Consider the following 143483-nt stretch of genomic DNA (forward strand, 5'->3'; position numbering starts at 1 on the left):
AGAAATCTCACATGAAACAGAAGAAGTTATATCTGTCTTTTAACATAGGATTTGAGGGGACTGACTATCCATCTGCCACCTAGTGGCCACTCTGATAGACACATTATGCCAATGAGTCTACCTTTCGTTGCTTTTCTATTCTTCCTGCCCCAGTCTTCTAGGAAAACTCTAGACCTTCAGAGAAGACTCTTGTTCTTCCTTGAAAAGCTGATAAATTCATATGAGGAGGGTGCATTGTGTTTGAGGGAGATCTGTAAGTGTTGAGGCTTTGTATTAGTTATATTTTCCTTGTTTCTTTGACAAAAGCAACTTATGGAGCTGAAGAGATGGCTCAATGGTTAAGAGCACTGACTGCTCTTCCAAAGTTCCTGAGTTCAATTCCCAGCAACACATGGTGGCTCACAACCATCTGAAATGGGATTCTATACCCTCTTCTGGTGTGTCTGAAGACAGCATATAGTGTGCTTACATAAAACAAACAAATACATCTTTTTTTAAAAAAAAAAAAAAAGAATACTATGTGTTTAAAAAAAAAATAAAGCAACTTACACAGAAATGGGTTTATTCTGGCTCACAGTTTCCATGGGAAAGCCATGGCAGCAGGAGTATTGGGCAGCTGGTCACATGACTTCTGCACTCAGGAAGTGGTGGAGGGGGGGGAAGAGTGCTGGTCCTCCACTCTTTTCTACTTCAGCCCAGGACTCCAGTCCAGGGAATGTGCAACCTACACTCAATGTGAGTCTTTCTTCCTCAGTTCAGCCTTTTTGAAGACATGTCTATAGACATGTTCGGAGGTGTGTCACCTAGGTAATTCTAAATCCTGACAGGCTGACCATTAAGATTAACCATCCCAGGCTCTGAGGCCTGTGTCTGTGTTGGTGATTTCCCTCTCTCTTATCCTCTGGAGTTTATTAAAGGAGTTTACAGTTGTTTGACCAAGGGTGGCCCCAATAGACTTGTATTTGAATGTTTGTACGGCTGTTGGAGGGGTTATGGCCTTGTCAGAGAAAGTATGCCACTGGCAGTGTGCTTTGGGGACTCAAATGCCCAAGTCAAACCCAGTGGCTCTCCCTTCCTGCTGAAATCAAGAGCAGAACACTGGTGAAGATGTAATTGAACAAGTGAGGCATGTCGTGTTCCGGGCTCAGCAAGCAGCAGAACTTGGCAGCTTTGGCCATGTTGCTCTGGCTTTAGAGTTAGGGAGAGAAGAAAGAGGTTATGGAGTCTCTCCTTTTATGACTAGGAAAGTTGCTGAGGTCAGGTGCATGACAGGTTTGTCCTTGCATGGATGTGCAGACAAGCTGTTGCATGATGCTGTGACAGTGAAGCATGACTTGCCTCGGATATCCCAAGATGTCGGAGATATGAGAACCATGAAATGCTTGCCCAGGATAGCCCAGAACAGGAAGTAGAATCATCCCAAGAGATAGAAGTGTGTTACAGTCACCAAAGCTAAAATGGATTAGAGAGATCTGAAGATCACTTTGATATCAGACACAGAGGTGCACTATTTGGAGTTTGTCCAGCTGGTTTTCCATCTTGCACTGACCATATTTCCTCATTATGCTCTCTTTATTTTGGAATGGTGATGCATGTGCCATTGTATGTTGGGAGTAATCTCCTTTTTTATTTTTATTTTAAGGATATAGTTAGGATAATGTCATGAATCTGAGAAGAGACATTGGACTTTGAACTTTTAACCAAATTGAGAATTACAAACTAATGGGGACTTTTGAAGTTGAACTAAATGTGTTTTTGCATTATGATATGATTATAAGCCTAAGGGGATTGGGGAGTGGAATGTAGTAGTTTGAATAAAAATGGCCCCCACAGACTCTTATTTGAATGCTTATAAAGTGGCCTTGTAGGAAGAACTATGTCATTGAGGGTGGGCTTTTGGGGTTTTAAATGCCCAAGCCAGACCCTCTCTCTCTCTCTCTCTCTCTCTCTCTCTCTCTCTCTCTCTCTCTCTCTCTCTCTCTCTCTCTCCCCTCCCTCTCTCTCTCTCTCTCTCTCTCTCTCTCTCTCTCTCTCTCTCTCTGCTACCTACTGAGCCAGCTTTTAGCTTTTACATTTTATTTGTTTATTTTGTACGTGTGCCTTGGCAGAGTACAACTTGCAGGAGAATTCTTTCTTACCACCATGCAGGTCCTATAGGTTAGGCTTATCTTGCTTGGTACCAAATGCCTTTCTTCACCACAGAGCTGAAATGGTGTTTCGATGACTCTCTCTCTCAGTGCCTCAATAGAACCCAAGCTCCCTTCCTTTAGCTCCTCAGTCTTTGTGGCCCCATTCGTATCTCCCATTTATAAGCTCTTCCCATCCACTGTCCCTCAGCTAGAAATGCTTCCCCAACTTTGTATACCCCTCATTAACCCTCAGGTCTGTTTTGAAAATTTACGTTTATCTAGTGTATTGACTTGTTGGTGCTTATGCTACAGTAAAAGTGTGCATGTGTAGGTCAGGGGACAAGCAGCATGCTTCTCTTCATTTACTGTGTGTGTCCTGGAGCAGGAACTTGGGCTGTCAGGTTTAGTGAAAAGAACTTTACCTCATGAGCCATCTCCCTAGCCTAAGTTTTCAGGTCTTAGACATTAGAGAAACTTCACTGAGTACCACTTAAAACCATTTCTCATTCTCTTTTTCCTCCCACCTTCCAACATACCACAGTGGCTTTTATTTTGACATGTCGCTGAGCCATTTTCCACAAGGTTATTTGCCAAGTGATCACTTTACATACAGCTCTGTGCTGCTCTTTTTCATATCCAGTGTCCACCCAGGGGAAGGTCTGGGTGCTTATGACATGTGAGGGGATAATTCTGTACTAGGTTATTTAATGGTAATTTTTATTACACTATATTGCCCTTTTATTGATTTTGTATATGTGTGAACCATGTTCTATGTTGAGCAAGATTGGTCATTGGTCAAGAACTTCATTGGTCAAGTTGTAAGAATCAGTTCTCTTCTGCCACATGAGCCTGGGGATTGAGATCGTGTCTTAAAGTTTGGCAGGAAGAAGGCTAGAGTTAGTCTGAGTTCCACTGCTGTGAATAGACACCATGACCACAGCAACTCTTAACTGTGGGTGGCTTACAGTTTCAGATGTTCAGTCCATTACCATCATGCTGGGAAGTGGGCAGACATGGTGGCAAGCTGCAGGAGCTAATAGTTCTATATTTTGACCAGAAAGCAGCAGTGAATACTACACTGGGTGGAGCTTGAGCATAAGAGACCTCAAAAGCCGCCCTCCATAATGATACTCTTCTTCCAACAAGGCCATGCCTACTCCAACAAGGCCACACCTCCCAACTGTGCCATTCCATATGGTCCACGCATTTAAACACATAAATCTACAGACACCAAATCTATTCAAACCACCACAGCAAGTGCCTTTGTCCACTGAGTAGTCTTGGCTGGCCCTTATGCTATGATAATGACACTTTGCAATGTCCTGACTTCAGTGCTAATGACAAACCCTAAAGTCCACTCATGGGACTGGTCCTTGGATGGACTTTCTCAGTTCTTCTCAGTTCTCTTCCAACCATTGTTCAGTTAAAGACCCAAGCTGAAGGAGCCATGGCTGCCGGAAGAGTTCCTGTGTTTAGTTGTACACATGTGCACAGTGTGGAAATGTGCATATAGAAATGTAGGTTTCTAATACTTAGTCCAGGCCTGTAAATTTTCATTTCCGCTCACAATTCTTTTCTGTTTAAAGACTGTCTTATGTCCTAATGATAAGATCAGAAGTTAGAGACCTATAGCAGCTGTTGTGAAAGGTAGCCAATGTAAAGTTAATGTTCTTATCATCTAGAACCTGTAGGTTGGAATGTCAGCCTGTCTTCTTTAAAAAAGTAGGTAAAAGTTCATTTACAAGCTGTGACGGTGGCTTAGTTACCAAAATGCTTGACACACAAGGATGAGGACCAGAGTTCAGTCTTTGGTGGGTGCACTGTCTTGTATTCATAATCCTGGTGCTCAGGACGTGGAGACAGGTGGGTCACTGGGGGGGCCTTTGGGCAACAATTAGAAATCTATCCTCATATATAACACTGAAGATGTTCCTTAACCCTTCTGCCATGTAAATGACAATGAAAAGACACCATCTGTGAGAAAAAATACTGACTCTGCCTTGTCTTGGTCTCAGACTTCTCATTTTCCAGAATTTCCTGCAGTCAACTTTTAAATATCCTGTGTGTGTATGTGTGTGTGTGTGTGTGTGTGTGTGTGTGTGTGTGTGTGTGTGTGTGTGCGCACGCGCGCGCGCACATGCATTTATACCTTCATGTGGGTGTCTGTAGGGACGAGAAAATGGTATCAGATTCTCTTCAGCTGGAGTTATAGGTGGTGGGAGCTATCCGACATGGGTGCTCAGACCCTAACTCAGACACTTTTAAAGCTTTCTTGACCATTGAGCCATTTCTCCAATCCCTACCAATGGACTTTTGTGGTTTATAAACCACCTCTGGCATTTTGTTATAACATCACCAAATGATAAGTCACTGAGCATCCTGGTTAGTTTTTAACTGTCAACCTAATACACCTACAGTCATCTACAAAGAGGGAATCTCAATTGAAGAGTTACCTCAATCACATCGGCCTGTGTGCATGTCTCTGGGTCACTGCCTGGTTTGTTAGTTGAGGCAAGAGGCACTAGCCTACTGTGGGTAGTACCATCCCTAGGCAGGTTGTCCTGATCTATGTAAGAGAGCTCAAGCATGAGCCTATGAATGGGACAGAGAGCAAGGCAACATGAAGCATTCTTCTACAGATCCTGCCTCTAGTTTCCTGCTTGAGTTCTTGCTCTAACTTTCCTCATCAATGGACTGTATGCCAAAGTTCTTTCCTCCTCTAAGTTGTTTCATTCAGAGTTTTAACACAGTAACTTAGACTCCGGCGAAAATTCCAAATGCCCCATAAGTGCTGGCAAAGTCATGGTAGCCACTGAAGGGATACTTGGTGTCTTAGGGTGTAGAGCTGTGAACAGACACCATGACCAAGGCAACTCTTATAAGGACAACATTTAACTGGGGCTAACTTACAGGTTCAGAGGTTCAGTCCATTATCATCAAGGTAGGAACATGGCAGCATCCAGGCAGATGTGGGGCTGGAGAAGCTGAGAGTTCTATCTCTCGTTTTGAAGGCAGCTAGGACAAGGATCTTCGAGCCCATGCCCACAGTGACACACTTCCTCCACCAAGGCCATACCTCCTAATAGTGCCACTCCCTGGGCCAAGCATGTGCAAACCAGCACACGTGGTGAGCAGACAGTTCACCTTCCTGAGCTGTTCAGACAATTCAGCGACTGGTGACGACTACTAGGACCTGCACTGGCTCAGCAGTGTTAAACGGTGATCCTTCCATACAGGAAGGATCCTTCACTTTGACTTTCTAAAATGATTCCGAAATCTCCTTCTCTGTTTTGTGACACTTTCCTTGAAGAATACTCTATTCAGGCGTCATGCTTCTGTTTCTATTCAATTTTTCTTCCTACCAGATTGTCTTCTAAATGTTTCAATTTTTTCTTCTTCTTGGACAGGAAGACATCATTAATATTGATATAGCTCCGATCTCAACTCCTAAGTACACATTTTCACCTACCACAATATGCTCCACCAGTGAGAAGACTGTGCTTAACCAGTTCTTTATTAGAGGAGTTTACATGAATTCTGTTGTTTTATTTTTCCTTAGTGCAACATGCTTATGTGCAGAAGTCGTAAAAATGCAACCGGGACTCAGGAGAAGTTTCTGCTAGTGAAGCACCTGCTGAGTAAGCACACAATGGCCCGAGTCCACATCACTATAACCCCAAATATCTGGGTGCAGGGGTATAAGACCAACCCAAAGCTGTGGGAGCAAATACAAGTGGATCCCTGCAGCTCACTGGGTTGCCAATTTAATGAGCTTCACATTCAGGAAGGAACCCTTTCCCCAAAGCAAAAGTAAAACAGAGAGCAACCAAGAAAGACAGTTTGCATTGACCTGTTCTGGCTCCACATATGTGCATAAACCCACATAAATGCTGATATGTAACACACACACACACACACACACACACACACACATACACTAAACGTATCATACCCAAGGATATGCTTGCAGTTCTTGCATATGTATTTGACAAACTGCTGTTGAAACCCTACCCGAAGGTCTCAGACTTCAGAGCCCCATTCTCCAGGCCCCAACACTGCAGATCACCTCACTTTGGAGCTATATCAATGTTCAGGCCCTGCAGCTGAAGCCCTTGCTGGACAGCTTGTTCCTAGAAACAAACCAGGAATGAGCTCTGAGAGGGGGTTTGCAGGGAGCAGGGAACGCTACGCGGTACACCTCAAGTGCCCCTTCTCAGATGCCTTCTCTGGGCCTTCATTATGACCGCTTCTTGGGCTTTACATCCCCATGAAATAGCACGAGAGAGCCGTATCTTGGCTTCTTCCTGATTCTGTCCTTAAAGTGTTTCCCAACCCATTACAGAAGGTTTTCTTCCCTTAATAGCATTTATTTCTACCAGACATTATCTTATTAATTTACATGCCTAATTTCCCTCAGTAATTATCTTGCCTAGTTTGTTGGCTGTAACAACTCCAGCACCAAGAACAACTTCTGGCATACATTCTTGTCAAATTCGCCATTCCCTGGAATCACCTGCGAAGAGTTAAAAGTCCATTTGCAGACTGGGAGGTAACTCGCAGTTGGCAAAGAGCTTACTTGCTGCACAAGCACGAGGACCCAGTTCAATCCCCATCACCCACATAAAAAGTACATTTATTGGCATGCATTTACAATACCAGCTGTTGGGGGCTGGAGACAGATGTGGATCCCTGGGGTTCACTGATCAGCCAAGCCTAGCCTAAGCCCATTCCAGGTCTTGAGAGACCCTGTGTTGAGAATCAAGGGGTTGGCTCCTGAGGAGTAAGATCTGAGGTTGACTCCTGGCCTTCATACATACTTAAACATTTATGCATACATGTGCACCTACGTACACGTGTACCTTCACATACACTTGTACCTGCCCTTGCACAAACCTACACGTACGTGTGAGCATGCGCAAACACACACACACACACACACACACACACACACACACACACATGTATACACACCACCATAGGAGGTGCTGATAAACTGTTAAGTATTATTTTCTTCAGGAGATGAAGAATGTTGAAGTGTTTTCATTAGGAGACAGGGAACACAGCACACATTCCCCAACATGTTTATTCACTGCTGTGAAGTTGGATCCTTGTAAAATCATTTTAATGAAGCTAATAGAGTATGGTTGTGAAAATTATTAGAATTTGTTAATGAAACGATTCTTTGTTTAGAGAATTGCTAGAGGGACTCATCAATGTGTGCGGGGGAGGGGCAGGGGGGTATATTTTATCTTCAGTCCAGAGGACATAGGGTTTAAACCAGAGGTACTCAACCTGTGCATCATAACCCCTTGGGGGTTGCATATTAAGTATCCTGAATATCAGTTATTTATATTATGATTCATAACAATAGAAGAATTAGTTATGAAGTAACATAAAAACTTTATGGTTGGGTCACCACAGTACGAGGAACTGTATTAAAGAGCTCCTGCATTAGGAAGGTTGAGAACCCCTGGTTTAAATCATCTTATCATACTCAGTCGTGTCTCTGCCTTTTCACTGTAGAAATGTCCCGTGCTGCCAGCCTTAATAGCACAGGACTCTAACTCCAACTACTCGGGAGTCTGGTGCAGGAGAATTGCAAGTTCAGGGCCAACTTGAGTTACAGAGTGAGTTCAACACTATCCTGGGAAAGTTAGTGAGGTCCTATCTCAAAATAAAAAGTGAAAAGAAGGCTGAGAGATAGTTCAATGGGGAGCGCTTGCCTAGCTTGCGTAATGCTCTACAGTCAATCCCTAATAGAAAAGACAAGCAAATCATGTAAATATAGAATGCGATGTTGCACAAAGAGTAAAAGCTTTACCACCTGAGAACAGCATACAGTTACGAACTTTCGGGAAGGAGAGATAGTGACAGCTCAATGGATAAAGTGCTTGCCTGGCAAGCATGAGAACTGAGTTTGATCCCCAGAACCCAAGTTTAGAAGAAGAGGTGGAGGGAGAGGAGGAGGCCTGGAGAGATGGCTTAGTGCTTAAGAGGACTTGCAGTTCTTCTATATGACTTATTCTGTTTCCAGAACCCATGTTAGGAGACTCATAATGGTTTGGAACTCCTGGCCTTCACGTACAACCATACACATGGCACACACACACACACACACACACACACACACAGAGAGAGAGAGAGAGAGAGAGCTCCAGTTTTCTGTGAGAAACATCATAACCAAAATCAACTTTGTGAGGAAGGGGTTTATTTTATCTTACAGCTTAAAGTCTATTGTGAAGAAAAGTCAGGGCAGGAACTCGAGGCAGAAAACACTGTACATGGAGAGTCAAGTAATGAAGTTAGTTACTCCTCTTTATCTAAACCATCGGAAAGGGTGTCTAGAAAGATGGCTCCCGGTAGTCAGCAGTGCACAAACTGTAACTCTAGTTCCAAAGGTTTTGATGCCTTCTTCTGGACTCCAAGGACGAATACGCTCATGCACTCAAACCCACACAGAGATACATAGCACACACTATTTTTTATCTAAAACATTGTGAAGGTGTTTACAACACTATGTCATCAACCTCCTGCATCCTGTTCTTGAAGCCTCTGACACGGGCTACCTCACAACCATGTTCCCCTGTCCTGAAGCCGCAGTCCATATCTGACCCCACATGGTTACAATTCTCAATATATACCAAGTCAGTGAAGAACAGTTTGGGGAGTTATAAAAATAAGAGCTTTCGAGAGTTATGAATGGGTCCTTTAGAAATGAATCTTACTGTGTAAGAACAAGACCTCTAACCCAAGGGAGGTCACCTTCAGCACCGTTCATTGCATATTCAGATTTCTCCTGCTATCTGGGGACTCAAGAAGCTTCCAGTTGTTTTGGGTTCACCTTGCCCTGGAGCTCACTGCTGAGCCCAGACTGGTTGGTTAGAAAGCCCTGGGGGGTCTACCTGTCTCTGTCCCCTGTAATCCCTCCAGCAAGGGACAAGCACACGAGCGAGCATCTCTCCTGTAATTTTCCACTGGGTTCCAAGGATCAGCCCCAGATCTTCATGTTTGCAAAACAATCACTTTGTAGTCTTGGTTCTGTCTTTAGTCAGGGGGGGGGGGGGCATGAGGTTCTTAACGCTCTTTCTACCATGTGTGTGCTCTGCCTCCAGAGGTACAAACATTTCCTTTGTATCAGCTTTTAACACTTCAGGAATAGGAGCTGTATCAGTCCCTAGAGTAACAGAACTTACAGAATTAATCTCTGTGTTCAATGCAGTCACTGGATTTACTGGAATGACTTACAGGCTGCAGTCCAGCTAACCCAGAAGTTGCTCAGTTCCACAAGGCTGGATGTCGGCTGACCTTTAGTATATGCTGTTGTCCCAGAGAAGGCTCTGATGCCAGTGAAGGAAAGACTGTTAGCACGGTGACAAGACAAGCGAGCAAAGAGCAAACCTTCCTTCTTCTGTGTCTATATAGACTTCCAGCAGAAGGTGTGGCCCACACTAAAAGCACGTTTTCCTGCCCCAGAATCCAGGTCAAAGACTGAGTCTTCCTGCCTTGAAGGTCTGAACTAGAAGTGGATTCACCTACTTCAAACCAAGCAGAAGATCTCTCAAAGGTGTGCTCACCATTTCTGGATTGCTGTACATCCCATTCTGTTGTGGGTTGAACAAGAATGGCCCCATAATTAATTTGTTTGGATACTTGACCATAGAGAGTGGCACTATTAGGAGGTGTGGCCGTAGGTGTGGCCTTGTTGGTGGAGGCGGACTTTGAGGTCGCCTATGGTCAGGCTACACCCAGTGTGGCACTTAGTTTCCTGCAGCCTACAAATCAAGATGGAGAACTCCTGGTTCCTCTGGGACCAAGCCCGCCTGCATGCCTCTATGCTTCCTGCCATGATGATAGTGGACCGAACCTCTGAAACCGTAAGCCAGCCTCCAAGTAAATGCTGTTCTTTATAAGAGTTGCTGTGTCTGTGGTGTCTCTTCACAGCAATGAAACAAACTAAAACACAGAGGTCAAGTTGATAACCAAGTATAGATATCTTGGGAGCAGGAGAGAGCGTGGTAGCTAAGAGCTCTTCCTGCTCTTGCAGAGACGCAGCTCTGACTCCCAAGTAGCCATGGGGTCATAATTATCTGTATAATTATCGGGTTCCAGTGGCTCTCATACCCTCGAACTTCTGCGAGCAGAGGCATGCACACGGGGCGCAGGCATATATACACATAAAACAAAATAAATGAATCTAAAGCAACAGTGGAAGTTACCAGCGATATAAAGAGGAAGAAGGGAAGCAAACACTGGCCTCTGTTGCTTAAAAGATGAAAATAAGCTGGTAAGCCGTTCTGGAGCAAGCGCTGGGCTGGCAGGGAAAAGACAATCCTTTGTATAGCTGCCATCCTCTGGGACAGACACGGGGCTCATTACTTAAGTGGTACACAGTTAATACCACGTGATCACACCACTCTGAGTTCTGCAAAGTCTCCCAGGAAGATGTAGAGCGTCAGGACAAGATGGGGTGGGAATTATTTTCTCGAACAAAAATTTCTTGGAACTAAGACATAGAGACTAGGAGGAAACAGATGTAATACACTCTTTGGGGTCTCTGTCCCCAGGTTTATATACTGATAGCCGGCAGAAGAGTGTGTTAAACATGGCTGGAACTGGGCCTTAGTTGCACGCAACGTACACGAGTGGGTACTGACGCAGGAGCTGGGAGCTTCCCAAACCAGGCTTGGAGAAAACCAAAACCCACAGCATCTGATACCCAGGGAAAGGAACGGAGGGCAGCTGGAATATGGGAAATCCTCATGACACAGGGAGATGGCTTTTAAGAAGCTCCTCGAAAGCCAAGAAACTAGAAAGTGAGTCTTGAGAGGGGAAACAAAAGGTTTTGAGGAAGAGAAATAGGGATGCTTAGAGAACACTAGTGATATAACAGTTGGAGGGAGAAATACTAGAAGCAGACAGAAATAAGAAGGAAAGGACTTGGCAAGGAAATGGTAGGGAAAAGAAGGTGGGGGTTCGAGTAAAAGTAGGCATGTATGAGAATGTCATAAGGAAACTTATGCTACGTTGTAAACGGGGTAGAAAAGGAACTTGTCATGGTGGCATATGCCTATAATCTTAGTTCATGGGGTGGGGAAGCAGGAAGATCAGAAGTACAAAGTCATCCTTAACTATATAGTAAGTGGTAAGCCAGGCTGGCTAAGACACTGTCTCAAGAAAAAGAAAGAAGGAACGAGGAAATATCTTAAGAAATAAAACTTAGAAAAGAAAAAGGAGAGAAAAAAGAAAAATTAGGAGAAAAAAAGAAAAAGAGAAACATTTTAAAAAGAAAAAGTAGCTTAGGAGGAAACCTCTGTTCAGTACCGCCCCTAAGGGGAGGAGGATCCGCTACTCAGGATCCAGCCCCGCCCAGCAGCTCTGGCTGCCCTTGCGCAGGCGCAGTAGTGGCTCACTTCAGCCCTAGTGCGCATGCTCCGCGGGGCCACGGTTCTCCGACCGGCTGTGGTAGTGTCAGCTCCCGAGAAGGAAGTTTCCGCTTTGCACCCCACCCGGATCTCAGTTCGGGTGTAGAGCCGGCTCCCTCCGGCTCCACATCAGCGCATCCGGATCATGGGGTTACCCAAGGGGCCGGAGGGCCAGGGGCTCCCGGAGGTGAGGACCTCTGTCCCTGACACCCTGGGGTTGCTAGGGAGAGAGGGCCGAGCCCGGGGCGGCGGGCAGGGACCAGCCTAGGGTGGCGGGGACAGTCGGCGGTTGCTCAGGTGTGTCTGCCCAAAGGTGGGTCCTAGGTACCCTGGAGGGGCAGCTGACTGGTCCCGCGGCGTGCCAGGGTGCATCGTATTGCTGGGTGCAAACTTAAGGGTTCCTGGGTCCTCTTGGGGACAGAGGGAACATCCAGATCCCTGCCCAGATGCAGCCTCACACATCACGAGGTCCTCGGGAATTCCTCTCTCGGGCTGTCTGGAGGCCCTTCACGTTGCGAGACTGGCTCCCCCTGGCCAAGGCTGCTGCGCTCAGGAGTCTCAGCAGTCACGAGACAAGCGGTGGGACTGTCCCGGCTCCCGGTGTGCAGAGGGCGGTGACCTTGGGACGCACACCTTCTGCTGGGTCTAGGTTGCCAGCCTCTCATTCCCTTCCCTTTTGTCAGAAAGGAACACCACCTCCCCTGCTTGTAGACTCCTTCCCCCCCCCCTCCCTCGGGCTGGGGAGGATGAAGGAAGTTTGGGAGCTCTGTGCACATCGGGGTGATGACAGAGTTGAGGACACCCTCTCCTGTGGTGACCTGTGCTGGGACAGGAACATCACTGCTTGTTCTAAGGAGGGAAGACCTTTCCAGGAATGGTTTAGTCAAGTTCTCAGCCAGTACTCATTGGATCCTGCAACAGGACTTCCACGTTGGTTGGGAAGAAAAGCGCAGCCACCCTCCCTCTAACGGCGGCCCACCATTAGAGCTTGGATATGGGGATTCCCAGTTCTCCTGGTTGCTTTACTCAAAGCTCTGAGCTCAATGAAGAGTCCCAGTTTCCAGAGAGAATTGGGGAACCGTTCCACAGCACCTGGATCCCTTTCTAAGGTGGGAGACAGGCTTTGGCAGAAGTGTTATTTCTCTGACACTGCCTAGTGCCCATTCATTTTCAGCTGCCACGATCTTGCTTCTCTGTGCCCCTCACAAACCCTTCTGTTACGTCTTCATCCTGCTCATTACTGAGTCACCGAGTTCAGTACTCAGGTGACAATAGAGCAGAGGAAGGGCTGATGTGGCCCTGCATTAAACTTATTTCATGGGGTCTGGGCTGTAATAGTTCAGGTTTCCGTTGCCACATAAAAATCTCTGTCTCCCTCCCCCAGCTTCTCTCTCTCTCTCTCTCTCTCTCTCTCTCTCTCTCTCTCTCTGTGTGTGTGTGTGTGTGTGTGTGTGTGTGAGTGTGAAGATGTGTGTGTGTGAAGATGTGTGAAGGTCAGAATAGAGCCTCCCATGTCACCATCCTCACTGACAACCCCCTTTGAGACAGGCACTCATTGGCCTGGCACTTCCCAAATAGGCTAGGTTGGTTGGCCAGTGGGTCCCAGGGATCTTTCTGTCCCTGGAATTACAAGAGCACAGCAGCATGTCTGGCATGTTTATGTGGGCTCTGGAGATTGACCTCAGATCCTCATGTAGGTGAAGCAGGTGCCTGGCTATTGTTGCAGCCTGCAGGCTTTTCTTGGTTGTCTGCTTTGGAGTCCTGTCCAGTTCTGCCCTGAGTCCTTCAAACTGTGAAAGTTTTTCTAAAAGCAATAGACACGCCCCTTTCATGAGTGTGCTTGACTCCTCATAGACTGCCAGGGGGCTGCGTCTGGTCTGTTCTTTTCTAGGTTGGTCTACATAATGAGTTCCAGACCAGCCGGGGGTAGGGGAATGGGGGTTGGGGATGGGCATACATAGTGAGACCCCGTCTCATAAAAGAAAAGGCAAAGCAAGGACTGTATTGTATAGTGTGCACATGGATACAAAGTTAGTAAAAGGTATAAAGGCTAAAAACTAACACAGGTGTAAAATTTTGAAAAGATCCAAATAACGAGGGTTTGGGAAAAGTGCTTGCATAGGTGCTGGAACTCGGGGCTCTGTCCCCAGCACAGTGAACAGTGGGGGAGGGGTGGGTACCTGTATCAGCACTGGAGAGGCAAGAGAATCAGAAATGCAAGGTTGTAGTCCACATACAGCAATGGAGGCCAAGTCTGGGCACTCGAGACCCTGTCTTAAAAGACAAAACAAAATTAGTATCACCTGGCTCTCACTGACACGGTTACCTCATTCAGATTTTAAACCCCTGTGTGTGCGTGAAAAAAATCCTTCGGGCTTCTGTGAACTACAATGCAGGACAGTTGGGAGTTTATCTGGCCTTGTTTAAGAGCTCACGACGATCCGTCTTCATCAGTGTTCTGGTTATGGATTTATTTACCTTTACTTACATATATGTCCGCATGTGCGAATGCATCTGGGTACCTGTGAAGACCAGGCAAGCTTGTCAGATACCGAGGGATGAGTTAAGGTGGTGGTGCGCTGCCTGGTATGGGCTTGGGGAACTGAACCTAGGTCCTCTAGAAGAACAGTATGTTCCCTTAACCACCGGACTGTCTCTCTGGCCTCCAGTGTTCTGGGTTTCATAACTGGATGTATTAACTGGGTTTCATAACTGGGACACTGTCTTTCTGGGATATATTGTCCTCTTCTTGGTAGTTTCTTTATGACACAAGATGGCTGAATACTTGAAGGAGTCCTATTTTATTTACCTGTATTTGTGTTTTATGGTTTCCGCATATCAGCATGTTGCCCCTTTCCATTCCGTGTAAGCATGTTAATGTGTTAAGTGAATTTGGAATCAAACATCCCCATTCAGTGTCATGCCAAAAACTTATTTTATTGGTTCTATACATTCTGGAGTGATAGGCAGCCTGTGGAAGTGCTGTATACAGTGAGTTGAGGTGGGACACTGTCTTTCTGGGATATATTGTCCTCTTCTTGGTAGTTTCTTTATGACACAAGATGGCTGAATACTTGAAGGAGTCCTATTTTATTTACCTGTGTTTGTGTGTTTGCATGTGTGGTGTCTATACATGTCTTTGCACGTGTGTATGGGTGTTCACATGCATGTGAGTACACGTGGAGGCCTGAGGTTGACATCTGATATCTTCCTCAGTCGGTCTCTACCTTACCCATTGAGGCAAGGCCTTTTAATTGAACCCCGAGTTTACTAGTTGGTCTTGTCTAGCTATGAATGGCTATTCTGCTGGATTTACAGGTGGGCCACCATGTCTGCCCAGTATTTATGTGGGTTCTGGGGAGTTTGAACTCTGGTCCTCATGTTAACATGGTCATCAGACTCTTGAAGATGCAGCCACGGCACGGGAGGGCTATGTTTTCTTCCTGCTCAGTCGAGATGGCCTTTACCAGTTATCCTTCTGCTCTAGGTGGAAACGAGAGAGGATGAAGAGCAGAGTGTCAAACTGACTGAAATCCTGGAGCTCTTGGTCGCAGCTGGCTACTTCAGAGCAAGAATTAAAGGCTTGTCTCCTTTCGACAAGGTAAGAGAAGCCTTGCCAGCCACTAGGCCATGTCTCTGAAGAACTGCGTGGTTAACCATGGGAGCGGTTGTGTTCGTACTTCCTATGATTCCATTCCTCCCAATCCAGATTCCTCAGGGATGTACTCGGATATCCTGCTCAAAGAGAAATAGAAGTCAGCAGATGCAGTCAGATTCCTTTACTGTGCACAATACTTTAGGGAAGGTAAACAAGCAAAAGAGTATTTTTTCAGACTGGGGAGACTCCTCAGTCCGTCTGGAAAGTGCTTGCTGGGAAAGCACACTGCTGAGGTCCAGGACAGTGAGCTCCTTCTCAACGAGGTGGATGTATGGATGGCTCCTGAGGAATGACACCCAGTGCGGACCTGCGGCCTCTACATGACTGCATGTGTGTGTGTGGACACATAGCACACATGAACATGCACACGTATGCACACATAGACAAGAAATTGTTTCTCTTTTAAGGAACATACACTGTGGGTAGGAGTTTTAAAGTGTGTAGAAATAATCTTCTGAATGCTTAGAAACAATGGCAGATATCCTGTGTCTTTTTAACTCTTGTTTTAAAGATTTATTTTATGTTTAATTACGTGCACGTGTGTGCTGGTATGTTCAGATGGGCCTTGGATCTCCTGGAGCTGCAGTTAGATGGGAGCCGGGTTCAAGTTCTCCACAGGAGCACCATGCACTTGTAACCACTGAGCCATCTCTCCAGCCCAGGGGTGGCATCTTCTAATGTAGCAGAGCTGTGAAGAGTCACCGTGCGCAGGACCTAGTATGAGGTCTTGAGGGCATAGAGATAAACCATAGCCCTCAAAGAGCTCTAGAGAAGAGTGATGAGCCCACTCACAGGCAGGGCCTAAATTATGTGGTACCCTGTAGGCAGTGCTTCTCAGGCATCTGGGACCAATGGTAAGGTGGGCCGGGACAGCTTTGAAACTAGTGCTGCAGGCTCCTCCTCCTCATGTCCAGACCTCCTCCGTTGAACTGCTTAGGTGGCTCTGGGCTAGCGACATGGAAATCTGTATTTTCTTGTCCATCTAGGTTGTTAAGTAAGCACCAGAAAAATGTCAGCCTTGCTGCCCACATGGCTGGTTGGTAAAAGACGTGATCTCTCTCCATCTGGCATGTGTCAGGAACTAGGTTAAGAAATTGCTCAGCTGGGGCTGGAGAGATGGCTCTCTTCCAGAGGCCCTGACTTCAGTCCCCAGCAACCACATGGTGGCTCACAACTATCTGTAACGGGATCTGATGCCCTCTTCTGGCACGTTGGTATACCTGGGGATAGAACACTCATATGTATTAGATAAATCTTAAAAAAGAAAAAAAAAAGAGTCTCTCCGCTGATGACTCAGTGGGGTTGTGCAAGCGTGAAAATCCGAGTGTAATCTTCATATAAAAACCAGGGGTAATCCCAGCACTGCGGAGATGGAGGGTCCCTGGGGCTCCCTAGTCATGGTGTGCTCCAGGGTCAGCGAGAGACCTCCCTCCAAAACCGAGGCATAGACTACAGGTGAACGTGTGCACACACACCCAGGAACACACGTGCATATACACCTTGTGGAGTCTGTACAAAGTGCTCAGGGCTGGAGTTTCTGTCCTGCTCCCTCCGTGAGGAGCTCGTGAGAAACAGCATTCTCCTTTCTTACAGGTAGTGGGAGGAATGACGTGGTGCGTCACCACTTGCAGCTTTGATGTGGATGTGGATTTGCTGTTTCAGGAAAACTCTACAATTGGTCAGAAAATGTAAGTTCCTGGGGCTTGTCATGGACGAATCTAATGAAGGGGAGGGGAGCTTCCTGGCGGAGATGGTGCTTATGTGCTTCTGTACACATGCCTTTCTAATTCCCATGCTACAAAGCTGTATTTAATGGTGTGTGTGTGTACACGTGTACATGTGTGCGTGCACATGCGTATGTGTGTCTGTGTAGGCCAGGGGATGACCTTAGCTCTTGTTCCTCAAGCACTTTTTTGTAAGACGTTTCTCACTGGCCTGGAACTTCCCAAATAGGCTAGGTTGACAGGACTGACTTCACTTCTCCAGAGCTAGGGTTACAGTGGTGCAGCTCCGTGCCTGACTCCCACTACCCTTCCCTTAACGTGGAGTATGGTGTGTGTGTGTGTGTGTGTGTCTGTGAGTGTGTGTGTCTGAGTGTGTGTGTGTGTCTATGAGTGTGTGTGTCTATGAGTGTGTGTGTGTGTGTGTGTCTATGAGTGTGTGTGTCTATGAGTGTGTGTTTGTGTCTATGAGTGTGTGTGTCTATGAGTGTGTGTGTGTGTCTATGAGTGTGTGTGTGTCTATGAGTGTGAGTGTGTGTGTCTATGAGTGTGTGTGTCTATGAGTGTGTGTGTCTATGAGTGTGTGTGTCTATGAGTGTGTGTGTGTGTTGTGTGTGTGTGTCTATGAATGTGTGTGTGTCTATGAGTGTGTGTGGTGTATGTGTGTGTCTATGAATGTGTGTGTGTCTATGAGTATGTGTGTATTTATGAGTGTGTGTGTGTGTATGAGTGTGTGTGGTGTATGTGTCTCTGTGTGTGTGTGTCTGTGAATGTGTGTGTGTGTGGTGTGTGTCTATGAATGTGTGTGTGTGTCTGTGAATGTGTGTGTGTGGTGTGTGTGTGTTTGTGTGTGTGTATGTTAGGATTACAGCTCAGGTCCTTGGGCTTCAAGACATTCTCTTTACTCGCTGACCCATGTCCCCGGCCCAAGCTTCTGTCTTTTAACCCGTTATCACCGTGCAGCCTCTTCTGATTTCTATTTAGAGTAGACTTTTTAATGTCTCTATTTGGTTTTTTACCCCAGCTACCAGCCTACCATTGCTTTCAAAATGGTAAGGGCATAATATTTATGATAACAGTTAAGTAAATGCTTAAATGTATAATTATTTTTATAATAATTGCTAAATAAGGGATAAAATCAGAAATAAAAGGAAATATAATCTTCTTGACCTAATGATACTTAAATAAAATGGTGTGTGTATTTGTGTGTGTCTGTGAGTGTATGTGTGGTGTGTGTGTCTATGAGTGTGTGTGTGTGTATGAGTGTGTGTGTATTTGTGTGTGTGTCTATGATGAGTGTGTGTGTGGTGTGTGTGTATGATTGTGTGTGTATTTGTGTGTGTCTATGAGTGTGTGTATGTGTGTGTGTGTCTGAGTGTGTGTGTGTGTGTCTATGAGTGTGTGTGTCTATGAGTGTGTGTGTCTATGAGTGTGTGTGTCTATGAGTGTGTGTGTGTGTGTGTGTCTATGAGTGTGTGTATGTGTGTGTGTCTATGAGTGTGTGTATGTGTGTGTGTGTCTATGAGTGTGTGAGAGTGTGTGAATCAGAAGATAACTTGAGGGAGTCGATTTCTCCCTTCATCATTTAGGTCCCAGGGACTGAGCTCAGGTTGTGAGGCCTGGCGGCAAGCTTCATAATCCCCTGAGCCATCTTGCCAGCATAAATTTTAAGGGAGAAAATGGAAAGTATCAGGTGAAAAGAGTCTTTATTAATCCTTTCAATAAATATTTATCAGGTTTGTGTTACTTCCGCGGCTCAGACATTATTCGGGTGCTTTGAAAACTTTAGGAGAAGTGCCCTGCCTTCATAAAGCTCACAGTCAGCATGGCACTGACGCAGTCATCACGTAGAATGTGGAGCTGAGTGGTTGTGAATGCACAGGGCTCCGGCAGAGGATCGGAGTTCAGTCCTCGGCGGCTCACAGCCGTCTGTGTTATTTTCCTATAGCTGTGATGAAACGCCATGGCCGAAAGCAGCTCGGGGAGGAAAGGGCTCCTGTTAGTTACGTCTCTACATCCCAGTCCATCGCAGAAGGAAGTCGGGGCAAGGACCTGGAGGCAGGAACTAGAGGGGCAGTGCTTGCTGCCCTGCTCTCCAGAGCTCGCTCAGACTGCTTTCACATACAGCCCAGAACCAGCCCTGGGAAAGCGCCATCCACAGTGGGCTTTCCCCTCATCCACACGTAATTGGGGAAACGGACCACAGGCTTTCCCAGAGGTTACTCTAGTGACGGTGTTTTCTCAATCGATGTTCCCTCTTCCCACCCAGACGACTATAGCTTGGGTCCGGTTGACGTAGATCTAGTCAGCACGGCCTGTAACTCCAGCCCCAGGGGATCCAATGCCCTTTCGTGGCCACACATCCCCATAGATTAAAAATTAAAAAATGAATCTTGAAGGAGTAAGACATATAGGGACACTGCATAAGCACTGGGAACAATTACAGCTGGGCAGAGAATGGGGGGGACACTGAGAGACATGCACAGTTTACTGAGAAGATTCAGGGGTCCTGTGGGACTAAGGCTTGAGGGCAGAGGGTTGCGGGCAAAAGGAACCTTTTCCCAGCACTGTGAGTGTGTTATATCATTTGTCCTGCCTTTGAAGGCCTGAGATAAGGATTCTCCTCCTCCTTTTTTTCACTATGCATGCGTGTGTGCATGTGTGCCATAGCTTGCATGTGGAGTTGGACACATGTAAAAGTTGCTCCTCTCCTTCCGTGTGGGTCCCGGAGATTGAGCTCAGGTGGTTTGCCCGCCATTGCCTTCACCGTGGGAGCCATCTTGCTGTCCCGCCTGTTGCTCATTGTGTTTTAGGTCGATCTGACCAAAGAGCTGGTGACTTGCCAGAAATCCCAGAGGTGGTAGGGATGGGATTTAGATGAGGGAGAGATCAACCATCATGGAGGAGGAATAGTGCATCTAACACAAAACTTTAAAAGAGTCAGCTGGATGTAATTGTGCACACCTGTAATCTAAGCATTCAGGAAGCTGAAGCAGGAGGATTATAGTTTAGAGGCTATGCTTGGCTGTATAACAAGGTCCTGTCTAAATATATATATATATATATCCTTAAAGTGGCAGATTTGTAATCTGTAACAACAGTGGTTATACTAAAATCTCAAGCTGGGAAGTTTGCCTGGAGATTACACGTGTCCCTTCTATATTTGCTTTTGTCGTGTTGCTGTGGCAGACACCATGATCCAAAGCCGCTTAGGGGAGAAAAGAGTTTATTTGGCTTGCAGGGCCCAGCCTGTCTTTGAAGAAGTTAGGGCAGCAACTCGAGGATGAACGGGAGCCGGATCCATGGCAGAAGCCTGTTCACTCACTGTTACATTCACACTTAGCTAACTCTCCCATACACCCCAGGGTGAGCAGCGTTGATGGTGGTACCCACCACAGTCTCCCAACCACACACCCAAGCCTCCTCAGCAACTGACAAGACAGTGTCCCAACCACACACCCAAGCCTCCTCAGCAACTGACAAGACAGTGTCCCAACCACACACACAAGCCGGCCTGATCTGGGCAGTCCCTCAGCTGAAGCTTCCCTCTCAAATGACTCCAGACTGTTAGGTTGACAAAGCTTTTGCAGAAGGTCAGACTTTTCAGAAAAAGTTCTCCGGACTTTTGAGGAAGTCTGAGTTCCTGAGCAGAGCAGGGGTGGCTGGGGACTGTCTCTCAGAAGTCTTCCCGCCTTCTCTCCCCTGCCCCCCCTGCTCTGCTTCCTTCCCTATTGCTCCTGCCATCAGGGTTAGTGCTGGCAGCCTCTCTGCTTGTTGCCGGGACTGCCTGGACTTGGCTTTGCTTTCTGGGAGGCAGTTTTAAGAGGCTCATAAACCCCAAAATGACTTGCTATATCCTCCCCTCCAGGCGTTTATGAATTGCCTGATTAAGCTGGCTGTGAGGAGTAGCCAGTGAGAACCTTCTGGAAAGGCAAGAAAGTTGTCTTGTGTATTGTTGAGGTCTCAACCACTGGTTTTTAAGCTCACAAATGGTACTGTTGCAAGCTCTAGCTCTGTGGCCCACTAGAGGGAACACTCTTCCTGTTGAAGTCGATGGCATTAAAGAACAGTGTGGCAGTGTGCTGGTCATAGAGATGCACTGAGCCCAGGCCTAGAGTTTGTTTCCATTGGATTAGCATGGATTCTGGGTGGATGATACCCAGCACCACGTGATCATGGCGTTATGGCACACACCTATAATACCAGTCAGAACCAGGGTGAAGGCAGGATGATTTTCCTTGTCTACAAGGCAAGCTTGAAGCCAGCCTGGGCTGCATGAGACCTTGCCTTAAAAACAAAACAAACACAAAAACAAAAGAGGAAAGAAATGGGCGTAATACCCGATGAGAAGAATCCTTTTGTGACCTTCCATTCACGCAGCTGAACTGTGATTCTCATGTTGGTCACTGTCACCGTGACCAGGCCGGGGCGTCTCCAGAGTGCTGCCTAGACGTTAGAGATGTCTTTAGAGCCGCTCAGTGTGTCCTGACTCTGCTTGCTGTTTTCTCCTGGACAGAGCTCTATCGGAAAAGATTGTCTCGGTCCTCCCACGGATGAAGTGTCCCCACCAGCTGGAGCCCCACCAGATCCAGGGCATGGATTTTATCCACATATTCCCGGTCGTGCAGGTGAGGGCTTCTGCGTGGATTCCTGCCTGGACCAGCCTGGACCCCGGGTCTAGTGTGGGATGTCTTGTGAGCACGGCTGATACGGAGTCTTGCCGTCATTCTCAAAAGGGGCTGTGCGTTTCACTTTGGCCTTGCTGTGATCTTTGATGCTCCCATCAATGGCTTTTGTTTCCCCTTTTCATGTGTGCGTTGCTGTGTGCGTTGTATGTGTTGTCAGTGCACATGTGTTCGCAGCAGGTACATGAGTGTGGAGGTGCACATGTGGGGGCAGACAAGTGTGTGTGCGTGTCTGTGCTGTGTACCATGTTATATTTATGAAGACAACCTATTATGGGCAACTGCTTCCTAATCATGTCTTTCACTTGTGCTGGCTGCCCTCTAAACAGAATTTAGTACCTGAGATGATTCTGTAAAGCTTCTATGAAACCCTAAATTTGATTCCCAGAACCCATATAAAGAAGAAAAAGAGAAGTAGCTCCACAGAGTTTTTTTCCGACCTCCGCATGCAAACCATGACTCACAATTAATTAATAAAAATAAACTATAGTTTTCCTGTTTCTACCCTGTGGAGTGCCCTGCTGTGGGTCACATAACTAGGTGCCTAGGCAGCTGGACCTGCTATGCACTTGGTAAACCAGCACTGTCCCCATATTGCTTTGAGGATGTAGGCGTTCTGAGTAGGAACTGTCAGCTCCAACAAATGGTTCTTTCTTCTGATGGGCTCATGAATAACAGAAAGACTGAAGAACAGGCTCAGTGCAGGCATGCATTATCCATAGTGTATAAGTGTGTGTGTGTGTGTGTGTGTGTGTGTGTGTGTGTACACGAGCGCACATTTGTGTTTGTATGATGTACATATTTGTGTTTTTGCATGTGTTATGTGACAAAACTTTTTCTCAGAAGTTGTAACACATACGCCTGCTCACCTAAGATAGGGAGCCCACAACAGACCAAAGTACACATATCCCTGAAGTCCAGCCTGTTGAACCAATGGGTTTTATTAGAGTTCCCTACAGGAGTTCGTTTGGGTGAGGGCTCACTTACAGGAGCAGCTGGGAATCTGGAGCACGCTGGCAGCTCAACAGGTTGGAGGGTGTCCTTTTCAGCTCTAAACCTTTTCTGGGCAGCTTCCCTGGTTCCTGCTTCTTCTAGGCTGCTGGTCTGGTCTCTCTTTGTTTGTCTGAGAATCTTCTTCTCAGGTTGGCTTCCTTCTATCTAAGGGGGATTCTCAGCTTTTATTGCTTACTCTACCAGGGGGTTTAGTGAATCTGGTCAATTTCAGGGACTTCCTGATGTTATTTTGATATTGTTTAAGTTCCTGTTTAAAAAGCGTCCCTGTTTTGGTCCTGGAGGAAGAAGCTACACAACAGCATGTGCATCTTAAGTGCATGAATTTTTTAATTGGGAACTAGGAAGAGTAAAGCTAAGTGCTTCCAAATACCAGCCTCATGGGACTGGGAACCTTAATAAAAACCCCGTGTGTGCGATCACCTGATGTGGAAACCTCCCAGTTGTAACTCCCATTTTTATCTTGTAGCTACAGGCCATTGAGTAGAGTAATGTAGTGTCTGGTAAGGCCCTATAAAGATTCTACCTTAACTGTCGCAGGGATTCCAAGAATATCCTATTCAGTGATCCCAGTGACTTGGGCTCTGTACTGGAACTTCTTCCACCTGAGGAATTTTTTCATCTAGCAGAAGAGGGGTTGTACCAAGTGCTCTTTGTGGTATTCTCTTCCTCTCTCTCTTCTTGCAACAAACAAACCAGAAAACAAAACAAACAAACCATTGGCATTAAGACTAGCCACCAAAGCTGGACAGACTGTGGTGATGCCGTTAATCCCAGCACTCGGGAGGCAGAGGCGGGCAGATCGCGCCGCGAGCTCTCGTCACTCATCATCGCTGGTTCACTAAGAGCGCTAGTGTTGTGAGTCGCTCTGCTCCTGTTGTATGTGGTTCTTCGCTGTCTACACTCTCTGGGAACTGGGGCTAAAGATGGCTCAGTTCTCAAGAGCATTCACTGTTCTTCCGTAGGACCAGAGTTCAGTTTCCAACTCCCACATCAGACAGTCCACAGGTATGGGTAAATCCAGTTCCAGGGGATCTAGTGGCCTCTGCTGACTTCTGCAGGCTCATTCACTTACGTGCACACCTTCCCCATGCACCCATACACATATAAGCATAATAAATACAGTAAATCTTTAAAGACAAAAGCATATTGAGGGGCTGGAGAAGTGTCTCAGCGGTTGAGCACTGGCTGCTCTTCCAGAGGATTCCAGCTTCAATTCCCAGCTCCTGCATGACAGCCAGCAGCCACCAGGAGCTCTAGAGGCAGGGGAGTCTGACTTCCCTAGGCAATGTGTGCTTGCAGGCAAAATACCCATACTCAAAATATACAAATAAATAAACTGAGGGATGGGTAGAGGGGGAGAGAGGATGTCAGGGAACTGAGAGCTGGTGATGTAGTCTGGTTAGGAGAATTCTTATTTAGCATGGAGCGAGCCCTGAGTTTCATCTCTAGCAAGGCATAAACTAAGGATGGATGCACGCCTGTCATCCCAGGACTTGGGAGTCATCCTCAACTCCATACTGAATTTGAGGTCAGCCTGGGCTACATGAGGCTGTGTACACCTCACCAACACAAAAAGAATGCCAAGGAACTTCCTCCTCTCTCGACAGAGAGACCAGCCTGTAGCTTTCACATGCTGCACAGTTACTTACGGCTACACACGAGGTCACTGGGTCTTGTCATCTCGGATGCTCAGCTGGCTGCTCTTGTCATGGAGCAGCGGGTGCTCGTGAACTCACAGGCTGCACGGTTTCACTGCAGTAGGAGTCCAGTCCTGCCTGCTCACGCCCTCCTTTCTCCCGCAGTGGCTGGTGAAACGAGCTATAGAAACAAAGGAGGAGATGGGCGACTACATCCGCTCCTACTCCATATCCCAGTTCCAGAAGACCTACAGCCTCCCGGAGGTCAGTGCTCTGCTGTCTTCCTTCTGCCCTGGTGTACTTATGGTCTTTTGTTTTCGGATGTATTTGGATTGTGTGTGCTTGTGTGTTTACATGGGGGTAAGTGCCTAAGGAGGCCAAAGATGTCAGGCTCCCTGGAGCTAGGGTGGGAGGTGGCGGGCCGTCTGACATGCACTCGAGGAACCAAACGTTGTTCTCTGCAAGGGCAGTAAGAGCTCAGCCGCTGAGCCATCGCTCCGGCTCTCTGAAGTTTGCTCCCAGTCTTTTATTTCATCCATGTCTGCCCACCCTGGGCAGTCTCTAACGCCTTTCCTTTCCACACCCATGCCCTCCTTCTGAACTGTGTGTTTTCTGACTGCTTCCCTCAGTGCCACGTGCTGGACCCACAGTTGATACAGGGAGCTCCAGTGCAGAACCATGTCTTATGTTCACAGCCCTCCCTCCCCCTCCAGCTCGCAGTCCCCTCTGGGATGTCCCCTGAGTCACGCAGCAGTTGGCATACATGTCCCACATCCCATTAAAGGGTGTGCACGCAACAAGCACTGTGCACGCAACAAGCACACATTCTCAGTACTTTGGCTGTCATATTCTTGGAATGAACCACTGCCCACTCCAGAAGCATCATTCTGGCAAAGCTAGTGTGCACCCTTCCTTTCTGTTCTCTGGTGGTGTAAGTATATACCAGGAGTGCCCTGGGTACAGCGAGCATAGGCCCTCCTGTACCCCACCCTCCCCTTGGCACCTCTGAGCAGCCTCGTGGTTCATTAGAACTGCCTTTTAGATGGCTATTGAGGATAAATCTCCAGTTATATGAAATTGCAAATGCTTCTGTGTATTATATACACAGTCAGGTGTGTGTGTGTGTGTGTGTGTGTATGTCACATGTTGATATCAGGTACTTCCCCCAGTTATTTTCCATGTTTAGTTCTTCTTTTTTTCTTTACACTCTTGTTTTTTGAGGTAAGACTCCCTCTGAACCTAGAGCTCATAGGTTCCTCTAGACTGACCGGTCCTCCTGTGTCTACCTTCCAAACACTGGGATTCCAAGTGTATGCTGTCTCGCCTGGCTTTTATACATGGGTTCTGGGGTGCACCCAATTCAGGTCTTTATGCTGGTAGGAGAACTACTTTACCCATTGAGTCGTGTCCTCGGCCCATGATTCCATTTTTGTTAAAAAAAAAAAAAAAATAAAAAAAAAAAATAAAACAAAACAAAACACTTCCTAGGAGAGACTGCCCGTGCAGCACATCTCCTGTGGGCACGGTTAACAGTAACTGTGACATGTAAGAACACCAAGCACTCAGATGCTAGCACATCCCTGCCTTCCATCTTCATCCTGAGGTGCTCCTCCTGTAAGCAGTGGTGCTCTTTTGTGTAGGCATTGGTGCTCCTGTTTTGCAGATGGCAGAGCTGAGGCTTAGAGTTGAGGTTACCGTTAGTGCTTTTGAGGACTGGACATGAGGGTGTTTGTCTCAGTCACTCCATGGCCTTGCTTTTTCTTACTGACCGTAAGGTCCTATCAGCATTGTTTGCAGAGGTCCTAGCTTTTTTTCCACAGGAGATTTCACAAGGAAATTGAAAGCTGGGGAGATGGCTCAGTTGGTAAGCACCTGCCATTCAAGCAAGGTGTGATTCCCAAGTAGACATTTCAAACGCTAGGCTGTAATACCAGCTCTGGGGAGGGAGAGCTAGGCGGACTCCTCGGGTTCCCAGGCTAGGCAGCTTCAGCAGGGGAGAGACTGTCTCCAGCTGACAGCACCTGAGAAAGCACAACCCTAGTTGTCTTCTCGCCCCCACATACATGCACACACATATGGACCTGCACACACACGAACATGCACATACCTATTGACACATCTTTTAAAATCTCATTTGGACTTCTTTACACACAGCAGTGAGGAGCAACTGTTCAAGAAGGGAGATCTGTATGTGTGCCTGAGTTTTGTGCTCAGTGGAATTGGTTGAGTTCCTGTGTTCTGTCTTGCAGGATGATGACTTCATAAAGAGAAAAGACAAGGCCATCAAGACCGTTGTTGAGCTCTCGGTAAGTCCTTGGCCCTGTGCCTCTGCCCTGCACTACCGCATAGCCTTCAAACATCCTCTATAGAAGTAACACGTCCCCCAGAAGCTGACAGCCAAGAGTGTATGCTAGCATCCCTGTAGGACACTGGTGCCCGCTGCTGTGCCCCAAGTCCTTAATTGCAGGTTTTAAGGGAGAAAAATCCGAATGCAAAGCGCCACCCCCTTCTTACACCCATGGCGGCGGTAAGGGGCAGCCTCAGAGAATGAAGAACCAAATGGTGAAGGCAACTCACTGCCCCGCCCCCACCCATGATGGCTCTGGAAAACAGAGTAGCTTTGAGCTTATGCAGGAAGGCCACCGTACGTGGTGCATTCTGGTCACTGGAGTCAGTACACATGAGCTATTTCCCTAGTGGGGGCGGGGAGCTTCGTTAAGATGCTTCCGGCCAGAGCCAAGAGACTGCAGCTGCCGCCCTTGGGCTGAAGAGAATAAAGCCTCTATGCCTGATGCACAATCTCTGACTTCTAGAAGCAGCGTATGGCGCGCTGTGCATCTTGTTTCTGACTCCATTGTGTCATAGCTCATCTACCATTCTACTCAGTCTCAAGGGCAAGGACTCAGCCATAGACAGATGAGAGAGGACAGGCCGGTGGCTAAGCCTCACCTTTCACCTTGTTTAAGATGACATACTTGGAATTTTTTTGGCTGTGTACGGCTGGACTGACGGTTTTCTGATGATCCTCCTGTCTGCACCAGCCGGCTTTCTATAGCAGCTCTCAGATTAAAGATGCTCAAATTACACATCTGTTTTTTTAATATGGCTTCCAGGGGTGTGAATTGGGGTCCTTATGCTTCCGTGCAGGTGCCTTTATCCACAGAGCCCTTACCGCAGCTGAGCTACTTTGGTGTTTAAATTAGCGCTTGTTGGATAACAAGTCACCCAGTTTAAATCCCAACGGTGCAGTTAATGCACATGCCGGGGCTGCCATAAGATTAGAAGTTCAGTTTGCCTGGCTCATCCAACTGTGTGAGCTGGCTCAGGAATCTCTTCACAGCAGTAATTCTGGACATGAATCTGTGCTGTCCCACCGTGATGACACTAAAAAGAGCAGGTCACTTGATGGTAGCAGACATGAGGAACTCAAGTGCAACAGCCTGGGCCCCTCCCCCTCCCCTTTGTGTGTCAGCTCCATTCCGCCTTGAAGTGGCAAGGGAGAGAAAAACCTTTAGAGTTGTATTTTTGAGGCAAAGTTTTACCTTGAGCACCTTGAAATTGTGATAGTCCTCCTGCCTCAACCTCCCAAGTGCCAGGATTACAGGCATGCACCACCATACCCAGTTTAGCTACACAGTTTGGTACAGACTCATGGGGCCTGGAGGTGGCACCTGTGCTGGATCCGTAAGAGGAAGATAGTGTCCGAGGGACAGCGCTGCTCATGGGAAAGACAGACAGGGGACAAGGTTGGGGCTGTGTCTGGAGAAACATACACAAATGAATGCTATCTGTCATCTCAGTGTCTCTGTGACTTAGAATCCAGGGGCTTTGCTTGGTTTATTAATGTGAAATATTGGAAAGGAAGGAAAGTGGTTGTAAGTTACAGTGGTCTGCTTTGGGGGTGGGGTGTGGCACTTGGTGTAAGCACCCGTGGAGCCCTGGTGGGTGGAAAGCAGGTCTAATTATAGTTCCTAGACTGAAGAAGGTTTGTTAAAGATGCTGCAATGGTCGGCTTTGATTGTCAATCTGACACAATCTAGAAATCACCTAGGAAGACAGTCTCAACGAGGGATTGTCTAGAGCAGGTTGGCCTGTAGGGAATTGTCTTATTTATTAATTGGTAGGGAAGACCCAGCCCACTGTGGGCAGCAGCACTGTTCTCTAGAAGGGTCTCCGACTGTAAGAGTGGAGAAAATGAATTGAGTACAAGCAAGCGAGGTGTGCCACTCATTTCCCTCCGCTCGGACAGCAGAGGTGACGTGGTCCCCGTCTCAGATCTGCTGTGACTTTCCTGTGTGGTGGACCGTAATCCAGAACAATGAGCTAAATGATCCCTTCCTTCCCTAAGTGCCTTTTGTCAGTGTTAATCACAGCGACAGAAAGGGAACTACAGCTGTGCTAGGCCGTGAGAATGGGCCACTTACGGTCAGTGGGGGCAGCCTCCGCTTGAGCAGGGTGCGGTGCGGCCCGCTGGAGCCTTCGAGCGCGGAGCACCAGATGGAGTTCAATGAAGAAGTCGTTCCTGGCAATTGTGAGGGCAGCCGTCAGAGGTTTGACACCACAGGGGTAGGTTGCGTTCTCCCTGCCCTACCATTTCAGATGTGGGCTCAGAGGAATCACTATGACAGGCGAAAGCAATTGTAACGGTGCTTCGAGGAAAGCGGCTATCAGACACACAGGGGTTCTCTGTGTTGGGGTCGCCTTAACTTTTTAATGCCATTCATGTGTCCTTTATCACCTGTCAAGGTGAAGTGTTAGAACCCCCAAGGGGAACTGATGAGAACGAGGGAGAGCGTATTTGGAGTCCCCGTTCTCATGTCATTCTGTTGCTGTCACTCCGTGCTTTGTTAGCTATGGGCAGATTGTTTGAACCCAGGACCAGTGAGATGGCTCTGTGGATCAGGACGCTTTCTAAGCTAATAACCTGAATTTGATTCTCATCCCCCAAACCCACGTGATAGAAGGAGAAAACTGACCTCTGCGTGTGCACCGTGGCATACGTGTGTGCCCTCCCCCAGACACACGTAGGAGAAATAGTGTGATAAAGATCTAAGCTCTGCAGGTCTTATCTTTAAGCAGAAACAAGGATGAGAGGCAGTACGTGGGAGTAGCCAGTGCCGGCCTGGCATGTGTCATAGCAAGACTTTGTGGCTGGGAGGTGACTCCATGGGGAAAGGGCTAGCCACATAAGCTTGAGGGCCTGAGTTTGGGCCCTGGAACCCACATGAGCTTGCGATCTCGTTGCCGGGAAACGGCACAAGAGGATCCCTGGAGGATGCTGGCAGCTAGACTAGCCACATCTGTGAAGTTGGGGAAAAGTGAGAGACCCTCTCCTAAAACCTCCCACAAGTAGTCCTCTGACCTTCACACCAAGGCTGTAGCATGTGGCTATATGTGGGTGTATGCAGGCACATGCACACATCCTAAATAAGCAAACAAATAAATAAAACATGATTTTTTTAAAAAGGTAGAAATCAACAGAGGACAACACCTACAGCTGACCCCCCCAACTCCATGTACCATGTGCACCCCCAAACTATAGTGTGTGCAAAAAGAAAATATAAGTTTACTCTGCATAGTGAATGTCTGAAGTATTTAAGTTTTGATTTCTTTATTGTGTGTGTGCACATGTGCACGTGAGTACACATGCCAGAGTATACTCCTGCTGCCATGTGGGTCTCAGGGATTAAGCCCAGTCCTGAGGCCCAGCAGTAAGCAGTCTTTCCCACTGAGCCATGTGGCTGGCCCCGTGTACGTAGCCATGTGTCCAACATAGTATTGTTTGTACCACACTCGAAATTAACACAGTCATGTTGACAATGAGTGAGACATTGGGCATATACCATCATATCTGTTAGTTCGAGGCTGTTCTAAGGGAGCTGCCCATCGCAGAAGGCGGGCTGCAGAGATGGGGTGAGATGCTTGCTGCTCTGAAGAGTTTCAGCAGGCGCTCTGTGCAGCTGGCTGGAAGCAGCTGGTCCTCATTGCTACAGATGCACCAGGAGGCATGTGAGAGGTCAGCTGGAAAGGTGGCCCATGGGTGCTGGAGTGACATGCAAGTACAAAAGCCAAGCCATCAGAGCCTAGTGCTGCTGTGGACTGATGCTGTCCTAATCCCAAAGCAGGCTAAGGCTAGCCTAGCACTATGTCCTAGGATCTTGGACAAATTATTTATTTAGCTGGGGGAGGAGAACTGTTTTGTCTTTTACTGGAACAGGTCTCATGTACCCCCAAATACCTTTGACACTGGGGATGCAGGATAACACTGAACCTCTAATCCTCTTCCTGTACCTCAGGAGAGCTCAGTAACAGGCATATCCCACCACACGCTGTTGATACTGAGGATGGAAGCCAGGATCTCATTAATGCTAGGCCAGCACTCCATCAGCTGAGCCGCATTTCCAGCCCCTGCTGCTTTACCATTACATTGACAGTAATAGTGCGTCCCCTGACCCTGCCCCTCCCCCTACCCCTGACCCTGCCCCTGCCTGGGTGGTTTCAGAGTGCCAAGATAAGATGCATATGCAGGTACATACTTAAAGTGTGCACAAGCCAGCCTGCCACTGCTGTGCAGAGTGAGCACTCCCCTTGGCTCTGCCTTTCCTCATGCTATTGTTTTGAAGTCTTTTCTTGGAAGAATCCAATTTCCTGTCTTGAGTCACTGGCTCTTTGAATGGTAACTGAGGAGAATAGCAGTTAAGCGCAATTATGCAGCGTTATTAAATGGGAGAGTTTGGTGGGAATTAAACTACACGCAGGCCCGGGTTCAGGGGCTCATTCTCCTTTTCACTTCTGTTTAAGTCTGGCTTGTGTTATTTATAGTTGCTGTTTGTACAGACGGTGGGAGTGGCCTGGAGCCATCTGGGGTAGGGATGTATGAGAGCAGCCGCCAAGCGTCGTGCCAGGGATTTTCTGCAAACATGAGATGGCTTAGTGGGAAAGGGGGCTTGCTGTCAAACCTGAGAGGACGGACTCCCACAAGTTGACCTCTGACCTCTCTGTGCACAAGGGTGGTCACACATACAGTAAACACATTTTTTTAAAAACTGAGATTATGTGCGTGTCACAGGTACGCAAAACTTTTCATAAAGAAAAGTAAACTGGGGCTCAGAAAGTTAGGATTACCTCCAGGAAAAGATCCTAACTGGAATGAAGTGCTTCTGTTTGAAGGGGCTGCCAGTGTCCCCCGATGCACATACGCCATCTTAGGAGCCAGGAAGGGCATTTATTGGGGTTGAAATGACAAGTCAGGCCATGAGAAGGTGGACATTAGCAACTATTGAACACATACTTCATGCCACATATTCTGATCAGGATAGATACATCACATGTTCACATATGTACATATGTATGCACTGTGATGGTTTGTGTATGCTCAGCCCAGGGAGTAGCACTATTAGAAGGTGTGGCCTTGTGGAAGTAGGTGTGTCACTGTGGGTGTGGACTTTAAGACCCTCATCCCAGTCTGGAAGTATTCTGCTAGCAGCTTTCAGATGAAGATGTAGAACTCTCAGCTCCTCCTGCACGATGCCTGCCTGGACACTGTCATGTTCCCATCATAACGACACCGTACTGTAAGCCAGCCTCAATTTCATGTTGTCCTTATGAGAGTTGACTTGGTCATGGTGTCTGTTCACAGCAGTAAAACCCTAAGACATGTATATTCAACCAGAATGTGTGCCATATAAAATAGATCTATATTTACTATATATACCGTATGTTGATAACATACAGTTGCCAGGCATGTTGCTGTAGTCTTACCTGCTCTGCAGGCTAAAGCAAGAGAATCTCTTTATGAAGAGAATGAAACAAAGAGTTCATTCAAGGCTAGATTAGATAATAAAGCAAGATGCTGTCTTAAAAGAGGGGGAACAAACTCTAATAATTTTTAAAGTCAGCAAAAAGTATAAAGCACTTTGGTTTTCATAAGTTTTTTGATAGTGAAGCTTAGGAACACATTTCTGTTACTGCAACAAAATCCAACAGCAAAAAGCAATTTAGACAAGAAAGGGTTTATTTTGGTTTACAGTTCCACAAGAATAGAGTCCATCGTGGTGGGGAAGACCTGGCAGCCAGGAAGCAGAGAGAACAGGAAGTGGGTGGCAGGCGCAAAGCTAAGTCACATACTCTTTCCATCAAGGTTGGGCCTCCTGAAGGTTCTCCAAACAGCAGCACAGCTGGGACCACGTCTGTGCAGATAGTTTACATTCAAACTACAACATCCGCCTATGAGAGAACTGTGGCCTCCTTCACTGCAGAGACCTAGGACGATTGGTTACCACATGTGTCTGATAGTGAGCTGGTTTGTGGCTCCGGGATGTGGGAAGGTCAGCTGCATAATAGCTGCTCACTTAACAGAATGTGTTCCATTCAGAACACCAGAGAAGACACAGACCTTACTTTATTCTAAAGCCAGACAGTGTCTAAAGAGACCTGCTCTTCTGAAATCACCTAGGAATTGGGTGTGACGCTAATAAAAACAAAAGGGATTGCATAAGGACCCTAACAGGCTGGTGCTGGAATGAGAATAGGCAGGGATTCGGGTAGAACAAAGCTGGGGTGGGAAGCATGACCATAGAGAAGCACTGAGAGGCTGAGAGGCGGTCACTGCAGCCCTGTGCAAGTGGCTTGTAGTCAGGACCCCAGACGCCCAGTGGGTAGGACTCGAATGCTTTGTTTTCCATTTGCAAAAATATGCCTTCCTACCTTTCACACCAAAGATACTTTTATGGCCAAACATAAACTCTAATGTAAAAATATATACTCACTATAATAGCATAATAAGGTGTTTGGTTCTGTGTCTGCTTATTTTTATTGTTCCTTGCTTAACTGCGCTACATGTGGTAGTTTGCTTTGTGTTGTTACAATAAAACACCCTATGAAAAAGGTGAGAGAGTGTGTATTGAGGTTGTAGTTCCAGGTTGATCACTATAGGGAGGTCAATACAGGAACTCAAAACAACTAGTCACAGCCTCAGTTGGAGCAGAAAGAATGAACATATGTGTAGGGGTGTGTGTGTGTGTGTGTGTGTGTGTGTTTGTGGTGTGTGTGTATATGTGTGTATAATATGTGTATATATGGAATATATATATGAAGAGTATATGTATATATATATGGAATATATATATATATATATATATATATATATATATATATATATATATATATATGGAACACACACACACATTCCTCATGGTTGTGGCCACACGTTGAACTCATCCAGACAGTTCTTTGTTGAGAATCTCTACCCAGATGATCCTAGGTTGTGTCACACCAACAATGACAGTATAACAGAAGGAATTAGAGGAGCATATTGTTAAAGTGGCCTTAGCCGTGGCCCTCAGAACCATGTACAAAGCTGGATGCAGCAGCACATCCATCAGTAATCCCAACACTCTAGAGCTGAAGGCAGGATCAGAAGTTCAAGACCATCTTCAGCTGTGGAAGGAAGGAGGGAGGGAAAGAACGGAAAGAAAAACAGAAGCAAACAGGCCAGACCTGTCAATGAGCCTCTGCCCTGGCCACGGCCCTTTCCTTTCCATGGTACGTGAAGCTGTGTCTTCATCTCCGGGCAGGTGGTAGAGGCAGCTCCGTCATGGCCTCTCTCCCGAGTTTTCCTAAACCTTGGGCTCTAGTTTCCCGTCTGTTATGCTGACAATACAAATGGGGGCAGTAAAGGGTTAATTGGCTTGAACTTCAGACTACAGTCTGTTGCTGTGAGACACTTAGGGCTGGATCTGAAGGCACTTCACAGTAAGAGCAGAGACAGTGAGTGTGCACAGTAAGAGCAGAGAGAGTGAGTGTGCACAGTAAGAGCAGAGAGTGAGTGTGCACACAGTAAGAGCAGAGAGAGTGAGTGTGCACACAGTAAGAGCAGAGAGAGTGAGTGTGCACAGTAAGAGCAGAGAGAGTGAGTGTGCACAGTAAGAGCAGAGAGAGTGAGTGTGCACAGTAAGAAGAGAGAGTGAGTGTGCACAGTAAGAACAGAGAGTGAGTGTGCATACAGTAAGGGCAGAGAGAGTGAGTGTGCACAGTAAGCAGAGAGAGTGAGTGTGCACAGTGAGAGCAGAGAGAGTGAGTGTGCACAGTAAGCAGAGAGAGTGAGTGTGCACAGTAAGAGCAGAGAGAGTGAGTGTGCACAGTAAGAGCAGAGAGTGAGTGTGCACACAGTAAGAGGTGAGAGAGTGAGTGTGCACAGTAAGAGCAGAGAGAGTGAGTGTGCACAGTAAGAGCAGAGAGTGAGTGTGCACAGTAAGAGCAGAGAGTGAGTGTGCACAGTAAGAGCAGAGAGAGTGAGTGTGCACAGTAAGAGCAGAGAGTGAGTGTGCACACAGGATATTCAGTAGTGCACAACTGGCTTTCTCCTGTCTCTCAGTCCAGGCCCCTCCAGGGGAATGGGGCCACTCACTCTGGGCTCAGTCTCCTCACTTCGATTAAGGCAATCAGAACAGTCAATCTCCCACAGACATGTTCACAGGCCAGCCTGATCTGGACTCTTCCCAGTGATCCTAGCTTGCTTACGTTGGAAATTGGAATTATCACACCTAGACTCTGTTCTGTAGCCTGTGAGCTAACTGGGTGAGTGTCCTCATCCTGTAGTAAAGGTCTGCTCCCCTGGAATGGCTAGAGGTACCCAGCCACAGTGCAGAGGAGCCTCTCCTGTTCCACACCTTGCCTTTCTCGTCCCTTCAGGATGCTTACAAGCCCCGTCGAAAGTACAGGCGGCAACAGGGAGCAGAGGAGCTGCTGGACGAGGAGTCCCGAGTCCACTCCACACTTTTGGAATATGGCAGGTAGGGAGTGGGTGCTGGTTTGCACCCATTTTATGACACCATTTCACAGAAAAGCTGGGGAAAGCTTGCCTTGCAGCACGAAGGACTGAGTCCAGTTCTCAGCACCACATCCAGATGTCCAGAGTGGAGGTATACACTTGCTATCTTGGTAAAGAGGTGGAGACAGGGAGATAGATCCTGGGGCTCCTGGGCCAGACGGCCTAAACTAAGCCCATTGGGTAAGATCCAAGCCATTGGGAGACCCTGCCTTGAAAACCAAGGTGGACCCCGTCCTGGGGAAGAAGGTTGTTTTCTGGCTTCTACTTCCCAGTATACATACAAAAAAGAATATAGACAGAGATAGGTATATTTAGTTATAGATAAACTTATAGAATATATCTATATCTAGATAAAGTCTTTTTGGGCTTTCATATCAGCTTACTAGCCCTCTCCCATCCTCCGGGATACTTTTCCTTTCTTAATAAGCTGTTTCTATTCCTAAAAGAAAGACGAAAAGAAAGGAAAGACCAAAAGGAAGGAAGGAATGGAAGGAAAGGAAAGAAGCAAGCAAGCCAACAACCAGTTTTTTGTTAATTAAAGTTGGGCAGCTGCTGGAGTGGGGAGGTACCCTGTTAGTCTGAGACTGGATGGCAGAGGCAGAGGTCGATCTCAGTGAGTTTGAGGCCAACTCTAGGCTAGCCAAGGCTACATAGTGGGACCCTGTATCAAAAGAGAGAGAGAGAGAGAGAGAGAGAGAGAGAGAGAGAGAGAGAGAGAGAGAGAGAGAGAGGAAAGAAGGCAAGCTAGCTCCTGCCTGACTGCGCCCACAGTTTGCAGCTATGACTTCCGGGTTGCATCTCTGCCCACCTTTGTAGCTCTCTGGAAATGGGTGTGTCTGTGCGTGGACTCTGACCTACTTGGGAAGTTTGCAGAGACCAGGGCTCCAGTGGATTCTTTGGCCCTATTTTTAAGCAGATAGTTCACAGAGCACGAGAGCTGTCTCACTGTGCCCGGCAGTAATCCTTCAAGGCAGAGGTTGCTCTGACTAGAAAAATGAAAGCCAGAATAGGAAGCCTTAGTACTTCTTAAAAGTCCTTGTCCTGGACAGTTTTGCTTTGTAGCCTCACTTCTTTAAGAACATGCAAGGACAGGCTTCCCTTGGTCAACCCTGGATATTAACCTTGCCCATGTCCTGCCTTGTCTACCCAGGGTGACCGATCTCGTGATGTGAGTATGTGCCTTGTGCTTCCTGCGTGTGTGGGGATAGTGGTCCGACCCTTGTGTGGCTGACACTAATTCTCACTAGCATTCCCCTGCGTGTCTCATGGTGCCCTCCTCTGGGAAACAGTGGTAAACGAGCAAATTAGCCTTAGCTATTCTAGCTTTTCAAAGAAAGACCGGACTTATTAGTTGTGGGGGGGGGGGAGAATGAGGGGGCAGGGGGAGAAATGAAGGCTATGTGCACAAGCCGTGGGCTGCTTGTGTAGAAGTCAGACAACTGACAGGGGTCAGTTCTCTCCCTCTATGTGGGCTGTAGGGATCGAACTCAGGCCTTTGAGTTTACATGGCAAGCATCCTTACCCACAGAGCCACCTCACTTGCCTCTTGTGGTGTGGTGTTGTTTGGCTTTGTTTATTTGCTTGTTTTAAGGTGACTCTCTGAGGTTGTCTCTTTCCCACAAATTAAACTCGTGTGTTTCGAAAAGCCACTGAGTTGGTTCTGGTCTTATATGTGATGGCCCTTCTCCCAGCTCATCTGCTGCTGAGAGTTGAATACGTTTTTCCAATCCAAAGGCCATCCATGCCAGGGGCATTATTTTGAGAGGGGACAGGGACTGTACAAAACTAAAGTGCATAGATAGCCCCTTGTTAGAAATTGTTAACGAAGGCCCCCGGGAGGCGGCTCATTTGGTACAAGTGCTTGGTTTACCATCATGAGGACTGAAACTCAGTCCTCAGAACCCACTATACAAAGCTGCCTGTGGTTGACATTCGCTTTAACTCCAGGGCTAGAAAGGCAAAGGCAGAAACATTCCTGGAGCTCACTGCAGCCAGCCTAGTCTAACAGGTAAACTCCGGGCCAATCCAAGTGCCTGTCTTAAAAATGAGGTGGACACACACTCACACACTCACACACTCACAGGCACTCACAAATGAGAAAGGATTGTGATGAAAGCAGAGAGGCAGATGAAGGCAGAGCTGGCCAGACTGTAAGGCTCGTGGTGGACAGTAGGTGGAGCCAGAGCGGCTCCTGTGAGAGGCCTTGGAGGAGGGGTGCTGCTCAGGAACCAGAGAGCGCCACACATTGATCCCGTGGGCAGGGCATGTCCTGAGCAAGGCAGAGCAAAACCTTAGTCTGTTTTTTTCTTAAATGCTTGCATGCAACTTCGTTCCAAACTAACATCTTCAAGGATGGCCGTTCACATTTATATCTTTTGTTTCGGGTTGAATCTGTGTGTGTGTGTGTGTGTGTTATTGTATTTGCTTTAGAAAAAAAGCAGTTTTTGTTTTAAGCCAGAACATAAACTAACTAAAGCTGAAATGCTTTTAAATTAAAGCTCTCTTTAAATTTAAGCTCTCATAAAATGGTACACATGACTGGCATTATGTTTGGGTTATGTGTGAAAATAAAATATGGGTGTGACTTGAGGTCATTAAAGCAATATTAAAGTCTGCATTGGCCTTAAAGACATTGTCTGTTTGCACAGATGTTTTTAAGGTTTTTAGCTTGCAGTGTGGTTTTGATTTTTAGCTTGCAGTGTGGTTCTGAGATGCAGTTCCGATCCAAAGAGTAACAAGTACCCTTAAAGGATACTCCGTACTGTCTTAGCATTCCCATATGTAGCATCTGAACTGCAGATACTGTGACTGGCTAAATTCAGGATCTGATAAATTGTTTCTGGAGAAAGCACATGGAATATTTTCTCTAAGCTCTGAATAGCCTAGATCCTTTTCATATTCTATGAAAAGCCTAAATGCTGGGGCTTGGGGATGGCCAACATGGTAAAGTGCTTGCCACAAAGCCTGAGGGTCTGAGCTCCATCCCCAGCACGGTGTAAAAGCCAGTTGTAAGGCTGAGCACCTGGGACCCCAGTGCTGGGAGGCAGAAACAGGGGTCCCTGGGGCTTGCTGGCCAGCCAGGCTAGCTGAACTGCTGAGAGATATTGACTCAGAACAATTTGGTGACTGAGAGAGACATTCAATGTTTGCCAGCCTCTACACTCATGCACACACGTGTACACACACACACACACACACACACACACACACACACAATCCAATAAAAATGCACTTTTTGGAATTTATTGAGATTTTTGAATAGTAATTAAATTCTTTCTCGTGGCTTACAGGAGATACGGATTTAGTCGCCAGAGCAAAACAGAGAAGGTAAGACATACCTAGACCTGGAGGTGGCAGCGGCACAGGTGTAGGCAGGGTAACAGGTGCTGCTGATCAGGCACCAGGCCCTGGGCAAACAGCAGCCCTAGGAATATACCAGCCACCTTTGTCCCCTGCTTGTTCGTCTTGGTATTTCTAGCCTGTCACCTCTGCAGGCCAGGACCAGAAGCATCCCAGAGCTACAGGATGCTTGAAGTCCAGCTGATGTGGTGCTGTGTCAGACTGACTTCACCAACCCTGACTGGCCTGCCTCAGAGGGAGCCCCTAGATTATCTCTTTGGTTGGGCCCCAGATATGTTTCTTCCACAGCCTACCTCTCTGTAAGCCTGTCCTATTTCTGCTGAGTCTCCAACGCTGGTGCCCAGCTGTTTGCTCATCTCCTCTTCTAGGCTGAGGACAAGAAAACAGCGCTTGCTGCAGGGCTGTCAGCTGCAGAGAAGACGGATGCTCACGAGGAAGATGAGCTTCAAGCAGCAGAAGAGGTGTGTGGCATATGGTGGCCGTTGGAGGTTCCAGTTTGGGTCATTGGAGGGAAGCATTAGCTCCCACCCACAGCTCTCAAGCTGCCTACCTTCCACTCACAGTTCCTTTGTTTGAAGTGTTATGAGGTTCACCATTGACCCTCATTAAACAGCAGCTCTGAGGTTTCACTGCGGAGACCCAGGAGGCACTTGCTTCAGTCTCACGTGATTGGTCAGAACCACTCTCTCATCTCTGTTCTCTTTCAGCAGCGTATTCAGTCACTGATGACCAAGATGACCGCCATGGCAAACGAGGAGGTGAGGGCAAGTAGGGAAGGGGTTGTGGAGTGGAGATGCAGAGATAGAGACTTGGCCACACCCCAATCTGTTCTAGGGGCCCGAGGCAGGGGAGCACCATCTTCAGAGCCCTCTGTCTTCAGCAGGAAGCTTTTTACAATGCCTAGCTCTGCCACCGGCCTTCTAAGAGGGAGCCTGTTGGGGCACTGTGTTCAGGCAGGGGTAACATACTGGCCTCTATGGAAGAGCCAGGGTCAGTCCTGCTTCTCTGAAATGGGAACCCCTGTCTTCTCCTGAAACCAGCTGTCAAGGAGATGAAATCCTAAATTGCAGGGAGCCCTCTCACAGGTCAAGGCCTGCCCAGAATTAACTATGTCCTAGGGCAGGATCTCTTCTTTCAAGATCAGGAAATACCTGTGGGGAAAAAAAAGAGATAGATTAGGGCTTGTGGTTCCTTTGTATTTGTCATCTGTGAGCCTCAGGCCCCCAAACATCTGGATGTAGGGGTGGAGACAAAGGAATCCTAGGGGTACCTGCGCCTGAAGGAAAGCCTGTGGAGGTAACCAGTGCCTGAGAAGTCAGCAGGGCCAGAGGGGAAGCTAGGATAGCTACTAAATGACTTGAGATAGAGCATGGTTCCAGAGTACCCAGGGGCCAAGGAAGCTAAAGCAGCCAGCTGAGATACTCAGCAGATAGTAGTGGGGGGCGGCTCTGAAGCCAGAGGTCAAAACCAGGTGACTTTCCTGGGGCAGTACTGTGTACCTCGCATTTAGACTCACTTCTGTGATGGGCACGTGACCCTGAGAACATACCTCATGTGATTGCAGAGCCGTCTCACCGCAAGCTCCGTCGGCCAGATCGTGGGTCTCTGCTCTGCGGAGATCAAGCAGATTGTGTCTGAGTACGCAGGGAAGGTAAGTTACTGCCTGCCAGCGGCTGGGCCTCAGGTCACACCCACCGCTTTACCCTCCGCTTCCCAGCCCCTTCCCCTCTAATCATGGAGTCTAGTTGGAATTCATCAGCCACATTTGTCATCTACACTTGCCTAATTCATGAGCTAAATTCATTTGGTTCCTAGGTGCCCATTTTCTTTCTATAAATATTAAGGGGAAAATCTGTCTTGAAATAGTGATCACATCTAATATATAACCACCAGAAGTCCAGGCGGCCATCTTTCCTGCACTGTCAGGCTGCTTGTAACTCCGGCTTGGTATGGCAAGAGGGTTGCTTTGCCATTTAGGAGATAAGCTCCCTAACTCACTCAGCCAAGCCCACGACATATGTTTTTGCGGGACATTTTATTATTAAAAAGTGTGTAGGATGAACAAAGCCTCAGCTGTATTTCAGTATTGCCCACCCCCATCCTAAGTAGAGGCCAGGGGACCTTGAATATTTCAGAGATGTAGTGATAGCCATTTTTTAATACCTTTAATTTTTTATTTACTACTGAGATATTGGGGGGCCAGATTATCACAGCGTACAGGTCAAGGCCAGAATAGAGGGAATAGATTTTCTCTTTCTATCTTTATGTGAGCTTCAGGGTTGAACTCAGGTCAGCCTCCAGAGCAATCACCTTTCCCCCCTGAGCCAACTGGCCAGCCCAATAATGAGTCATTGTGCCCATAACTGAGTCTAGTGTGGCTGCGTGTTGGCCAGGGTGAGAGATGATTTACGAGGCTCTCTTGGTTTTTCCATTTCCTGCTACTGTGATAAAATGCCCGGCAAAAGCCACTTCTGGGGAAAGGGCTTCTTTGGCTCACAGTTCTGGGTTACAGTCCATCATTGCTGGGAGGTGGAGCCAGGAGGAATGTGGAGCAGCTGGTCCCAACCAGAGAGAGCAGAGAGCAGTCAGTTACCGTGAGCATGCTAGTGTTTGGCTCCTTCCCCTGTTCCTTGCCTAGCCCATGAAATGTTGCCTCAGCACTTTCCCTACTCTGCACAGCCACAAAACTCCCTCACAGTCGCGCCCACAGGCTAGCCTAATCTAGACAGGTCCTCACTGAGCCTCACCTCCAGGGTGAGTCTAGATTGTGTCTATTTGTGATTAGAGCTGACATCAGAAGGGTCTGCTTGCTCATCCCTCCTTCCTCGGCTGTTCTGAGTCTTCTGAGTCGCTCTGCACTTAGGGCTCTGATAGTGATTGTGGAGACGGTGCACTTGGGGAGTTGCTCTCCCCTAGGGCTGGGAGTGAGATCTCCAAGGCATGAGAGCAGGACAGTGAATAGACAGAATGTCCACGGTGGGTCCCTTGTTTCCCTTCATCCAAGTGTATGCTTCTGTACATGGGTTTCTGTTTCCAGCTCTCATGGACTCCAAAAGGTCTTGTCCTTCCATGTGTCATCAGAGATCGAACCAGGGGAGATTCTGCCCACTGTAAATATACAGTAAACTCAGAAGGTCGCAATTCATAATTGTGAGAGGGGAATGAAAATCCCTGCCCAGAAATGCCCTGGTCTCCTGTCAGTCATTCTGAGTAGCAAGGCTATGAGTCTGTCAGGGTCCTAGACTGCCTATAATGAGCTTTAGTCAGCGCTCTTCAACAGGAAGGAGAACTAGATGTGTTCAGTCTGCGTGTGTAAAAGCCTATTTGTGTCTGTGTGTATATATGTTTATTTATGTGTGTGCATGTGTCTGTCTCTGTGTATATGTGTGCATGTGTGTCTGCATGTATGTGTTGTGTATGTATGTGCATGTGTGTGTCTACAAGTATGCATGCCTGTTTGTTATCGTGGAGGCCAAAGGTTGAAAATGACTTGTAGGACTTGGTCCTCTCCTCCTGCCCCGTGGATCCCAGGAATTGAGCTTGGTTGTCAAGCTTGGCTCAGGCATCTTTACCTCCTGAGCCAGTTCGCTGGCCCTCAAGTTGTTCTCTTATTGTAATGAATACTTTGCCTAGATTTCTTTGATTCTACTGTGTGGGTCTGTCCTGGCTTTTTCATCTGTACCCACTTACCCCACTACTGTTGTCAAACAGCATCTTTGTTTCACTGTGACACTTAACTCTGCTTTTATGTTTTCTAACAAATGGACCTTTGTTTCCTTTTCCTTCTGTTTGCTTCGGGTTCCATCAGGAAACCTTGCTGTTGCCCTGTTCGCTTCTCACTGTCTTGTTGCTTCCAGCCAAAGACCGGTTGTGTTCACCTAGGACCCCACTTGTGGGTTGAATTGGTTTTATTGCTGCAGGTGATGAGGAAGGTCACACCTCTGTGGAGTTGCACAGTGGCTACTAAAGAGGGTGTTGAAAGGTTTAGCCCTGTGTTGGATGCTTGCTACAAGGAGGGGCCTGTGATCTTGACTCTCAACACGGGCTCGCACGCTTCTTTGTCTTCTTGTCTCCTCAGCATGGGTTGGCTTGGAACTGGGCTCTGGTATCCTCTGAGATAGGCATTGCTGTTACCAGTTTTATCAGGAGTAGCACCACTGTCGTCAGAGATGAAGACAGTGTTCCAGGGAGTCCCCATTAGTGCCATTTAAGAAAAGCCCAAGCTGGGCTGTGACCTGTATGCGTTTTTCTTTAGCAAGGAGAAAGGACCAAACCACTTTTGCAGGGTAAAATGCAAAAACAGATTTTTGCAAACAAGGAATAAATTGAATAGCTTGTGTGGAGCAAGTTCTTGAAAGGCTGGCTTAAGGATCTGAAAGTGAGATTATAAGAAAGTAAATGTCAGACTCAGCTTTCGGTTGTAAGGTTCACAGGTTCTTCTGACATCGTGATGTGATAAGGAACCCATGTGTTTCAAAGCCACCGTGAGATAGCTAACTCAGTTTGCTATGCTTCCTGTAGGCCGCAGATTGGGGGTGGGAGTGGAAAAGCATTTATGGTTGTAATCCATGAGTATCCAGAGGCTCTGGGCTCAGTAGCCCCATCTCCCCGTTCCTACCCGACATTATCAGAATGTTCTAGAAGGCCTCGTCCAGACTTTTACTTTACTGTTGATGTCTAACTTCCCCCAGTATTTCAGTCTGCTTTAACAGGGAGAAACCTCTTACTGTGATTTGCAGAGAACATAACAGCTTAAGTATCCAAAACTACTCTGACTCCACTAATCCCAGAGGCCTCTTGAGAAGCAGCCAGGCCAGGGCATGTGCAGGAAGAACAGGAAGGGACCGTTCTCTTGCTGCTGCTAAGTCACCACCTGCCATTTTGACACCTTGGTGCTTAGCCAAGTAAGTCAGCCTTAGCTGACATCGCCAGGGGAGGGCCTGACGGGTTTTCTAGAGGATTCTGCAGGTCTGAAGGTATAGGTGATCTGTCTTCTGGAAACAGAATCTGCATGCTTACTCTTGTAGGTATCTGTGTACTCTTTTTATGTGTGTTGTACATATGTGTGCACAGTGCACATGTGGAAGTCCAGTGGCAGCAGTCAGTCTTCACCTTCTATGTTGTTTGAAGTAAGTCTCTCTTGTTCTGTGCTGAGTTCTACAGGCTTGGTGGCTCATTCACTTCCAGAATGTTCTTCTATTTCCAGATGGAGGAATGTAGAGTCATCTCCCCAGCCCGGCATTTATCAATTCTAAAAGATTATTTCATTATTTCTCTGTTTTACACTTTTATTTACTTGTGTGTATGGGAGCAAGGAGAGTGCACGCCATGGCCTATTTGTGAAGGTCAGAGACGACTTTCTAGACTTGGTTCCTCCCACTCTGTGGGTCCTAGAGTTGAATTCATGTGGGGGGGGGGGTGCCTGTACTCAATGAGCATCTCGCTGACGCAAGATAATTTGATTCTTCTACGCTGTCTTCTTGAGTCAGACCTTTTCTCCCCCCCATCATCTGCCCTTGCCTGTTGCTCTCAAAATGGACCACATTCTATTGTTTACTTGGGCAACTCACTGACTAAATACTACAGTGGTTGGTGCTGGGAAAATAAGTATCTAATGTTATACACATTTGCAGATGAAGAATGTGTAGGTTATGGAGGCTCAGTTGTTTCTGCATTCCTGTGCAGCTCTAGTGCATTCCTGGTTCAAATGCAGGAGCACCTGCCTCTACAGCCTGTCGGTTTAACCCAGCTGGGGAGGGGGTGAGGAAGGGGGAAAAGAAAATGTGTGTGCCATTGTAGTTCTCCACCTGAGTCTGCAACGGCCATGTGCTTCCTCAGGCATGCTCACCTCCACCAGCTGCCTTGGCACTATATTGGAAAGGATGAGTGTGCTAGATATGGACCACAGAAGTAAGGGAACCTGGTATAACCTGGGGCTTACACAGCACCACAGCAAGACTTCTGGGCATAGAAGTTTCTTTCATCATCATCATCATCATCATCATCATCATCATCATCATCATCTCTGCATGTGTGTGTGTGTTAGTGTATGATGTGTGTGTGTGAGTATGTGTGTGTGTGTGTTAGTGTATGTGTGTGTGAGTATGTGTGTGTTAGTGTGTGTGTGTGAGTATATGTGTGTGTAGGTATGTGTGTGTGTTAGTGTATGTGTGTGTGTGAGTATGTGTGTGTGTTAGTGTATGTGTGTGTGTGAGTATGTGTGTGTGTTAGTGTATGTGTGTGTGTGAGTATGTGTGTGTGTTAGTGTATGTGTGTGTGTATGTGTGTGTGTTAGTGTATGTGTGTGTGTGAGTATGTGTGTGTGTTAGTGTATGTGTGTGTGTGTTAGTGTATGTGTGTGTTAGTATATGTGTATGTGTGTGAGTGTGTGTGTTAGTGTATGTGTGTGTGTGTGTGTGAGAGAGAGAGAGAGAGAGAGAGAGAAAGAGAGAGATGATAGGCACACATGCATGTTCTACGTGTACAGTCAGAAGACAACTAGTGGAGTTTGCTTTTCCTCCTTCATTAAGCCATGGCATGCACTCCCTTTGCCTCCATACACAACAGTAAGTAAGTAGGGATCAAGCCTGTTGGGCTTCAATGGCAAGGGCCTTACACCCCTGAGCCATCTTGCTGGCTGGTGGAGGCTAAGGATGTTTCTTCTGGGGTGACCTGTGACTTCATGCCACTATAGAACACATTATGACATTTTCAAGTAGCTCTTTTTAAAATGTAGCAATTAGGTAGTGCATCCGATTAAGGCATGAAGATGGTGGGGGAAGGAGAAAACTGGTTCCCAAAAGTGGTCTCCTGATCTCCATTCATGTGTACACAATCACATAGAAAAAATAAATAACAGTTCTGAAGTAAAACCCAGCATCCCAGCCCTGGTGCCATCTCCGTCCTCGTCTTATTTCCATGGGCGATGTGTTTCTGTCATCAAGAGCCTTATTTATAGAAGGCATTCTTCTCGTAGCTGGTTCTGGAAGGCCCTACTACTCCTGACCTTTAGATGTCTGCGCTCTGGCACCTGGTCTTGAGGGCGCCTTTGTCTGAGCAGACGATTAGACCTGGGCTGGTGCAAGAGGACACGTGCAAAACTACCAAGGAAAGAATCCTCCCTCCGAGAACTTGGATGCCAAAGTAGCTCAGCGTAGGTTTGCAGATGCTACACCCCACACCACCCCACACACACATACACAGTGATTTTTGTTTTCTATTTCTTTTTAATAGAATATATTATTATCATATTTTATTTGACAATATGTATGTCTATAATGTATGTTGGTCATTTTTACTCCAATTATTATTTTAGCCCTCTCCCCACTGTACCCTTTTTCCCAACAAATTCTCCTGCTTTTGTGTCTTTGTGTTTTGCTGCTGCTGCCGATGGTGCTACTGTGGTACTGCTGGTGGTGGTGATGGTGATGGTGTGTGTGTGTGTGTGTGTGTGTGTGTGTGTGTGTGTGTCCCTCCCACTGAGTTTAATTAAGGCTACTTGGATAAGCCCAGGCGAGGACTATTTACTGTAGCATGGGCAGAACTTAGCAATGGCTGCACAATAAAGAATGTGATTCTTCCTCCCCACTACCAACCAGCAACTGCCAGTAGCTTCTTGGGTCACCAGGTGACCTCATGATCTCATCCTCTGCCCCCCACATGCCCCCAGAATGGGAACTTGGCTGGCTTAATCTTCTAAGTGTCTTGTGCAGGGCAGCACAGCCATCCATGAGGTCATCACTGTGGTGCGCACGTCCTGTCTGGAAGACAGTGTTTCAGAGCACCCCTTGCCCTCCTGTGGCCTGTACATTCTTTCTGCTCCTGTCCCCTGCCTTCAGTGCACTGCAGAGGGCTTCACATGACAGCGTGAACTGGTTGGAACTGGCCTCTTCAGCCCTGCCATCCACGTGCCTGGCCAGTGTGAGTCTCAGCTGCTGCTGGAGTGTGTGAGGAAGAGCCTCGTGCTTCCCAACTCCCTTCTGGGCTTCTTGGGAACTTAGCATGTGTCATGGCCCTTTGCCTCTGCTCGCCTTCTTCTTTCTCAAGGCCTTCACCTGGAGGCTTGGCCACAGACTGTTTTAGTCAGACCGCCTATTCCCATATTTCTATATTAAATCCTGAGGGACATTCATCTTGGTATGACAGACTCTGGTCATTTATTTTCCACTCACTCCATTTCTTGTATCCAAGTTGGGATCTGTGATTGGCATTGCCTCTGTAGACTGGAGATGGTGATTTCCCACAGGAACAGGTTGGTCTTGTTAAATTAACACCTAGAGGCCTTAAGGACATTAATATACTAAATCTGATAGGCTGGACCCAGAAGAAAGAAATTAATACTTTATGTGCATCCTTGAGGTTCTGTCTTCATGTTATATAACTGTCCTGGTTTGGTGACTTGGCCACTGTTTCTAGGTTATGTGTAAAGGCTTCTAAAAATAGTTATAAAGACAACTAGGGGGCTTTGGAGATGGTGCCATCACACAAGCATAAAGACCCGAGTTCAGTCCCTAAAATTCACATAAAAGTGGGTGTAGGTATAGTGGGCACATTTCTAATGTCAATGCTGGAGGATCCCCAGGGCTTGCTGGCCAGACAGACTGCCCCAATCAGTGAGCCCCAGGTTCTAATGAGAGACCCTGTCTCACAGGAAAAGACTGAACAGCTCCTGCTTGACATTCAGAGTTTGTCTGTGACTGCTACTCACATCTGCATACACATCTACCAGACACACACACACACACACACACACACACACACACACACACACGTTAAGAAGAAAGAGAATGTGGATCAGGGAGAGTGGATGGTCATGTTCATGAGGAGCACCTCAGAAGGTCACTTGCACACTGCCGTATGTCCAGAGGACAGCAGACAGCACAGTGAGAGATGACTGCCATAGATGAACTGTAGGTCCACCTAAGTTGAACTGTCACATATAGGTAGTGTGTTTCGGGGTTAGCGGGTCTGAGTCTCCTGGCTGTTGCTGCTGGCTTTGGTGCTTTGACCTCTCGGTGTCCTTGTCAGGAGTTTTTAATTACATTTACATGCTAGGAGTGGGTGTACACACATGGCAGACACATGGGGGCTGACAGGACAGCTTACAGGAGTCTGTTCTCTCCTCCCATCATGTGGGTCAAAGGGATGAAACTCAGGTTTGATGACAAGCTTGTTGACAGGTGCCTTTACCTGCTTAGCTACCTGCCCAGCCTGCTTGTGAGTTTTGGCTGTGGATTCACCATATTTCCACAGAAAGCTTTCTGTGGAAGTTCCTGGAGGCAGAAGGTTTCAGCCCTTCTTCCAGGAAGGATCTAGTTTTGCTTCTTGGGCACTGAAAGACTTGAGTCCTGACTGGCAGGTGTTTTCTGTTGGGTTTTGTGCTTTGAGACAGAGTTTCATGGAGTAGAGTCTGGCTGCAGCTCGGTTTATATGTGAGGATGATTTAAACTCCTGATCTTCCTGCCCGCACCTCCCAAGTGGGCTTGCAGGTGTGCACTTGGCTCTGGCTTGCAGTTTAGTAGGTGTGCAGGGAACATTGTAGATTTAGATGGCAGAACCCAAGAAGCTAGTCACATTTTACTGTGTACCTTTTCTTTGTACACTAAAGCCAGGGCTAAAGCAGGGCCTTTGTTGATCAACTGCAAAACCAAAGTTAGACGTTACAAGTCTTCAGTGAGAGGCTCCGCCTTCTGGATTTCCACGTTCACTTCGAGTGAGGGTGTGTGCCTTGTGGAGTTCCACGCTCACTTACATTTGGCCTCTTAGAAGTTCATCTCATTCTTCCTAGCCCATAGCTGTGTTTTAAGAGGAACACTGGGCTTTGTTGTTGGCCTGCTTGGTTTTAGTTGGCGGCTTACAAGATGGCAGAAACTGAAGTTCCACTGATGACTGTGGAGAGCTCCCACCCCTGTTAAGGTTGGCGTGCAGAGGACTTCCCTTTCTCATCCTAGAGACCAGATTGTCGTAGGACGAAAGGACTAAGAATGAAGGAGTGCCTCCTGAAATAGCAGTTAGACGTGGGGATGTAGCTCAGTGGTAGAGCACTTTGCTTGCATGCACTGTGCCCTGGGTTGGATCTCTTGTGCTGAAAAAATGGAAAACAGGGATGCGGGTTAACACACAGGTAACCTTTGGGGGCTCATTCGATTCTGAAAGGATACCATTGTAGGAAAAGTAATCATTTCTTATTTCTCTTGGGTGTTTAATATTTTGAACTAGACTACTGCCATCAAGTGACATTTAAATCCGTCTCCCCTAAGAACAGGTGTCATTTCTGTCTGTCATATTGGAAAACAGGAGCCCTGCAGCCAAGCCTGTTAATCCACACTGTGGTTTTACAGGCACGATCCTAATCTGCAATTGTTGAGTAAGACGAGATCAGCATATTAACCCTTGCCCCTGGTGGGCACACAGGGCATGTTTGTCGATGCTTGGCCTTTTTAGAACAGATGTTGTATTTCATAAACAGACTGTTAAGATGCCAGGGACTTAAAAGTTTTCCCATTGAGGGTTGGCTGTCAAGCCACATCTTGTCTTCCCCATCTCACCAACTTCGCACTATTGTTAAAGGTGCATTTTGGTTCCCTTGAGCCTGCTCTGCTGCTGTAGCTTCTAGTCAGCCAGTGTCAGATGAGCTAGGCTTCTTCCAGAGCCTGTTTTCTGCCTCCAATCTGGGTTCTCTTGGCTGTTAAGATAATTTGGAGAAAATAAAAATGTTGTATGTATAATAAAAAGTATGTTTAAAAAGCAATGGTGCTTTCATTGGCTAGGTTAAGAGCACTCTTCACTGTAGCTCTAGGATAAACTGCATTGTTCAAAGGCTTGCTCTCTGGATAAATGGCTTCTTGAAGCACCACCTCACTTGGACTAGAGGAGTGTACCAACATGGAGACAGTACTCAGGATCCTGAGGTAGTTAACTTGAGTGAACGCTTTATAAATGAAACTTTAAGAAACTGCAGGGGCTTGAGGGATGGCTCAGTGGGGAAGGTGCTTGTCACACCAGCATGAGGACCCGAGTTCAACTCCTCACCATCTATTTAAAAGGTGGGATGCAACTGCACAACTGTAATCCCATCACGGGAAGATGGAGACTGTAAGATCCTCTGGGGCTGCTGTGCAACCAACCTCCTGAGTCAGGGCCTGGCAGTTTCAGTGAGAGCCCTGTCTCCAAAGATAAGATACCGAGTAATTGAGGAAGCCTCCTAGAATCAATCCCTGGCTTACACACACACACACACACACACACACACACACACACACACGATCGGAAATGACTAGACTTTGCAACTGTATATTTATAAAACTTTGAAAGTGAATCAGTGTATAGCTTATTTCATTTCTTGTTACAGTTATTTACATTTGTATGTGTGTCTGTGTGAGCATGTCTGTGTTTGCGAGTGTAAAACCGCATACGTATGGGGGTCAGAGGACAGCCTATACCTAGTTGGCAGAGTCTCCTTCTGCCAAGTTTCTGGGGGACATTTGGTGTGGTGGCAAGTGCTCTTACCCACTCAGCCGTCTCCCTTGCTCCAGCTTGTACCTCTGCATAATTCCAGATGTTCTTATGAAGAAACCGCTAAGACTCCTGAGTCCTCCACTCATACCCGTGTGCTGCCTGTGATTCATCATGACCTTAGCTGGGCAGCCTGTGCCCACAGTGTTCTTCTCGCTCCAAAGCACAGCCTGCCTTGGTTGTGTCAGACTTTTCCTGTCTAGATTTTGGTTCAGAGCAGGACATTGTAGATGCCCTGGCTGGCCAGATCCACCTTGCTTACACTGAGTAGGGATAGACAACCTGAATGGAGGTGAGTTCATTATCTGCTTTGGGTTTTCCCACAGCAGTCTGAGCTGTCCGCTGAAGAAAGTCCAGAAAAATTAGGAACCTCCCAACTGCATCAGCGGAAGGTCATTTCCTTGAATAAGCAGATTCTGCAGAAGACCAAACATCTAGAAGAGGTGAGTGTCTCTCTAATTCTACTCAAGGTAATTACTGTTTTTCCAAGAGGTAAGAAGTCAGTTGGGAGATAAGGAATGAGAGCCTTGTGGTAAATCAGCCAAAGGAGGCTCTGGCGAAGGCAGAATATAGTTGTCAGTCCAATCTGGATACATGTGTTTTTATAAGATTGTGTGTGTGTGTGTGTGTGTGTGTGTGTGTGTGTGTGTGTGTGTGTGTTTGCAGGTATGTGGGGTACTTGTGTATAGGTGTGCATGTGTGAACCTGATGGGTATGTAGATGCCAGGCTGGTGTTGGGTACCTTCCTTGATCACTTTCTGATTTATTTTCTGAGGCAAGACATCTCTGGACCATTTTGATTAGTCTGCTAATCAAAAGCTGCTGCCAGGGATAGCCCTTGTCTCTGCCCCCACCCCCACCCACCACATGCACGCTCGTGCACACACACTGGAAAAAGGTAAGCTGCCATACTGACATGCAGTTTTCAGGCTTGCATAGTAGGCACTGTTCCCCCAAGCTCTCCCCATCCCTAGGAGCTTTGTTGGACCAGCTGTCTGTTTTCTGTGATGGCTTTCAAGCTGCTGTAGCAGAGTTTAAGAGTTGCAACAAAGACGAAATGGCCACAAGCCTAAACTAGGTACTGCCTGGCCCTTTGCAGGAAAGGTTTATTAACCCCTGTCACAGAAGATACAGAGCAAGGCGGGAAAGATGGATTAGCCTCCAGGAGCTTCTTTTGCTCTTGCAGAGGACATGTGTCCTAACTCTCAGCACCCACATTTACCGCTCACAGCTGACTGTGACTTCAGGGGCCTGACCCCCTTTGATTGCCTCTGCAGGAACCTGCTAGTGTGCGTGCATACACATGTGTGAAAATATACAGGGCCAGAATGGTATTTCTTCACTCCAACATAGTGTTGTGTGTGTTAAGTGGTGAACTTTATAAACTACAGGGGTGAGTGGACAGTGAGGTCAGGGCCTTGCCTGCCAGGACCCTAAGGTGTAAAGGAGACCTGCAGTAAATGACATCACACTGCCACTCAGTTACAGCCGTGGAGAGGGCCTTAAGGGAAGCTGGGGAGCTGGGTGACTAACAGAGCTAACGGAGCCCAGGTCATGGCTGACTGAGTCTGGAGGGATGAGTGGAAGGCCCGCATGCTGGAGATGTTGAGGAGCCGGGTGGAGATTTATGAGCAGAATAAGCAAAGGTGAAGGGAGGAAGAGCTGGCCAGTTCCTGTGTGATGGTTGACGAGTGGGCAGACTGATGACAGAGCTTCCAGGTCCATGTGAGGACCTTGGAAGCCACGGGGGCGGGAGTGCGGGGAGCAGGCCTGTGCCCATGAGTACACAAGAGGCACTGAGACACTTGGGGTGATTCAAGGCTTATATAATTTGGTGGACAGGGGTCAGTCTATCCAGGAAGGGAGGGCAGAGGTCATTGGCTGAAGGCTGAAGGTACTGCATGCCTCATTAGCGTGGGGAAGCATTTCAGGACTCTCAGGTGCTAGCTGAATGGGTTCTTATGGGGAGAAAGGAAGCTGAACCTGTAGTGTTGACCAAGGCTAGGTGTAAAGGTGTGATTTGGGGGGAGGGGGGATGTTGAACTCTCCAGAAAGGTCAGAGAAGGAGTCCCTGTGAGTGAAGGAGCCCCTCCACAGGTTCAGAGCTCAGAAGGCCATCTGACAACGATAGACTTTGACCTTAATTATCAGGGCATCACAGTGGGGTGCTGCCACCTGTGTGATGTGGGATGCGAGCAGGAAGAGTCAGGGCTGCCCAGACGTTAGGAAGCAGTTAAATAAGCTGGTGCTGGCAGGGACTGGGAGAACAAATCACAGCTTCTCATTTAGTTAGGAGGGCAGGGCACATGTCATGGAAGTCAGAATGTAATTTGGACCCACATGAAACTAAATGGATCCTGGGGCTTGAACTCAGATCATCAGATTTGGTGGCAAGCCCCTTACTGCCTGAGCTGTCTCGTCAGCCCCAGTTGATTTTTTTTTTTTTTAAGAGAGCTTTTGGGGAGGTCATTTATAGTTGTTGGTGATGGGTGAGAGTGTTTTGGAAGACCTTCATTCCTTCTTCCTGGAAACCAGGTCAAAAATTTGAAGGCATAGAATGTGACTCAGGGGTAGTCTTTGGATCATAAAAAAGGATGCTGCGTGCGGACGGGAGGCATGGCTCAGTTGGTAAAGGGCTGCTGTGCAAGCAGCAGGTCCTAAGTTCAGTTCCCCGGGTCCCATGTGGAAAACCTTGGCATTGCAGTACGCACCCAGAATCCTTCTGCTGAGGACCTACTCCACACTGGTTTATAGGTATGGCTTATTTTCTCTTTTCTGCAGTCTAGGACATAGCTCACTGGTAGACTATGTTTGCTATGCATGGAACCCTAGCACCAGATAAGTAAATGTGGATTTAAAATGCAAGTCCTGGGCTAGAGAGATGGCTCAGCGGTTAAGAGCACTGACTGCTCTTCCAGAGGCCCTGAGTTCAAATCCCAACAACTATATAGTAGCTTACAAACATCTGTAATGAGATCTGATGCCCTCTTCTGGTGTGTCAGAAGACAACTACAGTATACTTATATATAATATATCAATCAATCTTTAAAAAAAATGCAAGTCTTTTAGTTTAAATCAGTTTTATCGAATCTGGGTTTGTGCTTTCTCATTGTAAAGGGGGATGGGAGGTGTGTCCCACTGAAGTCTGTGCTGAGGAAAGGACTCCTTTCAAACAGATGTCCTTTTTCTCTTACTCACAGCTGCAAGCAAATCATACCAGCCTCCAAGTCAAGTACAGCGACAGGAAGAAGGTGCTGACAGAGGTAAGCAGATCCCCCTCTTCTACTGTGACCTCAGGACCCACAGTCACAGCTCGAAAGATCACAGCAGTGTGGGTAATCTGATGGCATGTGCCGTGCGCCACCGTGAAACTTCCTTCCCTGCCGTGGACTCGGCTCTGAGGACAGAGCCTGTCACGTGCACAGCAGCCGGTGCAAGAGGCATTCCACCAGCACTGCTGCTCACACATGACCACGCATGATGCAGACCCAGCGTTCACTGCTATGAACCCTGCCCTTCCTAGATATGGCAGACACATACATGGTGACAGCACATGACACTCATGCAGACAGACACACAGACGCCCCAGGAAAGGGACACTAGCTGGCTGCCACATTAGTGGCGTGGGCTACCAGCTCTAACAGATATATCTGCATCACAAGCCTGCCAGTCACAACCAATCCCCTAGATGGAAGCGTAGTTCCCTTTGAATGAGTACTGTCTTCCCAGATCTCTGTGGACGGGCATTCATTGTATCTAAAGTGTATGTTGCTCTGTGGATATTTCTTTAGCCAGAATTCATTAATAAATTGATTCACTTTTTTTTAAACCTGTGTCCCATTGTTTGGAGACCCTGGATTCTATGTCCATCTGGCTTAAAGTTCCCTCTTGCTATCTCTTTATACTACTGCATACTCTTCACAGTTACTTAGCACGGTACTGACAAACCCTCTGACAGGAAGCAGCTTAAGGAAGGAAGGCTTTAGTTTGGCTCCAAGTTGAAGGATGTGGTCCGTTGTGGCAGAGAAGTTGAGACAGCAGGAAGTTGAAGCAGCTGGTCACACCTCATCCAGTCAGGAGGCAGACAGATGGCTGCTAGGACTCATGTTCTCCTCTTCCTGTTCAGGACACCAGCCTCGGGGGTGGTGCCTCCCACTTGTAGGGTGGGCCTTCCCAGCCTCGTGAACCTAAGGAAGAAAAACTCCCAGGTTTGCCCAGAGATGTGCCTAGCCTGGCTAATCCATTTCAAGTGCGCCCAGAGCTTGTCTCCTGGGTGATTCTAGAGCCTGTCAAGGTGACAGCATTAGATATCACGACACGTTGTCTCCATTGTTTCTGGGGAAGGTGCTGCCTTCTATGTGGTAAATCAGCTGAAGGCAAGAGGTGCTCAGAGCTGGGAAACTTCCCCTTCTCTTTGCAGTTGCCAGCCACGTGGGGCTCTCAGATGCTGTCTTCTGTGTAAGTCAGGCCTCACTGCTTTGTCTGCCCAACCTCACTGTTCTAACACAGGCCTCAGCCCAACAAGCCGTTCTTTTCGCCCACGCTGGCTAGCATTCCATAGCTGACGTCCATCTGTTTCCTGTGAGTTAACCCACGTCTGTGTTCCAGTGGCATAGCCTGGACTATTTGGAGACTTGAAAGGGTTTGATGAAACACCTGCCCATACTGCCATTTTCAGCTAGGAACTTTTTAAATGTATATTTTGTTTGAATGGGTCGCAGATTCACACAGTTCAAAACCTCACAAAACACAAAAAGTGAACGCCTGTGACCTACCATCTGTCTACTCACTGCAGGGTGATAGGTGCAGCCAGAATTTTCTGACTCTTTTAAGAACTGTTTTGATTGCATAACAGCTATATTCTACATATTATACATTTATATCATATTCTACATTGTGCAATTCCCTCCTTAAATCTTTTTATATTTGTTTGTTTATTTATGGGGGGCTGTTAAGCACATGTGTGGAGGTCAGAGGACACCTTGTGGGAGTTGATTCTCCAATCAATCCTGTGGATTCCAGGGACTGAAGTCAGGTTATCAGGCTTGGTGGCAAGTGTTGCTCCTGAGCCATCTCATCAGCCCATGTCTGCGCACTGCTGCCTATGCGTTTAGGAGTACACCACGGTCATAACTTTAGACCTTGTTCCCTAGATCATTGTAAAAGATGTACGTAAAAACAAAACAGAAACAGAAGAGGTGGGGAGATGGCTGGGTGGGGAAGGTAAAGTGCATAAAGATTTATGTTCAGAACCAGATTGAGGTCACCACCAGTGTTTCCAAGGCCAGAGCAGCATTTAGTTTTGACTCTGACCTCCCCTGGCACCTTTCCCGTCCATCCCATCTGTAACCAAATCCAGTGGGCTCAGTCATCTATCCAAAATGAGCGAAGAAGCCAGGTGGTTCATGGAGTACACCTCCTGTTTGCTTTTAAGTCTCTGTAGCCAATGAAGACTCTGCTCTCTCTTGCAGCTGAAGGATCATGGTGAAAAACTAGACAAAGAGCAGGCAGCCCTGGAGAAGTTAGAAGCCAAAGCTGACCCAAGGTAAGGGTTTCCAAATATGCCACCATCTTTTTGAGGAAATTGACTGCAGTGTCTGATGCTTGATTTGTCTGATCAAGGGATGCCATAGGTCATGGCCATAGGTTATGGGCTGGAGCACCATTTCCATTCAGATAATGTCACGTGACTGTAGGAATCAGAAGGGACCAGCAGTCACCCTGATGGTCACCGAGTTTTTTGGGCTGTACTGAGCCACCCACCTTTCTTTCAGCCCTCCCTGTGATCAGAGCGGTGATGTTCTGGTGTTCTGAGACAGAGATGGGGGCTTAGTGGGCTTTTTTAAGCATGAGAACTGAGGATTGATGTCCCAGATTCAACCTGAAAAGGCTGGGCATGGTGGTACACCCTTGTAAGCCTAGATCCAGAGAGGCAAAGACAAGGCTCCTGGCACTGGCTGGCCAGCTAGGCTAAGCAGCTTGGCCCATCTCAGACCACCGAGGACACAGGAGGAAGAAGCTGCCGAGATGGCTCCAGGGGGTGAAGTGCTCATTATGAATGAGGTCTGATGAACTGGGTTCACTTCCTCAAACCCACGAGGTAGAAGGTAGAAGGAGAGAACCAACTCCCACACTCGCTGCACAAACACACTCTCTCACACAAAATGAATGAATAGGTGTAAAAATAGGTTTTAATTAAAAGAAAATAAGACTTGTACCTGAAGAACAATATTTGAGATTATCCTCTAGCCAGCACACATGGACATGCACAGATGTGTGTGTGTGTGTGTGCACGCACACACACACAAACACTCACAATTTTTTGGTACTATGTTCACTTGGAGTACAATTAAATAAATGATAAATGAGTACCACCAAAATTCCTTAATATTTCCAGAGTTGACATTCTCATTCTAGAATCCTGTGGGTTTGTTTGTTTGTTTGTTTGTTTTTCTCCTCGTGGGCTTGAGGGTCCAAGTACATAGTGAGAAATGGAAATTGTGAGCATCTGTGGCACTCCCCACTACAGTGTGGAGAAAACAAAGGAAATTAAGAAGAGCTCTTTGTATTCTCACTGTGGCTTCAGCGGTGCTTCATAAAGTCACATCATAATGGCCCACCCTGTGCCATTTTCTGTTCTCTCCTCAGCATTCTGCAGAATCTGAGAGCACTGGTGGCCATGAATGAAAGTCTGAAAAGCCAGGAGCAGGAGTTTAAAGCGCACTGCCGGGTAAGTGCCGTGTGGTGTTGGACAGGCAGGAGGGCTCTGCTGACGTCCTTGGCTTCCCTCCCCTGTGATGCTGGGACACACTAGCCTGTGCAGTGTAAAAGGTTGACTTGGGCTCTGGAAGTGACTCTGGGTAAAGTGATTTCTGCTCTTGCAAGCCTGGGAGAGTTCTTTTCCAGGAAGGGACAAGCTTGCAAATGGAAGCAGGACACCTGGTTCCCTGGTGACTTTGGTCTTAGCACAAACTAATGAGAGAAATGTCTGCACTGAATAGTTACATTGGGCAGGCAAGGTGGCTCAGCAGGTAATGAGGCTTGCCACCAAGACTAACAACCTGAGTTCAGTCTCTGGGATGCTTATAGTAGAAAGGAAAGCCTTGATCCATAGGTTTTCCTCTGACCTCTATACATATGCTAAGGTGTGCAATACAAACCTGAGCACACATGTGCACATAAACAAATGTGAAAACAAGCTGCTTGTGGCTTAACAGTTAACTTCCAGTTGGTGTCTTCCTGAACTTTGTAAAGGTTCACCTTGCTTTTGCAGGAGGAGATGGCTCGGCTACAACAGGAAATTGAGATCCTGAAAGCTGAGAGGGCGCCAGGAGAGAAGGTAAAGGCTTCAGTTAGTTAGCCATTGAAGCCTTCAGCTGCTTTCTGCTGGTGTGCGGAAGAATTGCATCAGATCAGCAGCATGACTCTCCCTGGGGGACATGAAGAAACTTTCATTCACTCCAAATAGAGAGGGCACTGCCGGGCCAAAGGAAGGGTTCTAAGTCTGGTGAACCAACACAATACATTTATTTGGGTTAGTTATGGGGGCTTCAGTTGCTCACAGGCAACTCCAAAGGGAGTTCCTGGCAACTTAGGAGCAGCTGTACTGTGGAGAGCCTCACTTTAGTCTTACATATCTTAGGAAGGGGGAGGGTCTCATACTCCTCATCCCAGCTACTCTTTTTAAAGATGGCAACAGTCAAGTCAAGCCTGGAGTAAACAGCTCTCAGCACCAACCATTAATCACTTTCCAAAAAGCACTACCACTTTACTGGAGCAGGCCTCTAAATGTGTATTCCCCAGGGTTGGAGAGATGGCTCACTGGTAGGAGCATTTGCTGCACAAATTCGTACCTGAGTTCGAACCCTGCACCTGTGTAAAAAGCTAAGCTTGAGGCTTAGATGGCTTTATGACTATAGCTTTTCTCTGAGGGAAAATATCTCAAATGTAAATACAGAGTATCTAGTAAAAAAAAAAAGGAAAAGAGAAAAAAGAAAAGAAAGGTAAAAATTTCCCAACATTGTTTGAATTGATAATCTAACCATATTTGTAAATGAAAATATACTTTAGTTTCTATTAAATAAGGTACAGTGGTACGATTCATAAATGTTCAATATGTCAAGAAAATAGAAAAAAAAGTTTTCTAGAAATTTATTAAATTTAAATATGAGCACCAAAAAAAAAAAAAAAAGAGCTTCTCTCTGCTCCCCTTACTGAGAAAAGGTGCTGAGCTCATTTCATTCCTTTCAGACCATCTCCAGTGGAGAGCCACAGGGTGCCCTGACCTCCACCATGACCCACAATGTAAGTATTTCTTCATCTTTGACTGGCATTATCCCAAAAGAATGTGTCAGCCTCCTTTCTGTTCTTGCACAGCTTTCCCAGAGTACTGCATAATCTGTGCTGCCGCCTCTTCTGTATAGTCTGTGCTGCTGCATCCTCTGTATAGTCTATGCTGCCTCCTCTTCTGTATAGTCTGTGCTGCTGAGTATTCCTCTGTATAGTCTGTGCTGCTGCCTCTTCCTGTCTATACTCTGTGCTGCATCCTCCTCTGTATAGTCTGTGCTGCCTCCTCTGTATAGTCTGTGCTGCCTCCTCCTCCTCTGTATAATCTGTGCTGCTGCCTCCTTGTATAGTCTCTACTGCCTCCTCCTCTGTATAGTCTGTGCTGCTGCATCCTCTATATAGTCTGTGCTGCTGCCTCCTCTGTATACTCTGTGCTGCCTCCTCCTCTGTATAGCCTGTGCTGCTGCCTCCTCCTCTTCTTGGTTCCATTTTAGACACCTCAGTCTTCAACTAGAAGATACCTGTGTTGGCCACATGAGCCTCAGAGGGCAACAGAGTGATACAGAGGGAAAACTGCCTTCTTTGCTATATGGCAGGCCACTGCTCTAGTTGGGGGTGTATCCAACTTGCAGCTCAACAGTTATAAACTTACTTAAAATACTGTAAGGATTTGGGGGGGCTTGATTGCATGTTTTTGAAAGACCCCCAAATTGGGGAAGCCCCTCACTCTAGTACTGGAAGAACTTGAACCCAGGAACTGACAGAGAGACTATCTTGCTGCAATCAGGCAAAAGGTTCATTTAAGGAGTGGGGGAAGACCAGAGCTCTGGGGACAACACATATGTCATGCAGGACATAGAGGAGTCGACCCTGAACTCAATTAGGGGGACATATTTATGGGGAAAATTACATAAAGCAGTTAGCAACAAGCACATAACAATTAAATTGGCTCATTTAAATTGGCATTCTCTGTCTGCTTTTGACTATGATTCAACTCTAGGCCACTCTGTTTTGGGGCACACTGACCTTCATACTAGTTTTTCTTAGGACTGCAGAACCAGACCTTATCGAGACCAAGGGGTCTGTGGTTTTTGTTCTCAGCCTTGAGACATACTTGTCCTCAAGGCAGGGTTAGTGGGGCTAGCTTGAAATTTTAACTCTTTCATTTTCAAGCACAAACGTTGTAAGTGATCACATCATGTCATATGTATTATAAATGAATGGACACAAATATATTCCAGCACAACTCCATTTTCAGAAATAGAGTCAAAGGCTGTAGGCTTTACATGTCTCTAGTTTGCTGATCCCTGTTAGAGTTAAAACAGTACTTGTCACATATAAAGAGAAAGGAAGAGGATAAGTTAAGCAGGGGGCACCAAGCAGGGCCTTCTTTAAGGGTGGTCTTCATAACCTGTTAGGGAACTGGACAAGGGACTCCTTCAGTGATATCTGTTATATGTCACCTATAGCTGAACCTGTACAGGGACCTGTGTGCATGTCCCATGTATGTTCTTGTGTGTGTATGTCCCTTCTGTAATTTTCTCTGAGACAACAGACTGTTCAGCTGTTTTTCTTGTGCCTTGGTCCGGTGTAGAACCACACCTGTACGTTAGCTCGGTCCCCAAAGGACTTTCTGAAGTGATGAAAATGTTTGCATAGGCATCTTCCCATACATACTGCACAGCCACTGAAACCAAGAGACTGGTTTGTTTTCCTTATTTTACCTGATGCAAGTTTAAATGGTATGAAGGGTTACAGTTATAATTTTGGATACCTCAGGTCCAGTCAGAAACATAAAAAAAACCAGTGGTATCAGAAAACACAGAGATGGAGAACAAAGACTCTTACTTATGGTAGAGTTGTCTCTTTTTTGTTTTAAGGTGTTCCAAGAAATGGGGGCTGCAGGAGCCCAGGGGAGGTACTCACTTAAAAGCATTGCCTTTGGGGACTGGTGAGGTGGCTCAGCAGATTGAGTATTTGTCCTATAAGCCTGGTAACATGAGTTCAATCCCCAGAACCTACATAGAGTGGAGGTAGAAAACCAACTCCACAAAGGGGTGCTCTCTTCTCTACAGTTCTGTGACACAAACATGCTACCCTCACGGCAGTAATAGATAATTGTTTTCTTCTAGAAAGAAGATTGGATTCAGCCCAGGTCCTAATAAAGGGAGTGGTATTAGGATATGATGTGGAGGTATCTAACAAGTGTGGAGTTCTAAAGTTGGTCATTTGAGAGAAGGAACTCAAGCTGAGAGACTATAGTTAGATACACTCAACTTTCAAAGACCCGGTCAGATTGGAAGTTCCATTCTAGATAACTGTGGCTTGTTTTCACTTTTAGGAGGACCTAGACAGACGGTACAACATGGAAAAAGAAAAGCTGTACAAGATCCGGTTACTACAGGTGAGTGGCCCCCAGGACGAGGCGCTCATAGATACCCCTGGCTGGTATGAATGCCCTGGGACTGGATGGAGGTGAGGGTGTGGCCAGGACCTGCTCCCTGCTCCCGTTGCAACCAGTCATGCCATGATGTAAGGAGCTGCTGGCAGCAGCACAAGTGTAGAACAAGTATCTGTTACTTTCAGCATTGCTATTTGAACTACACCCTGCGTGCAGAGTTGGTTTGGTTGGCGTCACGATTACTGTAGCTCTACATGTTCCAGGTTGTGTTCCCAGAACTCACATCAGTTGCCTCCTGACCACCTGTACCTCTCCAGCTGCAGGGCTTCTGACACCTTCTTAACTCTACAGGTACCCACACTCATGTGCGCATGCCCTCGCACAAGCACACAAGTACAGATCATTTAAAAGGTAAATAAAATGTGGAGGCTGAAGAGGTGGCTCAGCAGTTAAGAGCACTGGGTCCTCCACATGACCCAGGTTCATTTCTCAGCACCCACCTGGCTGCTCACAACCATCCTTCAGTCCCAGTTCTTCTGCCTTCCAAGGGTGCTCAGCATCCACAGGCACACATACACATGCAGCTAAAACACCCATTCACATAAGGTGATAAAAATAACTTTCAGTAGGTTCACTGTTTCTCCAAAGGCAAACCTCAGATAGGTCCCAGGAGCAGGATTCAAGTTCAGGTGTCCTTCCTAACTAGAGATCTGAAAGCCTAGCATCACAAATGGAGTGGGGAGATTGTAAAGTCAGCTCCAAACCTAAGCACAGTCAGTACTGTATTTCTGAGTCGGTTGTATTGCCAGAGCCTGGTTCATGGAGATTCAAACCCACAAATGACCTTGGCCTTGTGTTACATGTTATTTTGGGCCACTTTCTTTTCCTTTGGCTGGGTCAGGGGAAAGCCAAGCTTTGGTAGGAATAGCCATGGGGCTTCAGGGGCCTGTGAGAGATTATTCTCATCTTTCTGGCTTTTAATTATTTTGTGAGATATTTGGTTAAATTCAAATGAGTCAAATATATCTTTGATACAAGAGCATTATTCTGATTTTTAGTTTTTTGTGAGGAAATCTTACAGGTCAAGCTGGCCTCAAACTCTGTGTGTGGCCTGGGCAGGCCTTGAACTTCTAATAATCTGCCTCCCTCTCTCAAGTTTTGGCATTATAGATAGATATGCACCACCATGCATGACTATCCTGCAGATATTTAAAGGTACATAGAATTAATACAGTCTGGGCCCTACTGATGTTTGGAGACCATGACTGGCTACTTCTTACATATTCAACAATGCATCAGGTCCCAGGAGCAGGAACTGGGAAGACCTGCCCTCTGGGAACTGGTTATTTAAGGACCAAGATCTGCCCATATATGCCAAAGTATAAGGCTGTTTGTGTGAGAAATGCCACTAGGGAGAGGCTGAGAGCAACCTAAAAGATACAAGGAAGCCAATGGTTTGCTGAGGGCCTGGCCTGGATAGAGGCAGCAGGATCTGTGATGGAGCTGGGAGGGGAGACTGAGAGTTGCATCTAATGGAACTTAGTGACAGCTGGATGAGAGGAAGAGGGGGATCACGGTTGATATGGCGGTCACTGGGAAACAGGTGTAAAGGAGCTGGCACGTGAGTGGCAGTATGTATGAAGGAAGTGTAAGGAACTGCTCTGCTGGTCTGGACTGGGTTCGCAGCAGTTTAAAAAGTGTTTGCCTTGTAAGTGTGAGGACCAGAGATGAGATCCCTTGAAGCCACGTAAATTCCAGGTGCACATAGTGGCCCACTTGGAATTCACCCACAGAGGGAGACAAAAACATCCCCAGAGCAAGCTGGCTCCCAAGACGCCTAGTCCTGTCTGAGCTCCGGGTGTGACTGAAAGACAGACGCTGCCTCAATAAATAAGGCAGAAGAATGACAGAGGGAGTCCTGCCATCAACTTTAGGCCTTCATGTGTATATGTGTACGTGTACACAAGCTTCCACATGCATGAACACCACATACACATGCACATATGAAAAACTTGAGGGAGCCAGTGAGCATCAGGTAGCATTGTGGGAAAAATGATTGGCTTCAGCTCCAACTCAAAAGACTTTGTGGTGGAGGACAGTCTGCAGCAGCGATGGTAACTAAGGCTGTGGGCATGTGGGCAACACTCAACCCTAGTGAGCGATCAAGCAAGAACAAGAGAGGGGGATGGGAGAGGAGCTGAGGGCTGCTCACAGAGGCTAGGCAGACAGCTTGGGTTGCTGTCACACTTCAGTGTAATAGTTTTTGCTTCATTGTATTTATTTTGTTATGATTGGTAGTTATCTCTTAGAAGCCCATTCTTTGCTAATGAGAGAGAGAGAGAGAGAGAGAGAGAGAGAAAGAGAGAGAGGGAGGGAGGGAGGGAGGGAGGGAGGGAGGGAGGGAGGGAGGGAGAGAGGATCCAAAGGGAAAGGGAGTAATTGGGATAGATGGTTTAAGAATAGAATCTGTTTTCAATATAGCAAGTGGTTAAGGGTTGAAGGAGCTACAAGCTCCTTCCACTGTTCACCCATGCCCCAGAAAGCTTCCGAAGTGAGACTTTTCCTGTCGAGACATAAGACACATACTCCCAATGACTACAGTTAGAGAACCCATGGTGGATCAAAGTCTTCGGTGAAGCAGTGAGTTCTTACTGGAGCTATTTCCAACCAGACCTTTAGTGAGGGTTGACTTACAAGGAGCAAGGGTGACTCACAAAAAACAAAAAACAAAAACAAAAAAAAAACCTCTGTAACACAAGTGACAATTCATGAAAGTGCAACCCTGGGGCCTCTGCACCATTTGCAGGCCGCTAGACAGATGGCCGTCTCCCTGACATTGTTCTTGGGCATCATGGCTGGTCAGTTCTCCGGCAGTTGTTTGCTGCTTGCTTGCGGAGGGATGTGAGTCTTAAAAATTTCAGCTTTCCCAGGATGTGGAGTTTGTTTACTTCCTGAGTCTCCCGAGCCCCTGCTCAGCCTGCAGCCTGCCCTCACTTCTTCCTGGCAGAAATATTCCAGCTGGGAGGGAGCTGGGACACATTTGTCAAAGGAGAGGGGCCGAGGCGCTAAGGCTTGAAGGACAGAGGCACTAAGCACTCCTGGCTGTCAGGACAAGAGGATGGTGGCTGGATGGTGTACAACTCGGCAAAGAGCAAATTGAAATGCTGATAAGTAGCAACAGAACATTCTAGAAACAAAGACACAGTTACAAAGGTATAGTGTGAGTGCTGGTGTGAAGCAGTCCCCCAGGGTAAAGATGCTTGCTGATGGGCTAGAGAGATGGCTCAGTGGTTAAGCCACTGAGTGCTCTTCCAGAGGTCCTGAGTTCAAATCCCAGCAACCACATGGTGGCTCACGACCATCTGTAATGAGATCTGATGCCCTCTTCTGGTGTGTCTGAAGACAGCTACAGTGTACTTATAATAAATAAATCTTTAAAAAAAAAAAAAAAGCGGCTTGCTGACAAGCGTGTGCCGTGTAAGCCACAAGACTAGGTTCTTTTCCTCTGCTCGCTAAAGAGTTAGAAGGCAGGAGAGGAGGGTTACTTGAAATCGCGGGGAGTCCAGCAGTCATATGATGGATGCTAGGGAAATGAAGGTGTCCCCATGGGGTACCTGCTTCATTAATAAAAGAAATTATGAGCAGACTCAAACAGAAGCTCGAGGATGACTTATTGATTAGAGTCTAAAAGGAAAACCCCAAGGCAGGCAGGCTGTGAATCAGGAGGAAGGTGAGGATAAACATGGAGGTCAGCCATACAGTAGGGAGGGGAGCCTCAGCAACAGAGCTGAAGGCCAATGGCATGTGTTTACAGTTTCAAGTATAGCCAGGCTCTTGCCAGCATTAGAAAGCAAAGGACAAGGAAAAGGCGGGCAGGCCCTTGGAAGCAGTCTCCTGGCTGGACTAACCCTTAAGGGAACAGACAGGGCATGTCTCCACCTAGAGGCGATTCCTTCCTTTCCGGTCTGAGCCTGATTCTCTGGACCCACGTGGTGGGAGGGAGGAAGTCCACAAGTTGTCCTCTGAATTCTACCACCCATCATGACATATGCCCAGGAAATAAGCAGGCAAACAAGCAAATGTAAATTTAAAAACTAAACATCAAATAATTGTACCTTCTGGTTTCCATGAAGAAACGTGAAGTTAGCCCCAGCACTCATGAGGAGCTCTGGCTGCATCCTGTGTCCAGAGCTGTGTAGACTAGACTTAGCATTTGGTTACAAGTGTAGGTTTCCTGCTTAGAGGCCATGTTTCCTTTGGATATTGAGAGAAGCTGGACCCAGGACCAGTAGGGCCACAGACAGGAGGAATGAAAGCTCAAGAGGACAGCAATGCTCAGCCCAAGTCCTGAGATCTAGACATAGCCAGGCAGAAGCTAAGTGGCATGGTCCCCATGCAACACTCTGCTCCTGTACAGCTGACAGGACAGACTGGTCTCCCTGTGAAAAGGCTTTGAGAAGCTAGTTGTGGGCTTCCGAGTGGGACTTCTTTCACTCCCTGATGCATGTGAGGAGCAGATAAATACAGCCTTTAACCAAGTGTTCTCTCCCTGTCCCTTTGCATTTAGGCACGAAGAAATCGAGAAATAGCGATTTTGCATCGCAAGATTGACGAAGTGCCCAGTAGAGCAGAGCTGATACAGTATCAGAAGCGATTCATTGAACTCTACCGTCAGAGTAGGTGCATTGATCGAACACTCAGACTCTTGGGCTTGGCAGGGGAGGGAACCTTCATGCACGTTAGCACAGTGCCGCATTAGTCAGAGCAAAGTCTGCAAACGTCATGTTCGAAAGGGAGCTTACGTCATCACCGGCCTTGCAGAACAGCCCCGGAGATGACTTGTGGTGCTGACTGTTCTGTAAATGGACTCATAACCTTGAGAGTCAGCCGTGGCCAGATCTCCTGGTGGTTAGCCACCTGTAAAAAACTGTTACTAATATTCTGTATATATTAATGCTGGAAATTAATACAGTGGCAGGTATTCCTTAATCAGCTTGTTCCCCAAATAACCACACAGAGACCTTTTAATATTTTAAGGCTTAGGTCTTAGTTAGGCAGACTCTTAAGTTAGTTCATTTAAGTTAATCTGATCACCTAGCCCCATCTAGTCACATGGCTAGCTATACATTTCAAGTCCATTTGCATATGTGACTTTCTTTTTCTCAAGTGAAGTTCCTTTCTCCCTCCCAGGAAGTCCTACGTTCCTCCCTCTACTGCCCAATCACAAGCTTTAGCCTTTTATTGACTAATTAACTTAGAGAGCAAGGTTTGCATAACAAAAGCTGGTGTTCAGAAGAATTTGTCTTGGGGCAGCCAGATATTGGGGTACAGAAATTAGCATTTGAATACGTAGTAGTACCAAACCAACCCCAACACAAAGCCACCCTCAGAGTCAAGGAAGGTGGTTGGTTACACTAATTGAAGTTCTGCCTGACATGCATGAGGACCTGAGTTTGAACTTGATCCCAATAGACATACTGTGGTTTTTGTCTGTCTGTCTCTGTCTTTAAAGGCTGGCAATATGGCTCAGTTGTTTAGTGTACATGTTTTTGCAGAGGACCCAGGTTAAATTCTTAGCACCCATATGACAGCTCACTGATGTCCATAACTCCAGTTCCAGGACATCCAACACCCTTCATGGGTACCAGGCACACATGCTGTACACATACATTCATGCAGACAAAGCATCCATACTTTTTTTTAGATTTATTTATTATATATATGTAAGTACACTGTCACTGTCTTCAGACACACCAGAAGAGGGCATCAGATCCCATTACAGATGGTTGAGAGCCACCATGTGGTTGCTGGGAATTGAACTCAGGACCTCTGGAAGAGCAGTCAGTGCTCTTAACCACTGAGCCATCTCTCCAGCCCATACATATTTTTTAAATGGGTCAGGTACACAAGTTGGGAACAGCTAGATTCTTGAGGCTCACTGAACACTCAACCTAGCTTAGTAAGTGAGCCCTGGCTTCAATGAAAGGTCTTGAGAAAGATACCCAATGTCAACCTCTGACCTCCGAATGCACATGTGTACACGTACAAACATGTACGCACAGAGACAAAGTTATCGTAATGACTAAGTGTGCATAAGGCCCTGGGCACATGCCACATGGGCTTGCGGTGCTGTGGGTCACTGATGCTCTCGCACTAGGATGCTGATCTGTTTGTGTTGGCAGTTTCCGCAGTGCACAAGGAGACCAAGCAGTTCTTCACGTTGTACAATACCCTGGATGACAAAAAGGTGTACTTGGAAAAGGAGGTAAGAGCCTTGGCTTGCTTACTTCTTTCTTTTGTTTTATTTTAAATTTTATCGTGGAGAAGAGGCATTGTACAGGTGTGGAGGTCAGAGGACAGCTAGGGGGAGCCAGTTCTTTCCTTACACCATGTCAGCTCCAAGAACAGAACTCAGACCTTCAAGCACTTCTGTAAGAGCCTTTATGAAAAGAAAATACTTAGAGGAGCCACTGACAGCATGATAGCTCCAGAAGATTCAGGTGGACCTAGAGCCTGACATGGCGTCACCTTGTTTAAGTAGACAGTGGCAGCCTTCTGTGTCACTGCAGTGAACAGAAGCTGGTGTTTACCTACTCTGTAGTATCATGTGAGAAACACCAGCATGAGGGGCTGGGAAGATGGCTCAGTATGTAAAGTGCTTGTCTTCCAAACATGAGGTCCTAAGTTCAATCACCAAAACCCACATTATAAAAACAAAACACCTTAAACTGGCATGGTACTATGCTTGCAATGCCAAGACCAGGCAGGCAGAGACAGGTCACTGGGCATCACTGCCCCAGCTCCAGCCTAGCCTCCTTGTTGAACTTTGGGCCACCGAGAGACCTGTCTTAAAAGGCAAGATGGACAGCCTCATGAGGAGTGGCAGCTGAGGTTGTCTTCTGGCCTCCACATGTAAGTCTACATTCAAACCCCAGAGACAAAAGGTACACCATACTCTTTTTGATGTGTTAAGGGTAAGAATGTCATTCCTATGTTGAGTATTGTGAATCATAAGTCCATGTACAGTAACTGCTTACGGATGAGCCAACAGGTTAAATGGTGCACAGCCGGGGGACCCCCAGACAGAGCATGTCTCACAAGGTCAGATGGGGGATCTGGCTGTTAGGGCAGGGATGGTTTCCATGGGAACAGGACCAGAAAGGTCTTGTTTTATCAGAAGTTCTCAGGACCACTCAGCAGCTGGCCACATTGGTGGCCTCAGTGACTCGATGTGGGAGTGGAGCAGTGGAATATGGTCACTGTCTTCTCTGTCTTCACCCTACTCACCCAGCCTGGGCCGATAGCCTCAGAATACTATGAGATTTAGGAAGACCAAAACGATCTCTGCTGGTAGTTTCTACAGAGCCCTGCCACCAGAGTCTCCTTTAAAGAGCTGTCTTTGCACATTCTTGTCATGCATTCTAGGGAAAATGGTTTTAGGTAGATGCTGACAGATTCTCCAAGGAAAACTATGCATGTAAGAAAATGCTGTTCCTTCCTTTTTTCTGCCAAACACTTTGACATCACTTTGACCTGCTTAACAAGATGTGACTCCTCTTCAGTGGCTTTGTCCCAGTCCTACACAAGCTCTCCAACAAGGACTGGGGTAGTATGGGGACATTTTAGCCTTCTACTTACACAATTCTTTTTCACTCCCCCAGATTAGCCTGCTGAACTCAATTCATGAGAACTTCTCACAGTAAGTACTGGCTGCCCTCCTCCCTGGCTGAGGAGTGACTGAAAACATGTTGTGAACCCATTGTCTGGTACTGGGACACAATTCTCACTTTCCCTACCCACTAAGGGCAGACATGCCTTAATGGAAGGTTCTGCAAATTACAGTGCTGTGGGTAGAGGGCCTGCCTTGCACAAGAACCTGAGTTCCATCCCAGGACTCCAAAAGGAAAATCGAGTATAGTGTCATGATTGTAACCCCAGAGTTGGGGGGTTGGAGACAGGCGGATCCTTAGGGTTCAGTGTCCAGCCAACCTACTCTACTTGGTAACTTCCAGGCCATTGAAATAGCCTGTTTCAAAAGCTAAGGTTCCTGTGGACCCTGAGGAAGATTTCTTTAAGGTGTGTTTAGTAAGTTACCATCCATTCCCCAAACTGGGGATTTAGCTCAGTGGTAGAGTGTAGACTCCTGAAGCCTGGGCTCAGTTCCCCAGCACCGCATAACCGACTTCTTGGTGTATGCATGTAATTCCAGGACTTGGAAGAGAAGATAGGAGAATCAAGGGTTGTTTAAAGTCATTTTGACTACAAAGTTTGTTCAAGGCCAGCCTAGGCTTCGTGACATTCTACCATGAAATAAAATAAAATTTTAAAAAATTGTATAGGAAGGCCATCTGTATAAATCATATAGCAAGGGAACCAGGTAACACTAGCTCTGGAGTGTTCATGGTGAGCTAGCCTACCCATCTTGTTGGTAGCGCAAGGCTTGCTATTAGAAGAGCATGCTTCCTATTGTTAATATAAGCTTCTGTTGGCCCCTGGCAGCCAACTAGAATCATTTTAAGGCCAAGATTTTCCTGAATTATGGACTCTAGACTTTCTACATCTTTTTTATTTTAAACACAGCAAGGCTAAGCCATTCTCTATTGAGCCTGAACATGAATTCCATCTGCAGGACTTATGCTCATGTGCATGCACACACACACACACACACACACACACACACACACACACACACACACACACACACACAGTTTGTCAAGAAAAATTCTAAAGGTTTGATTTTACCAAATGAAGAAGATTCAGGAGCCAAATGCAAAAGTGTGCTAGTTCAAAGAGGCAGAGAAAGCACCCAGCTGACCTTCCTCCTCAACCGATATCTCAGAAGAAAAGAACCTGTTCTCCACACTGTCTTAAAAAGCCTTCCAGCTGAATGTCCCTCCTTTCTACTTCCTGTGCATCTCTCTATCCATCCTCTTGACTTCCTCTCATTCTCTTTGACTTTTTCCTATGTTCACTTCCTGTCAACTGGTTGCTTGCTTTACCTAGTCACCCGTGGTTGACTTTATTCCGCCTTATTTACAGTAAACAGAAAGCTCTTGGATTAAACGTGTGTGTTATGGCTGAACCACACCACAAATAGAAACAGGTTCTTCCAGTATACAGTCTCAGGGTTCACAGTATGATCAGATATGCTGCCACAGACATCACACACACACACACACACACACACACACACACACACACACACACACACGGAGGTTCAGGGGTGACACCTGCCTTTGTGTCCCGTTGCCCTTCTCAGACTGGAGGGCTGTCTCCATGATGCGCTGCGGCAGAGTTCTGCTCTGTCAGCCCACTCTCTGAAGGTTCCCCTGTGAGTGCCGAGCTCTTAGCCTTGTTCCTGGCCCTCTGCAGGACTGGATGTGGGTAGGAAGGAACCCCAGGAAATCTATCCTTCTACTGCCTCCAGCCAAGTTCCAGGGTCTCAGCTCAGATCTGAGAATACTTAGAACATGTCCTCTAATTCCGGGTGATGGCTTCCTGTCCTCAGATTTTTAAAAAACAAAACTGAATTGATTTCTTAAGCAGTACGTGCCATAAGTCATAGCAAATGGCATTTGTATTATTTATATTCACATTGTATGTTGAGGAAATATAGTTAAAAGTTATAAGGAAGAAGCTGAAGGGCCCTCGGAAGGGGTGTAGGTAGCACTTGGAAGTTGCCTGTGTGCGCACTTCTGTTGAAAGGGGTACACATGCCTGTCTGTGTAGATCAGAGGAGCAGCGTGTTCTCACCTGTACAGTTTTCCTCAGCATCCATTCTCATCTAGTCAGAGATGTTCCGTCTGCCGTCCATAGCCACAGGAACACAGGGAGAATGGGGGAAAGATTCACATTCAGTTACCAGGTCAGGTGTGGAATCCAGACTGCCCAGTGTTCTTGGTATCCCCCAGCCCACTGTGCCCAGGCTGGTTGACTGGGCACATTCTAGGTACAGAGCCGGCTCCTTGGTGTCCCCCAGCCCCATCCTAACCAACCCATGTGCTGGACCTATCTCTTTCAGAGCCATGGCCTCCCCTGCTGCCCGGGACCAGTTTTTAAGGCAGATGGAGCAGATCGTCGAAGGCATTAAACAAAGCAGGATGAAGGTCAGTGGGCTTACTGTACAGCAGTGTGGCGCTGTCCTGGGCATAGGCTCTCCATCCAGACTGCTTCCTGCATTGCCTCCCATCAGCCATGAGACTCTGCTGGGGTAGCCTCCACGTTGCTATTGGTCCTAGTTCCCGGGCACTGAGCACTCCTGTGTGTCAGACACTGTGCTGTTCCCCCATATTAAATGATACTACCCTCCCCTGCTTTACAGATGAAGAACTGTCCCTCCCCAGCAGCCCTCCTCTCTTGTCTAGGCTGGGCATTTGTCTCATGACATTTCACAGGGTGTGGTGGCCTGTCCCTATGGTCCTGCTGCTGGGGAGAGATCCTGAGGCTTAGTGCCAGCTAGCCTAACCTACTTAGCCACTCCTAGACCAGGTAGAGTCCTGGTCTCAAACATGATGAAGGACAACAGCCAAGTTATCAGGGTATAGGCACATAACAGAAGGAGAAAACCGGCTCCCACATGTCATCCTCCAGCCTCCACTTGCAACTTCCTCCAGCTTGTGGCTGTCATAGAAAATCTCTTTAAGTCAATATCTAGTGTCTGTGTATAAGACCAGCATCCTGAAAACACAGTTAAGATGGCTGTAGATAGATTACACTATGACACAGTTGCAATAAATGAAAGGTGGTAAGCTACTTTAGTATAAACAGTTATATTCATCAGGGCTGTTCACACAGCTGACATCCTGGACTAGGTAACCCTTTGCCTTATGGCAGTCCTGAACCCTTTAGGATGGTGAGCACCATCTCCTCACCAGTGACACCAGCAACTCTCCTTCCTTGGAGTTGTGACACGCCAAATAAACACTCACAAGTATCCTCTAGAGACAAAATAGTCGTCAGTCAAAAATCCCCCCCAAAAATACACGCTGTCCCTCTGATGATCTATAAACAGTGAACTTCTGAGTAGATTATTGAGCCTGCAGATATCATTCAGAAGGAAGACAGGCCAGCCTGAGAAATCTGTTTAGAAGGGAGGTTCTGGGAGAAACAGATACAAATGTTAATCGTAGCTGCCTGATGTGGTCCAGGGCCTCTTCACCCACCACCATTTCCCAAAATGTTTCCACCAGATGGAAAAGAAGAAGCAGGAGAACAAGATGAGAAGGGACCAGCTGAACGATCAGTACTTGGAGCTCCTGGAAAAGCAGAGGCTCTACTTCAAGACTGTGAAAGAGTTCAAAGAGGTGAGAGGGTGTGGGCCAGGCAGATGGCAGCCAAAATCAAATACGCATTCAACTCACCTGGAGCTGGGGCTGGCGAGATGGCTTTGTCAGAAGGGTGCTTGATGTGAAAGAGATCCTGAGTTTGAGCTGAAAAACCAAAGCAAACAAACAAAGAAAACAAACAAGGAGATGGTGCCCACTTGCATCCCGGTGCTGGGGAGGAGGAGGCTGGAGACCCCTGGGGCTTGTTGGCCAGCCCACCCAGCCTACTACTCCATGAGTAAAGAGTAAGGTGGGGCAGCAAGATGGCTTAGTAAGTAAAGGTGCTTTCTACCAAGCTTGATGACCTAGGTTCAGTACCCAGTACCCACATGATGGAAAGGGAGAACCAACCCCCACCAGTTCCCCTCTGACCTCCATGGCAGCTGCAGATGTACACACAAAATTGATAAATAGGGATATATATTAAAGGAGACAAGGTAGACAGTGCCTGAAGAGCAACAGCCAAGCCTGACTTCTGACCTTCATAGGCACACATGCACATATGACATGTGCACACACACAGGAACAAAATAAAAAGAGTATGTCCCATGCGAGTGGTTTTGTTCTACTATACTTTTAAAGATGATTCTGTTTTCCTCTTCCACCTTCTCCTCTGTCTGCCCTGCCCTCTGTTTTATGATCTAACCTTTGGCAGCCATGTCTACAGGCATGGCAGCAACTCTCATCCTTTCAAATGCCCCCTCAGCTCTGACTGTGCCTGTGGTGTAAACCAGGTTGAAAACAGGCCTGGTCTCTGTCCTCAAGGAGCTTCACTGTGGTGAAGGAGACCAGTGAGAAGCTAAGAACAAATGAACAGAGGTCCTAGCGAACCAGGAATAGAAAAGTAATAGTTTCAAACTTTGTGTGTAGGGAGACAGGCAGATGTTGTAGTCAAAGGAAGCGCTACAGGCTGAGCCAGGCTCTGCTATGGGGAGAGCAAGAACACAGAAGGGAGCAGCCAAGGCCCTGAGGCATGGGAAGAGCCCAGCAACTGATGTGGAGTCCATGTGTGATACACATGTATGTAAGTGCATGTCCATGCATGTCTGTACAGACACCAGAGGAGGGTACTGGTGTCTGCTCTGTCATTCCTCAGCTGTGTTCTCTTGAGACAAGATCTAAGGGTCTAAGCTGGTAGCCAAAAAGTCCCACCAACCCTTCTGTGTCTGTACACACAGCTCCACAGTTACAGGTGTGTGTGCAGTCATTTTAGGCTTTTTGTGTGGGTGATGGGGATTCAAACTCAGGTCCTCATACTTGCTTAGCAAGTACCCATACCCGCTGATTCACTTCCCCAGCCCCTCAGCTGTCTTTTGGTTAGAGACATTAAGATGCTTCAAGAAAAGCCTGGGGCTGTTCTGAGACTTACTAATAGAAGCACTGTGAGCTGTGAGGTGAAGAGCTCTAGAATTAGCCAGAGGAAGGGAATACAGAAGGGTAACTGGCATCTCAGGACACTGGACACCACTGTCAGGGAGTAGGGCCAGTGATGTTCCTCAGTGATAGCCCTCAACATGGTTAGTCACGGAGCGCATGTGGCTCGTTGCTGGAGAAGGGAGCACCCTTCATAAACACCTCTCACCCTGTCTTCTGTGCTTTCCGTCCTTAAGGCTGAGGCTGCTCAGCATGCTCACTGTTAGAACCTCTCAGTGTGTCGTCTGCTCATTGTCGTGGTGTTGCACACGAGGGCTGCCTTGCTCACATGTTCCAGTTTGGTCTCCGAGGCCCCTTCTCTCTCACCCTCCCAAGCAGACTGGTAGATGTGTGACTGTTTTCTCTCCCCTTGGAGAATTTAGAAAGTTCTGTCTGTAGGAAAGACAGTGCCTGGTCTTCTGCCTTTAGTCCAGAGGCCTCATCACATCTGTCAACATAGGTCAGTAGATCACTGTGCTGCTGGCTTCATGCTAGAAGACTGGCTGACTTGTCAGAGAACGGCTAAGAGGCAAGAGGTGGTGGAGTGCTTGCCTGGCATTCCAGAACATTGGGTCCCCAGCACACTGTAATTCTTGTACTTACTCAGGAGGTGGAGGCAGGAGGATCAGATTCAGGGTAATTTTTGGCTTCATAGCTGGTTCAAAACCAACCAGGGCTATGTGAGACTGTCTCAAAGAAAAACAAAAGCAGAACAAAAAAAGCAGTTACTGAGACTAGGGAGAGGCTAGGCCCCTCTGGGAATCCCCACGTGAGTGCCAATGACTAACCTCTACTTCTCTCTCACTCTGCTTTTCCAGGAGGGCCGAAAGAATGAGCTATTGCTGTCCAAGATCAAAGCCAAGGCCTCCTGAAACATCCTTCTCCATTTCCGTATGTCACTGATACTTTTTTGATGACGTGTATGGACTACAAGATCCTGAAATTCTGCAGATGATGGTGGAGAGCTCCAGCAAGATGCATTTCAACTCTCTAGATGGGTGTTTTCTTTCTCCTACTGTCTCATTCCATCTCTCCTGACTACGACCGGTGGACTCGGAATAACACTATGATGTGGGTGACACACAGAACCCTACGAAGAACCGCGGGCAGTGCCCGCTCACTCTGTCCAGTCAACTTCTGCTTCTTCAGTGACACTGCATTTATGAAGGTACCCGGCTGCGTGCGGGCCCTGAGAATAAAGAGCATTATGTTCAGCAAATAGTGAGCAACTGCTAAGAAATGATCCCTGAGGTAAATGTAAGTGAGCACTGTCCCTGCCCCTCTGGCATCTAGCAGGGGCTCAGGGCACATACAACCCTCTTGCCCCCCAAAACTTGTCCCCTGAAATGTTCCAGAAGGCTGCTAAAAGAGCAGCCGGCCCATTCACCTACCGCTGTGCCTTTTGTGCTGGCTTCTCGCAGTACATTAAGAACGCTAGGCTGGGCTGCTGTGCAGAGACAGAAGCGGGTGAGGTTCGGGTTCACTAGAGCCCACCCATTTGTGAAGACTGAGACAAAGTGACCAGAATGGAAATGGGAACCCTTTGTCTGGAGCCACGCTTCTGAGGCATCTGCTTTGCTGTGGCTGTAGGCAAGTCCTGCCCTCAGCTGCATGTCATCACGGATAGCTGTGAGGGTGGTTCCCGTGTAGCTCCTTTAGCCCTGCACACAGCCCAGGCTCACTTGATGGAAATATTGCAAATGCACCTTTCACTGAGGACACTTGAGTAAGAATTGAACCTCTCCATATCTGGATGGGCATATCCGTGTTGGAAGCATATCCCATGTTCTTGCACTGACAGGGTTTCAGTGAAGATTTACGACGTGTACACTGTTGAGTGCTATCAGGTCAGACAAGCGGAAAGGCAGCAGGGACCGTGCATGGAGGAAAAGAAGGCAGTACTCAGGGGCACAAAGACCCCACGGAGCCACAGCACTTAGGCGAGAGCTGAAAGGAATCAGATGTTAGCTGAGACAGGAAGGAGGACCTTTAATAAAGGGCTGGCTTTAGCCTCTGGAAATGAGCATTCTGATAGGAAAGAAGAGGTGCTGGGGCCCAGTCAGTAGAGTGCTTGCCTGGGTTCCTTCCCTAACATCACTTAAACAGACAGGGTCACACACACTTGTGATACAGGCAGGAAGATGGGGACACGGAGCGTATCCTGGGCTTAACAGCAAACTGGAAACCAGCCTGGCTACATAGAACTCTGTCTCCCACCACAGAACAGCCCATGCAGGCAGAACAACATCAGCAGTTGCTAACCAAGGCCACCTAGCTGTGGTGAGCTGGATAGGAACAGCCGCACCTAAAGGGCCACTGCCCTGTGCCAGCACACTCCTAGTGAGCCATGTGTGCGCTCTACCTTCGCAGGGACTTCCATGGTCATGGGAGCATTGGGAAAGGCCCTGCTGAAATAAATACTGGAAAATAATAGTAATGTTAATAAAAATAAAGTAGTTCTTTGAGGGAGAAGACATTTTGACCATGTTAGAACTATTCCAAAATCAGAGGAAGGGATCATCTGTCTGCATTCTTGAGAAGAAGCTAATGTCAGTGTTTGAACAGAGGTGTAGGGAAGCGAGTGGGAGCAGGTGAGGTTCAGGGTTAGTGGGTCCACCTATCCATGTCTGGGAGAGGTATGGAATAACTGATCTGAAGCAACTATAACTGCTTTGGGAAGTGGGACCTTCTATTTGGTGCTGTTTCTAGAGGGTTTCTTTTGGTGTGGCCGTAGGCATGATCAACTACGGACTGCCTGGAGCAGAGTACAGCTGTGAGCACGGCCCAGCACAAAGTTGTAAAGTCATTCAGAACACATTATTTTCTCACTCTTATGTTAAACTCCAGTACACTGTGTACTCTGTGTGAACTTTGTCAGTGGCAGTGTCAGGTTGTAAAAGCAAAAGCTTGATCACCCCTGGTAGAGAGAGACTAGGCTGGTAACTCTCGGTAGAGAGAGGTTGGTGGATATCTTGTCTCACTCCTTAATCCATGAGGCTTAGAGATGATGAGAGGTTCCTGTTGCTCGTTCTACAGTACCAGGTACGAACGCCCTCCTGAGGAGCAGACAGCAGATCTAAACAGAACACAGGTGGTGGCCTATGTCACCATGACTCCAACACTCTCCTCTTGCCGGGCGGGTTGGTATTACAGTCTGCAAGTCCATAGCTGGGTAAGACTCTTGCTGACCCCATTACCCCAGCTGTCTGGGTAGTGACATCTGACACTGAAAGCTAGCCAACAGAGAAGAGGCTCCGAGCTCAGGCCTTTCTTGATTCCTACATCCGGAGTGTGTGGTCTCTAAGGCAGTGATGTCTTACCATCTGGTTCTGGTAAGCAGCAATGAGCCCTGGCTAATCTGTATTGTTTTGGAGCCCTGTGGGTGGGCTGTGAGTTAGACCACAGAAACCAGCCCTGAGAACCGTGCGTTTTCATCAGACATCCTACAACATAGACAGCACCTTCGTGGGTACTTCCAGCATGGAGTGGGCTGTGCAGTCTGACGTTACCATTGGCTGAGGAGATTCCCTAGGACCCACCCATTTCAGAATCCACCTGGAGACTGGTGGAAAGGAGGAGCCTCCCAGGTCAGTGTCTTCTGTACCCAGATATAGTATAGCTTTGTGTTCAGAGCCTACATCCAAAGGTGTGTCTGTAATGAAGCAGAGTCCGTGCTGACCATAAGTTCCTGTTAGTCTGACCTTCTAGATCAGGATCTGGTTTGTAGCACTTCATTCAAGGACAGCAAAGGCACAGGCTTGTGGTGGAACCAAACCCACATTGGTCCCCAGGAAGGCGGGAACTTTGAACCAAGCGTAGGGCGGGCCTTCCAGCAGCCCCCTTACTACCTTCCCAGGTGCCATTCCCATTGTTTGTCACTTTGGCAGACTGTCTTTTCTATCTTGAATACTATAAGCACTACCTAAGGGGTATCTGAGACACCCGGCCTGGCCTGCAGCCTCCGTACGCACCCCTCTGTGTTGCCTGCTGTCCAGGTGATGAATGGTCAGCTTACAGGAGCTGGGCATCCTAGCAGTAATGTCCCTCAGGGACTCTGGCCTGTCACGGTTCAGGCAGAAGAACTGAGTTATGGCCTGAGAAGCTCCATAAGAAGTGTTTTATGATGTGTTCATTGCTGGGGTCGGCCACTGAGACAAAGACCTTAATGCAGAGCAGTACACTGAAGACCCAGTGACACGGGTGGTGGTGTCTGTCGCAGCTGACTGTGGCTAGAGGAAGAGCCTTCTGAGATGCATCTTAGCGTTTGCCATGCTCCCCCTCCTAGCAGCAGGTGCTAGTGGGGCGGAATGGTATGTACAAAGTCATGGAAGCCAGGGAGGTGTCTCAGTCAGTAAAGCATGACACCCCGAGTTAGGATCCCCAGTATCGAAGCCTGAGCCCATACGTGTGCTCTTGATTCCCGGCCCTCGAGAGGTGGAGACAAAAGGGTCCCTGGAGCTCACTGACCAGCCAGAATTCAGTGAGAAAACCTGTGTCATAAAGTTACACAGAGAACAGTGAAGAGGGCATCTAAGCTGACCTCTGACCTTCACATGCACATGCACAATACATATACATGTACACGCATCCCCATACACATATAGGAACATGCACATACAAAAAGTGATGTGTTTTCCTTCGGAATAACTGTTTGTAAGATCATGAGCACGGTGTTAGCACCTCATCTGCATGTGTTTGACACCATGGGGAGTCACTGCTTCAGTATCCTCAGGACCTGTATCCATCTCACCGATGGCTAAGTCCACCCTCCATTGACACTCCCCACCGTTTGGGTGATATCTTCACACTGGCATCCTGGTCACATCACACTCCATCTGTCATATTCCTGTTGTCTGTCCTAATGACACATGTCACTGCTTCCCTCTCTGGGATGTGTAAGGGCAGCAGAAGCAGGAACCCTGCCCGCCTCGCTGTGGTCCATCGATCAGTCAGAGCATCCCACTTGGTTAAGCTGGGTCCCCAAACAGCTATCTTTGCATCCTATAGTAGCAGAACACAGATGTCATCTAATCTGTGCTCAGGTTTAGACAGGCTGTCGGTTCCAGTCTGCAACACCAGAGAAGCCCTCGAAGGTGTGTGTTCATTAGAAGGGTGAATGGAAGGTCCCTCGAAGGTTGGAATGGAAAGGGTTTTCCAGAAGTTTCCAGGCTTTCACTACAGTAAGATCACCTTTTGGAGATGTGCAGTATTGTGGCAGGGAGGGCACATTAATGTCAAGTAGGATTATTAGTGTGTTCTTCCTTCAGATGTGTAGATGGATCTTAGCCACATGACGGAAGGAAGCAGGTGGTGCCGTACAGCTGTGGGCGGCACACCCACCATGCAGTCAGTGGCCGGGCTGAATCCACAGCCCCCTTGGAAGACAATTGAATAATGTCACGTGTCCAATTGTACCGCCTTTTGAACCAGCAATGCCACGTGTAGGAACTTATGTACAGAGACTTTTATTAAAGCAATGTTTGTAATAACAAAAGGCTAGAAACTACCATTAATTCACAACAGAGGTGACAAACCGTGGCCCATCTCTACAGTGGCGCATTTCAGACACTTAATAGACCTGCTCTGTGTATTGCCGAGGAACATTCAATGGATCTTGGAGCCACGTTGTTAAGTGGGGGAAGAAAGCATGCATGACTATGCATGAAATGCTAGTGTTTGGAATAGAGATAAATACATGTAGGTGTGTGGATGCATATGTACCTGCGTATGCTCACACTACGCTTGTGATACGTCTGCTTGCCCATTCCCAGACTGTCTCTGAGAAGTGACACAGTATCCCGGCAGCCTCAGTTGCCACTTGGAAGAGGGTGGAAATGACTTTTCACCGTTTGCCTTTTGTACTCTGGAATTTTGTACCATGTACATGCATTATCTACTCAAAAAATAAATAGTTTTTGAAGTTTAATTTGGTTTCATTTAAGAACAGTCATGGGAGAAGATTCCATTTTCACTGGTCCGTTTTCTTTTTTTTTTTAATCTTGGGGGAAAGGGTGGTGGATACATGGTTTTGAAACAGGGTCTCCTGTCCCAGACTGGCCTCACAAGGATTTGACCTTCTGACCCTTTGGCCTCCCCCTCCTCAGTGCTGGGATTATGGGTGTGTGTCACCACACTCAGTTTATTCAGAGCTGGGATTGGACCCGGGGCTTGCACAATAGGCAAACAGTCTAACAACTGAGCTGCATCCCCAGCACACACCCCCAACCTGTTTTCCCTCTATTTCCGGGAGGGTCTTATTTTCTTTGGAGGTAGTGGGTTTTTCTGACACAGGTTTTAATTGTGTAGCCCTGGAATTCACTCTGGAGACCATATTGGCCGCAACTCAAAGATCCGCTTGCCTCAGCCTCCAGAGTGCTGGAATTAAAGGCGTGGCCGAATTCCTCTAATCTGTTTTCTTAACAAATGCAAAGCTCTGGAGTCTGAAGAAGCGCCCCAGATAACTGGGCACACCTGAGATCCATCACTTGCAATGGGAAGACCCACTTCTAATCCAGATCTTCAAGGTGGGGAAATAAGCCTTATTCAGATCTTTTGAGGTAGAAAAAAATCCACCACTGATTTGGACCTCACTTTCTGCTGGCAGCCTATAGAGAGGACATGCAAGAAAAAAGATCTCTCCCCTCCTCCTCCTTCTAGTTCACTGTCCTCGCCCGCTTGCTCTCATTGGCAAGTCTATTTCTTCACCAGCATCAGAACCTACTTGTGTGGGACTCCGTTATATACTGAAGATCAGAGGAAACATCCAGCCTCATGGACTGAACAACTACTGGATTCTTGGGCTCTCCATTCATAGGCAGCCATTGTTGTACTAGCTGGACCACAGCCTGTAGTTTATTCTGATCCTCTTTACACATATATAGGGAGAGATTGTTTCCTGTAAGTTCTGTTACTCTAGAGAGCCCTAACGAATACAGCCAGCTGGGCCTTTGAGGCCAACCCTTCATAGTAGCTCAGAACCCAGGACCCAAGCCAACCAAGCCAGCCAGCTGCCTGTATTAGCCACTCTGAAGGCTTGGCCTCACTTGGTGGGAGAACTTTGAGGGAGCTGGGGAGGATGATTCTCTTCTCTCACTGCTCTACTGTAGTCTGTACCTCACGAGAATCACAACCTGCCTGCCACACTCGGAGTAGAAAGGATAGGAACAGTACCTGTGAGCAGTCAACATCTTCAGCAGCCACGCCCATTTCATCTGGAACCTTCTGTGGGCTGTCTTTCCCACCCTGTTAACTTGCCGGCTCCTGTTAGTTTTTATTGTCCAACTTGACACAAATTTAGAGTTACCTCGAAAGAAGAAGCTTCAAATAGAGAATTGTCTCATATTGGCCTGTGGCAATTGATCTGGGAGGGCCTGGCCAACTATGATTAGCAACATCCCTAGGCCAGTGTCTCTGGTCTACACATAGTGCTAGCTGAACATAAGCCAGAGAGGAACTGGTAAGTAATGTTCTGTGGTTTCTACCTCAGCTCCTGCCCTGACTTCCCTCAGAAAAACATGTTACCAACCATAAGCTGGATTACCAAGTGAAGGCTGAACTCTATCCAACTGCAATGATTAGTTAGTTTTCTTGAGCCTGTGATTAAATACCTGACAAAAGCAACTTCAGGAAGGAAGGGTTTATTTTGTCTCATGGTTCCAGGTGATACAGTCCATTATGGTGGGAATCCATTAGAAGTGTCTGGTCACATTGTACCACCAAGGAGCCATTTCAGGTGCAATCACATTAGGGTCTCTTTATTACAAGCTTGGGTTCTCCTCCAACCCAACCTCGATACAGCAGGATGGATATGTGCCCACTTAACTTTCAAGAGTAAAGAGCTGGAGAAATGGCACAGGAATTAAAAGCACTTGCTGCTCTTGCAGAAGACCAGAGTTCGAGTCCCAGCATCCCATGGGACAGTTTACAACTGCCTGCATCTCTAGCTCCAGGGGATCTGACACCCTCTTCTGATCCCTGCACACACACACACACACACACACACACACACACACACACACACCTACACATCAGTAAAAAAAATCGTAAAAAAAGCAACAAAAAAAAAACTTTAAAGAGTAACATAAGCACCCAGAAGTATCTCATGTGTACTAAAATGTTTTAAAATCAACAATAACAAAAAAAGCTGGGCATAATAATATGCCCACCTTCAATCCCAGCACTCAGAAAGCAGAGGCAGGGGCATCTGTATTAGTTAGAGGCCAGCCTGGTCTACATGGTGTATCCCATTCCAGCTAGGGCTACAAAGTAGACCCTGTCTCCAAAAACTACTAACAACAAAAATAAATGAATAAATAAATAAATAAAAGCCATTAAGACATTTCAACACTAGACCACCAAACCTCTTTGAGAGTTTGATTCGGTCAGTATGAATTACTGAATTCTGTTTTCGTATTCTCAAATATGTATTTACTTTGTGCGCACCTGGGGGAGGAGGCTGCTGGCACATCTGGAGGTCAGAGACAACTTGCAATAGTTAATTTTCTTTATTCCCTTTCATGATGTGTGTCCCTATCAAAAGTAGGCCACCAGGCTCAGTCAGGAGCAGGTGCCTTCATCTACTGAGCCACCTTGAAGACACCTGTGTGGAACACTTTTCAACAAAGCTTCAGGTGAGGACCATCTGTTCCTAAACTGAGAGTCATTGCCTGTGGATGTTGTGTATGAGGATAAGAAATGTAAACTCCTCTGATGGATAAGGGGGAGAGGAGAGGCTATGTAAGGGAGACAGTCCCAGGAAAGCCCTGGGAGACCCTTATTGAGGGACACAGTATAAATAATGCAAAATCAAGTCAATCTTGCCACATGTCGGGTCCAACAAATGATCAGTAATACCTAAAATACATCTAGGGTTTGGCAAGATTTCTGCCTAGTGCAGAAAAGTAACACAATTCACTAGTAATGTCTGTCACGTCCTGTAGAAGGCATCGGCATCTTTGCCAAACAGTTGTCAACCTTGGTGAGAACTCTTCCACATTTCAGGCCCAATGGTATGCCCTTTTGGAGTGTCATTAGTGGTCTGTGGGCTTTGGAGAGAAGCCCCAGGTCTCTTGTGAAGTGAGAATTGCAGATTCCCTTTCTCTTCCTAGTCTATTTTATCTCCCCAGCCCTGCTTATCTCTGCTTAGTAAAGAGGCTCTTGAAGGCATTGTTGTAGTTCTTATTAAAGGCTGTGTAAATCAAGGGGTTGAAGAACGAATTTGAATAGCCAAGCCACAGGAATATGCTCTTCCAGATGGGTGGCAGGCTGCAGGCACAGAGTGGGCTGATGAGCTCTGTCAGGAAGAAGGGGATCCAACACAGCACGAACACACCAATCAAGATGCCCACCATCACGGCCGCTCGCTTCTCCTTCTGCTCCCGCCACGAGTCTCCGCTGGTCTGGAAGGTCACTGTTGCTCTGCAACGGGCTGTGAACACCATCTCCGACTCCTGAGGTGCCTCCTTTGCCTGGAAACAAAGGAAATACAGAATTAAAGCAACAACAGGGGAACAAGCTGAACTGGAAAAAAAAAAAAAAAAAAAGGCAGCGATTCTCTCAGAATTAAGGTCACAAAGCTCAGACACTGTTTAAAAGATAGAACATGATAAATCCAGAGACTGGTGGCTGAGAACAGGCAGCCACAAGCAGGAAGCAGTGCACAAGGGCAGAAAATTGTAAATATGACTGGCAAGGTACCGGAAGCTCAGTGTGGACATATCTGGATGCTAAAATCTCTGGATGTAGCTATGCACTTAAAAATGTGTTTGCTACTCCAGACGAGGACCAAAATTGAATCCTCAGAACCCATCTGAAAATCCCAAGCATGGTGACAGATGCTTGTAATGAGGAGTGCTGGGGAATTGGAGACAGGAGGATTTCTGTGACCCATTGTTCATTCAGTCTAGCCAAACTGGTGAGTTCCAGGGTCAGTAAGAGACCCTGTTTCGAAACAACAAGGTGAAGAGGGCTCGGGGGTGGGAGGTGGCTCAGTAGTTCAGATTGTGGTTCAGTAGTACAATCATGAAGATTATAGTTTAGATCCCAGCACCCTATGTGTACCTGCAACATCAGGTCTGAGGGGTAGAGACAATAGGATTGCTGGGCCTGCTGGCTTCCAGCCTAGCTGAGAAAATATGAGCCCCAGGTTTGGGAACAGAGAGCTACTAATGGAGGATGCCTCACACTCTTTTCTTGCATCTACACATTGGCATGGGTACACATGCTTTCACAGACACACACACATCCATCATCTTAAGAAACAGTGACTAAACATCAATCTTTGGCCTTCACACATACATGGGTGGACACACACACACACACACACACACACGCACACATGAACTAAAACGCCACAGGAGAATGAACTCAGGGAAGGAAGTGCGCAGTGGAATGCACACTACATACTTCTATAAGTTTGTACCGCCAAGAATTCCGCCCTGTGCTTGAAGCAGTGTGAGAGTATCAGTTTGTGCCCTGCAGGTGATGGGAAGATCTGTTTTGAAACCCATCCAATCATTTTATTGTTCCAAACAAGCTTAGCATCAGGAGAAATCTAATATACCTTGGAGAAGATAAACATTAAAGTCAAACACTCTAACCTTACAGTCCCACGTGAGGAGAGGTGAGACCAGTAGTAAGTGTGAGTGAAGTTTACAGTCCAGGGCGGTGACCCCAACTGGAGCTTGAGCTCAGATCCTCTCCTTTCCACAGTGTCCCAGTTTACTTTTCTGTTGCTGTGATAAACCTTTCTCACGAAAATCAATTTGAGAACGAAAAGAGTTACGTAGCTTATACCTCCATGTTAACTGTCAGTCCCTAAGTCAGGGCAGGAACACAACAGGAACAGAAGCAGAAACCATGGAGAAAAGAGGCTCACTTGCCAAGGCCTCCTTGCCTAGGGATGGTGTTACCCACAGTGGTCTGGGACCTCTAAGGTCAATCACCAGTGAAGACACTCTCTCACAGGAATGACCACAGACCGACGGACGATACTGAGGCATTTCTTTATATGAGGTTCCTGCTTCCTAGGTGACACTAGGCTTGTGTCTAGTTGACAAAGGGTATTAATGTGTACAGCAAACACTGCCCACTCAGCAGTCTCCTCCAGGGTTGCTCTGCTTAGCTTTTAATGGCCATGGAATCAGTAGTGATGCCCTCTCTTTCATTTCTGAAATTAATTACTGACACTTTTTCCTTAGCCTTTCTCTAATTTTACTTTATAATGGATCACTTCTTTTAAAAATAAAAAAGCTTTAGGACTTAATGATTTTATCCATTGATTTCTAGCTTTTTTATTTCTATTATGACTCTTCCTTTAGAATTTCCTCTTCTCATCTTGCTTCCTAAAGTAGAAAGACTTTGGGGATTGACATCATTACTCAATCTCAAAATATACGAAAGGGGCTGGATCTATGGCTCGGTGGTTAAGAGGGATTGCTGCTCTTCCCGGGATCTGGAGTTCAGCTACCAGCACCATGTCAAGCAGGCCATAATTACCTGTAGCCTCAGTTACAGGAGATTTGATGCCCTGTTCTGGCCTTTGTGCATACCTGCAGACACATACACATAGTTACACAGAGACATGTCATACACATAAATAAAATATCTTTGTAAAAGCATACTATAAAGCTTTAGTAACCGAGAGTATGTAATGTTGGCAGAAGAACATAGAAATATAGTAGTTCAATAGAACATGGTGTACTGGCTGGTTTTGTGTCAATTTGACACAGCTGGAGTTATCACAGAGAAAGGAGCCTCAGTTGAGAAAATATCTCCATGAAATCCAGCTGTAAGGCATTTTCTCAACTAGTGATCAAGTGGGGGAGAGCCCAGCCCATTGTGTGTGGCACCATCCCTGGACTGATGGTCCTGGGTTCTATAAAAAAGCAGGCTGAGCAAGCCAGGGGAAGCAAGCCAATAAGATTCCTCCATGGCCTCTGCATCAGCTCCTGCTTCCTGACCTGCTTGGGCTCCAGTCCTGACTTCCTTTGGTGATGAACAGCAATATGGAAGTATAAGCTGAATAAACCTCTTCCTCCCCAACTTGTTTCTTGGTCATGATGTTTTGTGCAATAGGTAGATAGATAGATAGATAGATAGATAGATAGATAGATAGATAGATAGATAGATAGATAGATAGATATAGATAGATAGGTAGATAGAGATACATACACACTATGTATATATGTATATATACATACATATATATAATGTGTGAGTGTGTATGTGTGTGTGTGTTTTGTGTGTGTGTGAGAGAGAGTGTGTGTTTGTGTGATGGTTTAGTTGTCAACATGATGCAATCCACAATCACTTGGGAAGGGGATCTCACTGAGGGATTGTCTAGATAACTTTGTCCTTTAGGTATGACTGAGTGATTGTCCTTATGACATTAAATGACATGGGAAGACCCATCAACACTTTGGGTTTGAGTCCTAGGCTGTGAGGGTAGAAAAAGTGAGCGGCATAGTAGTAAGCATGCTCTCCCTCACTTCCCTCTGCTCTTGACTATGGATGTGAGGGGCCGCTGTTTATAACCAACTGTTTTAAGTTCTTGTCTTGAGTTCCCCCACTATGATGTACTGGAACCCAGAACTGGAAGCCAAAATAAAGCATTTCTCTCTGTAACTGGGGTTTCTCTTTGGTTTTATTTGTTTATTATGTGCACAGTGTCCTGCCTGCGTGTACTATGCATGTCTGCAGGTTAGAAGAAGGCACCTGACGGAGCACAAAGGGTAGGGGTCAGAGAAGTGTGCACTCATCCCTCATTCGAGAAGCTTCTTCTCACAGCAGCAGGAGACCATTGCTGGAAACCACAACTACTCAACATATAAATGACAACTGACTATGTGAGTCTCAGCCCCAACCACTATGTCTACAACATAGCTCCTGCCCTAAGACTCAGGAAACTCTGTAGAAAGGAAGGTGGAAAGACTGTAAGATCCAGGGGGCTGGAGAGACGGCTCAGTGGTTAAGAGCACTGACTGCTCTTCCAGAGGTCCTGAGTTCAAATCCCAGCAACCACATGGTGGCTCACAACCATTTATAATGAGATCTGATGCCCTCTTCTGGTGTGTCTGAAGATAGCAACAGTGTACTTATATATAATAAATAAATAAATTAAAAAAAAAAAAAAAAGGTTGTAAGACCAAGAGGGCCAGGAAGTCTGCTGTAAGTCTATGCTTTCTTCCTATGATAGGGAACTCTACCCACAGAATTTCAACAAGATAGCAAGAGCTGAACAATTCCAACAATAGTTGGTATGCCCCATGGGCTGAGAAAACCCATGGGCCCCGTCCCTAGATGAAGAGCTACAAGCAGTTAACAATGCTCAGAGAGGGAGGAGTCTCACCCAGGAATGAGCCTCCGATTGGTTATCTAGTAACAAGGAGCAGTCAAAAGTCATCTCAGGCCTGCCTTCAGATGCTGCCTCCTGCCCCCTCTTCCCAAGGTCCATGCCTCAGTTTGTTTGGAACAATCGATAAATCAATAGATGTGTGAAAATCTAGCCAAAAGAAGAGGCTTTGCCTTTGGCAGTGTACACCCCAACACCTACTCCACATGTCACCCGAAGAGACGCTATAAAGGGGAAATAATTCCAACAGTAAAACAGTCTCTGGGACGCTAGGAAGATAGTTCAGTTAGGAAAGGGCTTGTCCTGCCAGTGAGAGGACCTGAGTTCAAGCCCCTAAATTCATCTCTTAAGAGAAGAAAGAAAGAAAGAAAGGAAGGAAGGAAGGGAGAAGGAAAGAAAGAAGGAAGGAGGAAGGAAAGAAAGAAGGAAGGAAGGAAGGAAGGGGCCTAAGTACATAGCTTTCACTTATGATCACAGTGATGGGGAGGAGAAGGCAGGTGGATCCAAAGAGACCTTGTCTCAAAGAGCCTAAGTAACATCCCTCCCACCCCAAACCCCACATGGGAGTCTCTTTCTCCTGGGATTGCAAGCCCATATGTTCTGAAGAGACAACTGAAAGCCACCATCTATAAGGAGCTGTTCGGACTTTCCCCAGTGTCCAGCAGTGGGATGCATGTCAGCCTTCCCTTTAGAAGGAACATGCTGGTTGTGATGGCACCTTCCTTTACTCCCAGCTCTTGAGAGGCAGGGGCAGTTGGATCTCTGTAAGTCTGAGGACAGCCTGGTCGACATAGAGTTTCTAAGCCAGGCAAAGCTACACCATGAAATCCTGTGGGGCAAGGGGAGCAGAGCTCTTGCCTAAGAAGCCTGAGGCCCTGTATTCATTCCTCACCTTGGAGGGCAGGGGACAAAATTACAAAAAGGACCAAAACAAAAATCAAGTCCACTAGGAGAGACAAGATTGGTCCATGGCATAGCACAGACCAGCATCAGGTACCACAAAGGTCTAAGAGATAAGCAGCTGTATTCTGATAGCAGCAATGCTCAGCCATCTCCTTAGAGAGGGACAGCATCCACGGAACACGGAGGAAAAAAGTGGCCGCCCCTTCCCTCCTCCTCCCACTCAGGAAGTGCTTATTTGTGGCCACTTTCCCAGCCATCTTCCTTCCCTTCTAGAGAACCTCCCAGGCACTTCAGTCTGTCCACGGTAGAGCAGAACAGAAAGTGTAAGAAATGACTGGGGTGAGTTAAGTTCAAAGATCCGGAGGGAAGAGAAGTAGAAAACGCAAGTCTACTGATTAAATCCATTCATTTAAAACAGACCAGCTCCACCAGGGAAGCAGTGAGCCCAGTCTTCCCTTGCGCTATCAAAATGTGTGTTCAGAAAGAGCTCGGTTTCCTCGGCGTTTTCTCCTGAGCATAGCATTCCCTACACAGAGGGGGCTGCAAGAGATCCTGGGCTGGGATTTTAACTCAGTGGTAAAGTTCACATGGCATACAGGAGGCTCTGGGCTCAGAGGAAGAAATGGAGGGGGGCGAGAGAAAGGGAGGGAGGGAGAAAGGGAGGGAGGAAGGGAGGGGGAGTCAATTTAGATCATTTATTTTGACATTCCCAGTTCAAAATGTGATGTCCATCAAAAACCAGAAAGACAGAGCAGGGCTCAGGGGTGGACACAGATGGATCCCTGGGGCCCAGCTGGCCAGCCAGCCTAGCCTCCTTGGTGATGGAAAGGTGCAGTAGTGAGCATTAAGCACTTGAACAAAACACCACTAACTCATCTTTACATGATCACAGTATCACAAGATTGACTCTGTATGGTCTCACAGGGCCAGAAGCTCTCCTGCAAAACCCCCAAATCCAAAATGCCCCCAAGTCTACAATGTCTTGAACACCAACAAGACAGCTGCAGCTGAGGGGTCATTATAGACTGTAGACAGGCTTAAAACAATACATAAAATGAAGTTCCAGCCACATCAAGTTCTTTTTGTGGGTTATTGCACTGACCTGGAGCTAGCCGAGTAGGCTAGGCTGGCCAGCCATCAGGGATCCACCCATCTCCATTATCCTATCCCTGGGATTGCAAGGGAGCCATTTTTCATGACTCTGGGAGCCCAACCCAGGTCCTGTTCTCCCAATGATGGCAGTTTATTGACTGAGCTATCTTCCTAACCTCTGAAGTAGCTTTTTCTAACCAAAGATGCCAGACCAAGGCTCAGAACACCCAAGACTTTGTCTGATCTGTAACAGCCAGACTCCAGACTTCATCCAAAATACCACCCACCACAGCACAAAGGATGCCTTTCATGTCTGACAACCCAAAAGAAGAAACTGTCTCAACTGTTCCTCTTGTGTAGAATAAATCCTGCAAATAAAGACATTTCCTTGTAAAAATATAAAAATAAAAGCAGAACACCATTGGCTTAATACAAATAAACCATCTGTAAGTGTGGTAACACACACACATACACACACACACACACACACACACACACACACACACACACCTTAGGAAAGAAAGCTATGTATTCCTATGATTCCAGGTTCCAGTCCATCACAGTACTGAAGTCACAGTGGCAGGAGCTTGAAGTGACTGGTCACATCATATCCCCAGTCCAGAGCAAAGAGAGAGAAATGTGTGCAGGCCTGCTTGCTTTCCTCTCTTATACAGCTTAGGACTCCTGACTAGAAAATGGGGCCGGAAAACATGAGCTGGATCTTCTGACCTCAATTAACTTAATTAAGAAAATCACTAGAAAACATGCCATGGACCAACCTGATCTAGACAATTTCTCAATTAAGACCCTCTTCCCCTGTTATTCTAAGTCATTTCGAAGTTGACAGTTAATTACTAATCATCATCTAGATGTGATGGTGCACATCTTTAATCTCAGCTCTTGGCAGGCATAGACAGGCAGATCTCTGTGAGTTTAGCGCCAACCTGGTCTACATAGAGTTCCAGGACAACCAAGGCTACTTAGAGAGACCCTATCTCAAGATAGATAGACATATGGATGGATGGGTGGATGGGTGGGTGGATGGATGGATGGATGGATGGATGAATGGATGGATGGATGGATGGATGGATGGATGGATGGATAGATGGATGGATGGATGGGTGGATGGATGGGTGGATGGATGGATGGGTGGATGGACGGACAGACAGATAGACTGACTATCATGTAGTACTTTTTTCTAGTTCCTCTGACCAAATATCTCAGAAGATCAACTTGAAAGAGAAAGGGTTTATTTTTGCTTATGGTTCTCAGACACAGTCTGTCACAGTGGGAAGCTGTGATGACAACAGCAGTACCTGGTCACACTGTACCCTCAGTCAGGAAGGAGAACATGGGAGAAGAGTAGAGCTGGAATATCAGGGGCCATTTCAGGTGACCCATTTCTTCTAGGCAGGCTCTGCCTCTTAAAAGACTTCACAACCTTTCAAACAGCATCCCAAGCTGGGAGTCAGGTGTTCAAACACAGGAGCCTATGGGAGCCATTGCACTTTCGAACCTTGAAGGTGACAACGCTCTACATTTTAGAAGCTGAGACCCAGAGTGTAGGAAGGTTTTCCCCAGACCCTACCCTGAAGAGTAACTCAGCACAGGGCTAGTCCCGCCAACTGGAGTTTTCTCCCCATCGAAGGCTACTTCTGATTGGCCAGCCAGCTGACCTTTCATCTTTTCCTATTTCCTGTGTAAATGGGTTGTGTCTGGAGTGAATTGTAAGGGCTGGGGATGGCATTAAATGGCCATGCCCTTGCTTGGCATGCACGGGGTCCTGGGTTTGATCTCCACCGATGCAAAACCAAACCTAAAAAAAAACAATTAAGACTGCCTCTTCTACCAACATGAAGAGTAAAGTCAGGCTTGGCAAACCTTCCAGGTATCCATTCCACTGTGTTTTTCCTAGGTGCATAACTGGGGTGATGTAGCTATTAAAAGTCAGCCAGACCCCTGCAATCAGACAGAGAAGCTAGAATCACCTGAGGCATTTCCGAGGGACCTTTCAAAGAACATCATTAATTCTGAATAAAAGCACTCCTTTCCAGCACTTTCCAATTATAGACTTGACATTCCTGTTTTGTGTTTTAAAAAAAAATTCTCTGCCATTTAATTAAACTGAAATGAATCTGCTTTTAAAAGCACATGCACCCGTCTGGTAGCCTCGTATCTGAGCTGACTTGGAAAAGCGGAACAAACAACAGTGTTTCCTATCTCATTAATTTTGATACCTTTCCTGGTCCACACATTGCATTTGTGTCTGTGTGTGTGTTCACGTGCGCACATGGGTAGGTGTGTTCTCTATCATAGTTTTTGAGACAGGGTCTCTCTTTAAATCTGCAGCTCCTTGATTCAGCTAGACTGGTGGGCTATTGAGACATCCTTTCCTCAGTCACCCTTCACGAGCCAGGACAAAGTAGGTATCTTTGTGTTCTTCAGTTGTCGGGGTCTTCATCAGGACCTTCTACAGTAGCACCTAAGACTGGGGGTGGGACTCAGTTGGTAGAATGTTTGCCCAGCATACATTAAGCTGTGGGTTTCATTCCCAGAACTACACAAAGCAGGCATGGTGGTACTGCCTCTGATTTCCACACTTTCCGAGGTGAAGGGAGAAGGATCAGAAGTTCAAGGTCATCTGTAGTGATTCGGGAAGTTCCGTGACAGTGTGCAATACCTGAGACCCAGCATTAAAAGTCAAATTAGATTAAAAGTAGTAGCCAACTTGTTTAAAGATGAGAAAAAGGAGACACACGGGTATTAATGGATGTTTGGAATTGGAACTACAACCCTGTTTCTCTCTCCCAAATCTCTAGGAGACACCTCTGGGGTTGCACTAGGTAAACAAAGGGGAGTGAGTGAAATGGAGTTTTTGCTTTAAACACACACACACGCGCGCACGCGCGCGCACACACACACACACAGGGAGGGGGAGAGACAGAGATGAGGGGGTGGCAGGGGGAAGTGGCTTCTAGAAGTTTAGAATCTGGTCACTGGACTATGAATTAGAGCCTGGAGTCAATGGCAATAAAGAGTGAAAGCTACAGGGATTTTTTTACTTATATTAAATGACTGGCTGGAGAGATGGCTCAGTGGTTAGGAGCACTGGCTGCTCTTCCAGAGGTCCTGAGTTCAAATCTCAGCAACCCCATGGTGGCTCACAACCATCTGTAACGAGATCTGATGCCCTCTTCTGGGGTGTCTGAAGACAGCTACAGTGAACTGACATATAATAAAGTAAACAGATCTTAAAAGAAGACATTAGCATTTAAACAAGTAAATGACATTCCACTGCAGTCCAGGACAGCCTGGTCTAGCAAGGATCATGAAGTTGTGGACAGAGCCACTCCAGGATCTAAGGAATGATGACTGCTGCTAAGTGGTGTGTGTGTGTGTGTGTGTGTGTGTGTGTGTGTGTGTGTGTGTGTGCGCATGCGCATAAAACATTTACTCATGTGGAGGTCAGAGGACAACTCTCAGGGATAGAACTGAGGCTGCCAGCTGTCTTGCTAGATCACTATCAAGACAGACAGGCTGGGGATGAAGCTGAGTTGGTACATTAAGTTGCCTCCCCTTCAGGAAACCTCGAGTTCCATCCCCTTCCTCTCCCTTCATTGTCCTCAAGGTTGGCAATGCATGCCTGTAATCCTGCAATCCTCCACTTGGTTGGTTGAGGCCAGGGGATTAGAAGTCGAAGGTTATACCTAGCTATGGAAAAGTTGGAGTCCAGTCTGGGCCTCATGAGACCCTGGCTCAAAACCACACACACACACACACACACACACACAGGAGGTTTGAAGGCTCCAGCATTAGTCCTCCTGTACAAGTGAAAAAAATTTTCACAGGTGCACATCCCATACGTGGTTCTCTAGAAGTACAAGCTCTAAGCCACCGCACGTGCTCAAGAGCAGATGGCCTTCTCTTCCGGTGCTCCAGAGGCGACATTTTCCCTCCTCTTATATGCTCCAATATCCAAACTCTGTTCCACTCTTCCCTTTTCTGAATTTCTTCCTTTCCAGGAACACCCCCATCCCCCCCCCCCCCCACACACACACACAAACACACACATCCAGAAATCCACAGACCGTCCCGGTTACCTGCGTGGTGGCGGGCAGGGGCACCACCGCCCGCCGTCTGCGGCCGAATCGAAACTTGGCGGCTTTATATATCTTCCAATAGACGAAGAGCACCACCGCCAGAGGCAGGTAGAAGGCTCCGCAGGTGGAGAAGACAGCATAGGAGGGCTCCTGGCTCACCTGGCAACGCTGCAGCCGAGCATCATAGGCTTCCCCCCAGCCAAAGAGCAGCGGGGCGAGCGCTATGAGCGCGGACAGTGCCCAAGTGACCGCGATCATGAGCGCAGAAGCGCGGCGCCGGGTGCGCAGCGTGTACTGCAGGTGGCGCGTGATAGTCCAGTAGCGATCCAGGGCGATGGCCGCCACGTTCCAGATGCTGGCCGTGCAGCACAACACGTCGAAGGAGATCCACACGTGGCACAGACTCCTGCCCAGCTGCCAACGTCGCCCAGCCGACAACTCGCTCACCAGACTCAGTGGCATCACCAGAGCCGCCACCAGGACGTCCGAGACAGCTGTCGAGGCCACCAAGTTATGTGGCACGCGGTGGAAGGCGCGGACGCGCAGGATAGTCACCAGAACTAACAGATTCCATAAGAAAGTGGCAGCGATCAGCAACACCAGTAGAGTCACTATGAGCACGGTGAAGGCTGAGAAGGGCGGCTCGCGGCCAGGCAAGAGGAACCCACCTGGGATGGAGCCTATGCTCCTGCCGGAACTTGGGCTGTTACTGCAGCTCTCGGGTCCCGGAGAAAAGGCAATGCCAGGGGTGGCTCCTGACAGGTTAGAGACTTCCATTGTTCAGGGACTTGGGCTCTTGGGCAGGAGATGTGCCAGTGGTTGCACGGACTGTGGATAGGTGGCGTAGCAGAAGGGGCACTGCGCGCCACCCTTGTCCTTTTTCCAAACTGCAGCCTCCTTTTGGAGGTTTCGTGAACCTTCTTTTCCAGTTGAGAAAGACAGAGGGAAAAGAGAGAGAGCGTGTGAGTGGGATTCCTTAGCCCAGCTTTCCCCAGCGCATCAATCTCTTCCAGTCCCTTTGTGGTCTTCAGGGTAACCAGCTGCAGAGGTCTGGTACAGGTTCAAAAGAGCCTTTCCCTGGATGGTTGCTGGAACCCAGGGGCTCCTCTTGTGGGCTGAAGTGGGCGGAGGAGTTTTGGAGCCGCCACCAATAGGAGCTGTAGCTCTGTACCAGCGATTACCCGCCTCCAAGGGGCGGGGAGAACCCGAGCAGCGGCTGTCTCAGGGAAAAGTTGCTAACATCCTGTTGGAATTTCATAGCCACCTCTTCCACAGATCCCTCCCGTGGACTCCGTGGTTTCGTTAGACACCGAAGACATTGGGCTCCCAGCCGAAGGCATTGTGGTTTCCTGGAGCTCCGATTCTACCTGTATCCAAAGCAAGAGTCCCAAATATTGGAGGGCATAAAATAGAAAGTTCTGCGCCCCCAGTTGCTAGGTGCTAGGCGCTCTGTCCCAGCTGCTTGGTGCCCAGCTTATAGGGAGGGTTTCCAAGACTCTTGAGATTTATCCCCTAGGTTTATGCTAAAAAGCTCCAGGCTGAAGCTGTTTGGCAGGGATCTGGGAGAGACCTGCTTGCCATCTCTAACTTCTGGTGCTCCTCTTCCCACGTTGGTTTTGTAATAGTTTTACTATCCTCTTCAAGTTTAAGCCTGAGGTTTTGTTGTTGTAACTTTTTGTTTCTTGGGGTGCTAGGGATGAACCCAGGGGCCTTGTCCATGATAGGCAGGCAACCCTCGGCTACTCGAAAGCATCCTCATCGGTATCTATATGACTCTGGCAGAGCCTCTGAGGAGACACCCATATCTTGTTCCTGCCAGTAAACACTTCTTGGCATCAGCAATAGTGCTTGGGTTTGGTGGCTGCATATGGGGCAGTTCTCCAGGTGAGGCAGCCTCTCTAGAGCTATTCTTCAATCCCTGCTCCTCTATTTGACCTTGTATTTCCTCCCCTGTTTTGTTCTCTCATCTAAGAAGGACTGAGACATCCACATTCTGGTCTTCCTTCTTTTTAAACTTCATAAGTTCTGTGGATAGTTTCTTGGGTATTCTGAGCTTTTTTTGGGGGAGGGGTAGTATCCGCTTATAAGTGAATGCATACCATGTGTGTTCTTTTGTGACTGGGTTACCTCACTCAGGATGATACCTTCAAGTTTCATTCGTTTGCTTAGGAATTTCATGAACTCGTTGTTTTTAATAGCTGAGTAGTACTCCATTGTGTATATGTACCACATTTTCTGTATCCATTCCTCTGTTGAAGGGCATCTGGGTTCTTTCCAGCTTCTGGCTATTATAAATAAGGCTGCTATGAACATTGTTGAGCATGTGTCCTTGTTAAATGTTAGAGCTACTTTTGAGTATATGCACAGGAGTGGTAAAGCTGGGTCCTCAGGTAGTACTATGTCTAATTTTCTGAGGAACAGCCAGACTGATTTCCAGAGTGGTTGTAATGAAAATTCTTAAGTAAAAATAATTGGCCATTTTAAAGTCATAGTGAGATTACACTAAAGCTGTGACTGTTGGTGGGAGTCAAACAGAAACATCCTTATGGTAGGAGTAAAGGTTGGATGGTAGAGGGTAAAGTGCTCATCTAGCACAGCAACCTGGCATGCTGGTGTGTATATGCTTGCAATCCCAGTGGGGGTGGGGTGGGGTGGGGTGGGGTGGGGAGTGGAGGTAGTAGGATCAGAAATTCAAGGATGTCCTTAAATGTGCATAGCTATACCTCTATTATACAAAACTATACCTAGTAAGATCAAAGCCAGATGAGCAGAGTCTTCTTTTGGTTTTCTTTCTGTTGCTGTGATAAATACCCTAACTTCCAGGCTCTGCACCTTGTCAAGGAGCTCCCAAGATGATGATTCAGAAAGGCCTCCCAGGCAAACTCAGGTAAAGAGCCTTCCCTAGCTCCTTTTTCATGCTCGGTGTGTGGTATGGTGTGGTATGCTGTGGTATGCACATGTATGCATGTTTCCATGTGTGTGAGCATGTGTGTGAGCATTTGTGCACATTAAGGGCCACAGCTGACATCAGCAATGACCTTCAATCTCTCTTCTACCTTATTTACTGAGGCAAGGTCTCTCATAGCATAGCCATTCTCTGTTGCCAGCTTTCTCTGCCAGCTCTGCCTCTGCCATCTGAGGCTGAAATTACAGGTCACTACATCCAACCTGCATTTACACAGGCTTTGGAAATTCCAGTCCTCACAACTTCGTGACTAATGCTTTAATTGCTGAGACATCTCTCCAGCCCCAGTTGTTTTTTTTTTTTTTTTTTTTTTTTTAATGGACCCTTTTCTCTGATTCTTTCAGAAGCTTCATTCCTGGTACCTGGGCTGACCTATAGGTGCATAATGCAAAGATTTTGTGTCAGGACATATTCATAGCTCTCCTGGACCACACATAGCCTATAACTTCAGGTTGGACATTGGACTGTTTAAAATAACCTAATGAGAAGAGTCCTTTAAGAGAAATGCTTTCGAAATGATACTCTGTCCATCCTACTAAACAAAGAATGAGACTTTTAAAAGGTAGAAAAATTCACTATGCACCAAATTTATGACATACTGTTATTCTTAGCCTTCGCTCCTCTCTCTCTGCATACATTTTTCATGCCCAAAATCAATTTTTTATTTTGCTCATTTTCCTTAACATTTTTCATGTTACTATATATTCTCTTTGTAGTTTTTTTTTTTAATGTCATACCATTTATCACTTGAAAGACTCTGACCGTTTAGACTTTCTGAGACAGCCTTCTTATCTTTAAGGGGATAATTGGGGCTGGAGAGATGGCTCGTTATGAAGAGTGCTTGCTGTTTTGTAGAGGATCTGAGTTCAGTTCCCATCACCCACACAAGGCAACTTAGAGCCACCTGTAAGTGTGGCCCAGGGGACCCATCACCCTCTTTTGGCCTGTGTAGGCACCTGCACATGGGAACATACATATTTATGTGGGAGTGTGCACACACACACACACACACACACACACACTTCAAGATAATTTTAATGGAGGTTATTTTCCTTCCTGTGAGATTGTGATGGAAGTAAAGTCGGATGAAAATGGCAGCTCACAGTGTGCGAGCATCCCAATAATGCTGACGACTCCTGTTCTTTATACCTTCCTGCTTAGAAGTCATAATCAATTCTTTAAAAGCAATCTACAGATTCAATGCAATCCCCATCAAAATTCCAACCCAGTTCTTCATTGAGTTGGAAAGAGCAATGTGCAATTTCATCTGGAATAACAAAAGACCTAGAATAGCGAAATCCATCCTCAACAACAAGAAAATATCTGTGGGAATCACTATCCCTAACCTCAAGCTATGTTACAAGGCAATTGTGCTGAAAACTGCAGAAATAGGCACGTGGATCAATGGAATAGAATAGAAGATCCAGAAATGAGCCCTCATGTATATGGTCACCTGATTTTTGACAAAGGAGCTATAAACATTCAATGGAAAAAGGACAGCCTATTCAACAAATGGTGTTGGTCCAACTGGCACTCAGCATGCAGAAGAATGAAAATAGACCCTTTCTTATCTCCTTGTACAAAGCTCAAGTGCAAGTGGATCAAAGATCTCCACATTAAACCAGGTACACTGAAACTATTAGATGAGAAAGTAGGGAAAACCTTAGAACTAATAGGCACAGGAGAAAATTTTCTGAACAGAACACCAATGGCTCGAGCTCTAAGGTCAAAGATTGACAAATGGAACTTAATGAGATTGCAAAGTGTCTGTAAGGCTAAAGACACTGTCAAGAAAACAAAACGGCAGCCAACAGAGTAGGAAAAGATATTTACCAACCCCACATCAGATAGAGGCCTAATATCCAAGGTATACAAAGAATTCAAGAAGTTAGACACCAGAGAATCAAACAACCCTATTAAAAATGGGGTACAGAGCTAAACAAAAAGTTCTCAATCAAGGAATATTGAATGGCTGAGAAACATCTAAGGAAGTGCTCAACATCCTTAGCCATCAGGGAAATGCAAATCAAAACAACCTTGAGATTCCACCTCACACCAGTCAGATTGGCCAAGATCCAAAACTCAGATGACAACAGATGCTGGCAAGGATGTGGAGAAAAAGGAACACTTCTTCACTGTTGGTGGGGTTGTAAACTGAAACAACCACTCTGGAAATCAGTTTGGCGGTTCCTCAGAAAAATGGACATATTACTACCTGAAGACCCAGTTATTCCACTTCTGGGCATTTACCCCAGAGATGATCCAACATACAACAAAAATGCATGCACCACAATGTTCATTACAGCTCTATTTATAATAGCCAGAAGCTGGAAAGAACCCAGATGTCCTTCAGTAGATGAATGGATACAAAAATGTGGTACATTTACACAATGGAGTACTACTCAGCTATCAGAAACAATGGCTTAATGAAATTCTTAAAAAATGGATGCATCTAGAGAACATCATCCTGAGTGAGATAACCTAGTCACAAAAGAACAGACATAATATGCAGTCACTAATAATGGGATACTAACCCCAGAAAGCTCTGAACACCCCAGAAACAACTCACAGATTGTGTGAAGTTTAAGGAAAAAAAAAAAGAATATATTTTAATTAAAAAAGAACTGTATCACATCCCCCTTTCCTTCCTACAGCCCTCCCAGTTTCTCTCCTATCCCCTCAAATTAATAGCCTCTTTTCCTATATTATTGTTACATATATACATATGTGTATGTATATGTACCCACAAATACTTAATTACAACCTTAAAAAAATGTATTCGTATACTTTTATGCAAAAATGCTTAAAATATGTACATTTATCTTTGTTTTTTCAAATAAAGTTTTTCAATAAAAAAAGAAGTCATAATCAATTCTTTTCTGATCTTCAGTGTGATCATGTCTCTATATAAGTTTTTGCCTGTCGAGTATTTGTAATGGCAAAACACTTTATTCCACATGCCTTTTAGTTGATTTCATCGGTGTATTAGTGACTTTTCAGTTGTGGGCCAGTTGTTTCTGTTGTTGCTGTAATAAAATACCTGCTCACAGCAGGGCAGGCAGGATGGCAGAAACATGATTCAGGAGGCCAGAGAGAGAGGAATGCTGGTTCTCAGCTCTCTCTTTTTAATTCACTACAGGACCCCAGCTCGTCAAATGGTATAGTCCACTTCCACTGTGGTTTAATTAATGTATAAAGTCCCAGGCATGCCCAGAGGTTCTGTTCTTAGGTGATTGATTCTAGGTTCTGTCAAGGTGACAGTCAATATAAGCCATCACAGCTAGAAGCCTTCTAAGGCACAGTAAACCATTCTCAAATGGGAAAGTAAAGAGAGATTTGTTAACTTGCCGTAAATGACTGTGACCCAACCCCCATATAATTAAATCCTATCACTCCCTCCCTACACTCATATGATTAAGTCCTATCCCATAATGTGGCTGTGTTTTAAGACAGGACCTATAGAAGGTAAAAAGGTGAGCCAGGCAGTAATGAATGGTGCATGCCTCCAAGGTGAATCTCTGAGTTAGAGGCCAGCACAGTCTATTGGGTGGGTTCCAACAAAGCCAGGGCTACAAAGAGAAACCCTGTCTCAAAAAACCAAAAGAGGAGAACAAAAAGGAGGAGAAGGAAGAAGAGGGGGCTGGGTATAAAGTATTAAAAGAACCTTGACCTAATAGAGTTCTTATTATAAGAGACACCAGGGCTGGGGACAAGGCTCAGTTAGTAAAGTGGTTGCCTTTTAAGCATCAGAACCTGAGTTTGACTTCTGAAAACCTGTAATAGCAGAACTGGAAAGGCAGAGACAGAAGATCCCTGGGGCTTATTGGACAGTAGACTCATGGCAATTCCTTTACTATAACCCCCATGAGATCAGAATAAAAACACAGATCCTGTACTTCCAACATAAAACAGCACAGATCGTACACGACCTGTCCAAGGGGAAGGAAGGAGCACAGTGAGGAACACTGGGCCAAAGCAAGACCAGAATGAGCTGGCTAAACCCCAAATCTGCATCACCACGTGTGGGGACAAAGTGCTCGTCAAACCTCCAACTCCTTTTGCTTTGTGGCTGCAACACCCCGTATGGAGTCATGTAACTGAGTATTGGGCTGATGAAAATGTGGCAAACAAAAATTAATTGTAAATCAAGTGCACAATAAGCAGGATGATTTGTAGCTATAGTCACGTGTGACACGTTGTGTGTCTTCACTGCAGCCTCGGATCTGGACTCACAACGTGCACACTCTGTGCTGTGCATATCACATACCACAACAACACCCACACGATGCCCACGAGTGGTCTGGTCTTCCATGTCAGTCAACTTAGTCAGTACACACCAGAGACCAGCATAAGCGAGCATGAAGCTTTCGTTCTGAGTAATAAAGCCCCTCATCCCTGACCCAGATGTCTTCAGCCATCATCTGGGAAACAGGAAGAGAACTGCTGTTCAACCTGCGGCAGGGTAGAATCTGAAATGCTAAGAAGGCCTCAGCAGGCCTTTAGCAGTCAGATTGTGGACTTTTAACATTACAACTAAAGTTTTCCCTTTGGAGATTATTTCTTTGCTGTATTTTCTTCAAAATTTAATAACCGACTTAAAACATAGGCACAGTGTGACAATTCTTCTCTCCTCTTTCATATTTCTGTATTGTACCTGAGAGATATATAATGTATGACTGTTCCCTTAGCTGTGGTCTTTGAAGAGAGAAGGGGAGGGGCAGAGACAGGTATATATTTTAACAGTCTAAATTTTAGTTCTTTCAAAGCTAATGGGAATGCATTTTCCACATGGATATATTATATATGTATTCTTTTGTAGAAATCATCTGCTTTTAAAAATTCAGTTGCATGCCTGTGTCTATGCATGATTTGTATGTGTGTGTCTGTGTGGTGGGTCTGTGTGTATTTCTCTGTGTTTGTGTGTGCATGTGTGTATGTGTGTTTGTGTGTGTTGTGTGTGCTTACACACCATAGCACATATGGAGGTCAGAGGACAAGTTTCAGAAGTTTGTTCTCTCCTTTCATCAAGTGTGTCCTGGAGATTAAACTCAGGTCTTCAGGCTCCTGTGGGAAGTCCTTTTACTAGCTGAGGCATCTCCAGGGACAGATGTTATCCACTATTAGAGGTTTCATGATATTTATGTGACCATACATTAGTTTAAATGCTTAGCTAACTTCTTTGTACATCCGAGACCACCTAGCCAAGGAATAGGGCTGCTCATAGTGAGTGGAGTTGGATCCTCCTACATCGACTATGGAGACAGTACTGCACAGACAGGCCAATGTGATCAGTGGAATCCCTCAATGAAGAATTCTCTGGTGATTTCTAGATTGTGTCAAGTTGGCAGTTAAAGGTAACTAGGACAAGACCCTTCCATCTACTCCAGCCCAGATACAGTCATAGAGTAACCAGGTTGCAGGGACATGTGCTGACCAATTTAGAGACACCACCAAAGATGGCTGCTTTCTGGGAGGAGAGCTCTCCTTCAATGAGAAGGGGCGGAGCATGTTTCTTGGGGAAATCATGCTTCTACCTCGGACTTTAAGTGTTTGGATTTCACTGAGAAAGTGGAGAGAGAAAAGGGTGAACAAAGACTTACTGGCAAGAGAAGACTCACAGATAAAACCAAACCATTCATGAGAATGGTTACGCAGCGTCCTGAAGAGATTGAATTTTTGATTTAAGAGAAAATGTAAAGTATGGAGCGATCTAGAAAATACAAGTAGACAGAGAGATGGCTCAGAGGATAAAGGTACTTACTGCTAAACCTCACAACCCAAGTTCCCTCACTGGGCCACATAGGGTGGAAGAAGAGACCCAACTCAAGCAAGCTGTCCTCTGATTGTCACACAAGCACTGTGGCACCTGCATCCCTCCTCTAAAATAAATAAATAAATGCACAAATAAATATGTATAATAAATTTGTATCAATAATTAAAAAAATATATTGTCTCTATGACCTACCATTTCTGGGTCCCCGAAGGACTCTGTGTCTTATTACTGGGATGCATGCTTCTTGCAATAAGCATCACGTTTGTTGCAGCATTGTTCACAGTAGTGAATAATGGAACCAGACTTGATGACTGGATTAGCTACTTTTCTGATGCTGTGATAAAATATCATGACCAAAAGCAACTTACGAAACAGTCTTATTTCTTTTGAAAGATTTATTTATTTTATGTTATGAGTACACTGGTGTTGTCTTCAGATATATCAGAAGAGAGCATCGGATCCCATTACAGATGGTTGTGAGCCATCATGTGGTTGCTGGGAATTGAACTCAGGATCTTTGGAAGAACAGTCAGTGCTCTTAACTGCTGAACCATCTCTCCAGCCCCCAAAACAGTCTTATTTTAACTTATGGTTCTATGGGGGCTGTATGTCCATAATGGCAGGAAGGGCCAGGTGGTAGGATGGATAAGCTAGAAATCACATCTCAGCAGAACACTGGAAACAAAGAGAGAAAACTGGAAATAGAGCAAAACCATAAACCTTCAACGCCTACCTCCAGTGAAGTACTTTGTCCATAAAGGCTGTATCTACTGAACATTCTATAACTCCCCAAACAGCATCACCAACTTGGAACCAAGGGTTTGACTACCTGAACCTATGAAGGACATTTCACGCTCAAACCACTGCAGTGTCTGTCAGTGGATACACAATGGAATTTTATTCAATTGTGAAGAAAAATGAAATTTTCAGGAAAATAGATGCTCTGGAAAGTATTATATCATGCGAGATGACTCAGATTAAGAAAGACAAACATGGTATGTTCTCTCTCATGCAAGGAGAGTACCTTTCAATATTTGTATGTGTGAATGTGAGAAAGTGACTGTAGGCTAGGAGACTGGACAGAAAACCACAAGAGGAAGAAAAGAAGTACTGAAATAGAGAGAGGAGGGAACGGCTGAAGAGGGGGTGCTGAGCATCAGAGGATGTAGGGGCACAGAGCCACTGGGGAAACAAAGGGAAAGGAGACAGAAACAGATTTTGTTGAATGTACCATAATGAAATCTAATAATTTGCTTTTTGTTTTGAGAGAGAGAGAGAGAGAGAGAGAGAGAGAGAGAGAGAGAGAGTATGTGTGTCAACATAGGTATGTAGGTACCTACAGAAGCCAGAAGAGGGTGTTGGATCCCTGAGAGTTAGAGTTATAAGCATCTGTGAGCCACAAGACATGGTCCTGGAAATGGAACTCTGGCCCTCTGCAACAGTGGCAAATGCTCCTAACCACTCAGCCTCTCTCCAGCCCTAAAACCTAATACTTTATACACTAATAAAAAAGTTAATAAAAGGTAAACAAAGAAAATGTCTGTAGAACATGTCTACCACTTTTATGGAGTCTTTCATCTCTCTAGACCTCCCATGTCTCCAGTGGTGATCTTGCGTGTTTTATTAAAAAGCATTCATTGTTTGGTATCATTGCTCTTGTGTGCTCTTCCAGATGATTCTTAATATTATTTTATCAGGCTGGCTTTCCATTCATCAGCCCTCAGACATTAACTGCTTGAAGAAGCTGCCCCTGAGCTCAGCTCTCCCAGGGCCTGAGGATCTTGCAGGAGGGGAAACTGGGATGAAGGGCAGGGGAGGACACAGGGCAGAAGGGCAGGGGGAGCTGGAGGATGAGAGCAGGGGAGAGGAGGGCAGGGTGAGACTGGATGACTGTTTCTGCCTCCCCACTAGATGGTAATCTCCCAGTGGATATGGCCAGGGCTTTCCATGATGCTGCCCACTGGAGGTTTGACTCACACTAAGCAAAACAGAAAAGGACAGGAGGGAGGGAAGGAGACAAGGAGAGAAAGAGGGAGGAAGGAAGGAAGGAAGAAAGGAAGGAAAGAAGGGAGGCAGGAAGGAAAGGAATGAAAGAAGGAATTCAGAAAGACAGAAAGAAAGAAGAAAGAACAGAAACCAAGAGAGAAAAAAAAAAGAAAGAGAGGAAAGAAGGAAGAAAAAGACTGGACACCAGTTCACAGAGACAGAGAATATTTCTAGGTGTTGCAGGGGAGCAGGTAAGACATGTAGTCTTATAGGATGAAGAAAATGTATCTGTGAGTGTGAAGCCAAAAGATGCAAATAACCAGAAAGAGAGAAGGGAGGATGGACTGGGGATGCGGCTCATTTGGCAGAGCATTGCCATGCATGCACAAAGCCCCAGGTTTCGTTTCCAGCACCATGGAAACCAGACAGTGGCCATCATCTATAATCCCAACATTCAGGAGAAAGAAGCAGAAGAGTTGGGAGTTCAAGGTTATATATATATCCTCAGCTATAAAGTAAGTTCAAAACCAGGCTGGGATATATAAGACTCTGTCTTGGGTAGGAAGGGAGGAAGATATAGAAAGACTCTAGAATTGTTTTTAATTTCTGATTTTATTTTAACATTTATCATGAGAAGAGATGCTTGACAGGGCTGAGGATCACTTTTGTGATACAGCTGACACATTGCCACCCCACGATTCACTGGGTCTCCAGCTTGAGCATGTCAGTGACCTGGAGCACAAACTAACGCATATGTCTGAACTCCCCAAGTGTTAGCTCTGTGGTGGGGACCCGATGTGGCTATTGCTATCAGGAACATGATGTGAATACTCTAGGGTAGTGTTCCGAGTCATTTCCTTTCGCTTCCATTGAACAACTTTATTCACCCTCACCAGATGACTCCATGTCAATCACTGCACTAAATACTACTTCGTGTAAAACACTCTGGAGAACCCTGTGAAACACCTGCTAAGTAATCTGTGTCAGTCACTGTGTGATGTATTCCATGGAAGTTGTTATTCAAAGTAGCCCAGGTAAATCACTTAAAGTTTCAAACCTTTATGTGATACCTATATCATTTTAGAAATTAACCTTTACTAAATTTGTTCTTTGATAATTTCTGACATACAGTCCTGTGATGGCTTGACTATGCTTGGCCCAATGAATGGCTCTATTTGGAGGTGTAGCCTTGTTGGAGGAAGTGTATAACTGTGGGCATGGGCTTTAAGACCCTCATCCTAGCTGCCTGGAAGCTAGTCATCTTCTGTTTGCCTTCAGATGAAGATGTAGAATGCTCAGCTCCTCCTGCACTATATCTCTGCCTGGGTGCTGCCATGTTCTTGCCTTGATGATAATGGACTGAACCTTTGAACCTGTAAGCCAGCCCCAATTAAATGTTGACTTTTACAAGAGTTGCCTTGGTCATGGTGTCTGTTCACAGCAGTAAACCCTAAGATAAGTCTATTCTGATTGTGTTCTCATGCCCCTAGTTTCTTTTCTGTTACTCTCACCTCCTTATAAATCTCTTTTCCATATTTATGTTATGCTTCTGTGACACACTGTGCTTAACAGGGGCTGTCTCTGTAACCATGGATTTGGATCTGTACGTGGGATCCTTGTGCTCTCAGTGGTGACTATGCAGTTGAATAGAATGGATGGCTGCCCCTCTTCAAGAACACATCAGTAGCCAATAACAGTTCAGCTGAAAAAAGAAGTGCCTGCGGAGACCCCCCTCCTACCCATTATTGACTGTTGACAGTCCCAGTACAGTCACAGCTGCTGCCAGCTCATATCTGCTCTGGGTATGTCATTCCCAGAAGACAGCATTGTATATTCCCAGTCTTCCAGCTTTCACATTCTTTCTGCCCCCTCTTTTGTGATACTCCCTGAGCCTTACGGGGTGGTATAAATGTCTTGTTCATCACTGAGTCCTTAGAGGCTTCTGGAGAGATGGCTCAGTGGTTAAGAGCACCAACTGCTCTTTCAGAGATCCTGAGTTCAATTCCTAGCAACCACAAGGTGGTTCACAACCATCTATAATGGTATTGTTCAATACCTTCTTCTGGCATGTCTGAAGAGAGTGGCAGTGTACTCATATACATAAAATAAGTAAATAAATAAATCTAGAGCTGAGCCCTCAGTGGCCACTTAGTCTCAGTACTTTGAACAGTCATGTGCCTCTCTATTTACTGCTGTGTCCCCATCCCATCAAAAACAAAAAATCCCCTTGCTTTGGTCCCTCCTCAGCTCACTCTAGACAACACTCCCAGATAAGTGCATTTTTATTCTGAAATCAGAGTTATTAAATCCACCATTGACACTGAGAGCGAAACTTCAAATAAAAGAACATGGCAGCTTCCCCTTCTCTTCCTTGTTCCAGTCTCCCGAGCTGTCTTGGCAGCCCCTGCCTGTGGCTTCCTTCATGTCTCACCTTGTTGAAGACAAGGTTTCAATACTGTACACGGAAACTAAAAACAATAACTATGTTCACACAAAACGATACACATGTTGACCATTGCACCGCTACTTGGAATCCTGGTGTTGCTTGGTGAGATTACAGGTTCCTTAAGCTTCCTGTAATCCTGTCCAGCAAGCACCCAGAATTCCTGAAACCCATGCACATGAGGCATTCTTCACTACCCTAAGCCCTACCCAAAGATACTTAGCCAGCCTGGAAATCCTTACTCATACCCTGAAACTACATAGTCCTTGCAAAATCCAGAATAAAGCTGAGCTGCCTCTCTGCAGTGGATCCTGGAAGTCTATCATTTCCGTTAAAATTCCATAGGTAGAGGATATGGGTGGTTCAGGCTCCCCAGACAAGGTCAGAGAAGGAGAAGCCCTGCTGGTAAAGGGAGTCCCCCATTTTGTGCTGAGCTCCAAGGATCTATCCAGAGATGGAAGACTGCAATAATCAGGGGTTTCTGACAAGGTGCCAAGAGTTGAGCTCAGGTCATCACGATGGATGGTAAGTGTCCAGACCCATTGAGCCATTTTTTTTTTCATCCCTTAAATGTGGCTTGCATCCTCTGTTTATGGATGTATGTCATAGCTTCACCTGGTTTTATGTAACTATTTTAAACATATTCACCATTCTTTTTTTCTGCTAACATTTAACTATCTTAAACATCCTGTCGTCCTCTGTGGATAAATGACTGTTGTTGACACTCAACCACCCAGAAGCTTCTTCTGTATCTAAGGAAACAGTTCTTGGTGTGGTATAGGGTCCTAACCTCCTCACTGCAGTGAGTTTTTGGATTAGTTAAAGGGAGGAGGAAATCATTCATCCAGATAAGCACCAGCCTACCTCCAACCCACTATCAATGTAATGTTAATGATCAGATGGAAAGAGCTAGGTTTGGGAAACATCTCAGCATAATTGCCATTTGTTTTTCCTACCAGAGTGGGTGTTGAAGCTAATTTGTTTGTGGGAATGTGGGGAGAGATAGTGCCTTAGAGCAATTGTTCCTCCTCCTCCTGTCTCCCAGTTCTAATTAACAGAACAGCTCTTTTCCATCTATTTCCCCAGCTGCCTTGTTTTATATATCCAAAGGTCATTTTTAAGAATTCCCATGTATTCAAATGCAGCTTTTAAAGATGCCAGTTTCTCACAAAGAGCAACAATAGCCAAGAAAAGAGATTTTCCAGAATCAATGATGGTTGTAACGGGCATCCACTTGCTGTAAGAACCCAGTCCACTCAGGTCACTATGACATACGTGGTCTCCCCAAACCTTTCTCCCATCCTGCTGTGCAGCAATTTCTTCTAGATCAAAAATTTCAATGTGGAAGAAAATGCCTTAAGACATGGGAAAGTCATGAAAATTCAGGAAGTGAACAACTCAATAGAGTCAAGGAAGGTCCTGAAACTGGCCAGATTCACTGTAGTCTTCCTCCCAAGCATATATAGGCAGTGGTGTGGGTCTGTGCAAACGCCACAGCCAGCAAAGTAACGATCTGCATGAGGCAAGAAGAAAGTCTGATTGAACATGACTCAGTAGCCAATATTTGTTCAAACTTCTACAGTCCAACACTGGACAGTTTATTTTAGACATATTTAAGTACAGTACTATTTGGGGGGAAAGTTTCCTTATGCAACACAATCCCATGTGCATAAAGAGGCATAATTATGTCAAAACTATTCTCAAAGTACCTGTCACTTCTCCCACGAAGATGAGTTCTTAGTAGTCTAACATGTTATCTCAAGGGCTTAGGGCAGGATCTGGTTTGGTCTTAGTTATACAGACAGCACAGAGGTCATCTAGACTGTTAGCCACCTCCAGTCCTGGTTGTGGAAGTTTGAGGGAAGCCAGGTGTGGCCTGGTCCCTCATATATCAAAAAGGTTACCTAGGTAGGCTATTAGCCACTTCCGTTCCTACCTTTCTAAGCAAAATACAAGTGACACTTTTCTCTTTGTAAAGGCAACACTGTGTATTTAACATTGCTTGTTTCACTAGTGCTATCTGTAAGACTGAAGACCTTGGTGATCCCAATAAGCAGTCAGGACAGCTGAAAAACACACAAGACACTCTGACCAACTTAGCTGCCTGGGAGAGACCAGAGAGCAGTTAAGCTGCAGGAAAAGGATCAGACAAACTGACTTAGAAAAGACACTTCCCAACCTGCTGAGTTGCCTACAAATTTTGCGATGAGCATTGGGTTCCCAGTGTTCATGAGCTGTCACCCTTGCTGGGGTGGGCTTTTGATAACACAGCTTGTCTTTGAATCATTTCTGCTCCTGTAAGTAACCCCAGTAACAGGTCTTAGCGCTGGTGACAGCATTTTGTTTCAGTCCACCAAGGAGTTGCTAACAAGATGGATGGGTTTTGATTCCTCCTATGGGCATGCCCCTCCCAGGAAAATGTAACCCATCTTCTTTTGAATTCACAGTTTTGCACTAGACTGTGTGCTCCCGTGCCCTTATTTTGAAACTGTTCAGGCTGCAGCCATTCGGTGCCTGACTAACTCACTTCAACCTTGTCTCTATTCTGTAAAGCTCACTTCTGAGGCTCTCCCAAGGGCTGCACTTTCTTGCCATCCTGAGTGCAGCCTGGTGGATTTAATAAAAATCTGTCAGCACCTGGTTGGCTCCCCCTGGTGTACTTTCTGTCATATACCAGGATGGACTTTGGTGATATCCTTACTTTGGTTTTTGTTCAGTCCATTTTGAAGTATAGTAGAGAAGAGTGAGTTACCTTTAGATTATTCTTCACAACTTCCTGTTGTTTGTTTATATGTCTCTATGGAAAAACATGTTTTTGCCACATGTGGCATGCCTGCCACATGATACTTATCCCTATGATTGTACACTTTACCTGTGGGACTCTTAACCCTCACAGTGTAAAGTGTCTGATGCTCTGAATAAAGTTGGCTACTGCATGGGACTCTAGTCTGCCTCATTTTTAGGCTCCATTCTCACAGGTTCACACTACCAACTATTGTGGAGAACAGCCACAGACACAGAGATGTATATAGAAATAAGTAATAAATTAAACCACCTCTGCTTCCCTTAAAGGTCCTACCACTGCCCAACAACTCAGTAGATGTTTACAGGGTGGAATGGACATTCAAGATCCCAAGCAGGGAAGATGACTGTCATAACTGGATCAATGGGGAGTGAAGAGAGTCTGGACTCCAGGAGAACCATGGCACATCAGAGTAGAAGCACTGTGATGGAATCACACAATTAACTGTAATCACAAGGTATTTCAATTTTGCTGATTTGGAAGCACAGAAGATAGGGGTGTAGCAGGAGGATTAGGATCTAAGGCTGTAGAAGCTTCTACTTAGCAGACACTGAGCACCTCCAGAAAGGCACTGCTGTCCCAAGTTTGTCTAACTCCTTTTGATGTTCTCCTCAAATCCACTCATGAGGGAGGGCAAACTGATCTTCACAAAGAGGCCATACTACCTGTGCTGGTTAGTTTTATCTGTGAATTTGGGAAGAGACCTTAAGGAATTATCTAGATCAAATTAGTTCATGAGAATGTCTATGGGTGTGTGTGTGTGTGTGGTATTTTGCTTATTCATTGATATTGAAAGATACAGCCCATTTTGGGGGCACCATTGCCTACCAGCATTCTCAACAATATACAAGGAAAAGCTAACCAATCGTGTTGCTTGCTTTGTTCATCATTGTGAGAAGCTGCCTGACAGGAGCAACTTAAGGGAGGAAGAACTTATTTCAGCTCGTGTTGTCAGAGCAAGGGGCAGGACAGCCAGCATGGTGTCAGGAATATGTGGTGACCAGGAAGCAGGGAGGATAAAGGAAGGGGTCATGACTACCAAACTCCTGAGGACGTGCCCCTCCCCCTACAACCTAGTTCTTTCAGCTAGAGTTCCCAGAACCCCCTTGCTCTAAGTTGTTACCTTGCTGCTGTGATAAAAACAATGGCCTACAACCAGTGTCAGAAGGAAAGGGTTTATTTCAGTTTATACACCTCAAGTCACAGTCCATCACTGAGGAAAGTCAGGGCAGAAACTTGAGGCAGGAACCTGGAGCAGAAACCATGCGGGAATGCTTTTACTTGCTCACACACTGGTTGATGGTCAACTAGCTTTCTTATACAGTTGAAGGCTCCCCAGCCTAGAGATGGTGCCATCTGTTAGCATTTCTTCTAGGCTCTGCCCCACATTTACCTGGCAATAGCCAGGCATACCTGACTCAGTATAAAAAGAGCTGTTTGCCCCCTCCTCCCTCTCTTACCCTCTTACTCTTTTCCCTCTATGTCCCTTTTCTGCCCATTACCTGCACACCCTTCACAAGTTCATGGCCACCGGTTTCTATGCCTCTTCCCTTCCCTTCCCTTCCCTCCCCTTACACCTCCCCTAACCTACCTACCTCTCTCCCTTCCTCTCCCTCTCTGTTCCTTTCTCCATCTCTACTCCCTCAACTCCCCTCCCCATGGAATAAACTCTGTTCCATACTATACCAATGACTGGTACCTTGGGGGAAGGGATGTCTCAGCATGAGCCCATGGAAACATCCCCTCTACCTCACCATACCAAGTCTCTATCAAACATATCCCTGGCTCCGTTTCTTTTTTATAAAACACAATACCACCAACAGTACATTGGGTCCTCCCACATCAGTCATCAATCAACACACTTTCACAGACACGGCTTCAAGACAGTGTGAGGCAGTTCTTCAGATGGAGTTTCTTCTTCCCAGATGACTATAGGCTGTGTCAAATTGATAATAAAAACTAATCAGTAATCAGAACACTCCCCAACAGCCCCACCACCTTCTGACCACCGTTGAGCACAGTCTTTTCAAGAGATACGTTATCTGTACGTTGTAATGTGGATGGTTTACACTGAGCCACTTGGTCTCCATAGCTGTGAAGTGAATAGATACATTCTGGTGTGACCGTGAGTTCAACAGTATTAGGATTATCTCCAGTTTGGGAAGTTTCTAGTCTTTGTTTTGCTGTTGTTTTGGAGCTGGGGGTTTCTGGGAGTTGAAACCTGACCTCACATGGGCTTGTTGGCTTGTTAGTTTTATTTCTTGCCTTTGTCTGGGTTGAGGTTCAGTCTATTGCTATGAATTGTAATGCTAAGTAGTGGCCCCTAAGGTCTAAGAGATGAGAAAATCTTCACTTGCACCAAGTGATTTTATGTAACCTTGCTTCTTAATTTAAAACTACTGGTTGAATAAAGATGCCTACAGCTTATAGCTGAGCAGAAGAGAGGTAGGCGGAGTTTTCTGTTCTCAGGCTTGGAGTCTGAGGCAGGATCATGAGGAGAGAGGAAAGAAAGGTGAAGAGAGAGGAGAAGATGCCACAGGGTAGGTGAATTAAGAAAATATGGCCATGGGGGCTGGCTGATTGGAGTAGGAGTAGCCCAGGCAGAACATGGCAAAATATAACTTGGGGTTATTAACAGGGAAATAGACAAAAGAGCTTAGAGGGTTGGTATCTGCCCAGATCTAGTGCTGTTATACTTAATATAAATGTAAAGGTTTCTTGTCTTTTTTCTGGGAACTGAATGATCAAAGGCAGGATAGAACACCCCTCCCCCCCTTAATATGAAATAATTACCCCAACTGGTCTGTGTGTTGAAAAGGCTGAGAGCCTGGTAGCCACCCAGACCACAGGGACCAATGTCTCAGCAGTTGATACTGGGTGCTCATAGCCAAGAGGCCTCCTCCTGTGACTCACAGGTCTTCAGACCACGTGAGAAGGCTGAGGAAGTTGTATTCCAGTTTCAAAGAGGAAGATGCTCAGCTGAAGGGAGTTTAGGTGGGCAAGCACGCAGCCCTGGTTTTCCCCGGGACCTCTCTGTGTTTGAGCTGTAAGAGGAGGTACCCAGTCTAGGGAAAAAATCTTCTTCCCTTAGTGAGTTCTTCCTCACAACCTGCCCAGACATGTGGCCCTTAGTTGATCAGAATGTAACACTCAAACACTGTAGGAATATATTTCCCCCAAGCCCACTTACCTCTAAAATATGGATCATATATGGACACAATACATGACAAGATCTAGAGTTGCCTAGGAGACACATCTCTGGGCATGCCTGTGACTGGGTTAGCTGGGGTGTGGAGACCTGCTCTGTTCCTTGGGTCCTGGCTGAATAAAAAGAAGAAGCTGAGCACCAGTACCCATCTCTCTGCTTCCCGACTGAAGGTTCAGACGCCTTACACACCTGCCACCCCTTCAAAGGCAGGATGGGCTGCATCTGCTAGGTCACACCATGCTCACTGGCAGCAGCCTCTTTCTCTGTCCAGCCTCATAGCTTCCCCTAGAGGGAAGTGGCATGAACCCTACTGAATGCCTGCCTGTGACGCTGTAATCCTCTCTTCTTCCGCTGAAGAAATTCACCAACCCTAGGCTACCCAAGGCCCTAAGTAATCAGGGTCTACAGGTGGCACACCTCAAATGATGGGTGCACAGTAAAGAGATGAATGATGCCCCTTCCCGCCCTGCATGGGAATCAATCAATCTGTCCATAAGCATGTAGCATAAGCCACTCGCCACCCAAGCCCTGGACCTCTGCTGTCTCTCTATCCTATAAGGGGGAAATCTTAGCCTCATGGGCCTGGATTCTCCACAGAGCCTTTGCCATGCTGCTGTGTCCATGATATTCATCTTTCTCTTAATAAATCTCTGACCAAAAGGACAATGTCACACGGAGCCCCTAGTTTGAAACCTTAGACTATCTTCAAACTGTGATCTTGAAGCCCTTCCTTGAGTAGTTTTGCCTTGCATCTTGCCATAGCAAAGAGGAAGTAATGCACCTCACCACCTCCCTATGTCATGAAACTGCAGCTTCTGAGTCCTTTTCTCCAGAATGGCATTCACTAGATAGCCCAGGCTCTGTGTCACAGATAACTCACAGGTAGGTCTGTGTGAACCTCCAGAGCAGCTTTAATTTCAGGCCAGAGTCACCAAAGATTTATCTGTATTTATCTGTATAAGTCTGGATTATCTTCTGGCCTGGCTACAATGAGCTTCACAGACTCTTTCAGGATAACTCGTAAAGCATCCTTTCCTTGCTCTGAGTTGCAAGTGCTTCCCCCAGAGTTTGCATTAATCAGCTGAGCAGAACTGATTGAGAATTGGAGATGGGTAGGTGGACTCTTGAGGACAAAGTGTTTCACACAGTGACTTTTATCTGAGCTGTGGACACCAGCACTTCCTGATGGCCAGCAGAACCCATCCATCCTATGATTGCAGCCTTAGATTCTCAGAGTAGGCTTTCTTAGATTACTGGTATTATCTGCTAGGCACCTTCAACAGGGCAGTTCAGTTCACCCACTGCTCAGATGGTGTTACCATGGTAACTTACTTCACCATGCAAAACAGATGCATAGAGTTAAACAAAAAGAATTAGAACAAAACTCTGAGTACTCCTAACTCTTATCACCAAAAGGCATTTGAAGGATGAATATTGTCCATCCCAGGCTAGTGAGATGGCTCAGCTGGTAAAGTCTGTACACTGGAGTTTGATCTTTGGAACACACATAAAGGTAGAGAGAATCAACTCTTCCAACCTCTATGGGTGCACCCATGCTGTAGAGAGTGGAGACAGGAGGATCACTGTGCTGGCTGTAAGCTTAACTCCAAGTTTAGTAAAAGACTGTCTCAAGACAGTAAAGCAAAGACAGCTAACCAAAACCAGTTAAGGCTGACAACCTTCATTTAGTCCTATCCAGACAATAGGAGAGGGCAGACTTCCTCTAGCTGTCTTCTGACTCCATTCATGGATGGCACACACACACACACACACACGCGCACACGCACACGCACAAGCAACACCCCTCCTTCCACCCATCCTTACAGAGTCAGAAGATCTAAACTTCCAGGGTTGCTTAGCAGAGCTTGTTTCCTTGCCTTCTCCATCTCTAGAGTACACAGGGTATGGCTTGTTTCCATATGTCTATTCAAAGCCAGTGGTGCTATTTCTTCAAATCTCTCTGGTGCCATATTTTGTATTCTGATCTCGGTTTAAAATTATTTATATACATTGTGTGGGGGCTAAGTAATATATGTATGAAGAGGTTAGAGGACAATTTATGGGAGTTGATTCTCTCCTTCCTCTGAGTGGGTAGGTCAGGGGTCAAATTCTGGTGGTCAGGCTCTGCAGCAAATGCTTTTATTCAGACATCTGGCTGGACCCTTACTTTGACCTTTCAGCCTCATGAAGATACTGAGAATACAGTGTTTCCATTTGAACAGTCCAATATCATCATCCAATAATAGTGGTTTTGTAATTCACTATATAGACCAGGCTGGTCTTGAATTTGATGTTCCTGCACCCCTGACTCTTCTCAGATGCTCAAATACATGCTCTGAGGATGAGGTCAAGGGCACTGCTCCTGTTGTGTCTGATCTGCTATGATCTATGCAGTACCAGCCTTTGGTCTTTGCTCTCACATACTGCCCTACATTTATAGTCTGGTTCTCGCTGTTTCTCCTGCCTGTGTCACTGGACACAACCATTATTCTTTTGCAGAAAGAATGGAGGACAAAAGGCCACCTCAGCTAGCCTTAATCAGGGAGGAGGAGTCCCAGCTCTGGAGTGAATCTGGGCCTGAAAATGGGCCAGGGCAGTTACTAGCTGCCGTGGCCTCTTCTGATTTGTATTAAATCCATATTAACACTATAATGACACTGTGTTTCTCAAGACTGCTCAGATGCTTGGAGAAGGTAAAGCAAGAAAACCAGACATGTTGGTGCATGCCTCTCAGGTCTTCCCTTGCTTAGTGCCTCTGACAAACAGAAATAAAAGCTCCACTGCTCCAGGCCCAAGTTGCTTCTGACAATTTGGCAGGTGCTGTCAAGGCAGATGTCCTCCTTGGCTTGGGCCAAACAGAAGTCCTCTGTTGGCCATAAGGCTGAATCATGGAAAACTGTAAGCACATGTGCTTGCAATGTTGACATCAGAAAAATTTAGGAGTTGAGTCTCTCCTCCAACCCTCTGGGCTCTGGGGATCGAACTTCAGGCATCAGGCTTGAATACATTAGTTTTTACCTCCTGAGCCATCCTCTTCTCACCACCCTCAAGAAAGCTCCTTTTAAGCATCTTGTTGGCCTAGTTGGAGTGTGGGGTCTTTCTAAATTTTTAAAATATTAAAAAAAAATTAGGGGATTGTAAATATTATCTTTTTTCTTGAAGAGACTCTCAAGGTGGCTGTCTCCTTCGTGTGTGGTGTCAGGTGCAGCTGCTGCCTAGACGCTCAGCGGGAACCACCTGATCCTGATGCAGCAGCCTCAGAACTGGGTAAGGGGGGCGGGGGGTCCTCCTGTTTCTGCTCTTCAGTCTGTATCTGATTCTATCTGAGCAGATGTATCCGGCCCACTAAGACCCGGCCCCAGGTGGCTTGCTTTCTTAATAGGAACCGTATTAGTCACTTTTCTCTTTGCTGTGACAAAATACCTTGGAGGAACAGATGAAGGATGAAGGGTTTACTGCAGCTCACAGTTGGAGGGCACGGGCCATCATGGCGGGCAGGCAGGAAGCAGCTGGTCACATGGCATCAGTCAGAAGGCAGAGAGGTGAACCTGTGTAGGTTTCTACAGACAGCTGTTGTCTCATGCACAGTGGGTTTTCTCTCCTTAGTTGAGCCTTTCTGCAAACAGCCTAAGGTATTTTTCTGTGAGCCTAAATCCGATATAGTTGACTCTCACTATTAACCATCACAGGAGGGGATCTCAGTAGCCTTCCTGGACTTGGAAACATGGTTTCTAAACAGGAAGTCTAGATGCAGCACAGCAACTTAAAATGCTGAATCCAGAGGGGAAGACTTCCTTCCAAAGGGCGTGTGGCCAAGGAAAATGTTTATCTCCTGTGTGGATAGCAGCCCACAGACTGAACCGGGCAGTACTAAGCAATCCCAGTCTGCCTACAGCATGCTTCCCACACAAGGCATTAAACAAAGGCACAGCTGCGTCCCTCCCGAAAGCCAGGGCATCTGTCTCCTGAGGATCATGATCATTTGTGGATGACTACACGTATTAACATCATTTCTGGTGCTAGCCTTTGAACTGGCTAAGACCACAGCACAGCACCAGGTACTCGCGCCCGTGACTGGAGCACACTGGATGAGGAGGCCAGTGTGAGGCTACCCCGCTCTACAAAGCGAGCACAGTGACTGTCAACCGTGATCAGAGTAGACAAGGTTCAATAGGAGGCTTCAAGACTTTATAAACCCAACTACATGAGAACCCCTTGAGCAGGTTTTCTGCACCATCAGTGGTCACTAAACCTCCTAGGGATGCGGTAAGACCACCTCAGTGCCTCCTTCATCTGCAGAGGCTGCAAGAAGGCAAGTGCCCTTACACAAATACAGAAAAGACCTCTGCAGACATGATTATTAAATGCCAGGTGTTTGGAACCCAAGAAGCTAAGTGGTCAAAATTTGTTGCATCTGGCAATTTTGGATTTCATCGACAGCACAACTTTAGAGTTAGATGCCACACAGAACACTCAAGGAGTGTAAGGGCTCCTCTAAGACTTGACTGAACCACTGTTAAATTTACCTGTTCACTTTTAGGTATCATCACAATGGGCTTTGACTACAGTGTTCGAAGTCAGCTCTGACCTAATGCCAAGCATTGTACAGGATAAAGTCTCAGACTGCTGTGACCCTGTACCAAACTGAAGGAGCCCCATCCCAAGTTGTGCCAAGAATCTAAATGAGCATTACCTTTAATGGGAACAGGTCTGAGGCTGATAGTTGCTGTTGAGTGCCTCCACATAACTGACACCGGATCTTTCAAACCCAGAGCTCATCAATGCCACCCACAATCACAGGTGGCCTGCCATGTGCGCCAGGGACCCTAACTGAATTTTTGGCCAGGCAAGGTGGTGAATGCTTCTGATGCTAAACATTCTTAGGAGGCAAAGACAGCAGGGTCTCCATGAACTCAAGACCAGCCTGTTCCACATAAGATAACCCTACCAGAAAAGTCTTTGTAGTACTCAATGATACTCCACCTCTCTTGCTGTGAGGGTCAACAGTGTCTTACAGAACTCCGGTAAGTCTGAAGATTCCAAGGCACTTCTCTTCAAATGTCCCTTGTTCCTGTAGAGCTGATCTTTGCCTTCCATCTTGTTGTAGAGCTGATCTTTGCCTTCCATCTTGTTAAATGCAGTATCTAGCTGTGACAGGGCAAGATAGTGTAGAGGTTCCTCCATCTTGTGTCCTTGCTGAGGCCATTTCAGGTTTTAACTAGAATTTGATCTTCAGAGAGAATCCTGTGGAAAATTACTCACCTCTATTCTAGGACTGAGGGCAAGATGTGCCAGAAAATGTCTTAGTTTGAGTTAAACTTCCTGCTTCTGTAAGACCGCCCCCTGCAGCTGCAGAGTAGTATATCAGCACACACACTTTTTGCCTTTGAAAGCGTCTTGCTCTAAATGTTTAGGCCTACACTTGGATCTGAAATACCTGAGTGTAGTCTCAGCTGGCTGAAATAAGACTTTCAATCGGCTACACACCGTGGCAGAGTATTCATCTCTGGTGGGCTATAGTATGATTTGGTGGGATCCTCGTTGGCTTTAGTCACCAAAGAATTCACTTGTCTTCACCTCCTATCTTGCTGTAGGGATGCTGGGATTGTACAGGTCCTAATGTGTCTGTCTTATAAGTAGTTTCTGGGGATTTGAACTCAGATTCTTTATCTCCAGTCCAATTACATGTTGAAAACCAACCAACCAACCAACCAACCAACCAACCAACCAACCAACCAACATAAGCCCATTGTAAAAGTTAGGAGTCTATCAAGAGAAAAGGTCTTAAAAAAACATTAAAACAATGTTATAATTTGTTTTATGGAAGTATTTAAAAATAAAATATTATCATCATAGTAAAGACAAAATGATTCTAAATGTGACAAAAGTTCCTTTTTAAAGGGCACTGGAGGGTAGGGGGAAGTTGGGCAAAGTCAGTCCAGGCGGAAGCAGATCGCCTCAGTGAGAGAACTGTCTGCGGTCTGCTGGCTTCTTACTGATGTGTTTAAAGATCTTGGACTTCTCCACTTGCTTTGTTTTCTGGTAGCCGAAACCCCCGCCACCACCTCTCTTTTTAAGCTTGCCATCATGGCTGCTCACATCTACAGGAGAACGTTAAGGAAACCACACAACAAAGAGTACAAGCTGCATCAGAGAAAAACCCCAACATCCCCAGCACTGCCCCTGTACCACACTCCCTTTAACCAACAGAGACGGGGTGGGGTGATGCTGAATCTGTGCAACGAACCCGAGGCCATAAGCTTGTGCACCAAAATGAACACCAATGACTTAAGTCAACTGTGGTGGCCACATCAATCAGCATGTCATAATCATGACAGAGTCAGGAGGTCAACTGAACACGTGTCGCTGCGCATGCCTTTCAGGTCTGCTGTGACCAGAGAGGCTCACGAGCTATGCACTCATACAACCCAACTCTCATTACAGCAGACTTCCACAAAGGGGAGAAGCTCATCAATGGAATCCCCTCAGGAGTTAATACAGTAGCATGAAAAAGGAGTTTTCCTATCTGATTCTTCTGAAGATATATCAATACTCAAGCACATCTGTGCACACATACCAAAGGGCAATGAAAACGACTGGGAGGTCCCTTTGTTCCTCACCAACATCAAGGCTCAGGTTTGGGTTCTGTGGCCAACCTTGCCTTCTCTGTGTAGGTAACCCTCTGGTGGCTACAACTCTGAGAGCTCTCACCTCTCTCTTCAGCCACTACTTCCCACCTCTCTGTGCCTCAAACAACTAGCCTTTCACTGTTATATTTCTGTCTTTTTTTAATATTCTTCTGTGTGTATGCATGTGGACATGTGTGCCACAGTACACACTTGAGATCAGAGGGCAACTGTTAGAGATGTTTGGTTCTCTCCTTCCACCCTGAGTCCTGGAGGTCAAGCTTGTTGGGCAAACGCTTTTGCCCGCTGAGTTATCCTGCCAGCCAGCCTTGGTTCTTCCCACCCCAGTGACAAGCCTATGCTGGCCTCTTGCTAGTCCCATGTTCTACAGCACTGCAAGCAGACACACACGGTCAGGATGAATACCAGAGCCTTTGGCTGGCAGCTGGGGTACACACCAACTCACTGCTAAGCCCCAACAACTCTGCTAAGCCGGACAACATCACAAAGGATACTCAGATCAACAAAAGGAGGGACCTTAAAACCAAAAGACAGAGCAACCTGAGGCAAATTTAAGTTGTTCACATTGAAGATCTGCTTGAGAGAGTGGGAGTCATATGCTCGGATGTAGGACTTGTATGCTTCCTGGGCAGACTTGTGGAGAAAGTAGTTCTTCTCGATCAGTTTTTCCAGCTGAGATTAAAAAAAAAAAAAAAAAAAAAAAAAAAAAAAAAAAAAAAAAAAAAAAAAAGAAAGAAAAAGAAAGAAAAAGAAAAAGAAAAAGAAAAAGCAGATGTCAACTATTAGGACAGTTATCCAAAAACACCTGCTGTAGTACACTTGCTTCGGCTTGGGCCTCTCTCCTCAGGCAGCACAGGGACAAGACTGACCTTCCAGCAGGGCTACCTGAGAGCAGGACCATGTAGGAAGAGTCCTGAAGGACCTCACAGTCCAAGCCAGCATCACACAAGTGAGGGAGAGTGAGCTCGGGACTGACTGTGAAGCTTCACAAAGCAGTACTAGGGTAGGTGCTCTCTTCCCCAGAAAGGTAATTAGAATAATCCAAAAACATACCTGAGACTGAATATCAGAAACTTTAGACCAGGAAAAGTCAAACTGATTCAACGGAACCTAGAGAAACAACAGTTTAAGTATCAGGGTTAGATGTATGAAAACTGAAGTGTCCCACCAGCAGCAACAGCAGGGACAGAAATGCCTGGGCTATGGAACCCATAGGACAGGAACAGCTTGTTGCTTGCTACCTCCAGTCCCTAGAGCAGCCCATCTCTGCCGAGAATCCAGTATGGCAGTCCCCACTTCTTTCTTAAAATGAGGCAAGGAGCTGCTACCCCCTCCCCCTGCCCTTACCCTGACATTCAAGGTGATAAAGGATTACCTATGCTTTTCCTATTTTCTAGCAGGGCTGGCCTTGAACCTTCTGTGATCCTCCTGCCTCTGCTTCTTGACTGCTGGGATTAGTTGTGTATTCAGGATTACCATGCCTGAAATGACTACCCCTTTCCCTCTATACCAGGAGAAGGGCCTCAATACTACTCTGTCTGGTGCTAATGGCACTCAGCCCATGCCAAGATGACTCCAGCTCTCTCAAGAATTTATCAAATATTACCTATACACAGCTAGGAAAACGGACAGAACCTGTGTTTGTGCTACAGACTGGGGAAGATAAAAGGTTACCAGGACTGGCTGCTGTCCTCCCCTATGAAGGCATGTGTGCTGGCCCAGAGAACAGATGGGAGTGACTGAGCAAGCTGTCAGGACACATTTATGTGCTGGGAGTACAGCTCAACAGTGCTCTGTGGAACATCAAGTAAAGCATGCAGGGACCTCAGGACCTCAGGAATCAGTGTCATATCGCTGTAGGAAAGAAGAAACTCATGTGGCAAGACTGTGCTGGGAGGGTGTCATGGTGTCGGTGTCATGGACAAGCAGGCCTAGCAACAGGGAGGCCATATGCAGTTGAGAAGTATCCTTTCCTGGCAAGATGGAGTAAGGGCAAAGCCAGGTAGGTTGGGGATTATACAGACTAGAAAATATACAAATCACCTCCCTAAACAGGAAGACTGAGGAGGCAGAGGCAGTGGCTGAGGCCAGCCCTGAAGGGAGCGGCAGGAGGCTGAGGTGAGGGTGGAAGCAGAGCTTCACAGGAAGACGGGGACTGGGAAGGAAGATGCTGCACAGCGGACTGCAAGGATGCTGAAGGAGTAGAGAGGACTGGACAGGGCTTCAGAGAACCAGAGGCTCCAACAGTCACTGTGGAAATGCAACTGCGGACAAAGCCGTAAGCCTGTTCCCTCTGTCCATGCTTCCTGGGCAGGAACACATTTTATCACCTCACCCAGTGACCTGGCACTGAATGAACCACCTCAACCCCTACGTACCTTGTCATCTACAGAGATGGCACCCCCCAAAAATCCTCATATCATGAAGAGTTTCCTCTCAACTTAAGATGTTCCAAGCAAAGGATTACCTTGGATTGTTTCAAGTAACGAAGGAAGCCCAACTCTTCAGGGCGCAGGATGAGCAGGGCATGCCCTCTTCCATTGAGGCCCCTAGCTGTTCTACCAACCCGATGAATGTATTCCTGTGGTGAGGCAAGACAATCTGGCTTAAGTTATGATGTCTTCCTGAGTCTGCAACTAGCATTCTGACTGTGTCCTCCGATGGAAGGAAGCATGCTGGTACACCTACACTAGATGGTGTACCAATCACAGGGCAGGGCCAACTTCATCTTCACATCCTCTACACTCTGGGCATTCTTTCTGCGGATGCCACCCCTAACAGGGCCAACCACCAAAGCAAGAGGAGCTACACCTATCAGCCATACCAACACCATGTAAGAGAAGCCCATGAGCCAGTCACATAAGCAATGACCTATTAAAATGACCATTGTAGTTCACCTTCAGAATAGTATTCTAAGGAAATTAATTTAAATGCCAGTCAATACTTCATTCTAACTCACTGTTTATTGAAAGTACTTTTGCACATTGTGTGTACGTGTGTGTATGTGTAAGTCAGAGGTGGAGGCCAAGTGCCGTCTCTCTGGTTCTCCACCCTATTGTCCAGGCAGGCTCACGGAACCTGGAGCTTGCTGTTTCATTCGATGGCTGGTCAAGCCCTCTGAGCCTGTTCCCCCCCCCCCCCCCACTGCTGGGGTTACAGAAGCACCGTGCGTGCTCGGCCTTTATATGGCTATTCATCCTACCGCAGACTCTACAGACCTTATTTCCTTCCTTCCACATGCTACTTCCTCTAGACACCAGTTGGACACATCAGTCTAAGGACCTTGCATTCTTTAAGTCAGATGTCACTCGCCCTTTGAGTCACTCAACACAGTGATACCCTACAGCTGAGAATGGCTGCTCTGTACATGTAAGCCTCATGGATGTGAAAGGACATGCTTCACTGGGTGAGTGTAATCCTCCTCAAAGATCCATTCTGCAGACTCCAGTTACCTTTGGGTCATCAGGAGGGTCATACTGGACAATCCAGTCCACTTCAGGGATGTCCAGCCCTCTGGCTGCCACATCAGTGCACAGCAGTATTCCCGAGTCTGCGTTGCAGAACTGGAAGAACGTGGTTGTTCGCTTATTTTGCTTTTGCTTTCCCTAGATTCAAAACCAACAAGAGCACAAAATGCATTGAAGTTGTATGTGAGAGTTGAACGTACAATCTATCAACTGTGGAGAGGCTACCACTTTAGAGCAACCTTACTCCAGCCCAGACACTATCCCCCCAACTGACCCCAAGCCTTTCGAGAGGAAGAGTGTCTTATTAGCCTGCTTTTACCTATGTGTTGTAACACTTCCGTGTGAAGTGCTCTGATCACACTGACCACATTCCCCTGTGTCCCTCATCCTTTCATATCTATGTGTGATTCAAGAAGCATACAAAAGCATGGGTGAAGGGGACTGTGGGCACATGGGTACCATACCAGTGGCTACACCACTGAGGAAACATCTTCCTAACAACCATTAGCCTCCTGTAGATCCTCAGGGAGGGGCAGAGCCTTGAGAGACCTGCCCACCATCTATTCTTCAAATAACCACAACTGTTTCCAGATCCATCCTCTGGGAGGGGAACCACTCGGATCTATGTTTAGAGGGTGTAATCCCTCCAAATCCCAAGTATGCAGGCTCACCCAATTTCTCAACAAGCTCACTGCCACCACTTACATGGATGGCCATGACAGGTAGGTCAATGTAGTTGAGCAGCTCATAGTGGTACTTCACAGACATACATGATGAAAAGAAGACCATCACTTTCTTCTTCCGGTTCTTCTTAAGGAATGTGAAGAGTAGAAGGAACCTCTTCTCAGAGGGACAAACAACATATCCCTGAAATGGCACGAGCCAACAGGTTACTCACAAAATAATGTGAACTGAACACAGCAATATACTACAAGGTTTTTCTGCCACATTTAAGGACTATACCAATCCACCAACCCCAATTATATGGAACTGTTTACTCACTGAAAGACTTTGCCTTGGGGCTGGAAAGAGCTCAGTAAGTAAAGGGCTGGGGACAGGTATCCATGGGAATGCTGGGTAAGTGCGGGAGCCAGTATGTAATTCCAATACCCAAGAAATGGATCAGTGGGGCAAACTGGCTAGCTAGATTAGCTGGGTCTACAAGCACTGGGTTCAAATGAGATACACACATGCACACTTTCTCAAGCTTAAGCTTGTTTTCATTAACTCGGAGCCAGCATCTCTTCTTTGACTTTCATAGCAATGCATCTATTCCCTCAAGCTAGTTTCCTCTCTACTACCCAAATTCCCTGGTACCCATGGAGATTATTAAAAATCAAGTTCTAGCTGTATTAAAATTAGTGGTGACTGATGCTTCCCACATAAAAGACAGCATCAACAGAATAGAAGTTGACCGGGTCATTCAGAGTTCAGAATATTTTATACTCAAGGGTCAGAGACACCAAACCCAAATCTGCTAATCTGACTGACATCCATCAGTCAGCATGCTCTGTGCATCATTCTGAAGAAGCACAAGGAAACACCATGTAAGATCCTTTAGGGCATTACTTACTAACTTTCTAATATGTACTAAGCTGGTCATCAACATTACCTGCTCAAGGCCATCCACGGTGGCAACCTCTTTATCGTCATCAACACCCACGTACAATGGCTCTTTTTTCAGAGAAATTCTTGCCAAGTCTTCAACTTTCCGAGTTTGTGTGGCAGAGAAGAGCATGGTTTGCCTACGTGCTAAAAAGACAAAAATAGCCAAATCTTCTGAAGAATCTCCTAAGTGCATCACAATCACACTTTAGGAGGAGTCCAGGAAGAAGGCATATGCTGATGGTATACATACCCAGAAAACATCACATTATAAAGTGAATTTTAGGTATAAACATGCTAACTTAGGTAAAATGTACAAACTCAAAGCAAATTAAACCCAAATGTTGGGTCATTAAGGCTTCTCTAGTCATTAGCAATGCCTTCTTCAAGTTATTAAAAAGAAAAGGAGCTATATAACCCTACGACTTGTAGAATGCTCACAGTAAATTTTAGCAGTCCCAAGCTGCAAACACATCCTGTCATCAGCTGACTGAATTAAACAAACTACTGTACTCACACAACGACGGTGACATGCCTATCACTTTGCTTGTGGTTATGACTTTCAAGCAGTACACAAGAGTATCAAAAATTAGATTATTTCTAAACGGTTTGTCTCTATACACTGAGTAAAGTGCCTTCAGAAGCCAGGGAGGTAGGTTCCCTGGAGCTAGAGTTACAGGTGATGGGAACCAAACCTGGGTCCCCTGCAAGAGCAGTGTATGCTCTTAGTTGCTGAGCCATCTCTCTGGGTCCTAATTCATTTTTTGAGGCAGTCTCACGTAGCTCCGGGGTGAAACTCTCTAGAGTTGAGGTCTCAGGGATGACCTCCAACCCTGCGTCCACATGGTTTCTTCTATTATGCCAGCACAACACCGCTGTATAGTATAGGCATAACCAATTTACCAGGTTGAAAAACCTCGTCCACGAACAGAACATGGAAGGTGAGCCTGCCTTCATGGAGATAAAGACGGGGACCACAGAGTGGACTTAGTGTGAGCTAAACTCTTACAAGGCATCTTCACATCCAGACCGCTGAACCTGCATCTTACTTTATGCACTATGGTAATGTGCTGCATGAAGCCAGCAGAGCTACTTTGGAAGTCAACAGGCCCACACTCCTCATGTAGCCACAGTCCAACTCTGAAATTAAGATACTATTTTTCCTACAAGATCAGCAACCATGCATCTCTAAGTACCTTGTGATCCCCATTCAGATGCCACCTACTTACCTGGCAAAAGTTTAATAATTTGCTTTAATTCTTCTTCAAACCCAACATCCAAGATACGATCAGCCTCATCAATAACCAGACACTGTAGGTTCTTGTACATAAATCCTGGTGTGTTCTGCATGTGGTCTAGGAGCCGGCCTGGTGTGGCCACGATGATGTTGATGCCATTGAGGAGCTTCTGCACCTCAGCAGACCTGTTACTGCCACCCATGATCAGCCCATAGGTGTGAACGTGGTGTGTCATCAGTTCCTTGAGAACACCAAAGGTCTGCATGGCCAGTTCTCTGGTGGGAGAGAGAATCAGGACTCCTGTTCCTAAAAGGCAAAAGGCAACAGAGGGTCATCTCCACAAGTCCTTAAGAGACACAGATCCTGGTGACATAACAGCAGAGAGAGAGAGAGAGAGAGAGAGAGAGAGAGAGAGAGAGAGAGAGAGAGAGACAGAGACAGAGACAGAGAAAGAGAGAGCCTTACCATTCCTGGGCATGAACTTCAGTTTGACAATGAGCTCGATCACAGGGATGAGGAAAGCGAGGGTTTTTCCGCTGCCAGTTTTTGCAGCTGCCAGAAGATCCCTTAGTATTGCAGAAGACAAAGAACATTCATTTGACTCACGCAGATGTGTACTTAACCTACACTATGTGCTATGAGCATGCTCTAGCCACTGAGAACACGAGGTGCCTAGTGCCTAACTCACAAAGACTGATACACCAGTAAGTAACTTAAGTCTTTAATATAGCCAAACAGGAATCCACATAGAGAACAAAATCAGAGAAATACACATGGATTACTTTTACAACTGCAGTCCTAGAGGCAGACAGGAATGTCTCTATCAATGTCAGCCGTACCTGCCCTCCAGAAGTGGCCTGATACTTTTATGCTGGATCTCCGTCATGCGCTTGAAGCCCATTTCTTCTATGGCCTTCAGGGTGTTCTCGTGGACCAGATTAGACAAGGAAGCAAATGAAGTGTCCTCAAAAGCACCTAACAGGAGATTGTTCACTGTCAGCAAGCTGTGTGGTCAGAGAGTGCTGGCCCTGCTGCCCAAAGCTAACTGTTCCTTACAAGAGCTTCTCACAGCCAGAAGACACTAATGCCTGATCACTGCTAAGATAATGATGAGACAAATCCACAGAAAAAGAAAAGTTTAACAGTATGAAATGTGTAGACGCTGGGGGTGGAGATGGCTCAGCGGTTAAGAGTACTACTTGCTGCTGTTGCAGAGGACCTGGGTTCTATTCCCAGCACCCACATAGCGGCTCTTAGCCACCCACAATCCTAGTTCTAGGAGTAAAATGACTACTAATCTCCATGGGGACCAGGCATGCAGTGCAGATGCATACATGCTGGCAAAGTACCATACACATAAGAAAAAAGTATAGAACTAAGCGTAATCAAAACTGGGCCCTCCCCTCTGCCCTGATCTGGCCACAGCTGTGGCTTCTCAGGTTGGCAGCAATGATGGTCCTGATGTTGAGGGAAAGAACCCACAACCCTGATTTATATTTTCAGTGTGGCACTGATAAACCACTAGATACATGCTTTTATAAATCAGGCTTTGCTAGATGATTTTTTCCCAACCAGAGGCCAAATAATAGCCCTGATTTTTTTTTTAAAGATTTTACTTTTAGCCACATGTCTGTGTGCAGACATGCGCCCGTGAGTGCAGAACCCTGCAGACATCTCGGAGCTAGAACTACCTGTGCACAGGTTGTTGTGGGCCACTAACATGGGTATTTGTCTCTGTCCTCTACTTTCAGCTGCTGAGCATCTCTCCAGCCTCAGGGAGCAAGTTTAGGACAGGTTAGTATGAAGGTTGCTGCAGGATAGTTGATCACACTGTGAACCCCAATATTGTATAGTTTACTGGACAAACCTCTTCTAGTTGTGGTGTGGCTCAGCCTTAGCAAACACCTTCAATCGCTCTGGCTGGAATACAAACATGCCCTTAGTACACACCCTTAATCTCAAACAATGACGGTGAAGCACCAAAGTCAAGTCAGATTTGACAGAATAAGATATACCTAACTCTCACAAGAGAAACTAAAACTACTTAAGAGAAAGCATGGGGGCGGGGAGGCAGTTTTACAACGACATAGTACAGAGACAAGCTGGGGAGAGAGAACAGCTAGACACTGTAAAAAGGAAACATCTAAATTGGCACTGGCTGGAGAATTGGCACTTTTTGTGTGTGGAGACTAAATTCAGGACCCTGTGTATGCTGGGCAAGTGGCTATCCTATGTCTCCTAATATGCTGGGTGGCACCTTCACACTTTGTCAGTAAGCAGACTGCCCAGTCAGGCTTGAAATGTACAACTTTTGGTGCTAACATGGATATTTCTGAGAAACGATTGTTATTTGACTTGGGGTGCAAAACTGTCCTGGCTGAGAGTCACTTCTGTAACTTTTCTAATTTTCTCTGTAGACCGCACTCAGTACAGTACCACCAGGTGACTTTAGCAATCTCACTGAAGCATTAAAATACTGAGGCCAGACCTCAGAAGGAAGCACACAAGCAAAATCCTACATGATTCTGGTTAGAGCAATAAATTCTGGCCTAAATTCTTGAATCCCAGAAGCTGTGAGAATATGAAACAATTAAATATTACAACGCAGAGGAAGAAAAAGGATAGAGCAAAGTGCCTGGTACCACACAGTAGAAGATAAAGCTCACTGCTGGCTGATAACTAAAGATCACAACGGGACCTTCAGTCATACAGGGAAATTGTGACATTTCCAAGACAAGACACCTGGGAAAGCCTTGGCCATCACCTGTCAGTCCCAGGGGCAGGCTGGGCACCTCACTGTCCTTTGTCTTCTTCACATCATCTTCTGGTTCCTCACAAGCCTCAGCACTTTCTTCAGTTTTTGCTTTTTTGGTATCTTGGTTTAAAAAACAAACAAACAAAACCCCCTTTATTATTAAAATAACCAGTGGGAATGAAAGATCTATAATGTAAAGAAATATATTTTTCAAAGCTTAAGATTATTTGATATTTGTTACAAGTCCTCTTCAGGAAGAGACTTGTTCACTATTTAAAATTTTAGGGTATAAATGATTTGCAAATAAAACAATGTTTTAAAGTTTCTTAAATTATAGTATTCTAAATTAAAAAAGGATCACCCCTCACCCCCAACAAGAATTATCTGTAATACTCTTGCTTTCCTGGAGCTCAACTTATGAATTAGACTGGCCTTGAACTCAGAACTCAAAAGATTTTCCTGCCTCTGTCTGGGATTGTCAGCACACACTAACACAGCCTGCCTCTTAAAAAAGGATATTTTAAGTCTCACTAAGCACAATCGGAGCATCAGTCATAAGCTTAAGTCCCACTAAGCGCTATCAGGGTATCAGTCATGAGCTTTACACTTAACGAGGAAAGAGGCACATGTTCCATTAAGGCAATTTAAAATTAAACCCACACAAGCGCCAATGTTTCCTCCCTTGCCATCATATTTCTGTAAGTGGCTTCAGATCTGAAAGTTGAGGCTTTTTCTGTCCTCACAGATGTGAAGGCTAGATGGAGGGTTTTTTAGCTGGTGATCCAAATGAGGCTGCCGTGAGGCTGCGAGGGGCAGAGGAGGAAAGGCAGAACCTTCTCACCGTGCTCACGGATGGTGCCAGCCCACCTTTCTAAGCACAGAAGCATGCTCCTGAAGCACCGCATCCTGGGCTCACTCGAGCAGCGTGACAAGGCTCCTGACCACCTCACCCTGCCTCATTTGCTTGCTCACATCTCAACAGGAGGCTCATCTGTGCACCAGAATCTATAATCACCTCCCTCCACCCTGCTCTTCAAACACTACCCTGTACTGTCGGCTCACTTGAAAAATCAATGTCTTATTCACAACTTTTGTATGCATTATTGTATAGACTCTGCAAATAACTACTTATGGGGGAGAGGGCTTATAAAATATATATGGGCAAAAGACAAGTAAATCAAGGAGTCAAAGAATGATTAATGCAAAGTACCTTCACACAGAAAAGCCCAGGGAGAGACTTCCTGCTCCCAGCCTGGACCCATGATATACCCGCTACGCATATCAAAGTTCTGAAATCATGAAAATATGCAAACTCAAGAGACTCAACTACACTCAGTTTACTTACAAACCCTTAGTGGAGTGTTATAAATGTAAAGAAATTCTTACCAAATCTGAACTTTCCCCAAGGGGAGCCAATCTGAGGAAAAGTTAAAACCCACTTCCCTGTCCACCAATCCAAAGTGTCTTTGAGCTCCCGGGCTAGTCTCATGCTGGTGGGCACAGGGGATGCCTCACACAACAACAGAGGGAAGTGACCAAGAGCTAAAAGGCTATCTGAATGGCCAATATTAAAAACAAAAACCTACCAGGCTCAGCATCATTTGCCATTTTCCTCTTCTTCTTCTTCTTTTTCTTTTTTAGTTCTGAATCAGGAGATGGTGTTGCCGGTTCTTCTCCGTTGGCTAAGCTGGTAACCTTTTGGGGTGACTTTTTAACTTTGGCATTTTCCACAGTCCCCTCAGGCATGCCTCCACTCTGTGCGTCTGCTGAGCCAACAGTCACAGACTGCTTCAAGGCCTTTTTAACTTTTCCACCTTTTTCTGTTTCTTTAGGCACATCTCCATTTTGAGGTTGTGACAGGCTCGTGTCTGTTGCTTCTGTTTAAAAACAGAACTTACACTGTGACAAGAGAAAGCTTACTTATAAACACTGACCTTTGCAGGAGAAAGTATGGGATTTTCTTATATGTTCACTACTGAAACCACCTATTGGTGCTCTATTATAGAAAAGGCACATTTTCTTTATAGAAAAAAATTGTCAGTAAAAGAAAGTTGTTTTAACTTCAAAAGACCTTATCTGTTTATGGCTATATAGAAGTCTGTGACCGGAAAACGTCAGCAAGGTCACATAATTAAGCCAAATTATTAGTAAGCATCAATGAGAAGCAATGTGTTTTTAACGTAAGTATTTGGCCTACTGGTGTTGTTGGTACACTAACCTTTAGTCCCCACACTTGGGAGACAGAGGCAAGTGGATCTCTGTGAGTTTGAGCCCAGCCTGGTATACTGAGCTAGTACTGGGAGAGCCAGGGCTAAGCGTTTGATAAACATAATGGGATATTTCACATTCCTACAATTATTATTACATAATTTCACATCACTCAAACCCAACTTTCCTAGACTTTGGTGAAATGAAAATTCAGTTATCGAAAGCCACACATTTGCCCTATTAAAGCCCCAAGTTATCATTACAAGCTTTTCCCTTTCATACAAAAAGAGAAAGCAACACCATCTTTGGTTACCCACACCAAGAAGTAGCTATTAAGGAGGGCTAATTATTCTACAGGTACTAAATGAAGAAACTTCAATACTTATATCTAAAATTCACCACCCCCTCTGGGCTGTCTTTCAGTTATTATCTGTTGAAAATTATGTGGGTCGAGACAATTTACCTCTGCACTTCCCACAGAAGATTTATTCAGCGATTCTCAACCTACCTGTGGCTTGACTCCCTCCCCCCACTACTGGAGTCTCACATCAGATATTTACATTACGATTCATAACAGTAGCAAAATTACAGCTATAAAGTAGCAACGAGATAATTCTGTGGAGGGTGGGGGTCACCACAATATGAGAAACTGTATTCATGGGTTACAACATTAGAAAAGCTGAGAACCACTGCTTTGTATCTTACAGGTAGCTAAGCAAGCTACAGAAACTGTAACAAGTGACATGTGTCAACTTTTCATTTAAGCCCTTGTGCCAAAACCAAGATGTTAAGGAATTTGCAAACTAAGTTGTGAGCGACAAGAACACTGAGACGGTTCTGCGTTTAACGTGAGATGAGGATCCCTGCCGGAATGAAGAGAACGGGCTTGGGAAGGTAGCAGGTAGCAGTATCGTGGGACAGCTCCGAGAAAAAGAATTCGTAAAGTTTGGGCAGGCGATGAGATCCAGCAATTAAGTAAAAGTCGGGAACCGTAAGGGATGGTACCTAGATACAATTTCTACGTGGGGACTAAGGATGATGGGAGAATCTAGGGTAATCGGTAGGTTTTGAATGCCTTGCTAACAGAATGCTGGGAAGCAAGTCCAAGGCCCCCAACTTTCACTCGGAGCCGAGAAACCCACGCCCGAAAGGAGCAGGATCCTCGGGGGCTGGGACCCAGAAGGCCAGCTCGTGCCGCGCATCCCCAGCTCCCGCCGGAAGCTGCCCGGGGCGCCGCCGAGTTTCTGGGTTCCCGACGTCGTTCGCCACTGCGGGGTTCAGCACAGCTCACCTTGCAGCTTCAGGTTTCGCTGCCGCAGCTTGGCGTTCCGCTTCTCGATCTTCTTGCGCAGGAGTTTCATCTGTAACTGAGACATGATGCCGAGCCACCCAGCCGTCTGCACCGAGCGACAGATGCACGTGCGCAGTTGCAAGTCGGAAGTGTACCGCTGGACCTGGCGGACCGGCGGGGCGGAAATGCTTCGGGCGGAAACGGTTCCTGGCCAGAGCTGAGTTCCCGTTGGAGATCGAATTTCCTACAGCGCCTCCTGGGGACTGGAGGACGCGTTGTGACCCCGTTCGCCTTGCTAATGAGCCGCGAGTTTTACAAACCAAGACTGAGCAATAAAAAAGCCCATTGGAAGGCAGAATTCCTTGTGGCTCAGAAGAGTCTGTTCCCCTTTTCCCTTCGCTGCTAGAGAGGTGCCAGTATCCGGTCAAAAGAGGTTTAAGTCTTAAAATCTTCTTGGGAGACGGGCATGGTAGTGCCCGCCTTTAATCTCTGCACAAGGGCAGCAGGGCAAGTGGATCTCTGTGAGTTGAGATGAGCCTGGTCCACAGGGCAGCACCCCACTCCCACCCTGGCGCTCCCCAAACGAAACAAAAAGACTAAAGAAACAAAAACAAACAACAAACCCACTTCAACTTGGGTCCCGGATCACACAAACGTCTTTCCTCATAGCATAGTTTTCCCTCAAATTTTCAGGCCCTAGTTGTTCTCTCTTTTCTCCTTCCTTCCTTCCTTCCTTCCTTCCTTCCTTCCTTCCTTCCTTCCTTCCTTCCTTCCTTCCTTCCTTCCTTCTTTCCTTTCTTCCTTCCTCCCTCCCTCCCTCCCTCCCTCCCGCTCTCTTTTCATTTCTTTTCTTTCTTTCCTGCTAGTGTGCTGGGGATGTATGATGAATGCCATAGGCAAAACACTGAAGTTTTACAGGACTTCCACGAAGATAGAAACAGTTACAGAAAACATACTGGCAGGTAAGTTCATGCACCACCTAAGAAGGATCCTGGTTTCAGGATAGACGTGTGTGTGTGTGTGTGTGTGTGTGTGTGTGTGTGTGTGTGTGTGTGAGTGCACGCGCCTGTGTGTGTGTTAGTCCGGAGGTGGATCTGCAGATGGAGTCTTTAATTCAGTGTTGCAGTGCTGGGTATTGAACCCGGGGCCTCTTTCATGTAGGCGGTCACCATACCAATGGAACTGCACATCACTCCTAAGTGTATATATAGACTTATAACTGGGGCCCGGGCGATGGCACAGTCTAAAGTGCCTTGCAAGCACAAAGACCTGAGTCCCATCTACATCTCATAGAAAGAAAGCCAGTTGTAGCGCTGCTCAGTGGCCAGCATCCTTGTAAGACTTGGTCTAGGAGAAACCATGTCTCAAAATCATAGTGCCTGACATCTGTGATGGCTATTCTTGTTATCAACTTGACTACATCTGAAAGGAACTATAATCCAAAAAAGGTGGACACACCTGTGAGAGATTATTTTTGCTTGGTTTAAAGTGGAAGAATTTGCTGCTAGTTCAGACTTTTGAGGGAGGAAGACATAAGGCTGGAAGGTACACATTTAATCTGGACCACATCCCTTTTGTTTCATCTATTTATTTTATGTATATAAGCACACCGTAGCTGTCTTCAGACACATAAGAAGAAGGCATCAGATCCCGTTACAGATGGTTGTGAGCCACCATGTGGTTGCTGGGAATTGAACTTGGGACCTCTGGAAGAGCAGTCAGTGCTCTTAAATGCTGAGACACCTCTCCAGCATGAACCACATCTTCTGCTGGAAGATATAAGGGTATGGACATGCTCTTTGCCTGTTTTTCCTGGCCTTGCTTGCCCATTCATGCCTTCACTGGCATTAGAGTCTACTTCTTTGGGATTCCAGCACATACTGAAGACCAGATGAGACCAGCTTGTGGCCTGATCCACTACTGGATTCTTGGACTTTTTATTTACAGCCAGCCACTGTTGGATTAGCTGGACTACAGCCTGTAAGTCATTCTACCAAACCATACCCTATTAATCAATCTATCTACCTACCTACCTATCCTATTAAGTTCTGTTACTTCAGAGAATCCTGACATCCAAGGATGTCCTTTGATGAGCACACACACACACACACACACCACTCTCTCTCTCTCTCTCTCTCTCTCTCTCTCTCTCTCTCTCTCTCTCCCTCTCTCTCTCTCTCTCACACACACATACTCACTCCCACACACACACACACACTCTCTCTCTCTCTCTCACACACACACACACACACCTCTCTCTCTCTCTCTCTCTCACACACACACACACACACACACATACTCACACTCCCCCACACACTCTCTCACACACACTCACACACTCACTGAGGGGTGGAGTGGGGAACATTTAATTTACATAGGCTATGCTTTACCCATGCTATTCTTTGAATTTTCTCCTGGGATCCTTAAACCAAAACCAGTGTGTTTGTAAAGTAGAACATGGATTCCTATGCTCTAATCTGATAAGAAGGCTTTGATTCCTGGGATAAATAGGTGTGTATTATCAACACCTTAGAATTGTTAGAAGTAATGGTCACACCTGCTCTAATCTCCAAAATAGGGTTTTTCTTTACTTTTGTTGTTGTTGTTGTTGTTGTTGAGCTGAGGATTCAATCCAGGTCTTTGGGCATAATGGCAGGAACTTTACCACCAAGTCACATCCCCAGGCCACATGAAGTGACTAGTTTGTAAACCTTTGAATGCCATTTTCTACAAAATTCACTACTATACAGTGCATAGGAGTCTTAAAAGTCTACATTACTGTAATATACTGTAAATTAGCAGGTCGAGCTGCTGTTTCACAGCCTGACTGTCTTTCGGCAATCAAATGGCTGTCGGCACAGTTTAGTAGAGTCACAAAAGCCATAGGGCTAGAACAGACTACATTTGATATATTTTCTTTGTGTGTGTGTTTGTGTGTGTTTGTGTGTGTGTGTGTGTGTGTGTGTGTGTGTGTGTGTGTGTGTAGGTGTATACGAGTGGAGGGCACTAGTCAATGCCCTGTGTCTTGTGTCTTCTTCAATAGCAAGTCTATTTTATTATTTTTTGAGACAACTTTCACTGAGCAGAGAACTCAGTGATTCACCCGGACTCTCTGGCCAGCCCACTCCAGGAACCCTACTGTCTCTGTCCATGAGTTTCCTGATTACAGATGTCTGCCACCGTCCTTTACTTGGCTGATGGATTTAGACTCAGGTCTCCATGCAGGTACTTCACCTAATGAACTGTCTCTTCAGCCCCTCACAAATTATATGTTAGTCACTGTCCATGAACAATCTGAACAAAAATATTCAGGATTCAGCTACAAATCCAAATATAAATTATTTTTGTGTCTTTGAAATCTTGATGTTTATTGCTGAGCTCATCCTTTCCAGGGATATCTAGGGAAAGAGGGGGAGAGAGGGAGGGAGGGAGAGAGAGAGAGAGAGAGAGAGAGAGAGAGAGAGAGAGAGAGAGAGAGAGAGAAGAAGGAGGAGGAGGAGGAGGAGGAGGAGGAGGAGGAGGAGGAAGAGGGATGGGGAGGGGCCAGGAGAGAAGGGGCAGAAAGTAAGAGAGTAAAAGGATAAAAGAGTAAGAAAGGAGGGGGCAGGCTGGAGAGATGGCTCAGCGGTTAAAAGCACTGACTGCTCTTCCAGAGATCCTGAGTTCAAATCCCAGCAACCACATGATGGCTCACAGCCATCTGTAATAAAATCTGATGCCCTCTTCTGCTGTGTCTGAAGATAGCTACAGTGTACTTACATATAATAAAGAAATAAATCTTGAAAGGGAAGAAAGAGAGGGCGCAAGCAGCCCCTTTTATAGTAAGCCAGGCATAACTGGCTGTTGACAGGTAACTGTGGGGCAGAGCCTAAAAGGAATGTCACTGTACCTCTCCTGAGCAGCACAATAGAGCTGGCCTTGCTGATATGGGCTTGGGTGAGCGGGCCCCAAGGGTATGAGAGTGGGAGAGCTGGCTCTGCCCCTTGTAGGTTGTGGCATTGGATGAGCTAGCCAGGGCAGTGCTGAAAAGCTTGCTCGCCCAGGCCCAGGAGGTGTGGGTTCAGGAGAGCTGGTGGGCTGACCAGCTCAGATACCACCCAGGTCTAGGTCCAGAGCTTTGAGTTGGCCCACCCCAACACAACTTGACTACCTGGAATGAACTACAGTCCACAAATGGAAAGTACATCTATGAGACGTTTTTTATTTTTTGCTTGTTTAAAGTGGGTGAATCCACTTCTAGTTCAGACCTTTAAGGCCGGAAGATAGACCACTTTGATCTGGGTCTTGAGGCGGGAAGACATGCCTTTGATCTTGGGCACACCTTCTGTTGGAAGCATATATAAAAGGGGTTTTCAACTTACCTAATGCTTGGACCTTTTGATATAGTTCCTCATGTTGTAGTGACTCCCCCAACCACAACATTATTTTCATTGCTACGCTATAACTGTAATTTTATGACTGTTACGAATTTGAATGCAAATGCCTTTGTTTCCCAACGGTTTTAGGTGACCCCTGAAAAAGGGTCCTTTGATTCCTAAAATGGCCATGACCACAGATTGGGAACCACTGCTATATGAGGACATGGAAGAAGGAAGCTTTTGCTCTTTACCTGCCTGCCCTCATCGCGCCAGCAAGCTCATTTCTTCTCTCGAATTAGAGCCAACTTCTTTGGGATTCTGGCATAAACCTAGATTCTGGTATCAGAAGTGGTTCTCAAACAACTTAAGTATAAGGACGAATCTTTTAAGTATCTGGAATAGATTTTTCAATAAACCAAGATCTCTTTAGTCACTCCTTTTGGGAGCCCAGAGAGTACTGAGAGTCCACATTGTGATCTATATTACCAATTTAAGAAGATGAATGTGTTCAATTATCCCGATTCACCAACTGTGAGTGTCAATGGATTTGATGATCCTCTATATTGAACTTTTGACAGTTTCGAGGAAAGTAAGGAAAGTGGTGTTGCTGGTTGGTTGCTCTTCGCAGCTCTGGATTAATTGATAAAGGATGGGGATGAGCTCCGTGATAAAATTAATCAACTCCTGGCATCTCAGAATCTAGGGAAGGACAACGAAGAACTTAGTGATAAATTTGACTGGTTCCCGATGTGCATAAATAGACTGAAGGTGTTGTAAGACCCCGAGGAGTCTTATTTCAGGAGCATGACCCACAGAAAACAATTAGATGATAGACCGATGTAATAACAAGAGGTTTCTATTCCATGTATACGGGGTTGCTCATCCTCACAGGGAGAGTCAACTTCAAACTCAAAAAGCATACATCTTTTATACTTTTTTTGTGAGGGGGGTGAACTACTATTTTATCATTGGTCAGCAGTATAATTTTCAGAAAGAGGAAAGGAAGCGGGGAAGAAAGGGGGAAGAAACTTTGGCAGTTAGGTTGCTGACAATTTGCATTTCTCCTTGGAATTCAGTACAGGGAAGGGTAGGGGTGATGTTCCTAAAGCAGCCATTTTTGTTTTGTCTTAACTCAACTTGGTCAGTATAGCTTGACCTGTCCACTAAAACTTTGTTTTTACATTTTCAGAACTTTGTTTATATATTTTAAAACTTTGAGGGGTTTTTGTCCTTGTTTTGTTTCTCAGAATTGGGCGATTAGGGCATGAGTTAATTATGACATGCGTCAGGACCCTATCTAGGGCTTTCTAGAAAATCTTTGTTTCTGACATCAAAAGCTTCTAAGTGTGCTCCGGAGGAAATCTTCTCTGCAGCAGCCATGGAGCTCCAGTTGCAGAAGGTCAAACCGAAGCCCTTATTACAAAGGCTGGCTGAATTACAATGAGAATTCAAGCCCCAGCCTCAGAGTTTGTCTGTGATTAAAACAACAGTATTAGTTGGTAAAGAATGGAATCCTATAATTTAGAATGAGGATGTGTTCTCTTTCAGTTAAAAAAGGTGTTGTCTTAGTTGGTACCAGGTATATTGCTGTGATAGGTCTGACATGCTTTTGTTTGGAGGAATGTGGATTTTGGGATTTTGGAAAGCAGTGGAATGCTTTAAGTTGAGCGATGGATTATCTTACTAGGAATATGGAAGACTTTGTTGCTGAGTATGATTTGAATTGTGCAGACTTAACCTAAGAGGTTTCAATGGAAAAGAATTTCAAAATGTCGCCTTGAGATTGTTTTTGTGGTATTTTGATGAAGAATGTGGCTGCCTTTTGCCCTTCTCTGAAAAGTCTACCTGAGTCTCAGGTAAAGAGATTTATATTAATGGCACTGACAAAGATAGTCTCAAAAAAAAAAAAAAAAAAAAAAAAAAAAGCCCAGTAGAGACTTTGTTCTCTGGTTAGTCTCATGAAGAGCGTTTTGAACAAGCTACACACCTTTAATCCCAGAAGATGAAGCCAAGCAGTTCTCTGAGCTCAAGGCTGGCTGGCCTTGGACAGAACTAGTTCTAGTTGAAGAAAAGCTTAAGTCCTGATGTGGTACTATGTTGAGAGCCGTTTGTGCCGGACCCAAACATGGCACCGGCTTCCCGCCCATGACTCAGCAAACAGAGCCCAAGAGACATAGTGCGCATGTGCCACAGATGTCACAGCCCACTCTCAGGGCATGCTAATGAGTTACTGGAGGGCGCACCAATCAGGTAGCGACACGAGTCTCCTGGGCATATTTAAGCAGTGCATTTTCCTTCCACGTGGTCCCCTGCTCTGAGTGTTGTACAATAAAGGTTGTTCGCAGAAGAATCCTGTTGTTGCACGCCTATTTCTGCCAGCGGGAAGTGGGGCGAGCAACAGTACTACACACCTTAAATCCCAGGAGACAGGCATGCCGATCTTTGAGTTCAAGGTCAAGCTGAGCAAGATCCAGGACATCCAATCTTAGACAGTGAAGGAGCTGGAAAGCAGAAAGCTAGTGATAATGTAATAGAACAAGGGGGCACATTCTATAAGGGGGCACATTCTAGTTTCTGTAAGCAGCAGAACTCAGCAGCTTAGGCCATCTGGCTCTGGCTTTAGCATGAAAAAAAGAAGGGACTTTTGGAACATTTGATGCTGGTTAGATGGAGCTAAGAAATTTGTGGTGATTAAGAAGAGACTGTCAGGTTGGAGAGATGACTACTCTTCCTGAGTTCAAATCTCAGCAACCACATGGTAGCTCACAACCATTTGTAATGAGATCTGATGCCTTCTTCTGGTGTGTCTGTAGTTATATATAATAAATAAATAAATCTTTTTAAAAAGAAAAGAGACTGTTATCATTGAGGTGCTGAGGTGAAATCTTCTGGAGACTGTTTTCTGAGAACACAAATGGCGGGGTGCCTTAAAGACACAGAAATGGATGAAGTCAGACTCAGGGACTTTCCAGTCATCTCTAGGCCATGAGATAAATGTTGCTCTTAGAAGAAACCAAGCCCCACCTGTGCCTGACAAATAAAAACAATGGTCCAGAGCAATTCTCAGAAAAACCGCAGAATATACTGACAGATAGTCACCTGGCCCTCTAGAAAGCCCTAGATAGGATCCTGATGCATGTCATAATTAGCTCATGCTCAAATCCCAGTTCCAAGAAACAAAACAAGGACAAAACCCCACAGAATTTGCTGGCTGACAGCCACAAGGTCTCATAGAAAAGTCTCAAATATGTATCATCATCAGCCTAAACCCCTTCATCCAATGAATCTAAAGGTCACTGTAACCCACCAATGAGACTCCACCACCCCACGGTGTTGCTGAAATCTACCCTCAGAACTATATAAAACTTGTGTACTTTGAAACCTCGGGGTCCTCTCTGTCCCGCTGGCAGAATGACCCCAGTTCACTAGACTTATGAGATTTAAAGCTCTTACATATTGCATTGTTCTCAGTCTCTGTGTCTCTGTGGTAGTGGACACCTTGATCATTGGGCCACGTGGGTCCAACAAAAGAAGCTGTGTTTCAGAGATAGCCAAGGTTATACTTCATGCTCAGAAGTACTTGGTAATATGTAAGGGTCACCCAGGTGGTACTGAATTTGAAGGCATGAATGGATCTTGAAGAGCAGCTAAGGCTTGGCACTGTGAGCCATGGAAGGCCCTGGTGAAGGTGCAGCCTCAGTTACAGTTGATGACCAAGGACTGAAGAGATCATGCAAAGGATTTGAGACTTGGCACCATAAAGAGAGTCTATGAAAGGCTACTGGTTAAACCTAGTTGCAGCAGAAGACCCCATCATATTGGAGATTCTGGTATCTTGGGATGATCCCCAAGAACAGCATCGGCAGTGGAGTGGATTAACCTGAGCTTAGAGTGTTACAGAGCGCAGAGCTTGAGAAGTGACACCAACTCTTTGGAGGAGCCCAGAAGATCATGTGTGGATCCCAGATATTAAAACAAGAAACTGTAACATTGAAGTTGTCTTGGAGACCCCAAGATTTTTGAGATTCCAGAGCCATAGGATATCTCCTAAGGAAAGCTGCTAACAGGGAGTGGAACCAGCTCAGACGTTTGTTGTAGTCAACACAGATGAAAAAGGAGTTGGAGATCTGAAAACTGCTTTGACATCCGACATGGATTTGCAGAGTTTGGAGTTTGCCCAGTTGGTTTCCTATCTTGATTAAGTGATTGGGGAGGGATCTCAGAAGAGAATATGAACTTTGGACTTTTGATATTGTCAGGTGATTAGTGGAGTTTTGGCTGAAGTCTGACTCACAGTAGACCCAATAGGTCCAGGAACTGATCATGTGGTTGTTTCTCCAGTCCCAGAATGTATAACTGGGAAAGATATACATAGACGTTAGCAGAGTTTTCACATTGGATCCCTGACCTGTGGAGTGAAGACTATTACAGTTCCAAAGGCTAAATGAAGGCCTACAGATGTTCCCTTGCCAGGGAAAATGGTGAATCAAAGCCAGTTCCACATCTTTGGAGGAGTTGCAGAAATTAGTGCCACCATCAAAAAACTCCTATTCGGCCAGTGTAGAGGACAGACTTCATGGATAGTGACAGTTGACTATGAAAAACTCATTAGGCAGTGACTGATTTCAGCTGCTGTACCAGATGTGGTGTCCTTATCCTTATTTGAGCAGATTAACCCATCTCTCAGTTCCTGGTCTGCAGCCATTGATCTAGCAAATGCCTTCTCAGTACCTGTTCATAAGGACCATCAAAACCAATTTGCTTTCATTTGGCAAAGCCTGCAGTATACCTTTACAATTTTGTCTTAAGGATATATTAACTTTCCTTCCCTGTGTTAGTTAGAAGGGATCTTGATCATTTGTCTCTTCCACAAAACATTACATTGGTGCACTATATTGATGACATTATTGTGGTTGGACCAAGTGAGCAGGAAATAGCAACCACTTTTAACTCATTGGTAACATACATTCGAACCAGAGGACGGGAAATATAGATCCAACCAAAATTCAAGGACTGTCTACTTCAGTGAAATTCTTAGGAGTCCAGTGGTGTGGCATGCAGAAATATTCCTTTTAAGGTGAAGGATAAGTTATTGTACCTGGCCTCTCCTACCAGCAAGAAAAAAACACAACTATTTAGTGGGCCTATTTGGATTCTGGACAGAGAACATTCTTAACTTGGTTGTGTTACTCTGTGTTACCAAGTGATTTGAAAAATTGCTAGCTTTGTGTGGGGCCTGAAACCGGAGAGGGCTCTTCAACAGATCCAGGTTGCTGTACAGGCTGCTCTGCCATATGGACTAGATGATCCAGCAGACCCAATAGTAATTGAGGTGTCAGTGGCAGACAGGAATGCTGTTTGAAGCCGTTAGTAGGGACCTGCAGGTGAATCACAGGGAGACCTTTCAGGTTTTGGAGCAAGGCTCTACCACTAGCTGCAGACAACTATTCTCCCTTCCAAAGACAGCTCTTGGCTTGCTAGTGGGCCTTAGTGGAAACTGAATGTTTGACAATGGGTCACTAAATTACCATGTGTCCTGAGGTGCCCATCACCAGTTAGGTGTTATATGATCCACCAAGTCATGCACAGCAAACAGGACATGCACAACAGCGATCTGTTGTCAAATGGAAGTGCTATGTACAAGGTGGGGCTGTTGGAGCAGATAAAAAGAACTTATTTCAAGTAATGCCATTCTGACTTCCGACTCCATTTTATCTAAGTTGACCCTTAGTACCCTGTCTAAGCAACAATATTCCCCAAAACATACCTGTTACCAAGTTCCTCTCTAAGCAACAATAGTTACCCAAGCCATAATACTAGCTCCTAATGATAGAAAAAACAAAGGAACTTGATTGGCTGAGCAAAAAACATGATTACATTCAGTGTCAGCTGACAATGATGGAACACCTGGGAAAGTCCCTAATCCCTGAGTTCTGGTTGGTAAAACTATAACTGTAACTTGGCTCAGAAGCTTGTAGGTTTTATGCTTATAAACACAGCTTCTGCCCCTGCTCAGGGTTGCCAGAAGAAACAAGGCTCCCCTGTTCTTGTCTATAGCCCTGATTGATTACCAACGATGCTTACATGGTAAGAATAAGAAAAGATTCTGCTGTTTTCCCTGCCCACTGGTGTATTCGTTTTCCTTCCTCATGGTACACAATGGACACAGTGAAGCAGGGCCTGGGCAGGTCCTGAAGCTACAAGCAAGTTACAGGAAGTTGCCCAAATGCCTATGGTTTCTACTCCAGTTACAATGCCATCCGATGTTAAGAATGCATATAATATATATATATATATATATATATATATATATATATATATATATATATATACCATATATAATATACTCTCTCTCTTACACACACACACACACTCACACACACATACTCACCCACACACACTGAAAAAATAAAATTTAAAAATAGCTACAGTATACAGTGAGAATTCTGTTTCTTTAAAAACAAAGAAATGTTATAGGAATAGGTTTTGTTTTAATCCCAGGTGTGGGATATGGGGCTGCTTCAGACCATCCACAGTAGCTGACTATGATTTGCCTTGTGCTCTGGAAGGGGCAGGATTGGGGCAGCTGCAGATAGTTTCTGTTGGGAATCTATAAACACCACCCCTCAGTTACTTAGCAACATCCAGGTATACCCCCACCCCTCAGTTACCTGGCAATAGCCAGGTATGTTCTGCCCCTGTGACCTGACACTATAAAAGGGGCTGCTTGCCCCCTCCTCTCTCGTTCTTTTGCTCTCTTTCTCTTGCTCTCCCCCTCCTCCCTCCTCTTTCCCTTCCCTTCTGCCCTCTCCCTCCATGTGCTCAGGGCCAGCCTTTGCTCCTCTATTTCTCTCGTCTCTCTCATCTCTCATCTATCTCTCTCTCTCTGGCTCTACTACCCTCTTAACTCTCCCATGACCTGAATAAACTGTATTCTGTACTATACCGTTGTGTGGCTGGTCCCTCAGGGGGAAGGAATTCCCAACATGGGCCCCCCAGAGACATACCCCTCGCCTCTAGGCACCTCCATGGGCCATATCTCTCCACTCTCTTCATCCTTTTCCTAACATTGGTACCGAAACCCGGGACATCATCTTTTAACAACAGTTTCTGCAAATATTTGACATTTAGAATTCTGGGGACTCTCAAGATGGTAGAAAAATGCTAGCGCCCTGAGAGGGGCTGTGGCTACTGCTGCTTGTCCTGCTGTTGCTGGTTGGTGGTTGGTGGTTGGAGATACCCTGACAACAAAGATCAATGTTGCTCCAAGGATCTTAACACCTCCAATCAGTAAGAAGTAGTCTAGAGAGCCTTTCCACTTCAGCCTTCTTTCTCTCCGACCTAGTGTTGGGGGATTGGAAGGGATGGGGTGGAGAGGGGTAGTGGAACTAAGAACCAATAAAGTGGCCAGCAGTCTAGCTACAGTTTCATTTGCATATAACCTAGGCACATTCCCCATAGTAATTTGTAATATAATGTAGATGTTCTGTAGATGGATATTCTTCTGTGCTGCTTTGGAGATGACATGGAAAAATCTGCGCATGCTTGGTAAATGCTGTTCCTTTAAATATATTTTTTCAGTGCAGGAGGGATTGAGAGTATTTCTCAGAGACTGAATCATCACAAGGCACAAGCAGGGGTCTTGGGGAGCATGTCAGGTGGTTATCCGATAGGGGAGACATTTTTGTTACTCTCTCACCGGGGGAGTGTGACTACTGAGGGAGATGCCACAATTCATATGAGTGCTTTCACTAGTACTCACACATAATTAGAGACATTTCTTTTGTGAGAGGAATGGAATGTTACACATTCTGCTGCTCAATGTGCAGTCAGTCAGTCGAACACACAGGGAACTGTCTCTTATCACAATTGACTAACCTAATAGTCATATGGTT

The 143483-nt window shown here is 46.2% G+C and overlaps 3 protein-coding genes across 6 annotated transcripts; 1 reads left to right on the top strand and 2 right to left on the bottom strand.

Moving 5' to 3' along the window:
- The first annotated feature begins 11584 nt into the window (after window positions 1–11584).
- On the top strand, window positions 11585–79277 carry CCDC93 (CCC complex scaffolding subunit CCDC93). 4 transcript variants are annotated; one of them, XM_080918175.1, is made up of 25 exons: window positions 11585–11738; window positions 15039–15152; window positions 16803–16897; window positions 21447–21558; window positions 24432–24530; window positions 26516–26572; window positions 34959–35059; window positions 36248–36265; window positions 38388–38424; window positions 38826–38918; window positions 39165–39215; window positions 40022–40108; window positions 50298–50414; window positions 53172–53234; window positions 55443–55516; window positions 56620–56701; window positions 57245–57310; window positions 58222–58275; window positions 60599–60661; window positions 65226–65334; window positions 66841–66923; window positions 68320–68357; window positions 70680–70764; window positions 71848–71961; window positions 74214–79277. In XM_080918175.1, the coding sequence occupies exons 1-25, from the start codon at window positions 11697–11699 to the stop codon at window positions 74265–74267; spliced, it is 1908 nt and encodes a 635-aa protein (XP_080774301.1). In that variant the 5' UTR covers window positions 11585–11696; the 3' UTR covers window positions 74268–79277. The 4 variants fall into 4 exon arrangements, with proteins under 4 accessions (XP_080774301.1, XP_080774302.1, XP_080774303.1 ...); XM_080918176.1 differs by having other exon boundaries at window positions 39168–39215; XM_080918177.1 differs by lacking the exon at window positions 36248–36265.
- Window positions 79278–82526: 3249 nt separating this feature from the next.
- On the bottom strand, window positions 82527–93618 carry HTR5A (5-hydroxytryptamine receptor 5A; the record flags this gene model as incomplete). Its single annotated transcript, XM_080918627.1, has 2 exons — window positions 82527–82862; window positions 92842–93618. The coding sequence occupies 2 exons, from the start codon at window positions 93616–93618 to the stop codon at window positions 82527–82529; spliced, it is 1113 nt and encodes a 370-aa protein (XP_080774753.1).
- A 24266-nt stretch (window positions 93619–117884) lies between these two features.
- On the bottom strand, window positions 117885–131373 carry DDX18 (DEAD-box helicase 18). Its single transcript, XM_080917826.1, has 13 exons — window positions 131231–131373; window positions 129318–129608; window positions 127741–127851; window positions 125816–125951; window positions 125442–125542; window positions 124968–125282; window positions 123746–123885; window positions 122839–123000; window positions 122119–122271; window positions 121134–121247; window positions 119720–119776; window positions 119161–119338; window positions 117885–118120 (listed from the first exon to the last, which is right to left on the bottom strand). Exons 1-13 carry the CDS (start codon window positions 131313–131315, stop codon window positions 117978–117980), a joined length of 1986 nt encoding a protein of 661 aa, XP_080773952.1. The 5' UTR covers window positions 131316–131373; the 3' UTR covers window positions 117885–117977.
- Window positions 131374–143483: the final 12110 nt, after the last annotated feature.

This window comes from Micromys minutus (assembly GCF_963924665.1).
Source record: "Micromys minutus genome assembly, chromosome: 6".
NCBI lineage: Eukaryota > Metazoa > Chordata > Mammalia > Rodentia > Muridae > Micromys > Micromys minutus.

What these genes read in the sequence shown, in the direction of transcription:
- CCDC93 (XM_080918175.1), top strand. Translation starts at nt 11,697, where the DNA reads ATGGGGTTACCCAAGGGGCCGGAGGGCCAGGGGCTCCCGGAG. An exon ending in AGACCGTTGTTGAGCTCTCG is followed by an intron (nt 26,573 to 34,958) that starts GTAAGTCCTTGG and finishes TCGTCCCTTCAG; the next exon opens with GATGCTTACAAGCCCCGTCG. An exon ending in GAAGCCAAAGCTGACCCAAG is followed by an intron (nt 55,517 to 56,619) that starts GTAAGGGTTTCC and finishes TTCTCTCCTCAG; the next exon opens with CATTCTGCAGAATCTGAGAG.
- DDX18 (XM_080917826.1), bottom strand. Translation starts at nt 131,315, where the DNA reads ATGTCTCAGTTACAGATGAAACTCCTGCGCAAGAAGATCGAGAAGCGG. An exon ending in GGCAAATGATGCTGAGCCTG is followed by an intron (nt 127,852 to 129,317) that starts GTAGGTTTTTGT and finishes TTTTAAACCAAG; the next exon opens with ATACCAAAAAAGCAAAAACT. An exon ending in GAAGTTCATGCCCAGGAATG is followed by an intron (nt 125,283 to 125,441) that starts GTAAGGCTCTCT and finishes TTTGCCTTTTAG; the next exon opens with GAACAGGAGTCCTGATTCTC.